Here is a 105,153-nt window from a genome sequence, read left to right as displayed (position 1 = left end):
GAGGAATAAAAGAAAAGCACATTGATAATCATCAAATAAAGTAAACTGGTGTAAGTATATTCTGATGGTACTGACAAAAAAAATAAATAAATCATCAAACTATGGTCAGGTTTGGGAAGAGAGTAACACCGGGTCCGTTCTTTACCCGCGGATGACCCAGAAAGAAGAGATGACGAGGCAGTGTGGGAGGAGATTAGAGAGCGAGGCATCGAGGTCAGAGAAGATCAGACTGTTCTGAATGTTAACCGCTGTCAAAGTAAATTCACATAAAATAATAAACATTGGAATGATTAATTATAAGCAATTATTTTTATATCTGCAGCAAAAAGTCCACAATTGAGCACATCATCCATATTGTTCTCACTTGGTTCCAAGCATTCCTGCAGCACTTTACCTTCATCACATCTGAATTCATATGTAGATTTCTAGAAATATCATTTCTTCCCCATTCTCCCTAAAACAGATGTAGAATCTGACTGAATTTATTCTATAAATGGAGCAAAATCTGCAGAAAATATGAGCAAATGACAGGAAAAGTAGACTGCAAAGTAGTTTATGGAGAACATTAGAATGATTAATAACAATAAGCTCATGCTATGAAAATGTCATGTTACCATGGAGGTTTTCAAATTGTTTCACTGTTTCCCTCAGACTGAAATTTTCCACAGTTGTTTGGTTGTTGCTTCTGGGATACAGTGGCATTTTAATAATTTAACTAGCTAATAAACCTAATTAAATAAAATCTTTCAATTTATTGTAAATACACATTTTCTTCAGTGTAAAAAGGTTCAGGAAAATGAGATTCAGATTTTCTTTGTAGAGCCAAATGAAATGGAAATAAAAATGGAAACTAAAGCAGCCCTGACTGCAGAACCAAGAAGAACACAAGTGAAATAAATTATAATATTATCAGAAGATGGCATAAAATAAAAATCAATTCAAAACAAAAGGACACAACCAATTCTAATGTCCTTACACTGGCTAAAATATTTACGTCTGTTTATAAATCACTAAGCAGCTCAGCACCAAAATACATTAAAGATTTGATGTTGTGTCAACTTTCCAGACCAGAACCAGGCCTTCTGGTTCTGGTTCTGCTCTGCATCCCCAGAACCAAACATGGAAAGACAGCATTCAGTTTAAATGCTCCTTTAATATGGAACAAACTTCCAAAAACTGAAAAACTGCTGAAACACTGAGTTCCTTTAAGTCAAGGCTAAAAACCCCACTGTTTAGAGTTGCATTTGATTCACAATAACTAGAACATTGATCAATATATTTGATATTGATTGAAAGAAGTCAAGTGATGCTCACTGAAAGGTTCAGGGTGAATATAATACACAGTGACAAACCAAAACTAAAAAGCACATGGCCATGGCGACTACGGGAAAAAGTCCAAAATCAACAGTACTTTCTGAAGGGTGCTGAACTTTATGGGTCAGACTCAATGATCTAAGGAAGTCATGCGTGTGTTTGTAAGCATGCTTCATCTTGTGACGGTTACAGGATGTCCTGGGTGTTGGCTTTCATTGACAGGAGAATGACTGGTTTGTACATCCCATGCTGAGACACTTAAATGTTTGGGATAGTTTCAGTCTTGGGACAGAAAACAACTGGCTATAAGTACAGACTGTGGACTGGGTTGCCAGATCTGATGGTCATTTTTCAGCCCAAGCACAAAGTGAAACACACTCAACTCAAAAAAAAAAAAAAAAAAAAAAAAAGTCTGAATGTTGTTTCATCAACCACATTTATAGATTTGTGACAGTTCATGTCGTTTTTGGTTGTCTGTTACTATATTCTGACCAGAACCAGTTCCCATAGGGAACACAATGAGACTTAAATATTGACGTTGCCCTCAGATTTCTGTTTTCCACTTCTACTACATACTGACAATTGATTAACCAATGACTAATCATAGATTATATCACATTTGGCATTTTCTGGATGCTTCAAAATAAATAAATAAATAAATAAATAAAGTGAACTAACACAGCATTTTGTTGAAAGGTTTGTACCTTCAATAACTATTTTGGAAAAAAAAAAAAAAGTTCCTCTGAACACTTTCTAAAAACTTGCCAAATGTTGTAAAGCAGCCAAATTTTCAACACCCATCCAAACTCATTTTTCCAGCCATAGTTGTTTAAAAGCAGCCCAATTGGACAGAAACCCACCCAATCTGGCAATATTCACCATGGAGTCATGAGGTTAGTCTCAAAATACTACATCTTTAGCTTCAGACAGAACATATGTCGTATAATTGTGGGTAAATCATTAGTATTTTTACTCAAATTAAGGGATAATCACTAATTTTGCACATTTGAAAAGCAAAAATTAGGGCTTGTTGGTATGGCTGAAAAACTGATCATGATATAAGCATTTCATATCAGTCGATATCAATAATTATTGATTAGTTTTTTTGTTCTGAATATCTGAAATACGACAAGATATTTTGCGTTGTTTTATCCACAGTTTTCTCTCCACTCTGTTGTTTGTTTTTAATCAGTTATGAGGCACAGTGGTGAAACCTTAAACTGCTGCTGCACAAGTTACTCAACAGGTTGTTGCTAGGTAACCAAAGAATGAATGAAATGTTGCTAGGTAACCAAAGTGTTAGTGAGCTTAGCTACATAATAATAATAATAATAATAATAATAATAATAATAATAATAATAATAATAATAATAATAATCAATTTAATTTGTACCGCACTTTTCATTAGAAAAAATCTCAAAGTGCTACACAGTGCAACTAAAATCATAGATAAAATCAACATCATAAAAATCATGTGGAGGCAGAATAGGCTTGCTTAAATAAAAAAGTCTCCCAGAATGCTGTGTGGTTCTGGATCGCTATGTTCAGTGGATATTTTACATTATTGAATAGTGAATATTCTATCTGATGTGTTATAGATATTGATCATGTGTCATACTATCGCCCAGCCCTGGTTAAAATGTAATACTCTGAGTTAGATTCTGCTGATCATGTTGTCTGAAACAAACTTCAATGTTGTCATCAAAACAACTCCTCACAGTCCATTTTAATTTTAGTCACTTGGAAGGCCAGTGTTGTTTACATCCAAGAAGTCTTATGATGACACTCTGGTCTGCTTTGGACAACTTAAAAAAAATAAAATAAAAAATCAAGGGAAGACAGAGAGTGTTTGGAGGAATGAGTGGGAGCTGTAAGATGGATGACGAGTTTAAAGACAGGGGGAATGCGAAGGAGAGCGGGAAAGAAAACAAGACAGAGACGAAGGCGTGGAGACGGTCCTCTGGTAAACACGGAGCGACCGCTCTCTGAGGCAGCCACTCACAACACATGTTGCCTTATTAGGGACGTCTGCAGGGAGCGCGGGCAGATGGAGGAGGGGTGGAGGGGCAGTTAGTGCAGGAGAGAGGGTGAGAAAAGGCATCACAAGCAGGAGACGATGATCCGGACCAAGACGTGGCAAACTGCGCGGGTCGGTCTGTGCTGAGCCTGCAGAGTCAGTGGGTTCACCTCAACAGTATTACTCCTGTCATTTTAAATGGCAGGAGTAATACTGCCATTTAAAATGTATCACTTTATATAGTTATTATATATGAAATTAATTTTTAGCAATTTAAATACTTGTTTTAACTAATTTGACTAATTAAATTCAATAAATTCTATTCATTTATTACATAAATCCATAACTGTATTTAAATGCATGTAACCATTGATTGTTTTAGTCACACTTTTTCCTTCCACTCAACTTTCTACAAACATGCTTCGCTGCAAGCATGTTAATAGGATGTTATTTGATACAAAGTTTTGGCACTAGGATGGGGTGAATCTTTTGGCCATGTCAAAATTGGTTTATTTCACAAAACTGCAATGGAAACTTTTTGTCTCATCACTTGATCAACAACCAGGTGTCACCACTGACGCAAACCACAAAGAAGAAGAAGACATTTCTTATTTAATGGAAACGCTGCAATTTTTCATGACATTAACGGAATATTGACAAAGTTTTGTCCACATTTGTCATGGAAAAGCAGCATGCATTGATAATTTATCTAGTACTTGTTTAATGGTCTCTACTTTTACTAACAGGCTAGCAGTGAAGTAAAGCTTTAAAAATAGTTGGATACTATAAGATTAAAGAAATAAAAGCCATTTTTGTTAATATTTATTTTTCTATTTTTATCAGAGTGTTGTGATTTTTACGTTTTGTGATATTTTGAGGGTGTTTGCTGTTAGCGTAATTGCCTCTTTTTGAAAAAATCAGCAGCATATTCCTCTGCACATCCTCTGAGATTAACAGGATGATATTTACAGAATCAGGTTTTAACACACTGGCACCAATATGGTTGTAGAAATATAAACACACACGAGGAAAACTGCAGACTTTGAGACTTTTGGGGTCAAGTGTGAGCCTGAAGCTGCACAGCTGGACCTTCATCCTCACTCCTCCCTTAAATATTTACTCTGGAATTCCCTGCTTGGATCCAGATCTGCCTTCCTCTTGTCTGCCAAACATCAACACTGCCTGATGCTCAGCGCAGAAATCTGCATGCTCTGCTCTTATATGGACGTCGATGAACTGGTGCTGAGTTGTGCACAGCAAACGCCCAGAGAGAAACAGAAAGAGAGGGAAAGTGATTTTAGTTCCAAGATTTGTCTGTTCCTTATTAAAAGAACAGATTTTATTTTACAGCAAATTGTAAAAAGACAGTTTTGTCTTTTTGATACGATTATTGCATTATCCATTGAATATATTCAGTGTAAAAAAACATCCTTTACTATTTCAATGATCCACAAACACTATTTTATTTTTTTCAGTGTCTTATTTTATCCCAACATTCACATTTCAAATGTCTAATTTGACCAAACAATGTATTTTAAGACCATGAACATTTTCTTTGTTCATCCTATCAAATATAATATAGTAATATATGATTTTGTTTCCAGAAAGTGTAACTTATGTATGAATTATTGTCTCATCTGTTTTCATTTTTCTTCTTCATCTTGTATTTTGGCGGTTGGCAAGCAACATAAATACTTTCTAGATTCATTATTCACTCCTCTATTTAATCTGTCACTTCCAGCTGGAGTCTTCTGATAAATGATGCATTGTTTTCCAATTACCAAAACATGACGGTGTAAACAGAGAAGTTGGAATAAGTGAATATATCAGAAATTGTGCATTTATGACATTTATAATGAAGACAGTTGTATATTTTTACAAAGAAATGATTAATCGACCAATGATTGATGATATTAATCTCAGCATACCTTCTGGTGTAAAAGCGAACTTATTTTCCAAAAGTCAGCCACACAGAACAAAGCTTATTGTCCAGATTTCCTGTTCTACAAAGCAGATTATGAGTTTAACTAAAGCTTACAAGAAAAGCATGCACTTTAGTTGTATATGCAGGGCCAGCCAAAAGTTGTATGGTGCCTAAAACAGAATTTAATTTGGGGCCCTTCTTCCTGTGGAGACCATCACCACCACTAATATCAATACAATACAGATTTGTATTTGTAACAAAGAAGTTTAAAGTGCTTTATCCCATAAAAACACAATACCATAAACCAAGCAATAAACGTTACATTTTGTTATTTTGTATAAAAAGCAATCAGCAACTTGCTGAGATGTATACGTGAAACTGGGCTCAAACACAAAGAAAAGATTAAACTCGTAGCATCAGATTGTAAGTGGTAACAGAACAATCAACCAATGAAGTTTATTCTTTCCACTCTTACAAATTAAACTTAAAAATTCCTTAAAATCTTGAATTTTAAATGGGCAACAATGTGTTTTCCAGACACATAGTGCCATTGTATAGCACAATCAAGTGTTAACTTCAGTTGTTGTAAAGAAATGCTATATGCATCAAATATGACTTAAAAAAATTTTACTTCATAATTTGACGCCTTGAAATTGGGTCTCTGTCTCTTTAAAAACTTCTACTCTTTCTGAAACTCCGCCTTCAGGGAGTCATCACAACATCTCTCCTTTATTAACCCTTTAATCACATTTTTACTAGTGTTGCACTGAGAAGTAGCTCGTAAAAAGAGTTCAGCAGTTCAGCGCAGCTCCACCAGGTGTTTGCTAATTGCCGCTGGCTAGTCTGAAGGAGCTGAACTGCAGCTCCAGGGAGGAGCTGAATAGGACCACCTAGGACTCTTAGACTGAGTCCTAGGTGGAGCTGGGTCCACCTAGGTGTTTTGCACAGCTGAATGGAGATTTAAAGGATTTTGCAAACATTCAAGAAAGAATCAAGGCAACACTCTAGTTATGGTTTTGATTAGGGAATAACATTATATTATGAAAAGCTAAAAACAATTGACTTTATAAAATTCTGTCTCTTTAAACAATTTAAAAACTTTTTAATTGATCTATGCTGAAACCATCAAATCAATTTTAATAAAAAGAACTTGAGCATTCATGCGATCTGCCTTGATGGTTTGGGTTCAATGAGCATATGTCTGCAGCGCGTGCAGATCTCATGTAAGGGGCATTCAGTGACAGAGGGTCAAGAGTGGGGCCAGCCTGTAAACTTGTCCTCCTGTTTTTGATGAGAAACAGCAGGTGCAAGTCAGCAACCAATGACCGAGCAGCAGCGAACAGTCATACAGACGCTACAAAAACAAAACTGTGGGGAAATGATGTTGGAACAACATGCAAGGCGAACACACACACACATGCAAACACACACACGCATACCGCCAATCGACTATAATCTGCAGCTTGGAATGCTAATACCTCTGTGGTCACTTGAGACACGAGGAGAGGGAAACTCAGTTGGGACACAATGTTAAACTTAACACAGCTAAAGTTTGCCAACAAGTTTAGGAGGGACTATGAAATTGCGCAATAACTGATTTACGTGTAAATTCACAGATTATACGTTAAGATTTTTTTTTGTCAAATTCTTGTTAGTGATTCAAACTTTGTTTTGTCAATTATGCATGTTAGAAAATTGTTCTTCATAACTTGAGTATTTTTAAGATATTAAATATGTTTGTAAATTTTTAAGATTTTCTATAAACATGTGAGAGAAAGACACAACCGATGATTTGAACTGAATGTTAGGTCTCTTTGCATGTGAAAAATGTCAAACAAACCAAAGAAAATACTTACAAGTAGATATTCCTTCAATAATAAAGGGAGTTCATTTGTCCTTAAAACCAAGTAGTCCCTTAGTCCCTCGGTGGGATGGTGAGGAGTCAGGAGCTGCAGGTGTGACCAGAAAACCACAAATGAAGGATCCTGGGTCGTCCACCATGAAGAAGGTCCAACCACAGCAGCTGACAAATATAACCTGGGTGCTTTCCCTCCAGTGCTCTGCGGCACCGGGAGAAATAAATCTCTCCAGGAACAGCCAAGCGGAGAAATGAAGAAGGGAGAGGCAAATGAAACAAACAGGAGCTGGGTTAACAGGAGAGAGCTGAGGTGAAAGAAAAAAAAAAACGATGCTGGAGTTAAATCCTCAAACTACTCCAAAAACTGGAAATAGTTGTCCTGATGTTGCCCCTTCCTGGAGAAGAAGTTTTGTTATCCTGCTCTGATGGCGTTGAGATGGATGTAACACGCTTCCAAGAGGTTTGGGAGCGCGTCCCAAAATTGTTGTGGTAACCTCATCCCACAGCAACCATGTATGGAGTGAAGGGAGCAGGCGCGATGGAGGAGCAGCTGCCATAAATAGCCAGGAAGCATCAGACCTCCAGCGCAGGGGGATCGAATCAGCTGCTCAAACCAACACAACTGAGCTCCTGCAGCGCAGCGACAAAACTTTAAAGCTTTCTGCTTTGCATTGTTTTGTAAAAAACAAATAAATAAATAAGAAGTGGTGCAATGAAGGTTTTTGTTTAGGAGTGGACCACCTAAAGCAGGGGTGACTAACTCATTTTTATTTTGGGTCATATGAAGATCGCAAACGTCCTCAAAGGGCCAGTTGTGGCAGAATGTATTGATACAACTTCTAATTAACAAACTTAAAATAATAATAAATAGCTGTCTCAGCAATTTACATCACACCAAAAATGATCATATAGGAAAATGTGATTTTTGTTTTCTAGAAGAGACAGAAAAACAAATATTTTGTTGAGAGAAGGGAACTGGTACAAAGATCACATAATAAATTCCAGTTTGTCCAAAATGCAAGACATTTTGGACAAACTTTCCACTTCTGAATCTTGTCGTTTTCTTTATTTAGCTTTAAAATCTGTGTAATATATATTTACCATCCCAGGCCACACTCCATTCTAGTAAATGACAGTAATGTACATTTAAATGTTGCTTGCTAACTGCCATAAAGAATAAGAAGTAGAGCAAGCCTCCAACAAACCATATTCATGTCTAAGCAACAAAAAGTGTTATAACGGCAGAAGCAGTGGGACTCAATGCATCACCCCACTCATTTTTTAAGTAATTTTTGCCTTATGAGCCAACTGAGGCAAAGACAACAGGCGATAAAATTCTCCAACCAGTTGTACATCAGGTTTGTAAGGGAAACTATGAGAAATCAATGTTAAAGCCCAAATCTTCCTCAGCCAGAGGAAGAATGAGCAGAACAAAGTCTCATTGGATGTGAGTGTGAAATCTGTGTTGGACGCAAAGGTTTTGCAGGTACGAAACGGGTGAGTAATGACTTAAATAATGCTGGCTTTTGAAAATCTGCCTTCCTGAACAGAAGCATAAAAACAAACAGAAGCATAAAAAGGTGCTTGCATGTAAAAGCCGCAGTTGCTGCAGCACATGTTTTCATGCTGCCATAGAACTACCATTGGAATTTATATACTGCTCAAAAAAATAAAGGGAACATTTCACTTTAATTTTGTGTGTGGCTCCAAATCCAGGCCTCCATTGGTTAATAAATTTGATTTCCATTGATGATTTTTGTGTGATTTTGTTGTCAGCACATTCAACTTTGTACAGAACAAAGTATTCAATGAGAATATTTCATTCATTCAGATCTAGGATGTGTTATTTGAGTGTTCCCTTTATTTTTTTGAGCAGTGTATATAAAATCAAACATAACTACCTTATTGATCTTTGATTTGACTACTAATGTTATGACATAAAAAAATTACCTTTGTGCAGACGAACATGTGGTTGATCACAGTCTCATTCAACTTGACATGAAATGGCTGCTGGCCTTGATCCAGTTCTTGCATTATTCCAGACTCTTTCGGGTTTTGGAAATATAACGATCTGGTTAACGGCTGTCTGGGTTCCCCACTGACAATGTTGGACCATGATTTCCTATTATTTCCCTCAAAATCTCTGTGACCGCATCGCATTAGCATGTTGAACCCCGTCATGTTGACGGAGATGCAGTTCCTCCGGGTAAGGGGCGTGTTCTTCGGGACAAATAGCTACCTGGAATGATTGACAGGTGGCATGACGTCAATTTATAGGTACTTCTTGAAATAAAAAAAATAATGATGTTAAACATTCTTTTGTAATTTTAAAGTACACAGATAAAAACTACTTTGATGTGATTGATAAAACATTATTTTAAAAGTTCTACATGTGTGCACTGGAGTCCAAATCTGACAGACTTGGGGGTTTTTGTGGCCCATTACTGTGGTTGAACAATGGTACAAATTTCCTTGTGAAATGTTGTAATCAGTGTAAAATTATTACTGACATAATTTTCTTACAATGAAATGTACATCATGAAGTATTTGTCTTTTTGAAAATCAAACTTTTATAAGTGGAACCACGTTTATCCAGAGATTTTATTTAAAAACTCACTTTGTTCCAAGTTTCCATTTAATTTATTGAAATTGGTGTTTAATAAATTTAATTAACATGTTTAGCACAGAGAGCATACACCCAGTGGACAACAGCTGCATGGACTAAAGTGTCTTGAAGAAACGTGCAGCATTTTTTTCTTTGAACACATTAAACTCTGAAGCAGATGGGCTGCAGGACTAGAAGATCACAATGGGTTCAAATTCTAACGAAGTTAATTCAAGTTATTCACTTTGTGCCATTTCAGTAAAAATGTTGCACCAACCATGTTCATCTCAGTTACCACACTGGACTCATTTTCTGATGGTTACTTCCTGCAGGATAAACACACAAAAAAATCTCAAATAATCTTAACATTTTCTCACTGGTGGCCTCCACAGTTAAACCCCAAACAGACTAATTTTAAGAAGCCCTGAAATGAAGCCGAGCCTACTACAATCAAAGTGTACCTAATAAAGCAGCCAGTGAGAGTACAGTAACTGTTTCTGTAAATAACAATGACGTAGATCATTATTCGCCGGTGTCTTGACTTTCTTATCGCCTTCGATGCTCAGAGGAATGATGGAAAAATAAGGTTTTGACTTCGTTTTTTTGTGTTTTGTCTCCCTCTTGTGGCATTACAACAGAACAGCAGTAGATTGCCTACCTTTAAAAGCCACATTCTTATTAAAACGTACTCAAGTATTTTGTCTAGTTTCTAGTGCAAATGTCTTAGCTCACTTGAAATAAGACAAAACTAACTTGCTTTTCAGAAAGATGCAGGAGTTTGTTTTAAGTGAATAATTCCTTAATATTCGTGAAAAGTGGTAGATTATCAGTAGAGTTGGTTCTTTTTAAATTATTATTAAACGATTATTCACTTACAACAAACTGCTGTATCTTGATAAAAAAAAGTTACTTGTGAGTTAATTTTATCTTATTTCAAGCCTAATAAGATATTTTCACTAGAAAATAGACAAAAATACTTGGTAAGATTTTGCGTTTTAGCAGTGTAACTTTGTGTTTTCAGGTTTACATTTCTCATTTCTAATTTCTATGCCATGTAGTATTCGTTAAACAGTTATGTTTGTATTCAATTTGGATGAAGAGGAAATTTTCAAAATAATAAGACAAACTGAAAAGTATTTTTATTTTAAAAAGGGGGATGAGTTTTATTGTCTCTCATGCCAAGTTATTGACTCTCATCTGTGTTGCTAGGCAATGATTTTGCTGTGAGTTTTGGATATGAAGCAGAGGATGTTAATGAGGTCTGCAGAACAAAAGCTCATTCTTTCAGACTGAGAAGACAATTGCAAAACAAAAAGAGAGAGAGAGACAAATATGGAGGCAGGAGGAATTGTGTGACCCCTGGAATGACCTGGTTTTACAATTTATTCGTCATAGCATGTGAGCCTGTAACCAACACGAGTTGAGGAATGCAATGGATTCCAGATAATGACATAAAATTAATAATCTTGAATATTAGAAGTTTATCAAATTATGTCATCCTTGAAATAATCGCACTGAGTGCTGCATTGCTGTCAACATTTGTGCCAAAATGTCTGAAAGTCTTTTTCTGAAATAGAATAAGGTTGAAATAATCCATGAAAGTGTGGGTTATGTATATAAGTTTCAACATCATAAACATTAGTGGGAAAGGTCAACTAATCTGTCATATGTAAAAAAAAAAAAAAAAAAAAATTAAAGCCAAAGATTCACAGTTTTTGCACATTTTACTATCAGTTTGTAATTTAAAAAGTTGGAGTATTTACAGAAATAACAGAAAACTCTGGGGGGAGCAGAGCTAATGTAATTCAAAAATTTCAGTGCAGTTAGATCATCAGAAACAAGTCAAGAAACTGGGGCACTTTCTGGAATAAGGCCTGGAAGGACAGCAGCTTGTGCCAGGTGCTTTAGCCTTTGATCCAGGAGTTATTAGGTAAAAAAAAAAAAAAAAATCATTCGAGTTGAAGGCCAGAAATAAACAAAATATTTCATGAAATATATTCAAAAGGTAAATCAGAGCTCCAAATTATGAAAAACAGATTAGGAATATTCAACAGGATCCTGCACAGTGATGCGATGTGAAAGACCCACTGCAGTGGAAATACAAAATATGACAAAACCTGCTAGAGTGCAAGACCTTCTCACCTAGAGAAAGGTTAGTCTGATATTTTTTTTAATCTTTGTTAAATAAACTGATCATTTGAAAACTGCATTTTGTATTTGCACAAATTATTCCCATCTGACATAAACATTTGCTTGATGATCTGAAACATTTAAATGTGACAAATGTGAGGGGGGAAATACTTTTTCAAACACATAAGTTGAAATATTTGGCACTGTGGAACACGAATCCCCCAAACAAATAGTAAACAGCCCCAAATTAATATTATATGCCCAGGATGAGTGTATGCAAACTTTTGATTCAAAATGCACAAAGCAAAAATTAACCACAAACAAAAAAAGTTTCATGCAAAGAGTTTATTTATGAATCAGACTGCAGTATCATACAACAGTAGCACAATCGTATGACTATGGATTATGCTTGTATTTATAGATACAAAGATAAAGGCATGTCTTAAAGGAAAAAAGGAAAATGAATGAGCTCTGTTTTGATTTACTCTAAAAATAGCTTTTAAATACTTGGCATAGTTTTGTAAATGAAATTATGAAACATGATGTCTTGCCCACCGGTTTCACTATTAAGAGTACCAAATGCAAATATACTTTTATGAAAAACATTTTTTTTTCTCCACTCTCTTGCATTCCATGCAAGGAAGAAAAAAAGATGTTGGTGAGTACAAAAAGCACTTAAATCTCATATGAAAATAGAAAATATTACAAGTGTGCATAATTACTTCATGTCTGCACATAACCTGTAGTACAAAAAGTCAAATGACACTATGTTCAAGTGTACCTGACATGCCAATTGGAGAGAGGGTGGGTGCGCATGTAGAGAAATAATTAAAATGTTGTTTGGGGCAGTTTTAGTATACGACCAAAGCAGTGTCCAAAATGAATCAAAGATGAACTGTGTTAGTAGATATAAGCCAGCTTGTCCTCTCTGCTATACTGATTATAAACTTCAAGCAATATATTTTATCCTGAACCTTTTTAAAGTTAAACTCTCAGTTTTATTTGGGTTTCACAGTTTTGATTCTATGATCTGGCTAAAAGTGTACGAAGAGCAGAAAGTGCTCACAATGCTACTTTACTGCTCCGGTCAGAGGAGCGGCAGGTCAGTGAGTCATTTTGTAAAAAACAAACAAAAAAAAAAATTAACGTTTTAAATTAAAATCTACTGTGTGAACAGTGCTTAGTACGTTAATATTTGGCATTTCTCTGGAGTACAATGTAATGCACAAGTAATAAGGCGACATGAGTGGTCCAAATTTACAAGAAATGGCCCAAATACCAAGACAAGGTTCTGAGTTGATCCAATGCTACAGCTGTAAAATGCTACATAACAATTAGGTGTTAACAGATGAGTGATTTAAACTACAGTTCTGGTGATAAGAGTCACAACAGTGCAATAGTGCTGATGTAGAAAAACCACATAGCTGCAAACTTACTTCTGATCAGAATTGGACTAAAATCCTAAATGTGGCAGAATCTCAGCCTGCACGTTTTGCAGATATGCGGCCTAAAGTAGCATATTGCATTGTATCCTGTAGTGCAATAGATGCCGGTGACAGCAGAACATTTTCACACTGAAAGAAAACGCCGTGTGATGGGAGGAACAATGAAAGAAAGACAGAGTACTTAGGAAATAGAGGGAAATAAGGACGGGTGGGGAGGGGGAGGAGAAACGAAAGAAATCCAAATTTTATTTCTTAACATGTTTTGAGGAGCGACAACGCAACAGTACATGAACTGGAAGACATACAAAGACAAAGATATAAAGACACAGGTCATGTTTGACCACCAACGTAGGAAATACAACTTTGATGGGATAATGAGTCAAATATCACAAAGAGCGTCCAACATTGACTTGGTTAGCGTATGAAAAAGCACTATCAAATTGTAAATAATGGCACAATCAGAAAGTTTCTGTCCTGTTAAACCTTGCAGTGACGAACCCTATCGCTCACTGAATCCAAATCGTGTGATCAAGGCACACAACAGGGTCATCCTTCTGAAATGATAGGTTTTTTTAAAGCACTAGAAAATTACATATACTCTCAATATGATACTATACATAGATATGACACTTTTAGCTTGATATCAGCGCGGAGAAATAAAATTCCATGGTTAAATACAAAATTTCTCTTAAAATATTTAAAATATACTTTATTTTGTACAATTATGCAAACCGATTACCAAGTTGATGATTAAAAAAAATAAATACTCAGTGAAATGTTGTTTCACAGATGTACGAAGATAGGTATATATGGTGAAGAAAAGCACCCACCCTATGTTAAGCGCCCATATACCCTGACATGACTCCACTTCCCTGTAATATGATCTGGATGACGTGTTCACATTAAAACTTCTGACGATGGTTCCTACAGGTAGCTCCACTACACCACTGGGCTGTTAATACAACAATATTGCTCTACATGTCTTTTTTTCCACTTTTCCTTGTTTTTTTTGTTTTGTTTTTGTTTATTTTATTTTTTTTTGCTCTAAATCCCTACGTTCATTTTTAATGTTTTCCGAAATCACCAACTCTATCTGTGCCTTTATTGCTTCCTGAAATTACCTGGGAATTTGAACTTTACACTGAATTGATCAGGTTGAATTTAAAGTCTTCCCCTGATCTGACCAGGATTTACAAAGGTGGTTAAGAAAGCCAACTCTTCCTGTCCTGTGTAGAACCAATGTGACACATGTTTGGACAACTGACCCTTCATGTCATGTAATGTAGAGTAACTCTTCACTGAAGAGATCTATGGGTTAAGGTTGCAGTGTGTAGAAAAGCAATGAGAGCGGGCATAATATCTTTAAAACTTAAAAAAAAAAAAAAAAACGAAGAAAGGCGCATTTATCTCTTCTGAAAATCAAAACAGTTCTTGAGCCAAAGACAGTGATGTCCAGTTCTAAAAACAGCTGTCACCTGACCACAATCTTAGTTTATTTTGGTGTAGTTTAAATGCAACAGAAAGAGGTTCGAGAAAATAACCCTTCTACGTCTATGTTGGCTTTAACATAAACACTTACATTCATATCCTGAAACTGCTCCCCGGTAAACAAAAACATTTGTTCAGAAAGTCTTTTTCGCTAGTCGCACTTTAGAAGCTCTGGTATGCATGACAGAATTGCATAATGTTTGCTAATGAGAAAAGCATCGATAGAGGATAGAATAGAAAAGGACAAGCCGCTACGAGAAGACTAACTAGTAGAAACGCTGTAGGAGGATGGGGTTGAGAGTGGAGGGCACATGGGGAGGTGGGAAGTCAGCTTAGGAAGGCTGGGGAGGGATCTGGAGTGGAAGTTGCCCCGCAGGTGTGCAGGGCACCTCCCTTTGGCAGTGGAACAGCACTCATAGTAGTCAATGCAGCGCCGGAGGTGAAGGTGTACACAATGCTCTTGTCGGACAAGAAGGCCATTTCAGTGTCGAGATGAGATGAAGGCATTCTAGTAGGCAGCCAGGTCACAGTGTTGGAGCTAAAAACCTCAGATGGAAACGATGGACGCAGTTCTTTTCCTACTCTGCCCCCCCTCGGCTGGGATCAGGGGTTTCTGGGAGTCAGAAGGAGAAGGAGAAGAAGAAGAAAAAGAAGAAATACGTATTTACTCACTCAAATTACGCTGCAAAGACACAAAATCTCCCTAACTATTTAGGTCTAGTTTCCAGTGCAAATATCGTAGTACTCTTGAAATAAAAACAAACAGGTAACCTTTCAGCAAGATATAGGAAGTAGAACATTTTCATTAGTATTAAGCAATTGTTGATGTAAAACAAGTCCTATATTTTGTTGGATAGTTACTTATAAGGTAGTTTTGTCTTATTTCTAGTGAACTAAGATGTTTGCACTAGAAACTAGACCAAAAATGCTTGATAAGATTTTGTGTTTTTGCAGTGTATCACAATTTACAAATGGGTGTTTATGTGGGCACATAATTCACTTAGAGCTATTTTTATTCCCACCTGAGAGAGATGATTTCTGTCCATCTTGCAACACTGACTCCTCAGCTCCCTGCTGTGAATGTGTGACCTCCTGATTGTTCTCCTTGCCCTCCTGTGGTACTCGGTGGAGCTCCTCCCTGTGGTCTTCCTTGCCCTCTCCTTCTGCTTCCCCCTCCCCAGAGTCAGTACTCCGGATGCTCAGGCGTCTCACCCGACATATAACATCCACCTCCCTCATCCTAGCAAGTCTTTCAACCGGCACATGACCTGGAGAAATAGCCAGTTTGTTCTGCAATGCTTCAATTCGCTGGGAGGGCCCCTTGGTCCGCCTCTCCCCCTCCAAGCTTAGTGATAATCTACGGTCTAGGTTTGGAGGAACTGAAAGTGGCAGTCTATCTGGCGGAAACTCAGGTAACCCTGGATGGTCCCGTCCCAGGTGACTTCGTAGACCCACGCGAAGTTCTGGGACAGACACTGACTTTTTCTCTTGCGCCTTCTTTTCTCTAGGCAACGTATTGTTTTGCCTCTCACCTTTCACCACCATTTTCTTTTTGACTTCAGGTGTTTTTCCTGAAATAGCTTTCTCTTTCTCTTCTTTTAACTCTACTTTTGTAGTTACGGTTTCATTAGCATGCTGTTCCTCGGTCGCTTGTAAGTCTGCAGGAGGATCAGATCCTTCCACTGTAGATGCAGAGGGAGGATCATCACTAGCTTCGTTTTCTGGTTTGCCCTCAGCAGGATCAACTGTGCCTGAGTTTTCTGCCTGAGCATCTCCACCTTTCTCACCAGCATTAGCGTCTTGCGTCACTGACTGCTGCTCCACTGCTTCAGGAATGAGGTCAGATCCTGGCTGATTGGAACTCGAGTCTTTTGGCTCCCCAGTCTTTGAGTCCTTTGCTGGACTTTCTAAGGCAGCACATTGTGGTGGGCTGCCATTTTGATTTGCAGAGCTGTCTGAGCTGTTCTCCTCATGAAGTGGAGGCAACGGACCCTGTCTCATTTGATTCTCGAGCTCTCTTTTACAAATAGGGCATTCCTCTTCAGATTCACCACTGAGATCTTGAAGAGGCTCTGTGTCGTTAGGTCTCGATGGACCAGTGGACGCTCTGTTTCCATCTGCAGAGTCTTTAGACTGACGTAAAGTCTGACATATGTCCTCATAGTCTGGAGGACTGGTAAGCGTAGAGGCATCTTGCATGGGCTGTCTATCCGCCCACGGCACCTCCGCTGCAGTGTTGTGCGTCGTTGGACTGAAGTCACAAAGTGGCGTTTCGATAGGCTCATCAGGCAGGTCTAGCTTAACTGTCCGGCCATCGTTGCTCCGTCTTCGGGAAAGATGTGCAACAACCCTGTATTCTCTGAATCCGGTCTCCCGGGGTGGGACTGGGAGTTCCTCTCTAAGCTGTTTGCTGAACGTTACTGACTTTGTTGCAGGTCTAGAGAAGGCGCTCTTCACTTCTCGGTATTCTGGGTCAACAGACCAGCTTACTGCACTGCGCCTAAGGCTACTGGGCTTGTTGAGAGGTTCTGATGTCAGTCGGATTTTAATGCGCTCTGGAATTTGAACCGAACCATTTGGGACTTTATTGCTGGCAGTGCCAAGCTCTAAGATGTCTTTGTAGGCCTCGTTGAGGTCCTCTATGCACTTGTCAACACTTTGCTGTTTGCTGATCTGCTGCTGTTGCTGATCTTGGATTTCTTTTTTCATGCTCTCCAGCTCTTTGACAGCATCCCACGGTCGCTGCGTGGCGGGTTTTATCAAGAACTGTTCACTGCTCGCTGCTGGTTTGGCCTCCTCCACATTTCCTGAGGGTGGGACTGCTGGCTGCTGAGCTGTGCTCTTGTTCAGCTGGCTGGAGAAGGTGGAGGTCAGAGAGAAGGCGCTGTTGCTTGACAGCTTCAGGCTCTTAACTCCCTTGATAGGAAAACTGAAGGCAGTGCCTACTACAGCACTGCTGTCGGGTGCAACGTCAGTGCCAGGAGGAACGGGTTCTTGTTGTGCTTCCTTGTTTTCAGGGGCAGGTTTTCGAGCCTCCGGGCTTGTCTGTGTCTCCTGATCTCGATATTGGTTTGCAGGCCAGGTTCCTGATAACTTCAACTCTTTATAATGATTGATCTTAGGGGGTCTACATGGTAATTTCTTAAACATTTTGCTGCTCGCCCTACTACTTGTTTTGCTGCTTGCGAAGCTACCAGTTAGAGCCTGCAGCTCCGCTTCGGCTGAGGATGTGCTTTGGAGACTTTGGTTTGTTAGGTGGCCGGTTTTGTTGTCACTAGGACTGCCTGCTGGGTCCGGAGATTTCTCATTGTTGTTGTTCTGATCACGGATCGTCCCGGTGAGCTGCGGAGTAACGGGGACAGACACTAAACAAAAAATGGTTTCACTTAGTCTCTTTTTTAGATTTTTTGTCTTTTCTTTCTCCGGTGGTTCATGCTGTTCTACTTTTTTAACCTCTGTCACAGTTTCAGATACACCCTGGTCAGCCGGTTTACATGGGGGAGGTGGTGGTTTGCCAAGAAAAGATGAAGGAAAAATAATCGGACGACTTTGTTCAGGACCTACACTTTCACTCTTTTTAATACCCCTGTTGCACCATCGATTACTACTCTCGTTGTCACTTGGAGTGGGTTTGTTGGCTTCAGTATTGGGAGCTGGCCCCTGCTGGGGTGGAAAGGCACTATCATGTGTAGATTGTCCTAGACTCTTAGCGAACTGAATCTCTTTGTTGATGTTGCGGAGCTTATCTAGGTCGGTGAGAGAATGTCCGCCAGGCCCTCCTGAGATTTGTTTCACTCTTGGGTCTTCGATGGATAACTGCCGAGCCTGAACCGGTTGTTCATCAGGCCCAGGTTGTACCAGTTTTCGGTAGGACGCACTACGTTCTCCATAATGTCCCACCCAGGAGCTGCTTCCCTGTCTGGAGAGCCACCTTCCAGGATCTGAGCTGGGCATCTGCAAAGCTTCTGCCCTCCATCTTAAGTTTATCATTTCATTGCGATTGACTGAAACCGCTCTCGGAGGGAGGGCTCTTTTATACGACGGAGGTGGGATGTAGCCAGGAGGCTCCATTCCAGTGATGGCAGAGTGTTGTGCGTAATAGTCTTGTCTCAGATCCCCACTCCTTGGATAATAGATAGATCTGTCTTTTTGTTTGGCACCCTGGTCTATAGCAAGCATTTCTGCGCTACCCCTTGTCTGCTGGTGTATCTCGTATGAAGGAGGCTTTAAAGGCCTGCTAAACCTGGGCTTTGGTAAAAGTGCAACATGGCTGCTTGGACCAACATTCCTACCCCAACCATTTCTGCCACCACCATAAACATACCTACTATAGGGCCCAGAGAAAACAGTGCTATTAAACCTTTGCCTATCAGGTAGGCTTGGTCTTGATAGTATGAGATCTCTGCAGTCTGTTCCGTCAGGTGACAAAACTCTGGGGAGTGACTGAGACTTTGCTTTAGTTCTAGGATGAAAAAAACCCTCAGGTGTCCTTAGACGGTACTGGTCCTTAGCCCATCGTTCCCCATCGCCATCTGACAGTTGCCTTCCCATTCCCACAGCAGGCTTCCACTCCTCTGTCCCGAGGCTTTGGCACTTCCTCTCTCCGGTTACCCTTAGCTGACCAGGGCCTGCATCCGGGTCCCTTAGCCAGGAGATTTCCTCCCATAACTGCTGCGCTTGCCTCTCGGCCCGGTATTCCTCTGCTGTGATCAGGGCCTGTGGCCTCCATGCCCCAGCAGAGGCCCTCAGCTCCCTGCCATCAGCGTAGTCCAGAAGGATGCTGAAATCCTGGCCTCGCCTCCTCCAATAGGAGATATCCCGCTCGTCATGGCTTAGTGGCTCTGAATAAGTCAAACTAGGAACATCATAGAACCTGTAAATACACACAAAGTACAGAGGGGGAGTCAAGAGGACTGAATCCTGAATGACTTTGTTAGTTTATATGATTTTTTTCCCTGGACTCCACGAAAACTGGCTTGTCAAGCTGAGTAAAAATAAAAATGGATAAGATTCATTACATTTAAAGCTATAGAAAAAAATTCCCACATGTCATGGCAAAATATTATGAGGCAGATAATCTGTGAAAATTTTAAACTTGTCCACTTTCTCCCTGAGCTGCTGTTGTCATCTGAAGAAATGCATTGCATCTGGTTAAAAACAACCAATCAGAGCCAAGAGGAGGATCTTAGCATAGCACAATCATGATTGACAGCACTAAGACCCTCCTCCTGGCTCTGATTGGTTGTTTCTAGTTGGCACTGAGAGAACTGAAAGAAGACAGAGGGGCTTTATTTTTTCACAGACTATTTGTCTCATACTATGTTGTCACGACATGGTGACAGTCTTAACAAATATGTAAAAAAAAATATTTTCTATAAAAGTTACATACTGCAGGTTTAAATATAAAAAATGACATGTCCATGTCAGTGGAGAGGAAGCGTTTTGGCTTCGGCATTACTTGCTTTCCAACACAACTTAATCAAGAAGAGGCAGTTCATATGAGACAGAACTGCTCAAGTCAGCAGTTTCAAAGTCCCTTGAAGACATCATGAAATTGTGATGCTACTGCAAAACGATCTGCATATTAAATTGTGCTGACCTTATCTTGGAAAATGGTCATCTGGCTGGCGACTGTGGCTTTTAAAATCACTGCGAAAATATCCCATTACCTGATCTGATGTAAAAGCAAAGCTCCCTTTATCCCTCTGTTTGTTTTATCTCAGACCTCACTCTGCAAAATGAATCCCTGCGCCTTCAAGAAATGCACGATAAAGGGATCGTCTGTGTGCTATGAAACGACATAAAAATCAAGTTTTTGCTTCTAAGCTGTTAATCCTGCAAGAGGTACATTTGGAGAAACTGAAAAGATGTTTTCTTTTTTATTTAAACATCACAAAATATCAAAACCTTTCCTGTAAACTTATAAAATGCTAAATAAATAACAGATTTCACACTTTTTGTCACTCCTGGTGACAATATGAATGCCTTTTGTGAGGTCGGTGAGACCTCTCAAAGGCTCTCACTGACCTCACGTGAGAGAAAATTGTTTATTTTCATTATTAAAACAATTTTTAGCCTCATATCTTCAGCTCTTTTTACAGATTTTCTACAAGATTTAGATCTGAAGAAGGAGAGGGAAATGGGGAAAAAGTTGATTTTGTGTCTTATGAACCATTTCTGTCTTGATTTGATCATATTTTTTCAATCATCACGTACTGTTCACTCTTTTTCAGTCTTCTTATCTCAGAATTAAGCCTAAACATGTTCACACCTCTGGGTGATTAAAATTTAAAATATCTATCCATCTTTCAATCAAGAAGTTTTGATTTCCTAAAAGACAATAAAACTGTTATAAAATAGTTGTTGAGTTTTATCTAAATTATTAAAAACTGGCACGCTAAAAATTATTTCTACCCTTTTCAACAATAATGGGAAAGATCTTTTTAGGCAATTCAAACATGCCAATCACCAGCTTTTTTATTATTATTTCACTTTGTCGATGAAGGCTTCCTTGCCTTCATCAACAATCTCAACAAGACTCAAAGTGCTCCAAATGTCACGTCTTACTTATATTTATATAAGTGATGGATGGATTATATACTTTAAAAAATTCCAACAAAGTAAAATTAGTCATACAATGATATTAAATAAGCTTCAATTAAGCTTATCATTGAGAGTCGACCACTGATTTTGTTTAAAGAAAATATTACTTAACATGGGAGGATTTTACTGCACTCAAGTTAAAGTTTGATTTTTCTGAATAAGAATGGCAACATGGAGAAATATAATAACAACAGTATGCATTTCTTGACAAATACAAAAAATGTAAAAGAAAGAAGAAAGAAAAATAAACAGAGATTAAAATTATTTGACCGTTTGTCATGTTGCAGGCATGCTCCTGTTAAATGCAGTAAATGTGATGTTTTTCCGGATTCAGTGAGTAACCCTTTTAATTTAGTCATTATGACCAGAATGACATTTTACCCCAGTCTTTATAAAATAAATCTAGTTTTTACCCTTTTATTCAGCTGCATTTTGGTTAAAAATTCCTGCTATTTCTCCAGCAATCCAGACAATTTAGCTTTTATGTTGTACAGCAGAGAAAACACATAAAGGTCATAACTCCCATCAGCACATTTAACCCAACCTTATGTCATTTTACTATAATTAAGCACCAAGTGTGGGCTTTTACTGCTTATTAAAGTTTAAATATAACAATCCAATCATCTGTATTTTCCCCACTGTAGCATATTCGTTGCATAAAAAGAACACTGCATGGGCAGAGCTCCATCAAATATCTGCACTGCACAAAACCCACTGTTAGTCAATGTAGTGAGCAGCAAAGTCAATGGATCATCCTCAGCAGCATATGCTACTGTATGGCTGAGGGAAGTCGCGCTATGCACACTTGCCCAGCAACATGCTTACATCACAGAGCACGTGCTGGGTGGGATTCAGTGTGCCAGTGTTTACACTGGAGTGATTACGCGCCTGTCTTCAGGCATGTTCAGTCTTTGTGGGTTTTCTGGCAGACTAGAGCTGCTGTTTGCATCTGCAGAAGCCTTAAAAGCACCTTTTATATTCCCTCATATTCCAGCTGGAGATAAGTCGGCGGTGCTGCTGCAGCCAGTGTTCTGCAGCTCTGCAAGGAGGGGAAGAGAGCAGAAGAGAGAGGAAAAAAAACCCTGCGCAGTGCAGACTCAGTTTTGCATGCAACACTGAAGGGCCCCAGTGAGAAGAGAGCAGAGGAGAGGAGTGGAGGGAGTAAAAGGAGAAAGAAAAGGTAAGGGGCGTGCCGGATAAAAAAAAAAGAGAGGGAAAGGCACCAGTGTTGCCTATGACTGTGAATTTGGGATGTTGTAGATATATAAAAACAAGAGGAGTAAATTTCCACCAGAAAACTCAGAAATGTTGAGATTAATCACAGAAATTTTCAAGAAAAGGCGAGGAAATTTCTGAGTTTTAGAAGTTGAACATTTTCATGAATTGTTGCAAGTCTATAAATGCGGGTCATGAAACTAGATTGTATATATATGACCATATGGGGCAGTATTAAAATGAGTTTCATTAGTATGACAGCATATTAGGGCTATCTGAGATTGTAAAAAAGGAGTACATTTTCATAGAAATGTTTTTTGATTAATCTCAAAAATAGAGAAAAAGTTGAAAATTTGCTAGAAAACTAAAAAAATGTCAACATTTTTCTACTTTTGGAACTAAGAAATTTCCTGTTTTATTCTTGAAAATTTCTTAGATTAATCTGAAAATGTCTGAGTTTTTTTGGTGGAAATTTACTACAATAACTCTGTTATGCCGTCGTACATTAGATTTTGAAATTTGGTCCTTTTGGAGGGGATGGGGGGAGATGGGCTAGGGGGGATTGGGCGTGTTTTGCGTTGTGCTTGGACTTAAAACTGGATTGGAAGCAGATCTGGCAACCCTGAAATCACTCACCCGCTATCAGTGGCGAGCGAATCGCCCAGGAGCTGCACATCACCAAGGATACCAATCCCAGCTTCTTTCCTCCGCAGGTTCCTCTCCCCGCTCTCGTCCGTGGCGGGGTAGCCCTTCACCAGCGCCTGCCTGCTGCCGTAGATGCCCGTGATGGACGCCCCCCTCTCCGCCTCGTACCCGTTAAGCGTCCCCCGGCCGGCCCTGCTGTCCACCAGTTCTCGCTGGCAGTCGGCGGGACGTTTATCGTACGGCACGGCAGACGGAGGGCCGCTCTTGGGCAGTTTGTATCCATGCGAAATGAGGAGGTCCTCCACGCTGTACATGGCGGCGTCTCTCTCACTCCAGGGCGGGAGGGCAAAGGTGGGAGTGTTGCCTTATGCGCAGTGCTGCTGGTGGAAGCTGGAGCACGGCTGCTCAGCAGAGGCCATCACTGGGGAGAGAACAGCGAGGCGACATGTAACAGAGAGCAGCTAAAGCTGTCACTTAGAAAATAATATTTAAAGCTTTGAGCTAAGGTCTTCCTTCTGAAATTCAGAAATTAAGTTAAAGCTACCGTATGTACCTTTTATATAAAATGTTTTTTCTTCATATATTAGTTAAAACTAACACCATGTAGTGACAGTTTGCTATGAGACAGATAATCAATGAAAAGACCGATCTACTCCACCTCCTCCTTACTACCGCTCCCAACTAAAAACAACCAATCAGAGTCAGGAGGAGGGTCTTAGTGCTGTCCATCAAACACGTAAACGCGCTTAAGGCGGAGAAACAACTCACTGTTACAGAAAAACCATTTATCCACCATCTGTGTCCATGCTAATTGGCTTTGTCATTCAGGACAGCGTCTGCTGATGGGGAGACGCTGCAGACGTGATTGACAGCACTAAAACCCGCCTCCTGGCTCTGATTGGTTGGTTCCTGTCAGCATTTGATACTCTGGGAGAAGGTAGAGGAAGAGGAGCTCGATTTTTTTTCACAAATTATCTTTTATTCCATAGGACAAAGTGAAAGTTTCAACAAATAAGTAAAAAAAAAATATATATTTTTTAAAAGTTACCTGCTGTACCTTTAACCGAGAGTAAATATAGTTTATGAGGTTTGTTAATATTTGGACATACTAAAGAGAAAAGTAAAGTAAAATCCACTTTTTTCCGTTCCAATATGATACAGATATCTGAAGTTTTGAATCACCCGAATAAGAAAAATAGTGCTGAATTAGCTTAAAACATTACTTAAAAAAATAGACATAAATGCACTGAATTACATGTTTACTTGATAACTCTGCAGCAGTACAGCACACCAAAATAACATTAATTTGAAATATGAACATAATTTCAACATGACATGTTTCTGTTTTAGTTCTTACACATCTCAACTGCTGCTATGTTTCTTACAGCTTCAAGTTACAAAGGTGCGTATTAATGAATCTGAAAATCCGTTCTCCAATGTCTGGATGTTGAAAACTGTGTGAGCCACGCCCTGAACTCCTGTGAAAGAGTCATTTCATCCGCTTTACAGGACTGCAGCTTCTGGTACGCAGGATCATCTTTTAGCATCACTGAGAATGAAGAATAATGTAACATCGTGACTGGCTGCAGGCCGTTTTAGGATTTTACAAATAGTTTTAAAGACATGCCGCATTAGCTGAGCTCAATTAACTTGAACAAATGTTTACCGGACCAGAAGAGTTTTTTTTTCTTTTTAAAGAAAAAAAAGAGAGGGAATGAGAGGCTGTTCCCACTTTACAAACAGTTTAACAACTTTGATAGTTGAATGAAACTACTGGTGAAAGTCCAAAACTCATTATGAACTTTTTGCTGACAGCTTGGTACGGTCTTATTTCTTTTGTCTTTTTTTATTTTTATTTTTTTGGTGTGTTTAAATGGAAAATTTCACATTTTTATATTTTAGATTTGAAAGTTTGCTAAAAAAAATAATAATAAATTTTGAGATTGATCTAAAAAATGTTCTATAATAAATAGAAGATTCTCAGATTTGAAAGAACTCTGAGAATCCACTCTTTCCGAATTTGTAAATAACCCAAAATGTCTCGAATAAACATACGCATGGTTTTCACATTCAGGAGAAATTAATGAGAAGTAGATTTCAAACAAACCTTCCAGAGTTTGGAGTTTGATCAACTCTGAACTTTCTTATCTACTTTTCCACAAAAAGACCAAAAAAGCAAAACAAAACCTTTGTGGCATCTTTTAATCTTCCCAACAGAGATAAAAATAAAACAATTGTAGCATCTTTCTAAATTCATGCAACTATTTCCTTTGCAAAATTAAAAAAATGGAATATACACATATACCCTTTTTTATTTTAGAAAACTCCTAAATATACATTCACATCCACAAATCAACCAATAACATCTCTATACCATTATAAGATTTAATACAAATCAGCATAAATTGGTTCAAGAATACACAAAACAATTCTTACAGTCCAGATATTTCTCTGTTTAGTAACAGACATGTGATTCAGATGCGTCAGTGCTGCAAAAAGGCCAGAAAAAAAAAGACAAACGATGCTTTATGAACCCCGTGTTTGCTAAGTACCTGCTAGTGTGTTCGTCTGCTTGTGTGTTGATTTATGAACGCCCGCGCCGCCCTGCCTGTCTGATATATTAATTAGTGGCCGTAACAGTGTGTCCTGCCTGGAGATGACAGCGGATGTCTTATGAACCTGACACACATTAATCACTGGCTTTGCTCACATAAGCATTTTTGGATAGAGACTTAAATAGTGACATCATTTCAATAATGTTCACAGAAATGCAGCACAAAACAGTGACGGTTTATGTCAAAGTTTACAAAATGTAGGCAAATACTTTATTTAATTTAGAACAACCAATAGAAACGGCTTCCATTCAAACGACGTCAATTAAACCGCAGCTGAATTGTTTTTACATTTTCCCTCGCAGCAGCTGGACTTTGGTCTAAACGTACTAAAATGATCAACATTTTTTTTAGGATTTCTTCAAACTTCAGCTGCTTTTTCACTTGGTTTTCATCCTGATCCTTGTAGAACTACAAATATCTTAAATTTAGGATTATTTTTCATATCTAAATTAAAAGTTTAACAAGAGGAAAAGCAGCAAAAGTCCAAATTAAAACCTTCAGAATGCCTGAATAAAATGCTGCCTTTTACAAAAACAAAATGTTGTCCCCTTCTCAAGGTTTATTACTCAAAGGCTGCTTCTATTCAAGAATGTCATAAATCATGACGTTTTACGTTTTTACATCTGATCAATATTAGTGAACTTTTATCACCAAACTCCTTTCGACCACTATTTGTTTACAAACACATCGATTTGTTAACGTTATTCAGATTTTAGTCACAGTTTAATGCAAAGTGCACTTCTTATTTTATCTGTTTTTTGGACTGAGAAGACGAGACGGTACCGGGAGAAATGTAAGCAGGCATTTATGAGTGTGAGCTGCGCTTCCTGCTTTACCATCACTGCTGCATTATTGTGTAATCCAAAAAGCAGAAACCCAATAATGAGTTAAATTAATAATGTTTGCTCACTTTATATAAATTGATGTCAGTTCAGCTAACGTTTACACTTATAATGTTTAAGAAGATGAAACTGAGTGAGTTTTTCTCGCAGAAAATGAAAATAAATCACATTCATCAGCTTTAATGTACAATTTTATTAATTCAATAATTCAATTCAATGCAGGTAATCAACTTTATTCAAAATAATAAAGCATATCAGGGTTTAAACTAAGTTGCATTTTGCAAAAATGTCACCAAAACCAGATAATTTCCAACATTATAAAACATTTTTGTGGCTAAATGATAATGAAGAAACTAATTTATACAAGCAGTAGTAGTTTTGATGTGTTATTTTATATTTAACTTTTATTTTACTGCTATATAAACCCATTGAGATTAAAAACCTGAAGTCCTGGCCAAGAGGCAGCAATGAATGACCAAAATGGCCGATCTCCCAGAACAACATTAATAGTGACTAAAACTGTAATTGTTAGATTCCTATTTGGCATTAAATTACACAGAGATTTTTTTTTTTTTTACATCTTTATTCTTAGATCCAAACATTTCTGCGTCACCTCTGGTTAAAATATACACATTTCCAATTCATGGATCAGCATTTATGGAGTTTTTGTGGAATTTAACTCCAAATTATTCATAGAAAATACGCAGATTTTCTTTTCATACAGCATATAAAATATTCAAAATAAATGTGCTTGGGAAGGTGAAGAACAAATGAACAATGCAACTTGATATTGGTTGGTATTTGCAAAGCAGCCAATCAAGGACTGTGATTTATCTACCTTAGCACTGATTAGTTGTACTTCCAAAAGATAAGGAAGACAGTAGATATTAGTTCCTGGGGTAGTGCTTAAACAGTTTCCACTCTGCATGATAATGGATATAAAAGTAGATTTGGTGTTTGAACTATTAAACTGGGTAGTTATAAACATTTTCAGAGGGAATATCAAGTAATTGTGGATTTTAACTATTCATGGGAGGTTGAGGTCCGCTGTAAATGTGATTATTCTGCACAGAAAATAGATTAATTTAAACACAGTTTCAGATTTATAAACACAAAAAGAGAGCACGTGCAACGACAAGATCACATTTGATTGAGACAGCTGCAAAAAACTGGACTGACTTATTTTCCAAAACGCCAATTTGACTCGTGAAACCTTTGATATGTTTGTGAAAATGAAACAATGGACATCGGCTGCAGAGAAAAGGACTCGCCCAGAGCGCTGTTCATGCAGAAACCGCCTCTAAAATCAAACAAATGACCTAAAGCAGAGTCAAATCTAATTTGCTTTACCATGAATCACTCAAAATGTCTGAAATACATATAAAAATGGCATTTAGATGATTTTTCCTCTCATCTTGACCTTACAGTGACCTTAACATTTCTCACCCCGTAACTTTGTCCACTTGCCAGTTCAGAGTTGCCCCCAGAGTGGGAGTTCACACACATACTGTTTGCTAAGCATTTTTCTCTGCAACGTTTAATATCAGCCAATTGTCTTGGGCTAATTAATACAGTCCAGATGTATATGCATATATATATATATATATATATATATATATGAAGCTCAGCAGAAAATCCCTACTGACCATTTTTCCAAGGACAGCACGTGAGAAAAACGGTGAACGATTAACGGCTTTGTAAACGCCTCTTCAAAACCGCAAACCACACAGGCTGCACCCAAAACTACAGAAAAACAGCCTCAAATCAAAACTTTGAAGTCTTCTAAAACTATTCCTGCTTGCTAAAGTGGAGCGAGTAAGGAGTTTGGAAAATGCTGCAAACACATCAACATGGATCGTTTGTGGAGGAGGGGAGAGGGTTTGAAATCCAAAAGCAGGGATGATCAATAAGTGAAGAAGAGTAGTGGAGCAGAACCAAAGAAAAAACAAAAAAAAACGACACACAGTGGCTATTTTTTTTTTTTGACAAGGTCACAGCTTCGAATGATTGCAGCGGAAATATGGCACATGAGCCTCTTTTTGCATAGCAACAACAAAACTACCAGCAGTAACCACAACACAAGTCGTCTCTCCACATGGACGAGGAGGGACGGCTTTGAGGGGAAAGACGGGGAAGTTCTGCGTTTTGGGGAGGACAAAACACAAAGTGTAAAACTCTGCAGCTTGAATCATTTAGAGGCTAATTAACACTCTGATTTAATTTCTCATTATACACTTCCAGTTACAACTTAAAATGAGACAGAACTTTATTAAGTATTAATGTGTATAAATTGGATTTTAACTTAAAATTTCAATTTTTTATTTATTTATTTTTTTTATTGGCTGGAGGCAGCCATTCCAGACAGGAGAAGATATCCAGGCCTGGAGGGCTGCATGCACAGGTAGGGGCCACTGTAACACATCAGCACTAGCAGGCAGCACCACCCTAACAGCTAAGGGAGTGTACCTACATCCTACCTAGTGACAGGCAGAGAGCAGAGCAGATCATAAAAATAAACTGCCTCTGCAAACTCAGTCAAAGCACAAGTTATTAATTAGGAGCAAAAAAAAAAAAAAGCCATCCCTCCTCTGGATAAGTCACTGTAGCTATGAATGAATGATGAACTGAAATAGATCCGTTGTATCATAGCCCAGCTATCAATAAAATATCACTGTTGTGATTGATACATCATGCATTATAGATACAGCATGACCTAGCCTCCCCACAGCCTGCTGCAGCGGAGCCTGCATGAAAACTGACAGCTTGGTAGATTATATTTTTAAATCGCCACCCCAACACCTGCAGGTACATCTCCAGCAGCCACACGCCCTCTAAGTTGAAAATATTTGACGAGAAATTCTAACCCCGGTGCAAGAAAAAAAAAAAAAAAAGATCTCTTCACCCCCCCAACCCCCCTCCCATAAATAAACGCAGAAAAGCTGGATGAGGGAGCGCACCATCCCCGCCTCGCCTCCACCACCAGCAGCAGCAGCAGCAGCAGCGGCGGCTCATCTGTCGACAGGAGAGCATTTTGAGGCGTGTGCAAGTTGCCGAGGTTTTGCAGATGCGTCCTCGCTGCTGACTGTGTTTACCAAGCCTAAATCGTGGAGGCTACGTGAGCCACACGCATACAAGGAGAAATAATGACACCAAGCAACAGCAACACCCCATTCCTTGGGAAGGAGCGGTAGAAATTGCGTGCAGCACGTTGTAAAGGCGAGGAATAAAAAAAAAGGGCGTAGCGGCGGACGGAGCATACCTGGGAGGATGTTCGGCGTCGCAGTTCCCCTGCGCCCAGCTTCTGCTGCTGAGACTGAGCACTGCACAGAGCCTGAGCCGAGCATGCCTATTGGTAGGCAGAGACGCGCTGGTTGCTGGCTGCCTGGACTGGGCGCTCCTCACTATACAGCTGAGGTGGGGTGGGCGCCTCACATGCAGGGATGTCGGAATGGTTTCTTCCAAACTGTTTCCCCCCTAACTTTACCTTTTTTTCATAGCAACAGTAATTTTTCACCCCCCTCACACTCATGCAGCCTCTACTGCTGACTTGAATGGTAATTACTTCTACTTGTAGTTCGTTTTTTATCTTCACCACTTGACAGATTTCTTTCCCCACGTAATTCTTGTGAACATCTGCATGCACCCAGGTCTATTCTGCAAGATTTGGTTGTGCAGCGCAGCAGCAAGCAGCACCACACCCTTTAGTGATGTTGATGACTCGTCACCGTGTGTGTCCCCCACCTCCCATCCAATGCCAGGACAGCTTGGCTAATTAAAAGTGTTGGGCTCGGGCCTGACTGTGCCAGCTATGGCATGCAGCAGCGAAAGGGATCCCTCATTTGAAGGAAGATGCATCCCGAACTGAACTATGGGTAAGTGAGAGCCGTAAACTTTCTCTGTAGTTCAGTCTATTGTTTTTTTTCTTATAAAATGTCACTATGTCATGATAGTGTAGTATGAGTCAGATTATATGTAAAAAGCTTCTCTGCCTTCTACCAGTAGTAAATAGAAACAACCAATCAGAAGCAGGAGGCGGGACTTAGCGATGTCCATGCTAAGGGTAGTTAGCATGATTACTGTTTTGAACCCAAATGGAAATTAAATGTTCTTTTAACTCATATTAAGTCACATTCTTCAGGCAGATATTGAAGATGATGGCTTAGCTTTGCATCATGTTTTAACATTATTATCTAATCTAAGACATATCTGGAGTGTTGCTTTGATTCTTTCATGCATGTCTGAGAAATCGTTTAATTTCTATGGCAACCATTTAGCTGTGCAAAATGCTTGGGAGGACCTAGCTCCGCCTTCAAGATGCAGCTCCTCCTCTAAGCTGCAGTTTCTAAGCTTCACAGAGCAGGCGCCACTCAGCTCCTTCAGACTAGCCAGCAGCAATTAGCAAACACCTGGTGAAACTGTGCATCTGCTGAGCTCATTATACAATCTACTTCTCAGTGAAACACTGGTAAAACATTGTTAAAGGGTTAATAGAGGAGCCATATTGTGATGACTCTCATCTCCATCAGGTTGGACTGGGGCCAGAAAAATATTTTGTCTCAATGCATCAGATTGAGACCAAACATATCTAAAGAAGAACAGGCAAACTCCTCTGTCTATTCTGTGCAAAGCACAGGCAGAAGCTTGCAGCTGCAGTGAAAACTAAAATGTCTGAACAGGTCTTAATACTAACACACACACACACACACACCTCCTTTTTCAGTGTAAGTTAGGAAATCACTTACAGTATAATTTGTCACTTTCCAGTTTTGCACCATATTGTGTTATGAAATTCCATTAAAACGATTAGAAAGTTTGTGTTTGCGACACGACAAAATGTGGAAGAAGTTGAAGGATTATGAATGCGTTTGCAAGGCTCAGTAAAAATAACTTTCACTCTGTTCCTGGAGATGATAGATTGTAAGGTTAAGCATGTGGGAGTCTCTTTTTTCTTTTCCTGACTTTTATCTATGAAGGATGTAGATACAGAAATAAAATGTCACAAAAAATATGTAGAGAACCTCTTTATTAGTAAAATCATCTCCAAATTTGTGACATGTTGAAGTTTTTCTTCCTCTGACATCTTCCTTTAATTAACAACACTTCTGTGTGACATGGTTTATTTGCATTTATATTTCAGCAGAAAATCTCATTTTTATTTATTTTTTAATGTGTAGATGCCTTGTAAGAAATGCTCTGCAGTTTGTGGTTGAAAAAATGAACCAATGGAGTAATGCAAAATGACTGTTATTTAAATAGCCTGTTTCAGACGCTGCTGTGTGCTGCACTGGCTGGTCTCATTCCTTTATCAGCTCTGCTCCACTTCACCAGGAAACTGGCTGCCTTTTCCTTTAGCTCTTCACTGCTTCTAAAGTACTCTAAAAATCAGCAGCAGAATAACTAACAAAAGCAGCTGCAAAGCAACTTTTAATATCAAATATAATACATGAGGGTATTTATTTCTCCTGCACACAGATGTGAGTTTTGTCTTCCAGCAATCCTGTTTTGCTCCAAAAAAAAGTCTGCAAGTGTCACTTCCTCCTCCTTTTTTTATCAGCACAAAAATATATTCAAAATGAGAGTTAAGTCAATCTCAATATTAGGCAGTTTAATGCTATTTATTTGCCAATTAAGCAATAGAAACTTCTTAAAATGCAGCTTTTGTCTTGAGGCAATAATTTACCATTATGGAGAAAAACATATGTTGCTTTGAAGCAACAGAGAGAGAGAGAGAGAGAGAGTGAGAGAGAGAGAGAGAGAGAGAGAGAGGGAACCAATATGACAACAAGAACAGTCAGTAGTGTGTGCTTATGTTCAAAGACTAATATAATACCAGTAATCATAATTTTTCTTTCATCTTTTGAGTTTAACACAGATAAATATAACTTTGGGTTTAATCTTGGCTGGCTGATGTCAGATGGATGTTTCACATTATGCTGTTTTAATAAATGGTTGTTTTTAGGTAAATTCTGATTCATTGACTGTTGTTGTATGGAGTTGAAAACATGTTCGACTTCAACCTTTGATTTTATCTTTCCTGACTATCATGACTTCCCTCCATCATGATAAATTTAAGTTTAGGCTTAGCAAGCATCCCTCTTAAAGTAATATAAAAACCATTAAAATATTATTTACAGCTTGGGAATTAGACTTGGAGGCCAATTCTTGGTGTAGTTGAAAACCAGAGTTGGGTTGTAACTAGTGACATTTACTTGAGTAACTTTTTGGAAAAATTGCCTTTTACTGCACTGAACTTTTACTTCAATAATATCATGAAGTATCACTACTTTTAACATTTCTGGACGCTTTGTGGAAAGTGATTTCGATTTTTTCGTTCGCCTGATTTTATTCTTTATTTTTTGCCACGACTTGAATCACTTTTTTTTTGTTTTTTTACTAAAATCTGTTTTACTCTTAAGTCATTTTTTGTACAGCTAGAAACATGTTTTAAGCAAAATGTTCCCACACACAGACACCAGTTTTTGCAGTTTTTGTTAGTTTCATAAGTTTCATATTGAAAGAAATTGATTTGTATTTTTTCCCATCTGATGGTAATTTTCAAATATCACATTTTAATATTTTGATCAGTTACTCAGTACTTGACTTTCTACCAAAGGTACAAATGTTTATTTTTTTAGTTTTACTTGAGTAAAAATATGTTGAAGTAGCGCTACTCTTACTTGAGTGCAGTTTTTGGATCCTCACCTCTGCTGAAAACAAACAGAGAAATAAAGAAAGTTTTCATTTGTTTAGGAAACCTTTGTTGCGGCATTTCATTTTTGCTGCAGATGGAAGAAAAATGGTCTGACTCCTGATGTCAAGGGCATTTATTGTTCTCCTCATGAAGGTGACTTCTGAGCCTCATCACCTTCATCACGTTCTGCTCACACACAAACATCTAAAACATAGACAAACACATTTAGAAACACACACACACGCTATCTGCCCTCTCGCTGTCCCCAGCCTCTGTTGCCTAGGACACAGATGTGATGGCGATGGGGACCCCATCCCATAACACGTCAAAGAGGCAGTGTGAGTGGCTGCAGGAGAATGCGCGGGGTCTCTACCGCCCTCTTGTGGCCAAAGCGGAGAACGTGTTTTCCTTTAGCCAAGATTCTGCCTGGTAACCCAATATGCTGACTTTTCTGGATGCAGACAGCCAGCCATGAATTTCTAATGAGATACCTCACTCCGTGAATCCTCACAGGAGACAGAGATGAAAAGTTCAACATGAATAATCACTTACGAGATCAGAGAGGAAGTTTACGACGCCATTAGTACGCTTTATGTTTGGCTAAATTATTTCACAGCCAGAGCAAGTTAATATCTCCACTCTGGTTTTAAAGAATTAATTCTAGTCCATCCACCATGTTCTCTATTACTCATAACCTTTAAATATGATATGCAATGTATATGATAACAATACATGGCTCAGATTAATGCACATGACATCATAAAACCTGTGATTATTGTTGACTCAGCTTCAGCAGCAATAGACTTTATGGGATACTTTCTGTAGCTCATCATTTACATACACTGAGTTATTCTGGTACTGTTCCAAATATTTCTACATTAATTTATGGCATGAATAAATAAAGAAACGCAAATTGTGTCGTTAGTTCTGCATGTTTTTGAGAAGTCTTCATTAAAAAATTGAACCAATGGAAAGTATAATTCAGAAAAAAATTAATTTGCTTTCATTCTATAGATAAAATCAAATTTCAAGGCTACTTTTTTCTTGTGGCACTAATGTCATGTTGAAATATTCTTTTACATGCTGAAAAAGCTTAGAGAGCAGAGGCGCCCTTAAGGAGGGTTAGAAGGGGGACATGGCCCCTCATGAAAATCACTGGCCACCTCAAAGAATCATGTTCATTTTATAGGAAGGCAAGCAGAGTCATATTCTTAAATGAAGACATACATGTAAAACCCAATAAAAAATGTACATTTTTTTTAAAAACTTTAGCTGGAGCGCCCCTAAAATTTTTACCAGTTTGGGCAGGGTACCATTTGAAAATGTTAATTCATTGCAGCACCTTTGCTCAAGTAGCAGTGATGTTAATTATAAAAACTGGTTATGTATTTGTTTTTCCTTAGGTAGTTTACTCCCTATATCATTTTTATATTTTTTGAATGAAAAGCAGATGACTAAACATATATAAATAAAGATTTAGTCCTCCATTTAGTCAAGACAATACAATATACTGTATGCAGCAATATATCAAGTATTCCCAACATATTTTTCAATATTTATTCATGAATTTATTTTGTTGTCTTGTTTTTATTTACTTTGGGATTTTTGGAGGTGATTTGTTGTAAAGTTTTCTTGTCATTTTGTAAAATGAAAAATACACAGTAAACCATAGGTGACAATTTTTTCTCTATCATATGAGGCAGCTGTGGCTCGCTGTTGAGGAATACTTATTTGGTAACAAACCAGTTACAATTTCAAAGAGAAAAAACAAAATGTATGACCCTTTAAATTTTAAGGATTTCCTTCCATCTGCAGCCTTAGTAAAGCTAAGTTTGAACAGTTCCCATAAGAACCAAATATCTTCATTGAGAAAATAAAATCTACAACATGTTCTCTGGAATATAGTGTGGTTTATTCATTCTAATTGATGTGCTATTTTAAATATTAAAAACATCAAGTAAAAACAGCTATATATATATATATATATATATATATATATATATATATATATATATATATATATATATACACACACAGCAGCAGAAGCAGGAATTTGGGCAGAACTGAGCAGGGCATTGTTGTGCTTTTAGATTATACATGGCTGAAACCAACAAAATCAAAGAAATATAATGGCAGCAATACAAAATACAGCCCAATATTCTTCCGGGCTTTTGGAAAAGCCCTGCAGAATAAAAATTTGAAGAAGACTTTCAGAAATACTTTCCAGCAATTTCTAGAGTACTCCAGATTATACAAGCTTCTTTAATGCCATTTATACATTACTTTTCTGGGTTAATTTTACTTAATATCCAGGTTATGTTTCTGTAATTTACAAGCTACCTATCTTTAAAGACTTAAAGAGCAATTTCCTGGTTATCAAAGATTAGTTTCTAGAATTTTCTTGTTAATTTTATGTTTGACCTCAGTGAAGGTTACAAGTTACTATCTGCAACTCAATTACTCTATTTTTAAAAAATCCAGGTTATTTTTCTCAGCTTTGGGGAATTTATGGGTTTATTTTGTAAAATATACAGATGAATTTTTCAGGAATTTTATATTTGCTTTTTGGAACTAACAGAAGACTTTCCTGAAACCTTTTTGGACCTTGCGGGCTACGGTTAAACTTAAAGCAGGTCGAGTTCCAGCAAGTGAATGATAAATCAGCCAGTAAGTTTCATAAAAATAACCTGTACTTTTTAGAAAATAACCTGTAAATTCTGGGGAAGTCTGGACTGCATGATATATTGTTACCAAAGCAATAACCTTGTGAAGCAGCATCATGTTGACCTTTTTCTAAAAGGCTTCATATTCTCTGTTTACAATAATGTGAGTAAAGATATAAATGTCAATAAGTATTGTTAAATAGTGTCACCCTTTTGTTTATATCCGGGCATAAAATACAGCATTAATGTCCACCTATATGTTTTTGTTCAACATAAATGATCCTAGATAACTTACTAGCACCAAATGAAAGTTTCTATCCAAATAAAAAAGAGAAAATGTGTAATTAACTGTGTAAGATTTCTAACTGATTTACAGTAATTCTTAATCTGTGCATCTAGAAAAGTTTGTCTGTATTTGTATATTTTCTAAAACTGCAGCTTAGAGTAAAGCATCTATGTGCTGTATCTACATATTTTAAATGGTAATAATCAACATACTTAACTTTCCTGTGAAACAACCATCAGTTGGGCGAAAAGGAAAAACAAAACAACAAAAACGAATTACTGTCTGTTCAACATTCTTTCTGTCCACAGGATGAACTGCTGTTAAACCCACCTGAAGCATAGTATTGTCATTTTAAAGTAGATATAGGCAAGGGTGATGAGAGCAAATACAACAAAATCAGATATGCACATTGAGTACACTTATAACAAATTAAAGACAAATATTAAAAAATATTTTTTTATAAGGTAACACAAGATTGTGGCGTTTACCGTGGGATCTGTGGGTGCGTTGAAACTACTTGTCTGCTTTAAAAGAGTCTTTAACACACAACTATGATGATGTGGCGATATACTGAAGGTTCTCTGTAAACATTCTCTGTTCTAGGCCTCTGTTTCTGATTGATCGGTGGTGACGCTGCCGTTCAACTCGCCCAAAGCTGATTGCTCCTGGATGTCCGTCATCTCCCCGACGGTGAAGATGGGTTCCCCCGCCTTGCTGTGGGCCGAGCCGCCGTCCGGCTGCTTGGTGGCTTGTTCGGCCAGCGTGGGCTCTTCATCCAGCCTGCTGGAGATGGACCAGTAGAGGTGAGCGTCGAGTCTGGCCGCCGCCAACGCCAGCTCCCGTGCCGAGCAGGAGGGCGTGCCAACCTTGGTGGGTATAAGGGAAGATAAGTTAGTTAAATCGGACCTTTTTGTACTTCCATTTGGGTTTCTACTACTTCTAAAAGCAGCCCAATAAATTTGCCAAAAAACAATTTTCACCTACCCACATGTTATTTGTTCTCCTCTAACTCCCATGATAGTTGCAGCCTCAGGCACCTGTCTACCTGTGTCTTATATTGTTCATATGTCCTTTTTTGTTCTTTGAATGGTCGGTACTGGAATGAATTTTGTTGTGCTTTCTGTACAGTGACAATGAAGGCTGATTCAGATTTTGAATGTAATTGTTTTTAGGGTCTGAAAAATGAACCGTTTAAAAACCCTCTGGAATGTAACGTCAAAAATTAGCAGGTTCTGCCCCTCACCTAGCAACCCTAGCCAAGCCATCCCATTACCTAGCAACCCCAGTGAATTCCAGTCTGTCACCTAGCAACCCTAGCCAAGCCATCCCATTACCTAGCAACCCCAGTGAATTCCAGTCTGTCACCTAGCAACCCTAGCCAAGCCATCCCATTACCTAGCAACCCCAGTGAATTCCAGTCTGTCACCTAGCAACCCAGTCTAAGTTCCAGCACAACTGCTCAGCTAGTTTTACCGCTGTATACTGGAAAAGACAGCTGTTTTGTTATTAACTTATTAAAATATTATTTATTTAGTTTCTCTTCAGGACCAATAAAGTATTTTTGAATTAAATAACCATTCAGAAACTTGTTGGTTGTGCAGTATGCTCTACTAATGCTTTTCAAAGATGTATGGTTGTGTAATTGCACATCCATTTGCAGCCATTTTGAGTGTAAATGTTGAGTTGGTGGGCGTGGCCAGCAGAATTGCCCACTATTTGCAGGCAAGAGGTTGTAGTTTCTAACTCCAGTGTGTAGTACGAAAATGTTTGTCCTTTTTAGTTTGCCTGGTAACAGAAATACGTAAAAAAAAAAAAAAAGATTTCTGTAAGTATTTCTGCGAGTGCCATTTCTGGCAACCCCTCCTAAGCTGCGTTTCCAGTCATTAAAAATTGCTTTTTGTCATGAGGTGGTGGTTTGTGAAGGTGAGAATGAACGCAGGAGTCCAGGTTATGAAGAAAGTGATGATGAATTTAATGATGAAAGTGGCTCAAACAGTCCAGATCAGGCAGCACAGCAGAGACAAAAAGCACACAGCTAAATACCGGTAGCAACTGACACAAAGACTGAACACGGAGCAAAGTAGTCTCAGGACTATACAGTTCAACTGAGAACGACTGACAACAACCGACAAGCTACATACGACTAAGATCTGACAACAGACAAAGACAACAGGTGGACTTAAATACACTGGGAGGGTGGTCAGGGAACGAGACACACCTGGGAAACAATTAACAGGGAGGACAGGACATCACAGAGACTCACAGGGAACAGGATCACAACAAACACAGAAAAAACCCAAAAATAAACACAGAAAACTCAAATCCTAACACTTTTAATATGATGCAACTGTTCAAAATGTATGAGAAAAAAATGAAAATGTTTGAACATTAGAGACATAAAATAAAACCAAACTTAGATTAAAAAGAATAAAACTGGGTTAAAAGCTCAAAGTGCAAATAAGAAATCTTTAAACTGACAAAGTTACATGAACACATTTGAAAAAAGGATGACTTGGACTGGAAAATATGAACAAAGCCTTCTGTAAAGCTTGTCCATCATATCATAATTTGAATTTAGCTGTTTACCACAGTTTTAGCAATGGGGTTGCCAGGGAAACCCTCCCCTGGAGCAGAGCAACAGGCATCCTAATTAGATGGTCAAACCACATCATCAGACTACATTCAATGCAGCTTTTCCCCAGTCTCACTTCATCTGAGAACAACCCAGACTTCCAAAGGAAGAACTGATCCAGGAACTGTTTTGAGTCGTGGTTATGAACCACATAACCTTTTTCAGTTTTACTTCACTAAACCTCTCATCTGTACAAGTAACAAAACCACAAACTTTTTTTTTTTTTCCATTTCAAGATTTTTGAGGAAAAACAGCTGCTCCAGTGGTACCATAGCACTTCATTTACTCAAATTCCCTTCCTATTTAATGACTTTGAGGTGTAAAAATTGGTTTGAGTTCCTACATTTCCCAGCATACCATTCAGTAACCCCACGAGAGTGGGAGAATTTAGCATTGTGTGTAAGAGGGGGCAAGAACAGAACTGAGAGAGAGTTTTTATTTACCAGAATTTTGTGTTTTTCTGTTGCTTGAAAGAACTGTTAAGGCAACCAAAAGCTAACATTTCATCTGCTTTCTATAAAATAGGCCAAAATATAAGTAAAATTGATTCAAAATCATCAGAAAACAATTAAGAATTTTAATGTTATCTTTGAGGAGAAGTTACCTCAAAAGTGTGATGAAAGGCTCCATAGTCGATGTCAAAGAAGCCCTCCGCCAGCAACATCATGGGGCTGAACCTGTGACCCCACAACACCTCCTCCGCCAGGTAGGAGCTCCGCGCCTGACACGTCATCCCTGCACACATAAAACACACTCATGAGGTACTTCTGATGGGGAGAAGGATTTAAATAAACAGGCTTGACAGAAGTGACATCTTTCTTTGAAAGACAAAGAATGTCCCCTGACCAAATGGTTACATCAACTGAATTATTTAGAAAACCACTCTGATTATTCAGGATGTTGAGTGAATCTTCATCAGTGTAGACAAAGCATTTGCATAGATTAGGCAATGTAACTTTTTGCAATCGTCAATCTTAAAGTTGTGAATTTTTTAATGCCAAGCAGACATGCATTATGTGAAGGGAAGATTAATTTCAAACACGTCTCACCGGTGGCCTCCACCATTCCTTCCAGAATGACCACAATCTCGAAGTCCTCTTTCTCCAGCTGGGCCTGCGACATGTCCCAGAAGGGCGAGCGCGAGTCGATTTCATGCGAGATCACCAGCGGAGAGACGAGGAAGAGGCGGTCATCGCCCGTCTCAAAGCCCACGCTGATGTCTGTTTGGTCCAAAGGGATGAACTCACCTGGAGGAGACAAAAACACCTTCTAGTATCCAAACAAGATCCAACAAAAGAGCAATTTATTGCAAATATGTTTCCATATTGTGGTTTATATTTCTTGTTTTACCCTCTTGTGTCTGCTTGGACTTGATTAGTTTGGCCCTCATGTTGGCCCCAACGATGTGAGAGCTCCGAAGGTCGCCCACCCTGAACATCAGGCAGAGCTTGTCGTCTCTTAGAGAGATGACGGCGTGCTTGGAGAACACCAGCGTCTCGGCTCGTTTGTTAGGCTGGGAGATCTTCACGAACATGCAGCCGACCTACACAGAAAGGAAAGAGGAAGAAACAAGAACGGCCTGCGGTCAGAATCCAAAACAAAACAAAAAAAAAAAATTTTACAAAAAAAGGACCCAGAGGGTATTTTCATCAGCTGGAAAAGTGGAGGATTGTTGAAAAATTAAAAGCAATGCTTGTTATTCAGCATTTATAATTAACTCTTCAGCTAAGCAGTCCAGTGATGCTGTGCAGCTGCAGCATCTCCATTGTAGCTGCTGAATACAGACAGAGCCGAGCTTTTCTCAATAGACCTATTTCCAGCTTTCAGTGTTTAAAGAAGTAGTGACACTTGAATTAACCTCAGACTGAAATATTTTGAAGATGCAGAGGGAAACATCCCACGTGTCCATCAGCTCTGAAGATGTTTTTTTTTTCCAATTTGCAGACATGCATAAACATGATTTAGCCTTGATGCTGCTTCGCGAACTCATTTAAATCAAATCAACGCATGCAGTATTAAAATGTTCCCAGTTTTAGAGGAATGTGCCTACCATCAAATCAGTGTCTTTTAATGATATTCTAATCTTCTATAGGCCGGATAAAAACTGGACCTGAAGCAGATATTTAAATAAAGCTCCAGTTTGACTTATTCAATCTTCCCTTTTCTTGATCAGTTAGGAATTTGGTAAATGCCAAAATTAGATGCTTTTTTTTAATTTTTTTTTTACAAAGGTTCTTTCATGTATTTCCTTAGATCAGGGACAAGGGTGTAAGAAAATGGATGGATGGATGGATGGATGTTGATGACAAAGTGCTAGTTTCTCTGACAGATAATTTCACTTATAGCAAGACACTTTTCATATTTTATATGTTACTAGTAAGACCAAAAATGCTATGTAAGATTTATTATTTTTGCAGTGTATTGGTGTTTACACCAACTTCTGATTAGTGTCTCTGAAAATTGAAACTAAAATTGAGATTTATGAAATTAGAAAACATTTTTCCAGTTTGTTACTTTCCAGTTTTGGCCAGGTTGTGTGAACTTTAGCCTCTGTTTTCCGTAATTAGTTGACAGGAGAGGCACATGTCTGCTTAAAGGTTTATAATTTTTAGTGTTCAGGTGATATTCTCACATCTTTGTCATGACAAATGGTTATTTGAGCTACCTGCCTGAGCTTCAGAACTGTAATTGGTTGGTTGGACAACGTTTACACTTAAATGTGAAAATAGCTGCTAACAGATGCGCAATTATACAACTGTACATTTTTGAAAAGCAAAAGTAGAGCCTCCTGCACAACCAAATAGAACGTAACAAGTGGTTTCTGGATGGTAAGTCAATGGCTGCCGTCGTTTCCAGCAGCCATTGTACAGTGCATACAACGGCAAAACCAGCTTACCAAATGTGCTGGAGCTCAGCTTGGGTTGCTAGGTAACAGGCTGGACTTCACTGGGGGCTTCTGATTTGTTCTGTTTTTGAAACGGCACCAAAAATTATTAAGTAATTGCTGAAAATAAGCGTTTGGTCTGTTTTTAGAAGCACAGAAACATGAAGAACATGAATTTTGTATAATAGCTCCTGTCAAAGTGTGATGAGATAGAGATTAATTTTTATTATGTTCTGCTTTAATAGGTATTAAGGATGATCTACATACAGGTGCAACAGTACTTATTATCTCTGTTGCTAAGCAACTAATGTCACTTTTCTCATTTATTGAACACAGCTGAGTATTTCCACTTTGGAAATAATTAACAAATGACGGTCCAAATGAATATCTCCAGTTTTTACTATTTCTCTCCCCTCATTATTACAAGGGACACTAATAAATATTTAGTTTCCACTGCTGTAGTATTAGATTTTCTTCTTTAATAAGTCATATCCTACAGCTCACCATGAACGCATTGACCATGGATCCCAGTATGGCCTGCAGCAGCAGCAGCATGGTGCCCACCGGACACTGATCGGTGATGACTCTGTGCCCGTAGCCAATCGTCGTCTCCGTCTCGATGGAGAAGAGGAAGGCTGATATGAAACCGTTGACGTTGTTCACGCATGGCGTCCACGCCTCGTCCTCCAGATGGTCCAGATCCCCCCTTCAGGAGTGAAACGAGGAGAATGTGTGAGAAATAGCAGGGTGGGAGGAGGCGACAAAGTGGGTGTCAAAAGAAACAGCAAGAAGAGTGAGAAGAGTTTGTTTTTTTTACTGTTATTTATTTTTAGAACGTATGGTATACGTATAAACATGGCAACTCAGCTCTCCTTTTCACTCGACAGAATAAATCCGGCACAGATTTATGCTTGGTCATTAACCTGACGTGTTCGGCTGTCATTTTTTCCCCACTCTGCAAAAATTGAATACCTTTTTCATCACATCGTCCCAGTATATCACAGGCATAATTCACCCCTCTAAGAGCCTGCAGAGCTTCCCTTCAAACACACACTACACGGGTTAATGTCGCTCATTACCACTGCTCCAACAGGAGAGGCACAGCTAATTAATGGAAGTGGTGTGAGGAGCTTTATATAATCTTTGACTTTTATCGAACTGTGCTGGTGACCAAAGAATTGAGGCATCACAGAAATTGCTCTGGCAACATTTAAATGCAGTCTGGAGCAGATAGCAAAGGTCATCGTTTTTCTAGCAGACCATGTTAGCTAATTAGCTCCAGCAGACACACACAGATGAGAGGCCCTGTCGTGATGAAATACACAGCAACGTTTATATGTGCATGGTCATCTGTTTTTTCATTTTACTTAGCGGGGTTTCAAAGCAGAGATGTCTAAAATGTAATGCCTCCTTTTGATGATTAAATTGATAGTTTTGGAATATGTGAACGCTAACCGGCTTGCTAAAAGCTTCCTGGAAAGATTGATGCCACTGTTTTACCAGTCAGCAAAATATGATGCTGTGGCTAAAAGGCTGTTATCTCATAACTGGAGTAAAGGAAACAGCTCACCGAACCAGGAATTTCTAAAGCTGTTTAGCACAAAATATATTGCATCCGGAGAAAGAAATGAAGTACCGTACATCAACAATGATGAGCTACATTTTTATTAATTTGAATCTAACAGTCAGGAACAATATTTATGTTTTGGCAACATTTAAAAAACACAACGAGTTCTGTGTATTCATTGTTCATTCTGCGAATTTTTAAACTCTTTCTGATCGTTTTTGTGTATTTTGCGTGCAAAAATCCACAAATGCAGCAGTCTCAACTCATGCTACTATTTAGATTTAATCTCATAACCTCCTGTGTATCTGCAGAATGGGTTGCAGATGCATAAACCTTACTAATGCTGATAAACCTTACCTACAGTAGGCTATGAGGTACCAAATGGCGCCAAAGAAGAGCCACGTGACTGCGTAGGCCATGACGAAGACGAAGAGCGAGCAGCGCCAGTTGAGGTCCACCAGCGTGGTGAAGATGTCGGTCAGGTAGCGGTACGTCTCCCGCATGTTGCCGTGCTGCACATTGCAGCGGCCGTTCTTCTCGACGTAGCGCTGCCTCTTACGCCGAGTCCGGGCTGACAGGAGAGACAGAGCGCAAACATTCATTTAGGTTTTATCCCATCATCTCCAAAATCTCAGAAGTTCTGAATGAATTTCAGGACTTGAAAATGAGGATTTCAGTCTTGAAATGAGACGAGGCAGATGAATGAAGGAGATGAATGAAAACAGGTGACAGAGGACATGATGCTCGGAGAGAGAAGAATGGAAAACAGCTGAAAACAGACAGGTGAGGAGCAGAAAACAGATGAAGTGTGACAGGACAAACATCATCAAACACCATGAGAAGAAAAGCTACACTAAAGAGCTGACAGCACACGATAAAAACACATTAAACGATGATCAAACGACTCACTAAGACTTTTATTGCATCAAATACTACTGCTACACACAAGGCTGCCTCTTACAGGTGGAACTACAGGGGAAAAAGGAGGAAAAAGGAAAATATGACAAAAAGAGTAGATTTTTCATTCAAATGATAGTCCTCGGATGAAAAATTATAACAAGTAAATACAGCATCTTAGCGATTATTATATGCAAACTAGAGTACTGCGTAAAACACTGAGCTGCAGCTGTTTTTACAAAAATTTGCGGATTAAATGTTTCTATTACATAAAAAAAACTCTTGAGAGAGAACAGGAGGAATTGCTCAGATTGACTCTTTTGGGTTATAATAGTTTTGGATTCTTCATTAAAGTTTAGTTTTATTTCGTTTTGAAGGAATTTTTTGTCTGATTCTGTTCGTTTTCTTGAGTGGGTTTGCTAGTTTTTCTGAAGAAAATCCTTCTGAAAATCAGGGGAGCTATTAGTGAAGACATTAAAAGAAGGTCTGGCTCACTAGAAGGAGAGATTAAAGCAGGAATGTCCAAAGTGTGGCTCAGGGGCCCTATGTGGCCCTCTGACAGAATATTTGAGGCCCCCAACTGCACTTTATTGAACAGAACCCAAACCAGCTTTTAATTAGTTTATTAAGTTTAGCCAAACATAGCAACCACTTGGAAAGAAATTGACACAAATTCTGTTTATATAACTGATGAAATTTGTTCAATTATTATAATAATTGCTTCTTTTAATAAAGTCCTTTTAAAGTTTTGGATATACATTGCATAACATCCATTTCCCACAAAAACAAACCAACCAAACAAAGAAATGACTACTTTATTTGAATGATTTTAGTTTTAGTTTTATTTTCCTGTGACTGGACAATTTTGGCCTACATAACTAAAATCATGGGTTAAAAAAAGTAAGAAAATACTTGTAGTATTGTTCCAGTTCTATGACTGACAGCATTTTTAGGTTTAGACTTTTTCCTTTCTCTAGTCAAGACTTGCTGTAAATACTGGAGGCAAAAGATGTGCAGAAGTGTCAAAATCAGTGAGGGGTGAAAAAGTGCTGCATGATCCAAATTAGAGATTTGCTACGACTGCAAGTGAGATACAGAGAGGAAGAGGAGGAGCAGTCAGCTCTAGAGGAGAGAGCACTGCAAAAACACAAACTCCAAAGTATTTTTTTTTGTGTCGTTTCTTACTACACTTAAATTAAGACAAAATAAACTTACAAGTAGCTGTGTAGCAAGACGTAGGAGCTTGTTTTAGGTCAATAATTCCTTAATATTGATAAAAATGTACCAGATTGTTTCACTTATAACGAGACATTTTTCTCATGTTATAAGTGAAATAATCTGCCAGTAGAACTAGTACTTCTTCACCAATATTAAGAAACTATTTACCTAAAACAAGCCCGTGTATCCTGTTGAAAATGTATTTAATATTTGCACTAGAAACTGAACAAAAATACTTGGTGAGTTTTTGTGTTTTCGCAGTGAGAGAAATGGAGAAGAGCCAAACATGATGGTTTTGCACCAAGCGGACTGTTCAGTCGTCCATACTTGATAATAAAAAAAAGACTGTATTTCTCTTGAGAAACAGGTTTGACATTAATAAAATGAAGGGCAACAGAGGTCGCTCACCCCAGCCGAATCGCCCCCTCTCTTTCTCAGGCTGGGTCTTCTTCCTGTGCTGATTGGCGTTGGCCTCCCGCTCTGCGAGCTTGGACTGGAACGACCTTTTGACCTTGGCCGGGGGCGGAGGGGAGGGCATGGTCTGCGTGGTGACGACGTGGCCCAACTCCTCGGATACGTTAAAGACTCCAGTGGAAGCGGTCGACTTCGTCGCAGCCTCCTCTTCCTCGCCTTCGGCCTTCTCCTCCACAGGAAGCGCCAGGGAGTCGGGACGGGAAGGGAAGACGGAGTTCTCCAGCGCCATCGTCTCTTTGTGTGTGTGCGCGTGTGTGCCTGTGTGTGTGTGTGTGTGTGTGTGTGTGTGTGTGTGTGTGTGGAGAGTATTAGGCTGTTATTGATATCCTCCTAATGTCAGACTGTGTCCAGCTGTTATTGATTGGATCATTTGTTTGCTTGACTGAAGCCTGGAATGAAGGAAGAGATCACGATGACCAAATGATTGATGCTCTTGCTAAACATCAGGATTTTATTTCTTGTTTTTCACAACATCAACATCTATCAAGCTCCTATAAACACACTTTGCTGCTTTGAAGGTGTTTAGTAAAAGGCATATCAGTTACGATTAATCGCATTTTGTCACATTACAACCACAAACTGTAACGTGGGTTATTTTGGTTTTATGTGGCAGCACATAATTGGGATGTAAAAGGAAAATGGGGAACTTAAAAATCTGAAAAGTTTGGTTTGCATTTGTATTTAGCAGCTGTAAGTGTTTTGTAGGATGAGTGTCTTCCTGCTTTGCAGCTCAAGACCTGATGAGATGAAGAGGAATGTCCGTTTTCATGTCTTGCCCAGATTATCAACTAGATCTATTTCTAGACTTTGACTGGGCCACTCTAATGCAGTCTGATTTTCTTTTTGTCAGGGTTCCGAAAAAAGTCAGAATATTGAGATTAAAATCTAATTTCTCAGAATTCTGTAAATAAAACTCAGAATACTGAAATTAATGTCTGACATTCTGATATTAAAGTCAAAATATTGAGATTAAAATCTAAATTCTCAGAATTATGTAAAAAGAAAACATTCTGAGGTCAAAATTACAATTTTGGGGAAACAGTGAGATTATTAAATTAAAGTTTGAATTCTGAGATTATTGTCAATTTTCTTGAAAATTCTGAAAAAAGGTCCAAATACTGAGAAAAAAGTTAGAAAACTGAGAATATGAGATTCTGAGATTATAGTCAAATTGCTCCAAGATTCTGATGAAAAATGTCAAAATACTGAGATTAAAGTAAGAGAGTCAAATTTCTCAGAAATTCTGAGATTAAAGTGAAATTTCTGAGAATTCTGGGGAAAAAAGTAAGAATACAGAGATTAAAGTCTGAATTCTGTTATTAAGGTATAACTCTGATATTTAAGTCAGAATTATGAGATTAAAGTAACATTTCTCAGAAGTTGTCAAATTTCTTGAAAACAGAAAAAAGTCAGAATACTGAAAAATGGTAAAATACTGAGATTAAGGTCAAATATTCTGAGACTCAAGTCAAACTTCTCAAAGACTGAGACACAAAGACAGAAATATGGAATATATATGCATAAAACCTGAACAAACACAAATTTAAACATGAATATCTTGCAGTTATACAAAGATAGTTTAGTCCTACAAAATGTGAAAATGTTCAAGACATGATTTTATAATTCAACACCTTTGAAAAACAAGAAGCTGAAGCTAAAACAGGAAGTGAAATGATATTATACAGATGTTTAGGATATTCTGTTCCCTGTTTGGAGAGACGATCTGATCCAGGAGCGCAGCTGTGCATATTCACACTGGAGGCTCTTTAATTAAGTCAGTTACACACACACACACACGCACACACACACACACACACACGCACGCAAAAAAAAAAACCGCCTTGGGCTGTGTGTGTGTCTGTGTGTGGTCCTTGCGTGCCTGTGTGAGTATATTGTGCAAGTGCACTTATGGCGCTATTTTAAATGTGGTTTATTTCTACCGTATGCCTGCTGAGATTTCTTACATAAGTCCCAAAGAGGAGAGAAATCTGCACAGCGAGGCATGCTGTTCCCTGAAATATTTGCACGGGAAAATGGAGTCCAGGTCCTTTTCCAGCAGACCTGGATGCTGAGCCTCCATTTAGGCAACTGGTCGCAGGAGAAAGAGGGAGAGAGATACGGAGAGAGAGAGCGAGACGGAGAGTGGCAGTCAAGATGACGCACTATCCTGCTGATGGATGGGTCAGAAATAGCCTGTGCTCCAGAGTCCCTCTGACTCAGAAACCAAAAGGTTTCGGATTAATGTCACAAACATCCAACATCCGACATCCTACCTGCTAAGCGTCGCAACTTCTCACCTGGATCGAGCTGACTGTTGTATCATGAGGAAAAGGAAAATCTGCTCCATAATCCGGCCGGCGTTGGTGATTCGATTACACCCATGTCTGATCCTTGGTTGTAATAGCGAGGCAGGATCAGTCAGCTTTTGTTTTTTTCTCTTCAGGAAAACAAGAAGCAACTCGACTCGACTCGGTCACGCACTAAATGAAAATCCGAAAGCTACAGGCCAGTGAATGATCAAGTTGGGGGGGAGAACAGACCAGATTAAGCAGCTGAAGTTGAATATTTACGAGGATGCGTCTGCGGAGCATTTTGTGAAATGGTGGCGTCGGGATAACCCGGCAGCTCCATGATCTGTGCGGCTCTGATGGAGGCGGTCAGGTGTTGGAGCCTCAGAGCGGAGGAGGATGCTGTCATCAGTCCAGCCCCTGTCAACCCTGCCTCAGTCTCCTTACCACAACACAGGGGGACGGTCCGCCGCCTCCTCTTCCTCTTCCTGCTGGCTGCTAGACTCAGCATCTGCAGAGTTCACGGAAAAAAAGAAAATAAATTAAAATAAAAACAGCCGCCTTTATGAAATGTCTTTTTTTTATTTATGCATTTTTATATCTATTATTATTCTATAATTTGGTCTGAGTTGATGTTGGAAGTCTTTTTAAATCGTGTTTTTTTTTACACCCTTACATTAATCTTTTATAAACAGCATTAATTAAGACCATATTGGAACGCGCACCTCTTGTGCCCTCAAAGATATTATTGAATTTAATGAAGTTAGCTTGAAATTCGATATCTGCTATTTGCGTCACTGATGGGAATCCCGCCTCTGTTCTGAGATCCGAATTATTTGGCTCAGTTCTTTCAGCTCCAAAATGGATCTTCACTTCATACAATTTCCAGCTGTCGGTCCGTCAAAAAATTATTTTAAAAAAATTTGAAGGTTGTTGAAAAATACGTCTTTGGGGTTAGTAGCCTCTGAACACGCTCAGAGCTTCCCAATACAAACTCAACTTTCATATCAAGTTTTGTTGGATAATAATTTTTCCAAAAGTCATTTCGATAAATATTGTTTTACTATGATTTTCAACTAATATAATGGCAATAGAATAATTATTATTAAAGATTACTGACCTTTGAGAACACATTCTCAAAGATCAGTAACCTTTACATTTTAATGAACATTTAACCTTGGAACTGGAAGACATTTAAAATGTCAAAAAACAGAAACTATAAATAAAACAAACAGCAAAGAAAAATCTCCTTTAAAAAAAAGGTTTATTTGAGACCAAAGCACCAGACTGAAGACTATCATCCAGTTTTTGGTGGAAAGAGAGAAACGATAAATCATGCAAATAAAAATGTAGCTTGTTTTAATTTATCATTCAATCAATTGATTTATTAATTATTGCAACAGGTCAACCAGAGGTGCAGTTATTTTCTCCAACTGAAAATTATCCTGAGAACCAAATCTGAGGATAAAATATGACTGTTCGCTGCTGACAGAAAGGGTTTATTAAGGCAAGTAGCCCAGGGCCACGAGTTTGTCTTGTGTTGAAAGACAACAGGACAGGAAGGCAACAACAAGACAGGTGAAGTTTTCAGGTCAATCCTTTTAACGACTGAAATTGTCACGTTTCAAAAACTCAGTTGTAAATATCAAACAACAGCAAAGTACCTACAGCAAATTTCAAGTCAAGATTGGGGAGCTGGATCAGGAAACATCATCCAGAAACCCTGCAGAGTTTCCTCCAGAAAACCTGCTGAACCGATGGTTGGGGTCAGTAAGGTCATCCATCAGCAGCCTGCTGGGAGTTAGGGTTAAAAAATGTCAAGTTACAAAAAGTCACAGATGAACGATCAGATATATTCAGAAATAACAGCGTGTGAAATAATTGGTTCATAAAGCCTCACAGGCAGTTCAATGCCTCAATTATAAACCTTTAGCTTAATCCATCTTTACTGGTGGACACAAATATCAATTTAAAATAACTAGCACAGAGCCTGGTGGGAAGGCAAATGAAGTAGGGAGGCAAATAAAGCCTGTTAACCCGCCTGCCTGATAAAACACTTGTGGAAACCCTGACTTCTGTCTATATCTCTAGTTCTAAGCAGGAACTTTGTCTATACCTCTAGTTCTAGTCGGTCTCTGGGCTGCTCTTGGTCCGATCCCTCACCTGGAGCCATTTGCTATGGCAGACCAGACCCAAGCAGAGGCATGAGGCCTCTGACAGCTCCTAGGATCTCTGGGACCCTCAAACCCTGTCTCTGTCTCAATCCAGATTCACTCTGATCCTCTGGATCTTCTTCTGGACTGAGAGATCTGTCGGACAAACTGGTGGAGAACTTGCTGAGTATTTACTGCCAAAGAACTGTATAATTACGGTAGTCGCTCAGATTCCCTGTTTCCCTTCTTCTGGGCATTATAAAATAAAATAAAATAAAATAAAATAAAATAAAATAAAATAAAATATTACTGTAAAATAAAATAAAGTATTATCTTATTATCTTTAAACGTGCAACTTTCCAAATAAGATCAAGTGACCGTGAATACTACTGTGTTGGCTCCCCTCGTTCAGTGAAAGGAACCGACCCGTCGACCTGGCTCAGCCGCGAACGGCACATCGCTAACAGTTTGGCCGCCAGCCTGTAGGCGGCAGCATATCCGCTCACTGCAGGCGTTGGTAGAGCCTTTTTCTTCAAGATGTCGGTGTTCGGGCCAGTGGTGAAAATCCATCCCGTCGTTCTCGCCTCAATCTGTGACTCTTACGAGCGAAGGAATGAGGGGGCGAGCCGGGTCATCGGAACCATTTTGGGTAAGTTAAATCCTGGGTTAAACGTCCTCTTTCTTTTGGGGTGACATCGGGATAAAATGGATGGAAAATCCGTGTGTAGCATTAGCTCAGCTGCTAACACATGCTCGCTCAGTGCAGCCTAATGCAAACACATCTGGAGCATCAGCGGAGTCTTATTCTTGTTAAAAAAGTCTGTATGTATTTGTTTTTAACGTCCGCCTCTTTCAGGTACCATTGATAAACACTCTATAGAAGTGACCAACTGCTTTTCCGTCCCTCACAACGAGTCTGAGGATGAGGTAAGCTGCTATCACTCCGCTTGTGACATCGAACCTGAATAAACAATGAGAGAAACGGAAGTGATCTTCTGTTTATATGCATTAACACTCGTATTATAAAGAGCACTATTGTGCTTTTCATATGAATACGCGGAACAACCTCATTTCTAATTTAAAATTGTTTTAAAAAATTCAACATAAATTTTGTGTTTTGATTTTCAAGCATAGCATTTTAAGCGAAAATTTAGAATGAACACATGATAAATCTAATAGCAATTGAACCGAATAATCATTCGGCTCTTTATTTATAATGTAATTAAAGGATAACAAGGACATATTAGTTGCTTCCAGCTTCCCAGCTGCTGTTTTAAAACTGTGTACTGCTGGTCAGCTGGCTGAAATAAAGGAAAGGATATGCACTTTAACCTTGCTTAAAAGAGAGACCAGTTTTTCTGTCTGATGAACACAGGTGTGGATGCTAAAGGAGTGCCACCTAACATTCTAGCTGATTAGATGTAATCCTGGTTTTAATACACCAGAAGCTGACTGCATGTTGGCGACCGGAGCAGACAGCCTGACTAATTAATCAGCTAATATTTAGCTGGGTTTAGATCTTGTTACAGAGCAAACTGGCACAGAGTTACAACACTTAGAAACTACAGGAGATCCAGCTAACTCAGCTCTAAATAGGAAGATAAAAGGCGCTCATGCGTCTTCTGCTTTGTGAACGCCAGCCGACAATGTGTCAGGTAGCATTGTACCTAAATATTTCAGCGTCCCAAGCTGGATTTTGTTCCTGGATATTTTAGATATGCTCTTTGAAAAAAATCCAAATATAGACAAATTTTCCATGAATAATTAATTTGAAGTCAAGTTTCATGGAAAAATCAGTGAACAGATAAAGATCAACTGTACAGCTAATAAAGTCCCACAGGTTGTGATAACTGCAGTAACTGGTATTTATTTTTTTTTTCTGCAATAGGTTTAATAGTTGCTTCTCTGTTTTGAATAAAAGTCAATGGTTTATGTTTTATGTGTTTTAGATTGACATTTATTTCCACAAAAAAGGTTAAAAACCTGCCCTATATTTCTGTGCATGTGCAGAGTAACTTTTCCCTCCTGTGAGCTCTGAAAGCTTCTCAAACTGTTTTCTGTTTCTGAAACCAGCAGAGCTGCAGCACACTTTTATCTTCACATCAAACAGCAGGAGCCTGTTCTGCTGTTTGATCTGGAGTGAGTGTTGGAAAGTCCAGACGTTCAGCCTGAGCTCAGATCACTCACAAAGGGCTGACCTATATAAGTAAAGTAAAATAAATAACGGCATGTAATATCAGTGCTTTTGTAAACTTCTGTGGATGCCTGCAGGTTGCTGTGGACATGGAGTTTGCCAAGAACATGTATGAACTTCACAAGAGGGTGTCTCCCACAGAAGTCATCATCGGATGGTGAGTCAGTTTGCTTTAACGGAGACGTATTCATATTTTGCTCATTTTTGTACTTCTACCTAACCGGTTTTTGACAATAAGTTAATGTTTTTTGGTGTCTGGAAAATGAGCCATTTCAAAAACATTCTGAATGTAATGCAAATCAGCTGGCACTGCCTCTCATCTAGCAACCCCAATGAAGCTCCAGCATGTTTGGTCAACTGGCTTTACTGCTGTTTGCACTGTACAATGGCTGCTGGAAAAGACAAGTGTTTTGTTGTTGACTTAGCATCCAGAAACCACTTTCTGCATTCTTGTAGTAGGCTCTAATAATGCTTTTCAAGGATGAAAGGTTGAATAATTGTGTATCTGTTTGCAGCCATTTTAATGTGCAAGTAAACGTAATTTGGGTTGCGTGGCCAGCAGCTTATTTGGATTTTAAATGAAAAAAAAGCCTAAAATATCTCAAAATAGGCTAAACTGACCAGACTAAAATCTTGATCTTGTTCTCCAAGGATGATTTTGTGCAAAAAAAAATGTAAAGGACATGTTCTGTTTAGCCCAGAGACCCGTCATAACCTGATCAAGGAAGCACAATAGGTCCAAATCATAGTGGAAAAGGTTCCAGCATATTGCCTTCTCTCCTCAGGTATGCCACAGGCTTTGATATCACTGAACACTCCGTGCTCATCCACGAGTACTACAGCCGCGAAGCCACCAACCCCATCCACCTGACTGTGGACACGGCGCTGCAGAGCGGCAAAATGAACATTCGCGCCTACGTCAGGTGAGCTGCTCTATTTGTGCAAGTGTGTGTGTGTGTGTGTGTGTGTGTGTGTGTTTGTTCGTGTGCGCGTGTGCAGCTCCAGGCTGATGGTGACCTCGTGGATGTGTTTGTGTGTCTTCTTCAGTGCCCAGATGGGTGTGCCAGGAAAGACGGTTGGTGTTATGTTCACCCCCCTGAGTGTCAAATACATCTACTATGACACTGAGAGGATAGGCGGTAAGCACTTTATTGGGCTTCTTAGTTTGGTTGGACAGTTTTATTTCAAAGTCTAGCTTCTGGTAGGAGCCTAATGCCACACGGGAGGCTTTTGACCATAAAGAAAAGTTTTAAAGGGGGAAAAAAGGATTGCATTTAAATCAAAAGCAAAACAAATAAATAGAAATGATTGGTTAAGCAAAATAAACAAATCTGCAAAAAGAAAAATTTAGTTAGACCTTTCAGTTTCAGTTCAAAAAAAAAAAAAAAAAAAAAAAGTTCAAAACTTAGACTCCATGACAGTTCACTCTACCGACTCAAAGGCAGGGGTAATTCTTCATGTGACCCTTTTTGTCAAGGGTCACATGTTGGATTTGGATTAGTCAGGGTTAGAATTATGTAAAATGATACAAAATCTACTTTTTTTTTCTTTTTTTTTCTTTTACATCATGTTATTATATTGTTCCCTCATCAAAAACACACCTGGAGTGTTGCCTTGACTCCTTCATGCATGTTTGAGAAAACCTTGCATCTCCATGGCAACCATTCAATTTCAAGACGTTAAATTACAAAGTCATTTCTTTCAAGCCTTATTTGATATATACAGCATTTTTACACAACTGAAGTTAACATACTTGATTGTGCTACAAAATACCACTATATGCCTGGAAAACATTTAACACTGCTCCTTTAAAATCAAGAAATGAGCAAATTCTAATGAATTTCAACACTCCTGTGTGTAAACATTTTGACTCTATCTCCATGTTGTAGTGGATCTTCTGCAGAGAACTCGTGTGACTCCCAGCCGCACCAAGGGGCTGACCTCTGACCTGTCACAGGTGGGGAGCGCTGCGTCCAGGATACAGGACATGCTGACCACTGTGCTGGCGTACATCGAGGATGTGTTGGTGAGCAGGAAAGCCTGGTTCTGATCCGGTCTCTACGATAGATTTAAACCCTGATCATAATGTGTGTGTGTGTGTGTGTGTGTGTGTGTGTGTGTGTGTGTGTGTGTCCCAGTCTGGAAAGGTGACGGCTGATAACAGCGTGGGTCGCTTCCTCATGGATCTGGTCAACAAAGTGCCGACCATCACAGCCGAGGACTTTGAGAACATGCTCAACTCCAACATCAACGTAAGCGCTCGTCTAAAAATATTAAAATTGATTGTTTACATTGGACGTATGACATCATAATGAAGTAAAATCCTTCATGGTTGTGATACAAAGCTGTAAATAATTTCTGTTTGCAGGACCTGTTGATGGTGACCTACCTGTCTAACCTGACTCAAGCACAGATTGCTCTGAACGAGAAGCTGGTGCTTCTCTGAGGAGAGTATTTCAAGTCATATTTAATTTTTTGAATTCTTTCTTTTGTTTTGGCTAAGATGAATAAAAACATTCAACAGTCATATAGCGGATTTGATTTCTTCAAATATGCTTCTTCTGTAAGTAATGCATTGTACAAACTATTGTATTCCTAATGTAATAATGCTTTTTGTCATTTACAGTCACTCAAAAATTGTTCTTGGATTCAAAATTAGCTTGATGCAACTACTTTTATCATCAAAACTGATCCAACTTTTTCAGATTTACTTTTATTTAATAATTTTAAAAATGACAGATTTATGCAGATGGCATGTGTCTTGAAGAGCAGCATGTTTCAGATTTTGATAACCATAGATAAAATGGAGTATGTAAGTATTTGTTTTATTTACACTAAGCTCAAAGTAAACTTTTGTATTATATGTAAAATTGGTTGAAGATGAATAGGAACTTTGGAAAATTGAGTATAGGAAACTATACAGTTCTGACACTTGTGGACCCTTGTATTAAATTCAATTAATTTTAGTCATTTTTAAATGCAGTTTCCAGAATAACACTGCTTACAGTGGCAGCATGTCAGAGTAGCTCTATTACATTACTTCTGATTTGTTCTATGAGAGGACTTTTGTTCATTTTTTCCATTGAGAATTTTTTCACCTTCCCGTTAATATTTATGACAGCTATTAGACTATCATACAGAAACAGTCTTTAGTCAGTGGCCTGTTCAGATTTGTTGCAATACTGACTGCTACTGGAGATCTTTCCAGACATGTTGAAGATACTTGGATGAAATGAGTTGCTTGTAATTTACTTTTGGGATAAGCAAAGTATTTTTTAAATTGAATTGGACTAGAATAAACATTAAATATCAAGTCTTTAAACACCTTACTTCTATAATGTATCTTGAGTCTTAGAGGCTAAATGTGAACAGTTAATATTTTCCCATAGATTGTTTATGCATTCCAAAGAACTGAATGAGTAGCTGTATCTGCAAACTAATGACCAAGTTAAAAAAAAAATCTACCAGAATCAGTTTACCACTGGTTAATTCTTCTGATGTGATAGTTTAACTTTACTGTCTGAAAACAATGGAGAGAATATTCTCATTGCGTTCATGTATTTATATTTAATTGGACTAAAGAAGGTTTTTTGTAAAATTATTCTTCATACCAACTATCACAAGAGATGTGTCAAACCCTGAATTTTAATGTAAGCCAAGCAGGTCTTATTTTCTACATAAATATACATTTACATCAGAGGCAGAGGTACATTTTTAAAGCTGGAAATCCTGAGTTACAATTCAAGCTTAGTGCAAAGAGCATTAGAGTCACATTTCAAAACTCCATCCAGGAAGATCAGGGAATGAAGGCGCTGTTTGATCCCCAGTCTTTACTTTTCGTTACTCTTTTTATCTTTGACTTGAGACTTCAGGATCTTCTCCACAGCAGCGTAGCTCTGGACCGCGGTGTCGTACACGGAATCTCCGGTAGACTTGGCGATTGCCGCCGCCTGCTCCGGGTAGTAAAGGGAGGCGCCCAGGGTCATAAGGCCCGTTGGGTAGAGGACTTTCTTAATCCTGGATCCTCTGGCCAGAAAGAGTCCGACGACTCCGGCTAAACCGATGACTCCTGCCCGGGGATAGAAGTCTTTAGGAGGGTACTGTAGATTGACGTACGTGTCATTTCCCAACTGGACGACCTTCTGAACTTTGGGTTTAATTTTAGCGTACGCTGACTGGCACCAAATAGCGTACGGCTCAGCTAACTTCCTGACGGTGGCGACTTTCTCCTCCAGTTGACCCGCTTCAGACTCCTCATGCCAGAGAGGTGGAGGAGGAGGGGCTGTGTAGAGCGACAGCTCGTCCAGGTTTACCGAGGATGTCTCTTCTTTTTCTCCGTTACCGGCATCATTAGCCGCGAAAACGGTGAAAGGCAGGAAACTCGAGGCTCCCGGCATGACTCTACCTGTCACCTTCAACATGAACCCTGAGGGCCATATGCACTGCCTACGGAATCCGCCGAGGGACAAGACTGACTGGCGCCGCATCTATGATTTTTTTTTCCAAACAGAAAAACCCGCCAAAAAAGTGACAATGCCGTTATAAACATATTTATATATTCTATATGCTCAGACATTCTCCCTCTCCCACAATTAGTTCATTTAATTAAATGTATGGATTAATTCAAATTGTATTTAAAAGGACACTGCTAATTGCGTGAATATGACCAAATTAACAAAGCAACTAAATATTTGAATAAAAACAGGAAAAATGTTATCTGTTACTTTCAGTGTATATATAATATATATCAAAGCTACATATATTTTTAAAAAAGATAAAAAGTAGAAAATTACATGTATATGGATGTAAAACACTAAATAAAATAGCCTTAAAAAGAAGAGCAGTAGTGCTTTATTATGTATGTTTAGTTACTATTATGTAACTATTTATGTTTTAGAACGGTGATTAAATTAAGCATAACTATTTAAGGTACATATCCTTAAAATTTAAGATTTTATATATAATTTTTAAAATAGGACTTTTTACGAGTTTTACTCAGGCATTTTTTTTACTTTTCAGGTCAACGTCTCTAGTTACCATGACAACCGGTCGCCATGGTGACAGAAAATAACAACACCAACGGTTCGAATTCTGGTTGGCATGCTAATCAGGTGTTTTGTTGGGTTGTTTTTTTTAGCTTCATAAGGCTATAAGTAATTTTATCGTTAATTTTTAAGCAACGATAGTTAGCTTAAAACCGAAGTACAAGCGTATTATATGCAGCAGTTGCAGTTGTAAGTCAGTTTTTTCTTATTCTCTTATTGTTATGGAATGTCTCGGAGTATCGTCTTACCAAAACTTGCAGGCTTTGTCTGCGCTGTTATCAACTCAGCAGGAGGAAGATGAGGATGAAGACTGTAAAGTAAGATTACTCACAAACACAAATAAACAGTATGAGGATGTTTATTTAAAATAGGTAGTTTTTTTAATGTAATTATTCCATAAAGGTTATATCTGGGTGCAGTAGAGTTGAATAACTAAATTGGACTTATTTCAGCAAAATGAAACAGCCTATGGACAGCTTGGTCCTGGACATATTGGTCCCCCTCCTAAAAAAGAAAAAGAAGGTATGTGCACTTGTTTATCTTGGTTAAATTTATTTTTGAACAAGAATCTGTTAAAAGCTCAAACTGGCTTTCTGCTGATTTAGTGTCTACTGCCTACACAAAGAAAACCAGTAAGGATATCTGGAGTGAGGAGGAGGTGGCTGAGGGCTCTCAGTATGATGATCTGGCAGACCCGAGACCACAACCTGAGTAAGACTGAGGAGGAAAAACCTGTAGTGGTGCTGCCTTCATTCTAGTTAGAATACAACACAAAGGCTTCACGGTGGATTGCAGCAAGAAAATCCAAGGTTTTAATCTTGGCCTGGGTTCTTCTCCCTGTGCATGTGTTTGTTTTCACCCACAGTCTAAAAAGATGACTGTTAGATTAATTGGTTACTCTAAAATTGCCCATTGGTATGACTGCAAGTGTGTCTAGTTGTCCTGTGTCTCTTTGTAGGATAAGAATCCAAACTGTACAACAAAATTGATTAAAAAAATTGTGTTTTCAAGGATAGACAGTTTTCATAAAGAGATTGTACAAATCCCTCAACAGTTACACATATGCTGATTTTAACAGTTTGCCCTAAATGCATTTCGCAGAACAATATTCTAAATTTAAAAGTTGCATTCCCGGTAATTTTCAGCATGAAATTATTTTACATCAATAAAAGTTGCTTTCATTTGAAAGTTTAATAATCTTTACCAGAAAATTAAATAAGTGATGTCAGTTTCCTCATACTATGATAATGTGCAATTTTCATGTGTATTCTAACATGGCTTGTTACAGGTATGAAATTATCCTGAAGCAGAGTGTTGGAACAGAGGATTTGTTCCTGGGCTTAAGCCAGAAGGATCCATCTTCAATGTGCTGTGAAGCCATGCTGGTAATTTATTAAGCATCAAGCAAGTTGTTCATTGAAATTAATCAACTTTTTTCAGATTGGAAAACATCTGCAAGCATTTGAATAAAGACAAAGATAAACACAAAACCAAATGCAGTTTATAAGTAAGTTTAAAATGTTAAAGGCATCAGGAGCTGCATTTTATTTGGAAAACCTGACACTGTGATTTTATTGCTCAATAGTGCAATGACAATACAGATTGAAATTAACCCACACTTTCCTCACTTTTCTTTTTCTCCTCTATCAACACAACTAAAGAATAGAGAAAGTCAAAATAAAACTCAGAGTTTTATTGCATGGCACCTGAAATGTAAATCCTTGCAAAAACTGCATCCGAGCTGTCCTTTATTGGGATAAAAACTGAAATCCATTATAAAGTGCATGTCTAATATAGGAACAGAAATCTTATACAGTTTGAGAAAGTATGGAACATGATTTAAGTGTTTTCCAGGTCTAGATGTATGGCCTCAGAAATTAAGAGTATGGAAAAATATTTGTATTTCTAGACTTAATTTCCAATACCATTGTCTATACATCCTCCCTCCAGTCCTTCCTTCTTTGTTTCATTTCTTACTTTTCTTTCCTTCCATATGTCTTCACTTACAGAGTTATGCCAAACATTCATAGAAAATATAACTAACATGACTGTAGATATTTGGTCAAAAGATTTGTTTATACTTTTGAAATGATTATTGGTATAAACTGGGACTATTTAGGACATTAGAGCAATATTAATATTTTTTCCTACCCTTAGGTTAAAATAAAACTACCCGACACAAAGGCAAAAGATGTCTTCTTGGATTTAAAGGAGAAGTACCTGGATCTGCGGACTCCAAAGTAGTAAGAGCGGTTTTGAAAATCTTGTCTTTTATTTTTGATCTCATAAGGAGAAGCTGCTGCTCACACTCACATCTCGGATCTTCAGACATTTTACTTTAATCAGTGTTCCAGATCTTGACCTGAGCTTCAAGTGCAGCTCTTAACATCCTCCTCAACCACTTAACGTCTCTCTCCTTCTCACATCATTGCTTTCACTTGTCGCTCCTTTCTTTTTTCTTTTTAGTAAACTGGGTCTCCATCTGCCCCATCCCATCCAGAATCAAGAGGGCAAGGCTCAGTTCTTTAGCGACAGGCAGGAACTGGAGGTGACTCTACTGATGAAGTGACCCATGGACTGCATCAACATGCAGTAAAAGAAGGATAAATACATTATTTCAGCTTTACGGTAAAGCTGAAATAATTCCCACCACTTTCTTGGGGGGAAAGTTAGGATTGCACACACTGGCTTGTTTGATGCCTGAAAACAATGACGGAAGTAAATCCAATTTATTTCTGTAAATTTTTAATTAAATCTGGGCTCTTTTCCATATGTAATCTCTGACTTCATAAGAAAAAGTTATAATAAATGTTTTCTGTGCTTCAGTAGTTCTGCGCTTGTTTTAATTTCCTTTCTATCATGTCTGTAGAGAAAAAAGTAAAATAACTTTTTAAATTGAGTATTGGTTATTTAGATAACACAGTGCTCTTTTTATAGTTGAGTGATTTAGAAGTTAGACTTGATTGACTTGAAGCGAAACATTAAAGTATGGAAATATAGGAACAAGAAAGCAACATCAAAAGAAAAGCAGTATTGGTCAAGACCTGAGTTTCCCAACTTTCTAGTTTCTGACCCATCTTTGCAACAAATACACCATGCTCTAAATGTACTCTGCAACGTTTTCACTTTTTTTTTTGTCAGATTACAAACAAAAATGTTAGTGTATTTTATTTTGTTTTTTTATGGAAAAGGCCAAGATGCATGGTTTTTAAATGTTTTTACAAATGAAATACAGCCACTCCGACTGAGTCAGTACTCTTTAGGACTACCTTTCACTGAGCTACAAGTCAAAAGTCTCTTCAAGGTCTGCACATTTGGACTGAACTTTTTGTCCATTCTTGTTTCAGTAATAGCTCAGCAAGTTTGGATGGAGAGCATCTGTGTTGTAAGACAAATCCTGTTACAATAATTGGTTACAAGTAATCAAATTAAGTTTATCCAAGTTAGTTTAAGTTGTCAAGTTAAGTAAAGTTAAGTTAAGTTTGACAAACTTCATTCACTTGTACCAATCAATTTTTTTTTTTAACAATTATAGCTGTGTTAGGGAAAAATTATTTTTACTAAAGCAAATTACAGTATAGTAATAGGTAACCTAATGCATCAGCAGGTGTTAACTGATGCATGGTAGGTTTAATGCGTCCTGTTGCTAATGTCTCCATGTTGTCCTCAAAGAAATCGACTATAACCTCATGATTTTCAAATACTTTAATATTGTTTATATTCACAAAAATCCTAAATTAATACAACTCATATGATTTTGGGTGTCCGTAAAATTAATAGGCCTAATGAGCCTAGTTGGGCTTATGAAAGAGAAAAAAAAAGAAAAAAATTCAAAACATTGGGGCCCGATTAAATAAAGAAATGTTGCTTTTTATTGAGTCATGTTTTCTACTCTCTTCAGTTCATCCATTCATTCACTATATACACTTCTTTCAGGATCGTGGAGGGGCTGGTGCTTATCTCCAGCAGTCATTGGGTGAGAGGTGGCTACACCCAGGACAGTCCACCACAGTCGCTTAAAGTCATATTTCTAGGGATCACCCTAACTTTGGGGAATGCCCCCTTCACCTCTATAAATGGAAAAAAAATCTTTGTGTCTCATATATTTCTTAGCTGACCTATAACAACAATAATCAGTTTCCTGTCTTTCTACTGGGTGCAGATTACAATAAATGGGAAGTCACGATAAGTAAATAACAGAAGCATAATGCGCCTGACCTAATGTTATTATCAGGGAACATCTCTCTGAATCATGCCCGGTGAGAGCAGTGCCACACCCTCGGGCATCGTTACCGCAGCAGCACCGGTACCGGGTGCTCTGGGTTGGTGTTGGTGGGTGGGTGTGATCATGTGACGCCTTCATTTCCGAGACAACAATACCACACCGAATCGGTCTGCATCGTCTCTCCCGCTCTCTCTCTCTCTCTCCCTCCTTACCTGCGCCTCGCTCTCGGTATGGCGGACGGCGAGAGGTCCCCGTTGCTCTCAGATTTGGGGGATGGTGCTCTTGGCAGCGGTAACGGCGGGGTTTCTCCCGGCGCTGGGTCCTACAGTGTGCCCAACAAACCAGAGGGTGAGTATGCAGGGTGATGCATCCTCTGTCCTGACTCCAGCCTATGTTAGCCTAGCTTACCATAGCCTCTAGCACTGACTGGGCATTACGGTTAGCCTGCTAGCTTCACTATGACAGGGACTAATTGTGGAGGGTTTATGTTGCATGATAAGAATATTGTACATAATAGCATCTAATGAACACACTCCCTCTGATAAATTGTGTCGTTTTATAGAATTTATATGAACCAGGTAACCGTTGTATTATTAGCCTAAATTATGCTAACTCTTTAGCAACTGTTTGCTAAGCTTTATCGTGAACCAGTTTTAATGACACTATTAAAATGAATATTTTTGGGGGCATTCTGTTATTTTTAACAGTTTATTTTAGTCAAATGTAGTCAATGGCTGTCTAAATAGAAGAAATGCTAGCGGTTGGCTAGCATCCTAGAAACACCTGATTTGATTGACAGGAGGAAGTGACTACGGATGCTGCGGAGGGATGCTGCGACCAATCATAACTCCCAGGAAAAGCATTTAAATATTCAAAGAGAGATTAGATTTCACTTTTCACTAGTCTCTCAGCTTTCTCCGAATAATAAAAAAATAGAGCAGACAGTTTTGCATGCTTTTATGTGATTTCTAGGTTAAGCTGTTCCACACACTGTGGTTTAGCTTTTGCTAATACCCAGACTCTCATGTGTTGAAACCAGCTCTGCTCCGCATTCCAAGAGTGTTTTTCTACTAAAGCTCCTTTCTGCTGAACTCCAGGCCTAATCTCATTATCTTGTTTGCTGTAATGGGTTACTTGTCATGAGAGTCTTTTTTTTCCCAGTCCTACTGCATTTCTCTTGTGACTTCCAACAATCATGCATTTGTCACACATGCAATACTACTCTTATATTTTGTATTCTATCCTCCTTGTTCAGGTTTTCCCCCTTTCCCCAGTGCCAGTCAGCCCTCGGTACTTCTAGGGGAGGACCCTCCACCCTACTCCCCACTCGCCTCCCCGGAGAGCGGAAATGCCCCTGTTATCAGCTGCAGGGTGTGTCAGAGCCTCATCTCCGTGGAGGGGAAGATCCACCAGCACGTGGTGAAGTGTGGAGTTTGCAATGAAGCTACGGTGAGTTACTCCAAAAGAGTGTACAGCTAAATATGCAAAAAAAAAACTTGGACACACAAAATAGAGGCACCAACTATTAGATATGTCATCACAAATTAGCTTAGATCTCAGTTTACCACAGATTTATTGAGGAGATTGCACTGTTTGTAAATCTGACTCAGGGTCTGCACTCAGTTCCAATTTGTTGAAAAGACTTATTTACAGCACTGTCTCCACCATACCATTGTTTTCATTTCTGTCCTCCTGATTATTCTCACTCAAACCTTTTGCTAGAATTTTCAGCAGAATTGAAAATGTCAGAAAAATTTAAATTAAGGTCATTTCCAAATCTGGATAAGAAGGAAAAAACAGTATGGAAAAATATGTGCATTTCCACCCTTTTTTTCATATCATATTCTCTTAGGATTGTATCTGTTTATTCATTCATTCAGGAATTCTTAGCTGCACTTTCTGAAGCATCTGAACAAAAGTTTGTTGTAGTTTATTTTTAAATGATTGACCAAGGTGTTCAACCTTTTTGTTTTTGTCAGTTTGTTTCGTTATTATTCATTTTACATTAGCTCTTGTATTTCTAATTGCACTGACTGAACAACTTAAAGTTGTGTTCTGTTTACATGTTGGACCAAGCTTGTGAATCTGTTGGTGTATTTAAGCGCAATATACTGGTGCAGAGTTGTAAAATATATTTATAATTCAATACATTTATGTCTGTGTTTGAAATAAGAATTGTTTTAAGTTAATTCAGCACTGTTTTTCTCTATCGGACTGGTATCAGCGACACTAAACCTCAGATGTTTGTATCGGAAGTGAAAAAAGGGCATCGACCCTCCAAGAATAAGCAAGTATAGACAATAGATGATTTTGTATTTTTATACTTTAATGTGAGGTTAATTACTGAGAAAGCTCTGAAATGTTTACATGAAAATGTGTAGAAACCCTGTTTGCAGCAGCTACTTGTATTTTACTCAGCATTTTCCTACCAACATTATCATAAAGTATCCTGATGTTGAGCTTGTGTGTTTTTTAAATTGATCCAGTCAACCTTATCTGCTTCATTAAGCTTACAGAAATCAATTTTATCCTTCACCCCTTGTTAAACCGGTATACAAAATTAGAAAAGCTAATAGGAGGATCTAATGGTACTAGATTTGTATCTGCACATCCAAATTTGAGACTTTTATCTTTACATTTTCCAATAAAAAAAAAAATGCCTCCATTGTTCGTTTTAACAGCAGACTGGACTGGACTGAATTTGTAACAGTGAAGCTGTTAACAAGAAGGAACAGAGCAGGCTGTACTTCTTTAGAAAGCTAAGGTTCTTGAAGTAATTTAAGCTAATTTAGCACTTTACTTAGAAGTAAATAACCATTTCAATGCCACACTGGCATCAACATTGATTCTTGCTGTATCAAACATAAGTGGACAGCTCTAAATATGAACATCCAGTCCTGGTTTTAAAACGCACGCTGAGTCATTTGACATTGACATGGCTCAGACTCGCAGACAATATTTCCAGTTATTTATTGCAAAACTTCTCATGCACTTCTGACTGATGTAAAATCAGTAAAGACGGATAAAATAGTTTGTGACTACAGAGTTTAGAACCACATCAAAGGCACTGAGGTTGCTGACCACTCCAGAAGCCCTCTGCTGTACATTCACTGACAGATCGCCGTTTGATGCACAACTTGACTGTGAGCATAAGTGCTGAGTGCCAGCAGGTGTGCATGGCTCATTCCAGTGGAGAGCTAAGATTGTTGTTGTGTAACTGACAGCCCTTTTCATGGCATACTGAGTAATATCAGCTCCTATAGCAATCAGAACAAACATTACACTACAGCAAACACCAAGTCCTGATTAGTTTTTTTAACGGAACCATTTTTGACAAAGATTTCAACAAGAAGAGAACAACAATAAATAATCCAACAAAGTTGCTATTTTCAATCGTCCTTTTGATTGTAACAATGCTACTTATTGTTAAAATAAACTAAACTGACTGACTTCCAATTCTTATAAGACCTTTTTAAATCCTTTACCAGACGCATAAGCTGCCACAATTCTCCCTGTCGAGGCCTCAGACAGCTGTTTGGATCTCTCAGTGGTGTTCACTCTTGCTTCATCAGTTAGGAGCACAATAAATGAAATGTCTGAGGATTAAACAGGAAGAACCTTCAGAATGCTGAGTAATTAGGTCATAATCAAGTGCAGCGGATGCATTGTGCCTGTGTGCCAAATTAGTAAATTTTAAAAGGTCTGTTGATTGTTTTATCACTTGAACTTTTTTCAGTATTGTTATAATTCCCCATCTTCTTTTGGCTTTTCCATTCAGAGATTGCCTCTGCGGATCATCTTTCTCCATTTAGTTCTTGTTTTTTTTTTTTTTTAAGTCTCCATGTCCCTAACCTTTTTATGACTTGTTATAGTCAAACCATCTAAATCAGTGGTGCCCAAAGGCATCCTGAATGTTTTAGTTCCCTCCCTGGTGGCACCAACCTTTTCAGCATGTCAATGTTTTTCTTATGCCTTGTAATGAGCCATCATTGCATCCAGGTATGTTTAACCGGGGGAGAACTAGAACATGCAGGATGCCGGGCCTCCAGGACCGACTTTGGATACGACAGTACATACTTTTGGTTATTGTATTCATAGGCCAAAAGTGTGGTCATGTATTTAATGAAATACAACTTTGGTTTTTCATTGATTTTTTTTATTATTAATATTTTTTTTACTTACTTTCCAGAACTGAAAACTGAATAATAAAGCCTGAGCTCAGAGTAGCACAGTGCATCAGTCTCTCCCTCATCAAGCCTTGAAGGTGTCTGTAACCTTACAACATAACTGCAATATTGATATCCTTCATGCTGTCAACAGTTCTAATATTCAGTTACCTGTTAATAAAACTTATTTTATTAATAAGTAGTTATTGTCTGCACCTATGTAGGATAACCTCCAATGAGTCGCAAACTGTGTTGCGCAGCATTCAAATCTGCCAGTTTCATTTCTCCTGCTGTCAGTTATGGTGTCTTTATGTGGGATGTTAGCAGTGGCAGTCACCAACTAGAAAGTTAGTTCTATGTTTATTAAAGCACTACAACACGGAACTCAATTCAAATGATATCTGCCTCTTAAAGATTACAATCATTGCTCACCAATTAAATTTTTACATTATAATTTACATGTTTTATTCTTTAGATATTGTATTTATGTTTATATCTCACCCTCTATTGTCTGTGTTTTATGCTTTGTGAGGACAGGAAGCAAGAGCTGCTGCTTGAACAGTCTTCAACCCTTTCAAAATAAGAGCATGGATATAAACAACTTAACTACTTGAATTCTTAAGTCAATAACCTGTGCATTAACACAGATGTTGAGCTTTATTCATCTGAAAGTTTACAAAGCAACCAAGTAAATAGAACTTTAGAATATATCAGGAAATATTAATTTTGGGGAAACTAATTGTGCTAAAAGTTTTTAAAGCTAAACAAAAAATTAGTTTTGGACTAGCGGACGTGTGGCCACCACTGGATGTTAGGGTATACGCATCTCTGTAAAGGCGAAGAGGTTCATGTTATATTCATGTACCCTTGAGTCCACAATCTGGATCTTATTTCCAACATAAGCATAAACAGAACAGTTCCTGCTCTAATGACTGAGGTAGTTGTTTTAAATATAAAACTAAAAGGTAGAAATGAACGACAGACTCAAAAATAAGAGCTGGGTTTTTCTTTTTGTTTATTCCTCCACACCTCTGAGCTCCAAATTAATGTTCAGAAGGATTTGGTTGGATGAATGCAGTATAAGTCAGTTTGTAATTAGGTCTTCTTCCAAATGGCATATTGTCAGTGAAGTTTATAATGAAAATATTAATCACACGCAGCAATATTGAATAATTTAATTTGTAATCAGAGCTGATTTCTGCAGAGACAAGGACACAAACAGACATAAGTGACTCGTTTAAAAATGTCTGCACGTACAATAGCTCTCATTATGCTTGTGTAGTAATTACAACAATGATTCAATTATTTGATGTAATGCTCTGAAGTCTTTTGAAATTATTACCTCCATTGAGAGACTGCAGAGTTGTGATGAGTCCCGAGAAAACAGCTGCTCAACCCAAACTTTACTTGCCAACTTCTAATCATGTGTTCGACCACAGAAAAAGGTTCCCGTTGATTGAGGCGGGGGGGAACGATTTGACAGTTGCGCTGATGAAAACGCTGCGAGTAATTTCACCAGCAATCACAGCTGCATTCACAGGATGACGTGGTTCCTGGAGTGTGCATCGCTGACAGTGCAGATCAAGATGCAGATGGGAGAAGAAATGTAAGATTTGCATCAGGCTGTACCGATAAGTAATAACTACTTGCAGATGGAGGCGACATGTGTAGATTTACACAATACATTATGTAGAGCTTGTGTAGACATGCAGTGTTAGGCACAGTTTTATCAAGCTTGTTGTCACCCAGGTCTCTAATTAAGCTGATTTAATTCAAAAGTATAAGCACCTGAAGTTATTTAAATTAAATGTGCCATTTTCTTTGTTTATTAACATCTTTATTTGGGCTCTATTAGGCACATGCGGTCTTCTTTCATTACCGGTTGTCGATCTGTTCGTTATTGCAGCCGTGTTTGAAGCTGCAGTGCACATCTTTCAATGTGTGCGTTCTTATTACATTAAAATAATTTCCAGTTGTAGAGGGGTAATAGAGGAATATAGAGTGGTTATTGTACTGACTGAGTCTGTGAGTGGCTTTGATTCATGGAAGGATTAGGGAGACTCCAGATTATAGCCGTAATGTCCACAATATGTCATTCTTGATTACAAACAAGAGAACTCGGATTTATCTTTATAATAATGTCCTGGATCTTTAACGGATGGCAGTAAACAAGCCGATGTGTTGGTTTGTGTGTTTTACCATCACCATTTTAGTTTCCCTTTGGCTCAAATGGTAAAAAACAACCAAACAAAAAAACAAAAAAAACAGGATCAGCTAGCATCCGTCCTGCGGTTTTGGGTGAAGCATAAACCCATCTGAATGTAATCTGAATTGTCTCTTATCATTTGATCAATAGGTAGAAACTGTGATTCCAATAAAAATCATTGCAGGTCTAAGATTTTGCACTTAGGCAGATTTATACCAAAGCAACAGAGTTTTTATCAGATACTGGAAAAAAAAGTGCATGATTTATTTTTTTCAGAATGGGGGAAAAACACCTAAAAAATATTTAGTTAAATGAAACCAGTCAGAGAAAAGCAACAGAAGTAATGACATGTAAAAGTTCAAACTAGAGATGCACGGATCTGATATTAATATCTGTATTGGTCCCAATATTGAAAAAAAAACTCTAGATCAGGTATTGGTGACAATGTTCCATATCCAAAAGGGCAGATCTAGTCAGTTTGATTCTCTGTTTTGTGCTCTGAGTGACGTCATGTTTTATTTATTTATTTAACATCATATTTAGATTTCTTAATTGCACTTTCTGAACCATTCAAAATAAGTTTGGTTGCAGTTTCCCTTTGCGTTTGGCCAAGATGGTAAATCTATCGTTTTGTCAGTTTCAGTTTCTTTATTATTTATTTTACATTGGCTGTTATTCTCTTGATTGCACTGATTGAACAGACTAAAGTTATGTTTTTTTTACATGATTAACCATGTTTGTGAAACTGTTGTGTATTTAAGTGTGCTTTATTGGTACAGAGTTATCAAATAAGTTTTAGTTTAGTACATTTATGTGTTTGTTTAAAAAAAATCAGTAACAGGAGTAAAAACAGTGGATCGGTGCATCCCTTGTACACATTTTTGTTTTAAAGAAATATATTGTTGTTGCAAAGGGCTGATTAAAACTTTATATGAAGGCACGTGTAGTGAAACAATCAGTTGATGCCTTGATGAAAATATACTGTGTGCAACAAAAAAGTTTATGCGCACCTTTACTAAAACACTCGAACATTATTGGGGCTAAATAGCGCTCCAGTTGTTTATTATTTATGTTTTTGTTTTTTTTAAATATATAAAAAACCTTTGCATTTGATTTATTTCACAAATCAAATGCAAAGGTTTTGGTGTTCTTATACCATTCCACACGCTGCTTAATTGGCTCTTTGACTTATTGTTATATTTGAACTCTTACCAGTTATAAATCACCACCTTAACTTGCAGTTTGTGTACAGTTTCTGCTAGAAAACAATTTTCTCCTTCCTGTACTATTTATTCAGCCTCGCCCATCACATATAATTGGCTCGTTATCTTCTCCTCTTCGGCTCTGAGGTTCTGCTGCCTTCTGATCTCCTGAGCGTTTCTGTCTCCCTCTGCAGCCCATTAAGAATGCCCCAGCAGGAAAGAAGTACGTTCGCTGCCCCTGCAACTGTCTTCTCATCTGCAAAGTCACTTCTCAGAGGATTGCCTGTCCCCGACCATATTGGTGAGAAACTGTGTGTGTTTGTTTTTGTGATCGCAAATGCACAGCCCTGCAGAACTCCTATAAAACACTTTGTAATGCTAGAAGGAAAGTAAAGCAGAGGAAGCAAGGTGCAGTGAGAACAGCGGGCCTTCAATTAAGGCCTTACTGCCAGCACAGTTAACATGAGGAAACCTCATTAGAACGGCCGTGGCATGAATTTTTAACTTGTATTTGGCAAGTATTGTGAAATATGGAAAGTTTCTTTAGCTCAGACTATAAAAGTTGTTCTTTTTTTTTCTTCAATGGAACCTCCATCTGCACACTAATTTTGTCATCCATATATCTGTTTATACTCAGGACACTTTTTAGAGCAATGGAGTTTGGATGAATAATGAAATTCAAAAAGCTTTCTGTCTACAGTCTCCAAGGTGCAAATGAGTTTCCAAGCCTCTGTAGAGAAAAATACATGCAGTCTATCCCAAAACACAGAGCTGTCCGTCCTAATAAATGTATTGTTTTAGCAACTCATCCGAACTTTATGATTTTGATGCCTGGTTTACTTCACAGAGCTGGTAGGATTTAGGAATTGATGTTGCAGTTCAATCTTCCCCATTTTATCAGCAGATGCTGTTTGCCTTTTATGTGCTGTGGATCATAAAGCAGGCTGCACTAAATACATGCAGACGTAAGATCAATTCCAGAGCATCGGAGCAATTTGAATCAAGACACAGTTGTCCTCTCTTTAGCAACAAGCGCAGCAAATGCACCAGTGATCAGGGATAAAAAACATAAAAAGCAACTTTATTTTAAGCCCAGTAGACATTTTATTTTAGTTTGGGAAATTATTTGCAACAAATGAGACAATTTACCTTCTAGGACATCCCTGACTGTTTCTATGATTTCTGTGTAATGTAACCAGCCATGCTTTCTATTTGCCTTTGCTGAAATTTATGTAACTATAGGCATGAAAACTCAAGTTTGCCCACATTGAGAACCCAAAAATACTATTGTGATGCCCCCTACCAGGGTTTTCTCTCAAAATCTAAAATTAGTAATGGCACATTTTCCTTTTTTATATCAAGCCTTTAGCTGCAGTAAACTCTGCTGCTGCCGGTGGTGTACTGTCTGTTTGACAAAAAGAGTTGTGAGGCTATTTTTTAAAGAACAAACAAAGCTTATTTTTCTACATCTGCATATTACATTCCTGATTTAACCTCATGTTTCATTTCTTTGTTGGCAACAGATGTTTTTAAGATGATCTTGGACCAGCAAGTCAATACATTTCTCCACATTGCCAGCAGGAGAAAGATGAGATTTTGTTGAAGACTGCAGCTGTGTGTGTGTCAACTTTAATGCTGTGTCTGACTGGAACTTGGTGGCAAAGCCCTAATCTTCAATATTTGCGATCAGGGCATCAGAAATTTTTAGAGATGCACAAATAAGACGACTGGTGCTAATTTTCCTTCTACCAGCAATAAACATTGATTTATTATTCCGTGTTTTAGTCTCTGTTCATTAAATGCCTTAAGATTTAAAACTCCCAGTTGTTTCGGTCTTTTAACACATTAACAGCAGATACTTTGAGTTTAGTAAATAATGAAGTAGAGATGGGAATTTACACTTTAATGCATCAGTGGAGATGATTTTTATTTGTTTGAATTTAGAATCATCGCCTTTATCAAGAAAACAGCAGAACATGCTTTTTTTTGTTTTAAAATATCATCGACATGTTTCAATCATTGAATTATAATGAAGACGGATTTGTGAGTTAGTCATGAGAATATAAACTGGGATAAGCAAGTTAGACCTAAAATAAAACTGATACCTCATTCTGCAGGGAAACGGCTTGATTTGTGCACATCTAATTATTTTAAACTAAGCTAAAAAAAAAGATCTGAAATCAGGAATTTATAAAATAATAAATCTATAAATGCAGTTCATAGTTAGGCTTACAGCTACAACCTCTGTTGAATTAAATATAAAGCTGTATTTAATAGCATTACTCTTTAACGTCTTGCTGAAATCTTGTTCTGGTAAAACGGTAAATTGTCAGATATTCTAAACTTAAGTGGAAATATTTACATAATAATCCTGTTTTCACGAACATCAGCCTAATGGAGTGTAATTGCTTACTGAGCTCTGCAAGCTGTTTTTGCTTATTGTGTGCATTCCTCATAGACAACTTTCCCTCATTAAATGCTCTTAAATGTTTACCTCCAGTGTCACTGTTTTGCATTCAAGCCAGACACTCTGATTCAACCAACACCTCTCCGTTCCCCTGTCTGATCAGTGATTCCGAGCTGCTGTCTGTGTCGGGGGAAGCAGATTTTTATGGAGGTTTTGTGTGTAGTAATGAGAGGACGGGCTGCTGATGGATTTCAGAAAGCCGTGCCGTAGCACGCCCTTGAGATAGCAGCTCAAAACATCAGGCTTTATGACAACGCAGTTTGCTCTCACACCAAATTTTATCATGATTGTGATAATTCACTCGTGGTGGGAATGCTGACTTTGTGTGCCTGCCTGTCTCTTTCCAGTAAGAGGATAATAAATCTGGGTCCTGTTCATCCTGGGCCGGCCAGTCCTGACCCTCAGCCTGCTGGAGCCCGGGTCTCCTGTGGACACTGCAGCAACACCTTCTTGGTAACGGCTTTCTTCTTAAAAACACATCGAAATAATGAAGAGGAAACAAATGTTGTCAGAATTCAGCTTGCAGCATGGTCTCTTTTTGGTGAAATTGGTTTGAATTTCATCAAATTTGAAATTTGAAAAATTAAATTTTTCAAATAAAAGCTGAAAATACTGTTTATTTTAACTTCTTTCAGTCTAGATTAATCCCACTATCGGTATCCAGGATCGTTCATATTGTTTGAACATCGCTGGGTTGTGATAAATCTTCTTTGTTAGCTCTGAGCAGATTTTTATTTTTTTTTACTTCTCTTTATCTCTGGCTCTAAAAAGCAGCCTAAAAGTCTCACAACTTCCTTCAATCAGCCATTCTCTGTGCAATCTGGAGGTGTGTGTTTGCTCCTCCTCAGCTGGAAGCCCAGCTCATCAATGTAAGTGTAATTTGGAGACGTGTTTGTATCTGCACTTCTTAGAGGTGGGCATTTCATTATGATGAGTAATTTGTTTTATCGTTGTCTCAATAACAATAAAGTTATTTCCAACATCAGCAGGTGAAAAACTCGGTCCTTTCTGCTCGACTTTACATCAATACAGTGTAGGGCTGATCTGTTGATTAATTTTTGGATCAACCCATTAATAATTAGATTGCAAAAGATGCTTAGTAGGAGCTAAAACATTGTCACTTGAGTTTCGGATAGAACATATTTACAGGCACAGGTTTCTGATTTTTAATCTTAAATCCAAAATGAATGTATTCTTATGCAGTTTTGGCTTAGTTACTGCTCTGGGTGTGTTGTACTTTTGGCAAAATTACCAATTTTCAAATGCATTCTCTAGTTAACGATTAATCTATTGCCAAATTAGTTGACGATTATCTCAAAAATCGATTTATCTAATGTCAACCTTATCTTGTGCAGCTTTAACAAGGCCAAAGGTCATTAACAAACTACCACTGCTACTGCCATTCTTTTCCATAATGCTAGAAAAGCATGGCAGTAGCAGTGTGAAAGGGGGCCTGACGTTGGGACCCATCAGCACAGCTGTCAAGTAAAACATTTAGAAGAAAGTAACTAACATGCAGGTATGCACAGCTTTAGTTAGACTGTTTTGAAGAGCAGCTCCACTGCTTTGCTGACCAGCAGAAGAATAAAAGCACTTTGGCTTTTGTCTTTTTGATCCTCCGGTGATTTTTCTTCCCTCCAACTGAAGCATTCTGGGAGAATTTCTGCAGGTCCACAATATATTTGTTGTGAAATATGCTGGTGCAAGTAAATTATTAAAAAGACAGGACATCCTTCCTGCGAGCCAAGAGTATGTTGAGTTATCGCTGCAGATCAATAGCCATAACAACACACTGCTGATGTATTGTGGTCATTTTGTGTTGAAGGGAAAGAAACATTTTTTCTCGCTGCTTTTTTTTATTTATTTATTTTTTAAACAATCTACAAGACAAGTAAAGATAGTTATGAAATATGTGATAGAAGAGAGAGCATAGGTTTAGCTCAAGAAGGAGGAGAACGGAGAATTGTGTTAAATAAATATTGTCTGACTGATGCAGAAGGGGGATTTTAAAGTTTAGATGAACGTTAGGCAACCGCTTGAAGATGAGACGGCTGAATGAAAATACAAATCTGTGCCCTGGGTGGGTTTGTAAGCTAATTAGTTTTCACCCAAGCAGTGATGATGTGTTGTGTTGGTCTGTCTGGGATATATTTTCACTCCTCATGTATATTTATTATGGAAATGAGAATAGAGTTTTAAGTACAAGGTGCCTGCTGAAGCAAAAAACTGCAACGCCTGTTAGCTGGAAATAAAAAAGCGATTCACAGTGAACACAGTGGGCACACTTGATAAGTTTTTATCACTGTAGCTGAAACCTTGGCAAACATGCAGCTTGCTTTTTGGCTCCATTTGATGCTCAGGGCGTTTAACTTTTGTGATTTCAGTGGACAGAGTTCACGGACCGGACGCTGGCCAGGTGCCCGCACTGCAAAAAAGTGTAAGTAGCTTTACGCACTTTTTTTTTTCTCATACACCAGCTGACTCTATGGTCATTGTCTTTACCATCTTTGGCCTCTAGCTGAAGCTTTAACCTGCAGAGCCATCCTAACAGAAAAGACCAAACCTTCCCATTGGATAAAAAGCCTGAACTTATTTATTCCTCCTCAGTTTCATTTTGAATACGTCCTGCCCTTAAGGATTTAGTTTGAACACTGCTGCAGTCCATGTTTCTGTAATGTTTAAATAAGCTTCTTAGTGTTTTTCACAATGTTCTTGTGGAAAAAGAAAAGCAGCTATGAGGTGGTTTAAATCACACCTTTTAATAGCCAGGGTCCGACGCAGAAATTTGATTAAGATGGAAAATAACTGAATATGAAAAATATTCAGACTTTATGCTCTGTCCCATTATGTATATATTGTATTTATCCATGTGCCCAGTTGTCTATTTATCCCTCCACTCAGTCAAGTCATAGATTTAGACATTCTGTATTAAAATATTGACCTCTGCAGCACATGAATTTGAAATTTCTTCCAATTTTTGTTTGTGTAAAACGAGTAAAAAAGAAAAGAAGTATTGCAAACTTTGGAAATTTAAGTTATTTAATTTTAGTTTGTCTATGTACAGTTAAACCAAAAACTATTTATACTAGGGCTGCACAGATTGCAGTTTTCTAACTGATCACAGATCTTTAAAAAGCTGCTGATTCTTATTTTGGCCGAAATCCATTATTTTATTTTTCCTTTGGAAAAGTTGCTAAATATACAGAGAAATTAGCTGATTTAGAAGCAGAGGAGTTACTGTTGTCACCTCTCTTTCAATACAGAGCAAAATTGAACAGTAGTTGATTTTCAGACCTCATCAAAGGTAGATGAGATCTGTGGATTCGATCGATTTCACATGTGATTATCAGCTGATCACAGATCACCCAAAATTAGATAATTGGGGCTGATTTATCAGTGCACCTCTGATGCATTCAGGTAAATAAATATGATTTATGTTCACCTAAAACAGCTCAAGCCCCTTAAGAGAAATAAACAATGAGATGAGAGTGATGTTTAGCGATGAGTCATAGCTGCATTACGGATGAAGATGAAGATGCTGGAATTGTTCTTAAGAGTAAGTCCAGTGAAATATATAAAGAAGACGATCACAGTTTGCAGGTTGATGAAGTAGATTCAGGTTATTTTCTTGTCTAAGTGGGTTTGATGACGGTTATAAAACATCTTTCCGCAGAACAAAGTGAGTGAAAACTTTTTTTTCCTCCCTCTTCGACACACACATCAGCTCAGTGACATAACCAGCAAACAGTCCGACTGAAAATTTATGGTGGAGTTTGAAAAAGAATGGTCCATGACAGGACTCCTTCGTGCAAAGCTGATCTGTCTGCAGCTGGGTGAGCAAGTTGGTAACTGATTGATGAAGGTCTTTGTTTTTCATTTGTAAGGTTTATGCCTCAACAGCTCAAACTGTCAGGAAAAAAAAAGTCAGGGAAGAAGGAACAAAGTGCTTTTTCTTCCACTTCGTGATACAGTCGTTTTTCCTGCAATTAGACTAAAAAGACTAAATCAGAAGTTGGAGACTTTTTTTAATTTAATTTTATCACAGCAGCTATAATTAGCTTTAATTTAGGAGACTTCATCAGGTAAGAATATAAATGGAAGGGTTTCTGGAGATGTTGCTTCATTTCCTAGTTTACTGGGATTGCAGAAAAAAAAGAAGCTGTTGCTGTTGCTAACATTTTGAACACAAAGCCAGGCCGTATTGAGTGCTGCGAGTAATAAGAGATCCTTTCTGCAGATCTAGCGCTGCACATGCCAGCTCTAACAAAGCCATTGTTAATGACAACAGATGCGCTGAGCATTGTGAACATCTGCGCCTTTCCTGGTCATTAGAATGGTTGCTGTTAAAACATTGGATGCCGTGGTGGGTTTTGTTTGGAGAAATAAAAAAAAAAATCAAACGTTTCCTCTCCTCCTCTGCAGGTCCTCCATTGGACAGAGGTATCCCCGGAGGCGAAGTCTGTGGTGCTTTCTACTCTGCTTGCTGTTCAGCATTTCCACTGCTGGACTAATGGTGAGTGAACCCAGTAAGGATTTCATAGTAGATGAAAATTTAATGGTCGGAGTACCAACAATCTTTTTATTTTTTATTTATTTATCCTCTCAATTAAAGGGGCAGTATTATGCACATTGTGTCATTTTATAGCGCAATCAAGACATTTTTAATTTCAGTTATGTTTTATATGTATACCATTTTTATAACATAAAAGAAATGTGATTTCCTAATTTAATGCCTTGAAATTGGGCCTCTGTCTCTTTAAAAACTTCGGTTCTTTCTGCAACGAACTCAGTTCCACTAGGTGTTTGCTAATTGCTGATGGCTAGTCTGAAGGAGCTGGGTGCAGGAGTAACAAGGGAGAACCGCTCTTTGAGGCTTGTAAATTACCACTCTGAGGAGAAGCTGTGTCCTCGAAGGCGGTGCGTTTTGAACAGCTGGATGGTTGCCATGGAGATGAAAGGATTTCTCAAACATGTATGAAAGAATCAAAGCAACACTGTAGGTATGCTTTTGAAGAGGGAATAACATTATAACATGATGTAAAGCTAAAAGAAAGCTAAACTTTGTTTTAGCTTTTGCCCCTTTAAAAAGTCAGCAAAAACTAGATAGAAGCTGCAATCTACTCCGTGACCACCAGAGGGTGCAAGATGAGCACAACACATGTAGATCTGCTTAGAGCTGTGAAGAAGCCAGTAAATGTCTCACCATTTAATTTAGTTTTATGAAAAAGGCTGTTTTAATTACAAGAACGATACAAGAGCTGATAAACGCCAAGTCTTCATACGAGTGCACTTCATCAAACTTCTAACAGCATGTACCTAAAGGAAGGAGGCGATCAAAAGGCTTTCAGGATTTAATTTTAAAAAAACACACATTTTAAATGCAGGGATCTACAGATTATCTCCAACAGCTTTAACATGTTGAACATGCGCTCCATCGGCAACACAAGATGAGAGATCGGACCCAGAAAGAAACCTAAATCATTAAAACAATAAGAATTGTTCAGAATTGAGATAAGAGCAGAAAAACTGATACATAGGTCAGAGGAGGATGTTTTCTGACCTAATTCGTGTTTTAGTTTCTGTCTCAGGGATTGGTGTCATGGCCGACTGAAAACATGAGCTCCAGGTTTAGACCCGGTTCTGAAAGAAACGGGTTTCAATCCAACAGCTGAAGGTTTGACAACTGGAAGAAATAAAATCAAATAGTAATAATAAAATAACTTTGATCTGGAGGTTTGAAAACTTCTGAAGGGGTTCCTACAGTCCATCCATCCTCTTTTCCATCTCTCCTTTTATCAGTTCATTTGTCCAACTATCCATCCATCCATAGTTTCATCCATCCATCCTTTCTTGTCCATCTGTCCATTCAACCTTTTTCTCATTTCTTCCTTTCATCCATCTTTTCTCTCGTCCTTCCATCCTTCTGTTCCTCATTCTCTCATTCATCCATCCATCCAGTCTTTATCTACAGTTTTATATTTTAAGCCTGCCCTCTATAGAATTTTCTGAGATAAATTTCTGATGAATTGTTTCTAAAACATATAAATCCTGAATATTTAAATCAATCTTCATCTGTTTTCCTTTTTACAGCAAAAGCAGTTTTCTTCTAGAGTTTGTCATTTGAAGCCTGTTTCTGCAGTGAAAAATGTTTCTATGAGTCCACCACACTTTTCAGTCCTGGTCCCTTTCACAGTTAATCACTTCTTCCAAATAAAAGCTGGTGGCTGTAATGTGACAAAGCTTTTACTGGGCGTGAATATCGGCTCTAGCTGGTAGATTTGTTTTATAGTTCCTTTTACATTACAGAAGAGGTTTTACACTCATTCTTGAATAAAATAAAATATTTAATACGTGGCTGTTTAATTTTTTTCCTGGAGTTTACTGAGAGCGATTTATTAGCTAATCCACAAAAATGTTAATATGTTAATCAGCAGTGAAAGTTTGCTGATGCTTAACTGGAATTCAGTGAAGATTACAGCAACATAATCGGGCATTGCAGAAAAAAACCTCTGCAAATATGATTATGTCTTTACGCCGCTCGGTTACTTGGATTTTCTGTGTGCGGACTGGAGCCAGCCGGTTGTTGCCGTAGCGTCACTTAAAGGGCCGGCTCTGTTCTGTCCCGTCTCGCTTCAGGCTGGAACGTGGGTGAAGGCGCAGACCTACCCGGGGATCTACGCCTCGTGGGCCGTCATGCTGCTCCTGGTTCTGGTCACCTTGGCTCGGGCCTTTTACTGGGTGTGCATGAGGGTCAGCCAGCCGCTTCAGAACTTCACATAGAGGCCCGTCGTCTGCCACCTCCCGACCCGACAGGACGGGGAAAAGACGGCTTCGAAACAAAACAGAATATATATATTTAATCCAACCCCCCATGAAGAAGAAGTTCTGCTCCTCCTGTCCCTTCCCTTCTAGTCAGACATGTTTCCAGAACTGGAATGGTGGCTGCTGCGGCTGCTTTATCGTATCTAAGTGGCTTCCAGCCTAGTGTAATGATGTCCTAATCCAATCATCTGGGATCATTTTAACATTTTAACTCTTGTTTTCCTCCTTATTCCCGCGTTGTTGATAACTTTCGGATTCAGTCTGTGGCACTCCTGTTTTTGTTTTGAGGTTATTCCCCATCAGTCCAGACTCAATGTAAAACCATTCAGCCTTTAAGATGTTCAAACTGCAAAACATCTGTCAGATGAAGCTATTAATGCCGGCTTAAGCCTCCCTTTGTCAATCAAAAGATCAAGAAGCTATAGAAACTTCTCAGAAAAATTACAATTTAGTGGAGTTCGGTCGTAGGCGATGATTTTCCCCCTCCTTAACTTGATGTTTATGTCAAATTATTCCCCTGAGACTGACTTTGATCCAAATCAGCTTGAAAGCCTTAAGAGGAGGTGTGATAGAAGGATTCAGCACACAGACATGCAGCCACGTCAATGAATCACAACAAAGGGGAGATGCTCCTTTTTAGAGCTGCCTGGCTGCATCGAAGGCAGCCCAGCCTCCCTCTTCAAAGATGGACCTAAAAGCAGATTTTCTCCTCACTTTTGTCCTTATCTCGCCAATAGAAGAAGTAGTAGTTGAAAGGTTTTCTTGTTGTTTGATGAGAGCAAAGCCACGAGATTTATCTTATACATTTCATCTTTTTTCTTTCTATCTTTCAGTGCATCATATAAACCTATGAATGAAGACATTCCCATTCCCTAAAACATTCCATCATATAGGATTATTTTTGTACTTTTAGTTCTTTTTCACTAAAGGCAACAAAATCTGGTTAAATGGAAAGTTTATTTTCCTTTTGCTTTTTTTGTTGCAGTTCACTGCCCTGAATTTTCTTCTACTTTAATGGTTAATTTTTTTGAAGATGGAGGCTGAGCTCTCGTTAGCTACAGAATGATGAATATAAGAACAGCTACACACTACATACATTCTCACTCGTCCTGTTTGTGGTTCTGACTGCAGTTATGTTTGTGTTGTTCTCGTTTATGTAAAGTATTATGTTTTTTTTTTTTCTGCTGGATTGTAAATATTTATGTTAATGAAAAACAGAAGTGACTAAATGAATTGTTTCTTTGAGCTCAACACTAACTGCTGTGATTGTAAGTTTATTTGTTTTTAAGAGAGTTATTTTTGCAGCTCTTCTTCTGTTACGTATTTAATGTGCTGATTTTGTTACTAACCCAATGAGCCTCCGGACGCCTGGTCGTGTCCAAACGCACGTCGACAAAACTCACAACCGTCAACATTCTCACATGCAGATGTTTAAACCAAGTACAAGATGAAGAGAGGAGATTCGGTTAAGCTGTTGCACTGAACTGAGGTTGCAGACAGTTCTTATGAAAGTGTCATTATTTATTATGCACGCTGCAAAATGGGATCACTTTTACATTTCAGTTACAGTTTTTACAGTCTTATTATGGGTGACTTCTGACAGAGCGAGGTTTTTTTCACAGCCTCCCTCCTTTGTATTTATTTCCAGTACAATAATCTAACTGTCTCCTCCTATGACCACAGCATTTATTTATAAGGGCAAAATGAGGTGAAAGTGATCCTTTTTGCACTGGAGTGATCATGTTTTATTATCAGTGACTGCAAACTAGATTAATCATGTTAAATCCAATAATCAAGAAGCTGGCTGATGCTCTTTTCAGAGTTCGTTTACACTCAAATAAAGACATGATGATGATGAACATGATGTATGAAACGGCTGGTCTTTCTTTTTTCTATTAAGAGGTACACCTGGGTTCTAGACCAGTTCTTCTACACCACAGCCCAGGATGGATTTGAATTGATGCTCTTACTTTATGTTGGAGTGGAAAGCCCCACTGAGCTCACAAATCTGTGCAAAAATAAAGTGATAAATACATTTTCTTTATTTTCCAGGTGTAGGAAACTGGAAAAAGCAAACAGGACAATGGAAAACTCTTACTTTTGCAGAGTTTATGCTCCATCTCAGAGGTCTGGTGACTCCGTTATAGTACAGTGAGCCTTTTGTCATGTTGAGATGTTTTGAGCTTTGGGAAACCAAGGCTTTAGTGTTTAAACAGCACTTAGAGAAATATATTTAAAGATTTAAATTGTGTTCAAATTATTTAGCAACTGTGTAAATGAAAACTATGTTAAATAATTGTGACACATCAGTTGTGTTGAATTATTAGCACAGTAAATGTTAAACAAAATGGGTCATCCTTGTGTTGGATTTTGACTCGATTCATGTTGACATCTATTTTAAGAGTGTAGCAAAAATAACTGAGATAATACAGCCAGGTTGGGCATTTTCAAACATAATTTATTGGAACTTATTACTGTCACCATAATTACGAATATTTGTATAACAAATAATGTGATAAATGTTCATGCCTAAGAGTATATCTTGTCTCCAGCCTCCATATTAAACTTCATTTGGTCCATAGATGTGTTGAATGAATTGTTCTACACTATCCAGCTTTGTTTAAAGAAAAAATAAAATAAAATATTGGATATTGGACAACTTTGACGATCATAATTGTTACAGAATCCTGAGATTAAGCCATCTTCCTTCTCTGAAGTGGGATAATTGGAGTTAATCTAAAAAGCAAAATTCAGCCTTTTCTCATTTTGCAGAACCTCCATTAGTCTTATCTCCATTTTTTCAATACCATAGCGAAATGTTTGAAAGCAGCTCTTTTTCTTTTTTTTTTTTTTACCCCCCCTCACTCGACCAGGCCTCCTTTTCGGCATCCTCTTGAGTTTCATGCGGATATATTTTTTGCCTGGACACAAAGAGATGGAGGGATTAAGTACGAGGAGGAACCTTTCAGAAACCACAGCTCCCCGGAGATCGGCACAACCCTGGCAGGCTGAGAGGCCAGAAAGATAAAAAAAAAAACCCAGAAACTGATTCCAAAGCCTTCTGGTTTTTAAGTGAAAAGTGGCATCAGCAAGCTTTCATTCTGTCACACATGAATCCACACTCTGCTTTGGGGGCATTTTGTTGTAAATTTATTGACTTAATTTTTCATTCATGAAATTATCCCCCTTTACCTCTGAAGAGAGAGACGAGCCATATCTCCGCTCAGCTTTTATTCTCTTCTCTGTATTGATAGCTTTCCCCCGTGTGAGATACTCTGCTGACAATTCAGCTGATGCGGCACGGCCATAAAGCACAGAGGAGAAAGGAAATCTCTCATGTAAATCATCTCTCTTGTTCCTAACTCGGATTATTACGGCCAACCCTGCGATGAGATTTCATTATACGGCAACCAGTTACAGCAGGAGGTGCAATATTTTGTTCTAGCACCGCTGATTATGCCTTTTAAAGCACCACTTCACCGCTTTGGGGCACATTTCTTCATTATTATACTAACAGCATGATGTGATTCTTTTAAAATATAGTAACACAATCATTTCAATGGATCTTCTATCATGAGCATTTGAAGGAGCTGCTTTTATCCAGCACATTCAAATAAGAACATTTCGGAGAAGTTTTTGTACGAGCAGAAATCGCAGCTCTACAAATGGACTGTGTATTTTATATATCTGCAAATGTTTGTAACAGATTTTACAATAACCAGGCTGGAGGAGGATGCATACAGTGAACAAAGCAACAGCACAACACTCAGCTGCTGGGTTTAAACGATAAGGGTAAATGTTCCTGATGTATCAAGTCTACACAGCAGAGTGGCCTCTGGGTTTTTACATAATGCGATCCAAAGAAGGATCAAAAGCAATCTGCACATAAAAATGTTTTTACATCTCTAACCACCTGCAAACTGCATCAGCTACAGTTAAAACTGCCAAAAAATCAGATTATGACATTGAAGGAAACTGATCTGCAGCGTGGCACCTTGCACCTGAAGCAAGTTGGAACTCAAAATAAAAACCTTCTAGTTACTAAACATATATTTAAAGGTAATTTATGTTAAAATGTCTGGAGACAACATCTTGCATAAATACTGTTGAAATTAGATATTTCATAGGTTATTTCTCAGCCTGTGATATTTTAGATTACCTAAAAGTAGGTTAGGATCATGTTTTTTTGTTGCTTTTTTTCTTAATTTTCAAAAAGTTGGTGATTTGTTGCTAATTTGACTTTATGCTTAGACTTGTGTCCAGACTTTGTAATACCATCTATCTGTGATGCAGCAAATATCTTAGTATAGTTAAAATAAGACAAAACTAACTTACAAATAACTTTTAACACTGAGCTTGTTTTGAGTCAATTCCTTAATATTGATGAAAAAGTATGAGTTCTATTGGTAGATTATTTCAATTACAAGACATTTTTTCCATAAGTGAAATAATCTACCAAATGGAACATAAAAATGAAGGAATTATGTACTTAAAACAAATATCTTGCTGAAAAGTTACTCATAAGTTAGTTTTGTCTTCTATTTGAACAAGAAACTGAGCCAAAATTATTTGGTAAGATTTTGTGTCTTTGCAGTGTATGTTGTTGCAAAACTACAATATATTAAATATTTTAGTTGAAATTTTACATGATGCTTCAAAAACATAGAAAAGTTTATCCTACATTCATCTCAATATGTTCGGGTGTAAACATGATCGTGACAGGAATAGGGAATGTGTGATGATTAATTCCTGCATAAGCGCAGAAGGTTTTGGTAAGGTGCCTTGAGTTTAATCTGTTAGCTTAGATCTGATTTCAAGAATAGTTTTTGGATGCAGAATCTCCTTTTATAGCTTTACATAAATGGTAAGTTGGTAAGTTTAGAAACTAAAGTGAGACATTCTCACTGGCAGAAAGGCCACGGGGATTTCACACTTTTAGAGCACCAACACAATAGCTTCTCAACACACTTGTCAAAACGATTGTGTTTTGACATTGTGAAAGTTCTTGGTAAAAGCTTACATGACCTGAATTTTTAGTTTTTATCAAGGATGCAGATGTTATTTTTCATTGGCATTGTGCTGGATGACTTCTTCAGAACAGAATATTTTTGAAGAGAAAAAACATCAGCATTACATTATAACTCTCGTACCTCCTGAACTTTCAAAAATATACCAGCATATGAAACATATAGTTAGCTCATATATGCGGTAATGTAAAAACCAGGAGCTGATACAGTGAGCAGGAAGCAGTCAATTTCATACAACCTATTTAGATTTACAGGAATTGATTTGATTGCAAATAAACTTAAACCTACATAGTTTTCACTTGAACATAAATCTGAATCTATACAATCTCTTTTATATAAGCTTAAAAAAAATCTGAACTATTCAGAACGTGTGTCAAAAACATTCTGATGCAGTTAAAAAATCAGAAATTGTGCCACATGGTCTTAATCTGTGAAATATTTACCAGCATATCCATGTGAGGTTTCGGCGTCTGGGTTATAGGTCCAGGGGGGAAACCCAGGAATATTGGTAGGGGCCTGCAAAACTCTTTGGGGAGATCCCCATAAGGTAACCTAATCAGATGCCCAGACCACTTTAACTGAGTCCTTTCACTGTGGAGAGCAGCGGCTGTTTCTGCACTTACAGAGGAAGCTCATCTCGGCTGCTTGTATCCATTATCTTGTTCTCTTGGTTGCGATCCAGAACTCATTAGTTCCATTATAGTTAAGAGTTGGAAATGTAGACTGACTATTAAATTGAGAGCTTTACTTTCTGGCTCAGTCCTTCTGTCATCACACAAAGAATGGAGCACCACACACATTTTAAGGTCCCAATCCATCTGTCCATCTCCTGTTCGACCATAGAGTTTACCATAGAGTGTGAACAAGACACAGAGATACCCAACCTCCCCTTGAAGAAAAGATGAATCCTCAACCTGGTGGGAGTAGTCCAAGTATTTTCACATCAGCACCATGGCTCGAAACTTGAGGAGCTGATTATCATTCTGGTTCCTTCAAACCCAACTGTGAACCTCTCTAGCAGGAGCTAAAAGCCCCTTCCTAAAGACACCAGCAGAACCATATTATCTGCCAAAGCAGATAAGTATGCCTTCACATCTTGTTCATTAGCACTACATACATATTGGTCACCCAGCTGTAGTCCAGTAGTCCAATTCTGGGATCAAGCTGTGTGTTAAGAGCACAGGCACAGTCTTGCTTTGAGTGTATGAGATAAGGCAGCCCTTAAATGCATCCCTGGTACCCTGTGTTCACCGAGCACCACCCACAAATTGCCTTGGGTTATATGGTAATAACCCTAGGTCCACAAAAGATGTAGACTGGAAACCAAACCTTTATGAACCTCGCAGCAGTTCCATCAGAGTAAAGATCTGAACAAATGCTGTTCTTCCTGAACCCAAGGTTCAACAATCAGTTGGAGTCTCCAACATCCTGGAGTAAGCGTCCCAGGGAAGCTGAGAAGTATGATCCTTCCAACTCTTTGGTCCCCTTTTTACAGGATTGAAACCAGTAATTCTTGTGACATTGATGACCATGACAGGCCCACTATGTCCAGGGTCTTGAGCAGTTTGGTATTAATCTCATCCGTTTCTGGTGCCCTGCCATAAACGAGCATTTTAACAATCACTTCTTCAGTCGTGAGTGTCTTTGCCAAGTTCTAACACTCTGGGGAGGATATGATGATAAAATTAAGTGACTCTTCAACCACCCAATAATATCCTCAGTCTGGATCCATAGACCAGGATGGTCCCTGTTTCCCCTTTCTGGGTCATTGAACATTTTGGTAGTACTTTGTTAAAGCCAATCTAAGTCCTTCTCTATAGCCAAGATGTTGCTCCTGCAGCCACAGATCCATTTGGTACCTGTCTGGTGTTTTAGGAGTCCCCAAAGCCAATCGAGACCTGAAGGCCTCTTTATTCACCGCTGCAGTCTTGCAAGTTCTGTGATATTCGCTGCAAGGGGCACTAATCCCGTTGAGGCTGCTGCTCCTGGAAGTCACGTTTGAGATGTAGAATCTTAACATAACCCAATCTAACTCATACCATGAGAGAAATTCTCCTAGAGGTGTGAGCTGAAGGTCTCCCTAACAGGAGGGCCTCTACAAGGCATAGTAGAGGCCCTGTACAGTTCTTTCTCACCTCTAAATTGGGCCGCCTTTTTGGGGCTTCAAGTTCATTGTTCACCTCATTTGCTAAATTTCTCCTTTTACTTTCCTGCTGTGTTTGTCTGAGAGTGTGTTGCTCTGTTTTGTTATGCATAAACTGAAATCTCTTGGCAATTTTCAACAATTCATGAGACACTCGCAGAGCATCTCTTGCTCGCAGTCTGTGGATATTGCAACAGTACAAAAAAAGCAGAGCCATGCTAAAGCCCTGATCCCTCTTACTTATAACAGGATTTGACCCTTAAGACTCACAGCATGACCCTCATCTGCTGCAATACCCTCATCCTGTTTAACCTACACTCTCACTATTGTCCTTTTGTCTCACACATGCACTTTGCAAACACACACGCACGGGAAAAATTTGAGGACGCACATAAAAAATTGAATCTTGACACACACATGGACAGATTTCAGGACCTCAAACCATCACAGCACTCTTTCCCGTCCTCCCACACACATGCAGGCTCAACGATATGATGTAACCCCAGCTTCATTTTCTGCCTAACACCCAACCTTGATGGATACAGCTAAATGTGAATCGCAAACAACTGCTCCTGGCACTGCAGAAGAAGAGGAAAGAAATGGAGAGATGACAAGGGATGGAGGAGGATAGGACAGAGAGAGGAGGATGTAGGAGAGGTTGCGGTGTGTGTGGTTTAACTCGCAGAGAACGGATGATGGGATTGCGCAAGTAAGAGATACAGAGTTGAAGGGGAGAGGCACGGAGGATGAGAGGATGGAGAGAGATGAAGGAGAAGAGATTGAGCAGGCAGCTAAGCGCCAGATTAAACTCTGGGGTCGTCAGCTGTAAAACAAACAGTCCTTTTAGCAGGGATCAAATCTAGACTTAACCCTCCTCCCTCTCACTCTTTCTCCCAAAGTCCTCCTCATCTTCTGTCCACACAAACACACAGATTGGCACGGAGGAGATAATGCTGATCGCTGAAGTAGAAAGGAATAGCAGGAGGAGGACAATTTCTGTGGAAATGAAGGCTTGGGTTTTGTATTCTTTGCCCTAAATGGCCCCTTTGAGAATAGGAAGTCTTTTAATACTAAGACAGAACTCTTTCATTATATTGTCTGCCTCCCTTATGTGCAACTTCTCCTCAGGATAGAGAGGTTATATAGCATAGAGAAAAGAGAGTTTTCTTCATATATCTCATTGTTTATATTGCATTTTTACAGTAATATTCCCCCGACGTTGCTGCTCATCTCAGAGCCCTGCTGCCTAGTTTAAATTTCTCAGTGATTTAGGTCTGGATGCTCCCTCTGTGCCTCCATCAGTCCCAAGGCTCAATTTCCAAACTGTCAGCTTTTATCCATGGCGCGGGGACTCTCCCTTTGTTGTGTCTGCATATTTTCATGTGTGTCCTGATATACAGCTTCCTCCACATTCAGAGGCAACTCTGCTAAGGCACCGAGGAAGAATGTCAAACACAAGAAGGCACCGGAAAACAGGAAAAAGTAACTGATCAAAACAGATCACAACATAAACGGAGAACTGGAACTACAATCGAGCCACTAAGGAACTACAAAATACCAACCAAAGATTTGTGTAAAAAATAAGAACCAGAAAATAGAATTTGGACAAAATAAACTAAAAGTTCTTTTGGTCAGTACATCTGTAGTCCTGTGGGGTTTAACACTTTTCTAACTTTTTAGAGGGGCTTGCTGAGGAGTTGTGCTACAGTTGCCTTAAAACTCTAAGTCTATAACAATCTTAAAGGACTTCATAAATAAATGTGATGTTCTCTGCTGCTTATTTTGTTTCCAATGCTATCAGACTCAGCCCTGGAGTGCCGCAAGGCATTGTACTAGGCCTTTTGCTTTATTTCTGTTGCTTCCTACACCCAAGACAGTGGCAAAATATTGTTAAATTTGCTGACAACACAGTAATGCTGGATCTTGCCTTCAACAGAAGGAGACTGCCTACATAGAGGAGGTCTAGTATGTGGCTGATTACCAATAAACTTGTTGGTTTATGTGGCCTACTCATCTATTTGCAACCTTTTCTGTTGAACACAATTCCATATTTTTGTATGGAGTAACCTGTCTATTTGCAGGTATTTCCATAGATTATTTCTAAAATTTGAGGCATTTCAGCTTGGGAAGCTGAAATATGTTTGTTCTTACTTTGCAGCAGATGTGATAAAGCTCATATAGGTCAAAGACCAGTTTGGTGTCTCCTCATATCTTTCAGACCATTACATGTAAACAGAGATCTAATATCTGTGATCCGTGTGATATTGATTTGGAATCTGGCTTAAATAAAAATCCTGCCCCCACATATAAAGGTTAGCAATTAACCCAGAAAGGTTTTGCAAATATTAAAATGACAATTTGTAGTTTTGAGTTGTTCACTTTCCTGTCTGTTCAAAACGTCTGGTTGCTAAGAAACAGAAATAGGTCATGACATTTCAGCATCTCTGAATTTTTGGGTTCATTAGTGAGATGTAGAGGTGTTGGAGAGAAGTATCCCTGAATATATATATATATATATATATATATATATGTATGGAAAATAAACTTTGGCAGCATTGGAGTTACAGCATATAGTTTAAAACACAATTACCCCTGATGACCAAATGTATGTAAACTTTGAAAGACGTTACACAAAAATCTCTAAAATATGTTCTTGTTACGCTTAGCAAATGTAATTATAACTAACCTACAACAAGAGAAAATTTAGTCTAATTAAACTTCAGACAGTGAGAAAAAAGTGTATTTTTGTACATATTGCCCTAAAGACAGGCTTTAGCTCCCCTGCAGCCCTGCAAGGATAAGCAGGTAAAGACAATGCATTGAAGGATGACGGATGTGATGGATGGATGTTCCTCTTCCCTCTAGGTTCAATCATCAGACACTATTACTGTTTATTCAGATTAAAAGCTGCCAACCCGTCAAGATTATTGTTGAAAGAACCCCTGATATTTAACCACATCTTAAGGCTTTGGATTTATTTGTACAGTTGGAAAAATAGGTTTTATTTTTGGCTCATTGAAATGAAATCCTGACAACTACTGATAAAATGCTTCTTTCACCTGAAGAGCATGGAGGCCCATTGGGTCAAAAGTGGAGTTTCAAAGGACTATTCATGCTTTTTTACACCCAAGGCTTCAGCTATGGTGATGGTTTCTTTACTTGTCTCAGTAAAAGAGAGATGTCAGATTTTTTTTTTTTAGGATTTTTCAGAATGCTGCTGCTCACTTTTTAACCAACACACGCAAGAGAAATCACATTACACCAGTTTTGAGCATTGCTTCACAGGATACCAGGTTATTTTTAGAGTTCATTTTAAAACTCTGGCCCTCACTTTGAGAGCTCTTCACAGTCAAGCCCCCTCGTAAATCTCCGACCTGCCTCACATCCCTGCCTGAACCCTGAAGAGCAGAGGGGATCGAGCCTTTCAGGGTGGAACATGCTGCACTGCTTAACTTCTGTTGACTCTTTTAAGAAGCAGCCAGACTCTTTCATTCAAACATGTCGACATTTCCATGGCTGTGGTTGCATTGTGCTTTTTATGTATCATGTTTTTATGCATCTTTGTCTTTGCTACTCTGTCTTTAAAAAAATGCTATCTCAATATCTTTTACTTATGTATCTGCTTGTAGAAGATATGTGTCATCTTGAAAGAAACACTTAAGGACTTACATTTCCTCATGAAGTAGAGTCTACTCAATCCCTTTTCTACCTTTTTATTTTGAATGTGTGATATCTGTAAAGTTCTTCAAACAGTTATTTTTTTAAGTGTGTGTGTGTGTGTGTGTGTGTGTGTGTGTGTGTGCGTGTGTTTGTGTGTGTGTGTGATTTCAGTCCCAACGTTTTTGCATGTGACCCAGGATCCCCTGGCAGCTAAAAGCACGACATTCAACTCAATTAGTGGCATGCATAATTGATAGCTGTCTGGGAGTGTATTTGTATTTACACTGGAATTAAAAGCCTCCGGTGTCAGCTATCACATCTGAGGAGCTGTAAGTGTGTGTGTGCGTGTGTGCGCGTGTGCGTGTGTGTGAAACTGTCTTGGAGAAGTGAATGCATAGAGCTGCATGTGCATCATAAGAAGCCTTAGAGGATAGAAGATTTTTTCTGCTGCAGGGAAAACTAATTCACAGTTAATCTCTCAGCAGCACGACACGTTGTTTTGGCTAATAGGTGCAAGACGAATGTACAATGCTGCTTTCACTGCAGCTACTTAACACTTTGATTTAGGCAGATTGGTTACAAATGCACCTTCTGAAAAATTGTATAAAATATAAAGGACTATTTTCATATGTTTGGACATAAGATTTAAAGATGCTAACCTGTTTTTATAACAAGCTTCATCAGCAAAATAGAGTACATTTCAAATTATTTCCAACAGTCAACAAATACCTTTTACACTGTTCACATTTTGCATCATTACACCTGCAAAGTTCAGTATGTTATGTTGACATTTGTGTGAAAGAACAACACAAAGTAGTGCATAATTAAGGATGCATGCTGTTTATTCAATAATGTCTAATAAATGTCAGAGGCCCTTATAGAACAGATGAAGATAAATTCAACTCAGCTAAACTCAACGTATTAATAATTAGGAGAATTTGAAGCCATGTAGTTGTACTGGAGCGGTTGAATTTAATTAGTAAGAGATGTTGAACCCCATTTATTCTCTTCCTCCTACTTATGATGGCCTCCATTTTGTCCATTTGCTTAAAAAGGAAAGTCAAAGTCCAGACATATATATAATTGAGAGTCTGTGAAAAAAATTGGACACTGATGTTCACAGATGCTCTCCATTCAACTTGACTGAGTTTGAGCTATTTGCAGAGAAGAATGGGTAAAGATTTCAATGGAATTAAAAAATGCTCTATAAATCCTAAAGGGGAGTTTCTATGCTGCATCCGTCTCGAGTTTTGACTTGAGGGTTGAATACAAATCCATAAAACATCTTTGAGATTTAAATGTGGAAAATTATGAGTCTTTCTGACTACTACTTTTTAACAAATAAAATTCCAATAAAATAAACTTTTGGTCATAATGTGGTATATTGTGAATGGTGTAAATCATTTCGTAAAGTGTGGTTTATTAAACCACTGATGCATGTGGAGAAGAAGCATTCAGCTTCTATGCACTACAAATCTGGAATAAAATTCCAGAAAACTGCAGAACAGCTGAAACATTGAGTGCCTTTAAATCTAGACAAAAACCCACCTGATTAGAGTTGCTTTTGAAACATAATCAATGAAACATTAATCAACAAACTGATGTGTGACAACGGCAAAATGTAATGTTTTAAATATTGACTGTGTTTTCTGTGATTTTGTATTTTTGTGTTATTATGAAGTAAAGCACTTTGAAATGCCTTGCTGCCTTGTTGCTTTCAAATAAGCTTCAATAAATCAATTTTTTAAAATATAAATCATGTCATCAAGTGAAAATCATAAACTTGTCTTTGGTACTTTTAAAGTTGTGTAGATTTTTTTTTACATCAACCTTTACCAAACAGAAAATCCCTTTAAACGGTGTTACTACGTGAATATGATCCTGAACGCAACGCGTCAGACGCCTCCAGCAGACGCCAGTGCGGCAGAGTGCTGAGCAGTCTGATAACCTTGGTCAAAGTCGCTGCCGTTGAGCAGAAAAGCAGCAGCTGAGGGGTGACAAATGGCCCTGGCACTGAGTTCATCACCTATTTGATTTAGCAAAGAGAAAACCACCAGTCACCTTCGCTCAGCGCCACGCTGCTGCCCCTGACTCGAAGTGGAGGAGGGAAAGTGCTTTCTCCTATTTCCTCCTGGTTTATTTCCCTCCAGTTCGTACTTCGCTTCTGCTTCGAACCTTTTGCTCTCTCGCTTGTAATGATGGTCATCTACGCTTGTTATACTGCTGACCCTGTTTCTCCTCTCTGAGAAATAACTGTTGCTTACAGCAGATGTTGCCCTAAAGATTCGTTAACTTTCAGTTCATCAGATTTTTTTCCCTCTCTGTTTGAAGGCAGAAATCCCAGTATGAAAACACACATTTTTCTTGACCAAATAAAATTCTTATACCAAATGTCATTTCCTGCTCTTCATTTAGTACTTTAAATGGTGACTGAAAAGATGTTGGACATAATTTACACCTCTATTTTGAGCAAGATCTTTGTTTTTAATGCTTTTAATATAAAGATTTGATTATTTTGCATAAGAAATATAGTATGTAAATCGTCAAATCCTGATAAATAGGAGTTATTCCTTTTCTGTGTTGCTCAAAGCACTACTAAAGTTAAATTCGTTGGCCTGATATTAATGCATCCAGCTGTAGTCTAGTTATATTGTAGCTATTAACACAAAATATGTCCCACAGGATAAAATGGTTTTTATGGCATATTTTTAAAGTGTATTTTAGCTGTTTTATTGTAATAAAATTTAACCCCTTTCTGTTTTTTCCTTACTTGGCTGCCATATTGTATGTTCTATCTGACTTGCAACACATTTTTCTTTTTATATTAATTTGCCGTTATAGGTGGGATCAGGCTTTTAAATGATCTCTGTGTGACTGTTGGCACTACAAAATGTATTTTAAAGGGAGTGCCATTGTTTTTAAAGTCAAAAAGTCATTTTAAACCATTTCTCTGACTGCTCTTCACAGCAGCCAGGCTGATCAGAATTAGAACAAAAATTACAATGTCTACCTAAATACTGCCAGAATTTCAGTGTTTTAAATTACAGTTTTTGTAGTGAATTGTAAGCATTTGGGTCTGACCACAAGAAGCTTTTAAATTCCTTGATAGGGTGTCAGTTTATTATGTCTCCTCTCCCAGAAAACATTTCCTCTGACTGCTTCTTCTTCTCTGGATACATTACACATGCACGTTTTTCTGTTTGTAAACTCAAATTCATGTTGCAAGCATGAATGTTGCTACGTTTATCTTTTGTGATGAGTCAGTTGTGCTTTGATGTCAGAGTTTTGGCTTTCTAACTCAGAATTTTCACATATTCCTCAATTTCAAACACGGTATAGAATAAAACAGTTGTTATCTATAAGCCTGGAAGCTGAACAGATTTTAACATATGCCTGTGACTTGTAGGTTTGTGAAGAAGATCAGAGCTGCTGGAGAAACTGTGATGATTGTTACCAGGGAATCATGACAGAGTGAACTTGTTTTAATGTTAATATTATTATTTTTTTACAGCATAGTTTTATTTAAACATTTTTAATCTGTTTTTATATATTTATTCTAACAAATTGTAACCATTTTATTGAATCTAACCTTGAATGGTTGGCATGTTGTTTACTTTTTCTTATGAACTAAACAAGAACATTTTAATCAGTTTTAGACTTTTTTTAAATGTTTTTGACCAAGTTTTTCTAATTCTGGCATGAAGGAGGCAGGAAAGGGAGCAATGGGAGACAAGAGGGTGGGGTGGGGTGAGTGGCTGGGGGTCAGATGAGACAGAGGGTTTAGGATCCAGTCCATCCATCCCTGGACTCGCAGTGGGCCGGCGGACAAAGTGATCATTGTTTCCCAGTTGGCGAATAGTTTTCCACTCCAGTAAAGGTAACGGGACATTTTGATTTCTTACTTTACTGTTTTTACCACAAAGATAATTTCACAGCTAATGAAGTAATTGGTGAACATATGTATTGTATTTATTAAAAATACTCTTTTTTTGTAATAGCTTCACAATTTGTGTTGCTTTATTTTTAATTTGACTATAGATAAAATAGGATTCATGATTAAAGTGACTTTTAATGCTCATGAGCTGTAAATGAGCTGAAATAATGTTAAAAAAAATTGTTTGTAAATGTTTATAATTTCCTTTTTGATGGCAGACCATTTCGAAGCTGGCCTTAAATGTTGGCCTAAAGGTGTGAAATATCCCGTGACCCCTGAGTGTCCTCCCACATGAGAGGAAACAGGGAAATAAAGTAAGAGCTGAGGAGGAGAGATCGTTTTGTTGTTGCTCCAAGATAAGGGGATATTACAGCTTGTGGAAAGGAGCTTATAGCAGAGGAGAGACATGATTCACTGGGGAAGAAGTGAAGTGCTTCTTTCTCGTAGAGATGAGCTTTTAGCCTTCCAGGGAGAACGTCGGCTGCAAATCGCAGAGTGGGGGGAAGGTCATTGTGTCTGTGAGAGGATGATGTGTGTGTTTACCAGGAGAAATTATACAAAACTAACAAGAAGAACAGTTTCTGCAGGAGGGGAATTATGCTTCTCCATCCTGATGAGTTAAAGATAATCTTATGCACTTCATACGTTTTATGCATGTAATGAATATCATGAACTCAGGCTCACCGGTAACCGAATATATATGAGAATAAATAAAAATTCTGTGATGAAGATGCTGAATTATTGCATCTGTTTGTCTGTCTTTGTGACAGATGCAGTGCAGCTGTAACTCCTCAGTCGGGCACTTTTCATCACCTTACTGGAGCCGAGGTAAGACTGTATGCGTTTGTGCTGATTTTCATCTCGGCTATTTGCATATTTGTGGGTTGACATTTGCGTAGGAGGACTTTTATATGAATAAAAAAGTTATTATGAATTCCCTCTCTGCAGAACCCGTCTACGTCTTGCATTTTAATGCAATAAAAAATAGATTAGACTATGAAAAAAATAAACATGATGTCTTTATGGACAAACTGCACCAGTAGGAAGTTTAAGGAACCAGCTCACATAAAACTCACAGCTGAAGTTATGAAAAATACAGCATGAAGGCAATTATGTTGAACATGCAAATCTTCCATCTATGTTACAAGTTTTATTTTTTCTATCATTTTTCCTTTTTTTTGACACAAGCAGAGTAAAGTTGTAGATGTTTTTGGATTGTTATATAAAGGTTGTTCTGAAGCTTTTGAGAGTCTTTCTACTATCATCCGACTTTTTGCATAAATCCTGCAAATGATTATAATCAATAAATATTTTGCAATGATAATATTTAAAAAAAAATTATTCTAAGGTTGTCTTGATCAACATTCATACAGAATTATTGTATTTCTGAGACCTCTACAGCTGTTCAACCTGCTGTCATGTGTAAATACATTGCTAATTACATTTTCTCATTCTTTATAGAAAAAATGCAAAAACATGTAACATATTATATTGTTTAATAGTTAAAAAATATGTTTAAATATCCCAAATATTTTCAAAATGTGTACATATTGATCTTTATGTATGAAATAATTGCATTATTTTTTTATTATTTTAAAAAATGTATATAAAATTCTACATATTTTGGAGCATGTTTAGATAAAAGACCCAATATTTTTTTTACTGTTCAAAAATCTTAATTTTATGATGTTTTTTGTATGAGGTTTTTAAAAGTTAAGCCTTATGCCAATGATCATCATTTTTAAATTTTTCTAAGACCTCAGTCTATCATGTTTGTACATTCATCATAGCCTGCTGTAAAGATTAATCATTTTATGAAATTTATATATTTTTTTAATCAAAATTCACAATGCATAAAAAAACATTTCTAATAATAGTTCTGTTGTTCTACTGTAAAGGTTCAAACAAACTAAACAAACAAAATTTATTTTTTTTCCTATGACATTGATTATGGATTTAGAAAACAGAATAAATTATGCCGTTTTAGAAAAACATTTTATTAAATTACTATACACTGTTCAGTTTTTAAATTACATATTTTTCTGAACTTAGGTTTTTCATCTGCATGCTAGCTCTGCAGGAAACATGTCTTCATGTTTTCCTAAAAGAAATGCTTCTTGTTTCATTCTGGATCTAAATTATTAACAAATATTTTTATTGATTTTATGTATCTGGATTTAAAGTTCTGGTGCTACCGCTTTAGAAAATGTTTAAAATGTAGAAGATGCACATGACTGCTGAGCTGCACCGAGTCAGCCCAAGGTTGTGTGAGGCCCCTTGCAGAATTAAATTTTCCTGCAGTTAAATGTACCAGTCAGCACCAGCATTTTTCTTATTTAGTCCATCTTGCAGTTTGCATTTAAAAACTTATTTTTGTGAATAAATATTGAAATAAACAAATCATTTAATAAAGTTCTTAATTTGAACCTTTTTTTGTTTTACTTTCAGTTATTGAATATTTAATTTTGTTGTAATTCTTTGAAGTTCAGATGCTAAATACTTTGCACAGTTTGGTGTGAAGGACTAGCTTTTTCAACTTTTCTGGATTGGCCACACCCACATGCTTTGATGTATGGAAAAGACTTTGATAACTTTTGATCTTTAATGGCTTGTAAATAAGGCGAGTGATTTTGGAGTCTCAAAAACTATAGGAGTTTGATGAGATACAACATTTGTAGAAAAAAATAAATAAATAACACAATGGTGGCTTTGATCCAAAATGGCCGACTTCCTGTTGAGTGAGGACCACTTTTTTTGTACCTCTTGATAAAATACACGTGTACCAAATTTCATAATTCTGGGTTAAAGCATGGCGTGGGGATGATCATTTAAAGTATTGTAGGGGGCGCTGTAGAGAAATTAGGCCACACCCATCAGAGATTGCTGTGGGTTCCTGATGGGGGGCAGATCAGGATCGATCCCAGTGAGTTTGGTGCACCTTTGTTTAAATCCATGAAATTTTGAGTCAGACACATTGCAACAGTGTCTTCACTGCAGGCAATAAGCACAAAAAATAAAACTCTATTTCCACTATACAATTCAAACACAACACACGATTCTACTAAAAGAAGCAAAGAGAGAAAAACTAAACAAAATGTTGACTACAAATGTTCAACTGGTCAAAGTCCAATTTTTTTATCTAAATCAGGGGCATGTATATTTGAAACTGTATGTATAATTTAGTAAGTATTGGAGAAAATTCCTAATGAATTCAGACTCATGCAAGAGATTCTTATTTTAAGTTGCATGTTGCATATTTATTCCATAGTGAGATAAGAACAGTTCAAAAAAATCATCAGAAACCCATAACCACAATCAGCATACATAAACTTCTGACCAGAACTTTATTCACATTACTTAATAAACATGATGAAATTCTCACTTTCTGAAAAACAGAAAAGGAAAACAGAACGCAGGAGATCCATGACAGAAACGAAAGTGAGAACTGTTGCACTGGATTGCAACAGATTTCCAAAGTTGCCTGAAAATGTTGACTAATATCTGTAGCAGAGATAGAAAACCACATATTTTACAGGGACCTTTCAAAAACAATAAATCATGGGAAAATGAAACGCAGTCATTCAGTTTTTCTGCATGTCAGAAAAACCAAGTGTCAAAATCCCTTAACCCTTCTAGAACCGAACCTGTCGCCGCCGACATGTAAACATTTGCAGTACCGTAATTCCACCACACTTGGCGCTATCTGAAAAATTCCAACGGTTTCTGAAAGGGGAGACGTTGCACTTTCCAGCCAATATCGGGTTATTACGGTAATTTCACAGCTGCAGCTGCAGAGAGTGAAATTAATCCGGGGGGCACTCGTTTAATAGACGGTAAATTGTGAAAATGACTTGTTGGATATTGAAAGTTCCAGTTGTTATGGGTACATGGGTAAGTATATCATCTCACAGGACATTTAAATAACTACTTACAATTAAAATAAGGAAGATTTATATAGGCAGACGTTTGAAATTCGGGTCTAAAAGGGTTAAAGATGTTTTCAGCTCTGAAACTTCTCTTCAAACATGACAAATGCACAAAACTTTCAGATTATAAACTAGAAAATTAGTTGTAATTAATTGTTAAAGTATGATATGGTATTGAACAGAATAGAAGCAGAGATCATTTTTATTCTTAACTGTAAAATAAACACAAACTAATAAACTATTCATCAGAGGTCAAAACAAAATAAATAAACAATACAAATTAATATAAAGATTTTTGGTTTAGATATTCATATAAAAACTGTTTGCCTTGTTCAGTGTTTTATAAGAACTTCTGTAAATACAAAATGCCGACAAGAGCAATAAAACTGCGTCCTATTAATCGACCACCTCTGATCCTAATATTTAATGCAATTATTTTAAACCTTAGTTACAGTAAAGAGATTAGAAAGTGCTGCCATATTCTAATTCGTTTTTAATGAGACAGCAGGTTAACTATTGCAGGTAAAAACACCTGATTTGTTTCATCAAGCCGAACCAAAGCAGCTTGTACAGCAGGTATTTGCAACACGGTTTTTAATGAGGAGTTAAGCTCCTGAACTAAAACACCTGTTAGGAGATAAACCTAAAATAACGAGACGAGTTGAATATCTTTTTTCCCCCCGCGGTCGCACCGTGTAATTTGAGCTCACAAGAGAGGCACAGAGCCTTTCCGAATACACAGAAGTATTACTTTTTTATTGTACCGACCAACTTAACCAAAATCCTATAATCCATAGCAAGAGAAATCATCCGTGAGGAAAAATATGTTGAACTCAGATTTAGGGATCTGGGACGATGATAAATGGAGCTCAAGGGTTTTACCCCAGCTTTTTAATAAGAATCAGATATTTAAAAGAGAACAAACTCTACTTATCTTTGTTCCTATCTGGTTGGAAACGGCTTTATGCCAGATCAGTTTACACAGTGTGGGAATGAAACGGCTTTAAATTTGGCAACGCTTTAATTTTTTATTAAAGCAGTGGCAATGATGGATAACTAATGTGTTAAAAGCCTTTTTTATTAACCACACTGTCTTTGTCTTAATTCTGCTGTTAGTCAGGTTCAGTGAAACACTGCCTGAGGTTCTCTAAGGACACATTTGAATAGAAATGATTCCCGCTGCATTTCTGCAGAAGCTCAAATTGAGTTGCTTGTGTCTTTTTATCATGAGATAAACTGTTTCCCACTCTATATGAAATTAGTCTGCAGCCTAATTTGTAGAGAATCCTGTGCAGGTGGTGCAGTGAGACAGGAGGGACAAATGGATTCAAAATGGAGGTGGGTTCAGATCAAGAAGGTCAACATGAGTTGCTTGTGTTTGGATCGTTTATCGGCAGGTTTGAAAGATGAAGCCAGGCAGGACTTTCCACCGAGTATCAGAGATGCAGATGACTTTGTGATGTTTAGTGAAACAAAGGAGAGCCTGGAGAGAAAGTGTGCATAAAAAGGAAAGTTTACAATGTAGTTTAAAAATAAGATTCTCATTGGGAGTGACCGAAATGGAAACTATTAGAAAAAGCTAACATTAAAAATGTAGCAACTTCTATGACAGAGGTGAAATGTTCTTTTCTGCACTCCATTCAGCCTTCCTATTATCAACGGAAAGTCTTGCTCTCTCACACAACCTGAATGAACCAACAGCAGGTCCAAACATCTCATGGAAAACAGTTTTATTTTAAATAACTGTTAGAGTACTAATTGTTTGTAAGTGAAAATATTTGATTTTCAGTTGTGGATTAAATTTCTCTGCTTAAATTTGTTGCAGGGTTTAAAATAATTTTTTACGGGTGTGCTGTGGTGGCGCAGGGGTTAAGCACAACCCACATATGGAGGCCTTAGTCCTCGACGCAGCCGTCGCAGGTTCGATTCCCAACCTTGGCGACCTTTGCTGCATGTCTTCCCCCTTCTCTCATTACCCACTTTCCTGTCGATGAAGTATCAAATAAAGGCCACTAGAGCAAAAAAAAAAACTAATTTTTTACAGTACTGTGTAAGGTTTAAATTGCTCCTGCTGTAGTCTCTTTCTTTGTTTTATCAAAGTAGCCAGAATTTCTCATGATATTTCATGTTGGTCTTAATCAACAGTTCTTTAAAGTCTGGATTATTGGGAGGGTAAAATGAGGAACTGGAACTGGTCCAGTTGAAGCTGTTACTGGTTTTATAATTTGACATTTCTTCTCCTCCCCACAGCAGTGCTGTTTCCTGATTGGGCCTACAAACCTGCCTGGTCTCCTGGTTCCAGGCAGGTCCAGCTGTGGCACTTCCTGTTGGAGCTGCTGGGCTGCGGCGAGGGCGGAGCCATCGGCTGGGGGGGCGAGTGGGGCGAGTTTGTCATCAGGGACCCCGAGAGGCTGGCCAGGCTGTGGGGGGAGAGGAAGGGCAAACCACACATGAACTACGACAAGCTGAGCCGGGCGCTCAGGTAAAGACGCACCATTCCTATCTGAGCTGATCCTGCCTCAAGCTGCTGCTTTCAAAACTATTAAAAAAAAACCCTCCTTGGCAGTACAAGTTGTACATATTAAAATGTAGCATCTAAAATGCCTCTTAGATGCAACACATTGCGTCTGTGAGAAAACAAGCAGCTAAAGTGCCCTGGAGGAACTGGAGTGCTCACATCAGCATTTCAGTCTGACACAGAAACACGTTGTGCTTGCAGATACTACTACAACAAACGCATCCTGCACAAGACCAAAGGGAAAAGATTCACCTACAAGTTCAACTTCAGCAAACTCATCCTCGTCAACTATCCAGGGTACCTGCCTCCGTCCAGCCATCAGGTCCTTATCAACAATTTACAGGGTTTCACGTTGCTTCTTGTCGTCTTTATTCCCTAAATAATTCGGTAAAAATCACAAAACCTTCCTAAAGCTCTTTGATAAAAGTTTTAAAGTCACATTTTTAGAGAGAAGACGCCATTCTCTCTTCATTTATTGGCAATCTTAGAAAAGAAATGCAAAGTAAACTCAGATTTTATTTTAGTAGCAGAATTTACCCCATCACAGGGCAACAACCACATAACAACAATTCATATAAAATAAAATATTCTAAAGCATTTTTATTTATATTTAAGATTTTAAGCTAACCAGAATGTCTGTGACTTTTTTTTTATTAATAACTTAAGACTTCCTGTTTCGTTTTTCAAAATGGAAAAGACAGCAGAACATAGATTCAAATAGTGAGCTTCAAAAAGTGTGTTGAACTTTTAAAGTGAGGAAATGGCAAAAGAAAACCCATAAATTCAGGACATCATAGTCCTAAATGATTTAAACAGACAAAAATAAAACATCAACTTCACCTCTTCTTGTTTTTGACAAATTCAAGGCCTTTTGAGGCTCTATGTTGGAGAGCAAAGAGTATCATTCTGGGTTCCCAAACCTCAGAAACAATCCCTACATTTGCCAGTGAAAGGTTTAGCATCACATCTGTAAATGTGATGCTAAACAGCTAAACTTTACTCTGTCTGTTTGGTCAAATTAAAGTGAACTTTCTTGATCATTTCATGCAAAGCCATTGAACAGTTCCTCATTTAAAGTTTGATCTGTGATGCTGTGGGCCTGTTAGAGTGAATTTTATCCTAAACTCATCAGCAGGGGCAGCGGTATTTATGCTACAGATTAGATTTTTAATATAGAAATCAACCTTCTAAAATTAAAGGTGCATGGAAAATTAATTCACTGGAGTAAAACATCAATTCATTCTAAGGCTTTTTTCTTTTTAGCTATAATTACCATAAATGCTTCAAAGTAAAACATTTTCCTCCTCAACATAACAGTTTTACAATCTGGACTCCTGGATATCTATTAAATTATGTAAAATAAATCAAGCATATGACTCACCAAAGAAGGGAGGGAGTAGGTTAAAGGCTGAAGACAGGGTAATTATTTTATAAATTCTGCAATAGTAAGGATTATTAAAGAGGCAATTTGCCATTTAAAGCTAAAATGTGCTGCATAAGCATCTAAAAATCTTCCCTTTTTAGTTAAAAAAGTGGATTACAGAATTACATTTCTAATGTAATAAAACTGAGGAACACTTTCCTCCTTCTGGGTTTTTTTCTGAACCCTTCTGATTCTTTCACAGTTTTTAAAAAGTTCCAAAAGTTAAATAATGAGAATGCAACTAAACCTGCGGTTTTAATTCAAATTAACACACCAAGAAACACAAGTTCTGTTGAGAAATGTGCTTGTTTTTTTTTAAACCTAACGGATCAAATGCGTTCAGTGTGTCACTGCAAGCACAACCTGGACTCTTTCCTCCACGAAAGCAGTCGCAGGCAGGGATTGGAGTAATCTCGGAATAACCCAGGCTTTCCCTGAATTAGTCCTCGTATGGATCGCAGCATATGCTGCTCCCAGACCTCTATACGTCATGCAGAATTAGCCGTGACAGAACAGATGTGCGCGTCCTAACAGCCGTGTGCACTAATGCTTCTCCATATGACCACAGATGCTGCTCATGGAGCTGTGCTCCGATAACAAGTTCAGAGAGTCTTCTCCTTATTCTGCAAGACAGTGTGACTAAATCATTCAAAAAAAACAAAAAACAAAAAAAGAATCAATTAATCAAATTTCAGAACAGTTCTCTGCTTTAATTTAATCAATGTTAAATGGGCCTTGGGGTTTCGCTTCTTTTGGTGCAGAATGTTCTCCAAATTCTCTGAATTTTTGTCAGCCTAGGTCCCCTGCTGATCAAATGATTTAGCATTAATTTAGTATTTAGTACATTTTCTAGAAATAATAATAATAATAATAATAATAATAATAATAATAATAATAATAATAATAATAATAATAATAATAATAATAATAATAACTTTTTTTTCTTTTCCATCATTTTGCAAGCAATTTCTCTTTTTTCGTGTTTCATGCTTTCAGTTTAAAACATGTGGTGTTCCTAATGTTTTGGCTGAATGTTTGCAGACTGCATTGTGTTGATGGTGTTGGTTTCTTCCATCCCTCCATCCCTCCATCCATCCCTCCATCAGCTGGTCCACAGGGCCCCTCTATGCCTCCCATTCCTCTCCTCTGAGAGTGGCCTTCCTCACTGTGGAGGAGCAGGATCATTGATAGACAGAGGTAAACATAGTGATTAAAAATCACGTCTTTAGCTGCTCACACATCTGGAACCAGCTGGATTTTCATCTTCCGATAATTATTTTTCCTAACCAGCATATTTCTTTTTTATGACAAATGCAACAAAAGCTAACAATCTGTTGGTCTAAAGAACAAACTGAAAAGGTGTAATACCACACAATTAATCACCAAATATTGCAGAAGTACTTATTATCTGTAGCTCCTTTTAGCTCCTATTACAAGGATACAGTTTCTGTACTTGAATGCATTTCAGGCTGAAACTAGGTGACTATATATGAAAATAAATGTTTACATACAGTCACTATGAATGTCATTTTGACATACCAGAAATTCAGAAAACGTGTGCTTCCAGTATTTAAATTCACTGAATATGCATTTGAATACAAAATACAAAATTACTCAAATGCATATTTATAGATCCTGAATTATTGGTGAATTTATGTGAACACTGTTATGCAAAACTAAATTCAACCTTGGTTTTAAATGTTGTTTCTGGTAAAGTGGATAATTTTTGAAAAAGAAAAAAAAATAGATATAAAAAATCATGAATGCTAATAAATCACTACCACTGCTCATCTTGCTTTGATAATTGCAATAATTGTAAATTCTTCTTTTTTATATTTATGAAAATTTATGAAAGAACTAGAACTACAAACTGCAGCCCTAGATCCATTCACTGATGTGAATCTGGTTGCTACAACCCATAGATAATCAGATAAACTGATGGTGATTCCCAGGTACGCCAATAATCAAGTGCCATAAATGTGATACACACTTTTTTTCACATCAACAAGCAATTCCTTCCTGATGTTTAACATATAATGGGGAAAAAGACTAATTTCAACATCCTTAGTGATTCTAACTCTGCCAACCATACACATGTACAAACACACAAATGCTCGTTTTAGTAATTTGCTTAAATGTACCATTCATTGATGAAAGTTAGTTGTTTATTTGGTGAGTTGGAACCATATCTGATTTATTTTTGTCAAAAAAAGGTTTTTTTATGAATATAGTTTTTGTTTGATTTGTATTTCATTTCTCATAATCACTGTAGAAAACTTGATGTTTTAGACCCCTTGTAGCGTAATGCTGCCCTGAGGCAACAAACCCAAATCCGGTTCCGGGAGGTGTCAGGGTCCGATTTTATGATTGATATGTAATTAGGAACCAACAAGCTCCCAAAGAATGCAGAAAAATATTTTTTCCCTAAAAAAATAAAAAGTCATGCCATAGAAGGTTAAGATTGGAAGAGGTTTCATACTGTCATGACATAGTGGGTGTTTCAGCAATTATGTAAAAAAATTATTAAAGTTACATAAAACTTTATGTAACTTTAATAACTGATTGTCTGTGGAAAACAATTTACTAACTAGAAACAACCAATCAGAGCTAAGAGGCGGGTCTTAGCAATGTCAATCACAATTTCATATAGCTGCTCATCCTCTTTCACTCTCCCCCTCGCTGAGACCCTCCTCCTGGCTCTGATTGGTTGTTTTTGGTCGGGAACACCTCATTTTTTCAGAGGACAGGTGGAGAAGATCCATTTTTCCCACAGATTATTTGTCTGATATCAATCTGTCACAACATGGTGACAGTTTCAACAGATATGTAAAAAAGAAACCCATATTCTTTATAAGAGTTACATACTGCAGCTTTAAGGCTAGCTGAGTGCTTCATGGTTTGGAAAACGGTTTTGTTATTGTGACATTGACAGATTAAAATTGTGTGTCTGCGCGCCGCTCATCTCAGCGGAGACTCATGATTGATGTTCCTCCTCAACAGCTGCTCAGCCTCTGCCACACACCTTCCTGCTCCCCAAGCCGCTCCCGGTGCCTCAGCCCCTCCACGGCCCCATCCCATTCATCCCCGCTGTCGCTCGCCCGGAGGTCGGCCAGAGAGAGCCCAGGGAGTCGGGTCTAAATGCAAATGGCTGGCTGCACAGAAGCTCCGCAGACTGGGACGTGAATCCCCACATAAGCTGGAACCTGTCAGGAGAGAAGCAGCAGGACGACGACAGAGTGGGGAAACATGCAGACTGAGGACAGGGAATACAAATGAAATACTTTCTTTCATTAAGTCTCTCCAGTTTAATTATTTTTGTCTCTGTTTTGAGTCGTTGTGGCATAGTTTATTACCTGTGGATTAAAATTCACAACATTTGTAAACTATTTATGGGTTTGGACTTCCTTTTTAATAGAACTACTGATAAACCCTGCATCTTTTATGGGGCGGCAGGGGAACTAAACTTGTAAACAATTACCAACATAGGATTTGTGTTTTGGTAAATAAATCAATTCTTTTGCAGCATACATTATTTAGCTGTTTGTCTTGCTTCCTATCCCGCTGCTTTGAGCTTTATGAAAATGACATGAGTGGTATGCCATAAATGATGCATTCAAACAGGGACTGAGAAATTTTCATCAAAGCGGGTCCCACGTGTCTGTCTCTGCAGCATCAGGACCAGCTCCCTCTTCTTGCACTTACCACTCCAACAGAGCAGGGGGCAGTAAAGAGATTGAGGTG

At 38.1% G+C, this 105,153-nt stretch overlaps 7 protein-coding genes across 9 annotated transcripts; 4 read left to right on the top strand and 3 right to left on the bottom strand.

The window, feature by feature from the left end:
* Positions 1–13,518: 13,518 nt before the first annotated feature.
* jcadb (junctional cadherin 5 associated b) lies at positions 13,519–23,664 on the bottom strand. The gene is made up of 3 exons (XM_014967342.2): positions 23,236–23,664; positions 15,804–19,654; positions 13,519–15,394 (listed from the first exon to the last, which is right to left on the bottom strand). Exons 1-3 carry the CDS (start codon positions 23,556–23,558, stop codon positions 15,360–15,362), a joined length of 4,209 nt encoding a protein of 1,402 aa, XP_014822828.2. The 5' UTR covers positions 23,559–23,664; the 3' UTR covers positions 13,519–15,359.
* An 11,769-nt stretch (positions 23,665–35,433) lies between these two features.
* kcnj9 (potassium inwardly rectifying channel subfamily J member 9) lies at positions 35,434–49,088 on the bottom strand. The gene is made up of 8 exons (XM_088014477.1): positions 48,311–49,088; positions 45,948–46,402; positions 43,782–43,995; positions 42,362–42,563; positions 40,324–40,516; positions 40,023–40,220; positions 39,578–39,708; positions 35,434–37,207 (listed from the first exon to the last, which is right to left on the bottom strand). The coding sequence occupies exons 2-8, from the start codon at positions 46,240–46,242 to the stop codon at positions 36,941–36,943; spliced, it is 1,500 nt and encodes a 499-aa protein (XP_087870603.1). The 5' UTR covers positions 46,243–46,402; positions 48,311–49,088; the 3' UTR covers positions 35,434–36,940.
* Positions 49,089–50,946: 1,858 nt separating this feature from the next.
* On the top strand, positions 50,947–55,175 carry eif3f (eukaryotic translation initiation factor 3, subunit F). Its single transcript, XM_014967329.2, has 8 exons — positions 50,947–51,103; positions 51,311–51,381; positions 52,726–52,805; positions 53,434–53,571; positions 53,696–53,787; positions 54,538–54,674; positions 54,787–54,900; positions 55,017–55,175. The coding sequence occupies exons 1-8, from the start codon at positions 50,992–50,994 to the stop codon at positions 55,092–55,094; spliced, it is 822 nt and encodes a 273-aa protein (XP_014822815.1). The 5' UTR covers positions 50,947–50,991; the 3' UTR covers positions 55,095–55,175.
* Positions 55,176–56,275: 1,100 nt separating this feature from the next.
* LOC106903478 (MICOS complex subunit MIC26-like) lies at positions 56,276–57,135 on the bottom strand. The gene has a single exon (XM_014967330.2). It carries the CDS (start codon positions 57,133–57,135, stop codon positions 56,479–56,481), a length of 657 nt encoding a protein of 218 aa, XP_014822816.1. The 3' UTR covers positions 56,276–56,478.
* Positions 57,061–60,521, top strand: dnaaf6 (dynein axonemal assembly factor 6). Its single transcript, XM_014977430.2, has 6 exons — positions 57,061–58,010; positions 58,146–58,215; positions 58,299–58,404; positions 58,982–59,078; positions 59,851–59,936; positions 60,160–60,521. Exons 1-6 carry the CDS (start codon positions 57,915–57,917, stop codon positions 60,260–60,262), a joined length of 558 nt encoding a protein of 185 aa, XP_014832916.1. The 5' UTR covers positions 57,061–57,914; the 3' UTR covers positions 60,263–60,521.
* A 726-nt stretch (positions 60,522–61,247) lies between these two features.
* Positions 61,248–80,645, top strand: pip4p1a (phosphatidylinositol-4,5-bisphosphate 4-phosphatase 1a). 2 transcript variants are annotated; one of them, XM_088014619.1, is made up of 7 exons: positions 61,248–62,266; positions 63,174–63,367; positions 69,687–69,793; positions 72,307–72,412; positions 74,344–74,396; positions 76,382–76,472; positions 79,615–80,645. In XM_088014619.1, the coding sequence occupies exons 1-7, from the start codon at positions 62,149–62,151 to the stop codon at positions 79,624–79,626; spliced, it is 681 nt and encodes a 226-aa protein (XP_087870745.1). In that variant the 5' UTR covers positions 61,248–62,148; the 3' UTR covers positions 79,627–80,645. The 2 variants fall into 2 exon arrangements, with proteins under 2 accessions (XP_087870745.1, XP_014832913.1); XM_014977427.2 differs by having other exon boundaries at positions 61,252–62,266; positions 78,596–80,645.
* Positions 80,646–94,315: 13,670 nt separating this feature from the next.
* LOC106930720 (ETS domain-containing transcription factor ERF-like) lies at positions 94,316–104,813 on the top strand. Of its 2 annotated transcripts, none has more exons than XM_088015066.1 (5): positions 94,316–94,373; positions 99,725–99,953; positions 100,191–100,311; positions 102,519–102,609; positions 104,413–104,813. In XM_088015066.1, the coding sequence occupies exons 1-5, from the start codon at positions 94,316–94,318 to the stop codon at positions 104,667–104,669; spliced, it is 756 nt and encodes a 251-aa protein (XP_087871192.1). In that variant the 3' UTR covers positions 104,670–104,813. The 2 variants fall into 2 exon arrangements, with proteins under 2 accessions (XP_087871192.1, XP_014863942.1); XM_015008456.2 differs by having other exon boundaries at positions 99,722–99,953.
* Positions 104,814–105,153: the final 340 nt, after the last annotated feature.

Source organism: Poecilia mexicana, unplaced genomic scaffold, assembly GCF_051168715.1.
Source record: "Poecilia mexicana isolate PSO_F unplaced genomic scaffold, ASM5116871v1 scaffold_17, whole genome shotgun sequence".
In the NCBI taxonomy this organism is placed as follows: domain Eukaryota; kingdom Metazoa; phylum Chordata; class Actinopteri; order Cyprinodontiformes; family Poeciliidae; genus Poecilia; species Poecilia mexicana.
The sequence above is the reverse complement of the archived record's forward strand: the minus strand, read 5'-3'. Positions and strand labels throughout refer to the sequence as shown.

What these genes read in the sequence shown, in the direction of transcription:
- LOC106903478 (XM_014967330.2), bottom strand. Translation starts at nt 57,135, where the DNA reads ATGCGGCGCCAGTCAGTCTTGTCCCTCGGCGGATTCCGTAGGCAGTGC.
- pip4p1a (XM_014977427.2), top strand. Translation starts at nt 62,149, where the DNA reads ATGGCGGACGGCGAGAGGTCCCCGTTGCTCTCAGATTTGGGGGATGGT. An exon ending in TGTGCCCAACAAACCAGAGG is followed by an intron (nt 62,267 to 63,173) that starts GTGAGTATGCAG and finishes CTCCTTGTTCAG; the next exon opens with GTTTTCCCCCTTTCCCCAGT. An exon ending in TTTCCACTGCTGGACTAATG is followed by an intron (nt 76,473 to 78,595) that starts GTGAGTGAACCC and finishes GTCTCGCTTCAG; the next exon opens with GCTGGAACGTGGGTGAAGGC.
- jcadb (XM_014967342.2), bottom strand. Translation starts at nt 23,558, where the DNA reads ATGTACAGCGTGGAGGACCTCCTCATTTCGCATGGATACAAACTGCCC. An exon ending in TCGCTCGCCACTGATAGCGG is followed by an intron (nt 19,655 to 23,235) that starts GTGAGTGATTTC and finishes GTGTATTTACAG; the next exon opens with GTTCTATGATGTTCCTAGTT. An exon ending in ACAGAAATCATCTCTCTCAG is followed by an intron (nt 15,395 to 15,803) that starts GTGGGAATAAAA and finishes TCTGACTCCCAG; the next exon opens with AAACCCCTGATCCCAGCCGA.
- eif3f (XM_014967329.2), top strand. Translation starts at nt 50,992, where the DNA reads ATGTCGGTGTTCGGGCCAGTGGTGAAAATCCATCCCGTCGTTCTCGCC. An exon ending in AACATTCGCGCCTACGTCAG is followed by an intron (nt 53,572 to 53,695) that starts GTGAGCTGCTCT and finishes TGTCTTCTTCAG; the next exon opens with TGCCCAGATGGGTGTGCCAG. An exon ending in CGTACATCGAGGATGTGTTG is followed by an intron (nt 54,675 to 54,786) that starts GTGAGCAGGAAA and finishes TGTGTGTCCCAG; the next exon opens with TCTGGAAAGGTGACGGCTGA.
- kcnj9 (XM_088014477.1), bottom strand. Translation starts at nt 46,242, where the DNA reads ATGGCGCTGGAGAACTCCGTCTTCCCTTCCCGTCCCGACTCCCTGGCG. An exon ending in GTCCAAGCAGACACAAGAGG is followed by an intron (nt 40,221 to 40,323) that starts GTAAAACAAGAA and finishes TGTCTCCTCCAG; the next exon opens with GTGAGTTCATCCCTTTGGAC. An exon ending in AGGAATGGTGGAGGCCACCG is followed by an intron (nt 39,709 to 40,022) that starts GTGAGACGTGTT and finishes TTATGTGTGCAG; the next exon opens with GGATGACGTGTCAGGCGCGG.
- LOC106930720 (XM_015008456.2), top strand. Translation starts at nt 94,316, where the DNA reads ATGCAGTGCAGCTGTAACTCCTCAGTCGGGCACTTTTCATCACCTTAC. An exon ending in AAGCTGAGCCGGGCGCTCAG is followed by an intron (nt 99,954 to 100,190) that starts GTAAAGACGCAC and finishes TTGTGCTTGCAG; the next exon opens with ATACTACTACAACAAACGCA. An exon ending in TGCCTCCGTCCAGCCATCAG is followed by an intron (nt 100,312 to 102,518) that starts GTCCTTATCAAC and finishes TCCCTCCATCAG; the next exon opens with CTGGTCCACAGGGCCCCTCT.
- dnaaf6 (XM_014977430.2), top strand. Translation starts at nt 57,915, where the DNA reads ATGGAATGTCTCGGAGTATCGTCTTACCAAAACTTGCAGGCTTTGTCT. An exon ending in TCCTAAAAAAGAAAAAGAAG is followed by an intron (nt 58,216 to 58,298) that starts GTATGTGCACTT and finishes CTGCTGATTTAG; the next exon opens with TGTCTACTGCCTACACAAAG. An exon ending in GATCTGCGGACTCCAAAGTA is followed by an intron (nt 59,937 to 60,159) that starts GTAAGAGCGGTT and finishes TTTTCTTTTTAG; the next exon opens with TAAACTGGGTCTCCATCTGC.